Raw genomic sequence first — 144179 nt, forward strand, 5'->3', positions numbered from 1 at the left:
AATGTAGCTTTTGCATGGAAAAAGTTAACTTTCTTGGGTTTGTAGTTTCATCTAATGGTGTTCAGGTTGATGAGGAGAAAGTGAAGGCTATAAAAGAGTGGCCTACACCTAAAAATGTAAGTGAGGTAAGAAGTTTTCATGGTCTTGCAAGTTTCTACCGTAGGTTCATTAAGAATTTTAGTACAATTGCTTCACCCTTGAACGAACTTGTTAAGAAAAATGTATCCTTTATATGGGAAAAAGATCAAGAACTTGCTTTTAATACTTTGAAAGAAAAATTGAGTTCTGCTCCTTTGCTTGCATTACCTAATTTTGAGTCTACTTTTGAAATTGAATGTGATGCTAGTGGAGTAGGGATAGGTGCTGTATTAATGCAAAATCAAAGACCTTTAATGTTCTTTAGTGAGAAGTTGACTGGTGCATCTTTGAGGTATCCAACTTATGACAAAGAGCTTTATGCTTTGGTTCGTGCATTGCAAACCTGGCAACATTATCTTTGGCCTAAGGAGTTCATTATTCATACGGATCATGAAAGTTTAAAGCATTTGAGAGTACAAAATAAACTCAACAGACGACATGCTAAGTGGTTAGAATTTATTGAAACATTCCCTTATGTCATAAGATATAAACAAGGTAAGGAGAACATTGTTGCAGATGCTTTATCACGAAGGTATGTCCTCCTCAATACTTTGAATGCTAGGTTGTTGGGTTTTGAACACATAAAGGATTTGTATCAACATGACATGTTCTTTGCTCCTTTTGTTGAATCTTGTGAAAAAGGACTCATTGTGGATAATTACTTGTTGTTAGATGGATTTTTGTTCCGAAAAGGCAAACTTTGCATACCATCCTGTTCCATACGTGAGCTACTTGTGAGGGAAGCTCATGGAGGTGGTTTAATGGCACACCATGGAGTTTCTAAAACTTATGATATGCTCTCTGAACATTTTTTTTGGCCTAAAATGAGACATGATGTTCATAAAGTTTGTGCTCGTTGCATAGCATGTAAACAAGCTAAGTCTAGGCTTCAACCACATGGTTTATACTCCCCATTACCAGTTCCTAATGGTCCTTGGATTGATATATCAATGGATTTTGTTTTAGGTTTACCTAGGACTAGGAAAGGTTATGATAGCATCTTTGTTGTGGTTGATCGATTTAGTAAAATGGCTCATTTTATTCCTTGTCACAAAACTGATGATGCAAAACATATTGCAGACCTGTTCTTTAGGGAAGTTGTACGATTGCATGGCATTCCTAAAAGCATCGTTAGTGATCGTGATGTCAAATTTTTAAGCCACTTTTGGCGTGTTTTATGGGGTAAGTTAGGAACTAAGCTCGTATATTCAACTACTTGTCATCCTCAAACGGATGGACAAACTGAAGTTGTTAACAGAACCATGACTACTATGCTCAGGGCTATTATTGATAAGAATCTTAAGACTTGGGAGGATTGTTTGCCATTTATAGAATTTGCATATAATAGGGTTGTTCATAGCACTACTAAATGCACACCTTTTGAAATTGTTTATGGCTTTAATCCTTCAACCCCCATTGACTTGTTACCTATACCGTCCAAAGAATTTGTGAATTTTGATGCAAATACCAAGGTTGAGTTTGTTCATAAACTGCACAAGCAAGTAAAAGAACAAATTGAGAAACAAAATTCCAAGGTTGCCACCCGAATTAATAAAGGACGTAAGATTGTCATCTTCAAGCCAGGAGATTGGGTTTGGGTGCATTTCCGAAAAGAAAGATTTCCTACTCAAAGAAAATCTAAGCTTTTACCACGAGGAGATGGACCTTTTCAAGTTCTTGAGCGCATCAATGACAATGCTTATAAAATTGATTTACCAGGTAAGTACGGTGTTAGTGCAACTTTTAATGTTGTTGATTTGAGTCCTTTTGATGTAGGTGATGGCTTGGATTCGAGGACGAATCCTTCTCAAGAGGGGGAGAATGATATGAACAACGACCAAGGAATTTCCATACCTCAAGGTCCAATTACAAGGACGAGAGCCAAGAAGCTACAACAAACCTTATACAGTTATATTCAAGCTATGGTGAGCTCATCACAGGAAATTCTAGAAGACGTTGGTGACCTCCCTTATATGTTATGCAAAGTTGAGCTTCAAGACAGAGATGAATTAAATGCACTTTAAGTTGCATTTAATGAACTCTGCTGAATATCAAATAGTCCAAGGATGACTAATAAGCACATTTTATTATTTGCATTATTTAATTATAGTTTAACTATTTGTTTTCATATTTAAGCTAGTTTTAAATATAGGAGTTAAGGTTATATTGTAACCCACATAGGTTACTATATTCCACCATTAACTAGCCATTTTAATATGGAGGTTATGGGTATTTTTCATTTACTAGCCCATTTAATTTTGGAGTTATGTATCACATAGGTTAAGGTTTGTAAAGGCTATATAAAGCCTTCTTTTCTTTGATTAGACATCAGATTTTGGAATTAAGGATAGAATTTCTAATTTAGCTTTGTTGAGAGCTAAATTTTCTTTGCAAATTCTTGTGTTTAGAACTTGCATGTAGAGTCATTCAAGTGGTATTGATCAAACCTCTTGTGGAGTGATTTGAATCACGAGTTTAGAAACGAGTTTTCTTTACTCTTGATCTTGATCATCAAGGTAATCCGTTCCATACTTTCCCTTGGGTTGATTTCCATATCACTCTCTCTCTCTCTTGCATTCTCCATAATAAAAAAGGTAAAGAAAAGAGCTACTTCAACTGAATATTCTTTACAGAGTTCAATCAGTCGAATTAATCTTTTGGCTTTCCCCTTTTATCGAGAACAAAGAATAGTGAAAGAAGCAAACTCATTTACCTTGTCTTTGAATAAAGAAAGAGGAGCCCGAGGAGAAGGAGCTAGGTGCAGGAGAAAGAATACGCTTTGCTTTACCTTGCTTGCCTTGGTCAATAAGGAATAAATAGGAGAAAAGTAGTTCACTTGAATCTTGAGTTGACGTTGAGTCTTTCCTTACAAATTACCTTGGAAATGACCTCTTTAATAAATAGGGAGAGGTGAAGTAGTTATTGAGTTTAGGATAATGGAAAGTGAATCCGGAGTAGAGTCTTTCCTTTCTCTTTGGCTTTTACCTTACCGACTGACTGTAAATGAACAAGAACTGAAGGCAATGGAGTTTACAAGCAAGAGAGTCAAGTCAATGCCTCAACTTCTTTACCTTGTGAATAAATAGATAGGTGCAGGCGAAGTAGTTCAGTTCGTTCACTCTCATTCTTGGTGAGTCTTGACTTACAGTTCCGGATCAAGAATAAGAAGAATAAATAGAGAATAGAAAAGGGGAAGGAAATAGAATTGCTTTACCGAGTTGTAGAGGTGACCATTTGAGGTTGAATCTTGAGTAGAGTCTTTCTGAGAACTAATTACCTAAAAAATAGCCCTAAAAATAGACATAAGATAGGAAAATAGCCAGCCATATAAGGGAAGGATAGAATTTGCAAAGAAATGGTCCGTCAGAGGGAAAGAAGGGAAAGAACAAGAACTTCAGGCAATAGAGGGTCAGGAAATGGAGCAAACAGAAGGAGTTTACCTCGCCTCGTCTATAAAGAATACTTCAAGAATAACGAAGACGAACGGAACAAGTAGTTCAGGATAATGCAGCTTCAGTTCAGTCTTTACTTACTTAATGAAAGAACGGCGGCTTTACCGAGTGAGAATGACAATAGGGAATATCGTCTTTGCTTTGGTGAAGGTCAGGTTAGTTAAATAAAGGTTCCGGAGCTCAGCCACTCTCATTCATCTCTTTTACCGACTGACTGGAAGGGATAGGGAATATCGGGTCCGATTCAGGTTCCTCAAATAGCTTGACCGCAGGGTAAAAGAGTGAAAGGATCAAGCAAGCAAGAGAAGTTAAAGAAGAAATAGGTGAAGGAGCTTTACCGAGGGCAATCTAGCTCAGTCATAAGGAGTCTTGATCCTTGACAGTGAAGGGCAAGTCCATGAATTAGCTACTCAACCAACCTAGTGAAAGAATAGTTAGTGAAAGAGAGTCAATTCATTAGCTGCTTTACCTTATCAGTTCAATCAATGCAGGGCAGGCAGAGGCAGGGTTACTAGAATCTTCTCTAGGCAAAGAACTGAATCCGAGAGAACTGACTTAACCTTTTGACTTACCCATAAAATAAGAGGAAGAGAATCAAAGAAAGCCTATTTACCCCGGAAAAGAGAAAAGAGCTACTGTACTGAATTCACTCATTTACCCAGGCAAAGAAGAAATAGGAAAAGAAAAGGAGAGAGAGGAGGTTACAATTCCAGAAGGAGAGAAGCTGCTTTACCCAGTAAAAGAAAAGAAATACTGAATGAATATGCCTTACCTTCTGAAAGAAGAAATAGGAATAAGGAGACCGAATCCATAGGGGCAGGAGTTTACCTCTTTCCTTCCTGGTCAGTCGAATTAAAGGTTCAGGATAGATAATTAATAAGGAGTCTTTGGTTACAGCCGAGTAAATTCATTGAATACGCTTTACAGACTGAAATGGCTTAAAACATAGGTAGAGGAGGAGTCAAGGAGAGAAGGAGAGAAGCTAAGCTTACCGAGCCGAGATCAGGAAAAGGGGGTCGGTTGAGTCTAATTAATCTTTCTTCTTCTTTTACTGCTCAGGGGATATTAAATTCATTAGCTGCCTCCATCCCTCGGTTACTGTGAAAGAGTGAAATGGCCTAAAAAATAGGGAATATCGTCTTCTTTGGTTCAGGATCAAGATCAGTTAAAGAATGAATAACTCACACACAATAACTGTTCAGGAGAAAGAGAAGTTCAATCCGGTTACAGAGAAAGAATGAATGAATGAATCTTGCGAGAGTCTTGCCTTCCTGTTCACAATCACTTCCTGAGAATAAGGAACACTAACTATTGCTGGTAATGTAATATCGGTTACGGAGCTCAATCTGGTTCATGAGTGAAAGCAAGAAAAGAAGGTTACGGTTCAGTAGCGGATCAGCCAGCCAACCTGCCAGCCAACCCGCCTATTTACGAGTTCAATCAGTCTAATTAATCGATAGTCTTTCCTCTACCTTCTTTCATTCATTTCTTACTCGACTCTAAACTAAAGTGAAGGTGATTGAGTTCAGTTCTACAACTATAATGCATCTAGAGGAGTTACATACAGTTCCTGAAAGCAAGAAGGAGCAAAGTGACCGAGTTAAGGGAATGAGATCAATAGAATAATAGGTGAAGGAGATCCGCAATGAAACAGATGGAACAGTAAGAAAGGAAGGAGCTTGACCTGATGATTGATCATCCTGCCTATTTACCTAGTAAAACTAGAGTGAAAGAAGAATTGAATGAATATACTTTACCTTATCAGTCCAATCAATGCAGGGTTACCAGAAGAGGGAGTAAGGAGCCAGACGAGAAGATCAGAGGCCAGGACAGAAGATGGATGCTTTAACCAATCTATTTACCTCGAGTTTGAAGGAAAATGGTCTCAGACGCGAGAAAAGGGTGGAGCGGGTTTCGCTTGAGTATTAGTTTGTTTACAAAGAAGAAATAGGCGAAAGAGTTTAAGGTTCCGGTAATATCAGAAAGGGGAAGGGGGTTACCTCGAACAAGAACTGAAGTTAAGGTCATATCGGGAGAGGTGACGGAGAAGAGAATAAATCTTTTGGCTTTCTCTTTGTCTTTCATTCTCTTTCTATAAAGGTTCAGGGACAGGGGCGAAGCCCTGAGACCCGTAGGGCGAAGAGGCGAAGACACGAGAAGAGAGAGAGAGGAGTGAAATCCGGTTCAATAGGTCACTCTCATTCTTGGTGAGTCTTTCCTTCCGAATTACCTAAGAGTGAAATCTGGCTCATGAATCTGGAGTTTAGTCTTTCTTTACCGGTCAGGCAGAGGAAATGAAGACGCTTAGCAGCTTTACCGAGTTCAAGAATAGTGAAATTGAAGGTCATATCGGTTTAGGTTCGTCAAATAGCTTTACCTTCTGAAAGAGTGAAATCAGGAGAATGAGTTTAAGGTTCCGCTAATACCAGAAAAGGGGAAGGTGCGAAGCCACGAGAAGGAGTTCAAGCAAGAAGAGATTCCATTCAATCCTCAGCCTAGTGAAATGACCCAAAACATAGGGAGAGGGGAACAATCACTTCCTTATAATAACTCACATTCACCTATTTCCCTTGGGAACTCTTCAATCCGGGAGAGGCTAAGTAGTTATTGATCATTAATCTCTCTTCTTCTTTTACAGTTACAGTTCAGGGAGGGGAGGGAGCGAAGACAGAGTGGTTGAAGGCTCAGTCGAAACAGGAGAGGATTTTATTTGAAGAACCTTTATAGGCAGAGGAAATGAATTAGTTGCTTGACCGGAGACTCCATTCCCCAAGAAAGAAGCGAACAAACACCTATTTAGGTACGAACGGTGAAGGAAAGAAGAAGAAGAGACCGACCGGCCATACATCCTGGGAAGGAGAAGGAATCCATCGAGTTACATACAGTTCGTCAAAGAAAAGAGCTACTGAACAAACAACCAACCCATTTACCTTACCGAGTGAAAGAGAAAGAATAACCTATTTACTACCTTAGTGAAACCCAAGTGTTTGAAGGTTCAGGTTCGTTCAGGAGAAAGAAGGAAAAGCGTGTCGGTTCAGTCTCCTTCAATCTTTCTGGAACAAGGTAAAGCATATTCAATAAATCCTTCTTGCTTGAGTGTTTACAGTTAAAGAATCATCCAGAGTAGAAGAAGACGACGAGAAGAGGTTACGGAGTTCAGGAGAAAGACAAGAAAAGGAATCATATAGCCATAGGTTCATGAGAAGAGAAAAAAAAACTCAATTCAGAGAATAAGGAGAAACAAAGAAGAAATAGGAAATAGGTATCTATAGGTGGTCAGGTAATCAAGTAAGCTAGGGGAAGGTTTGAGGTTGAGTAGTTCAGTCGAATTCATCTTTCTCTTTGATAAAGGTTCAGGAGTCAGGTAAGTAGCTGCGAGAAAGATCAGTGAAAGAAAACACCTATTTACCTTGTTAAATAAGCGAAGGGAAAGAAAAGAGCTACTAAACCCATTTACCTTGGGCAATCAGGGATATTAAATTCATTATCGGGTTTGAAAGACGAAACTCAAGAGGAATTAGACTGTAAACAAAGCCGAAACCCACACCCTTTGACTATTTATTCTTTTACTTGGTAATTCAGAAGGAAAGAGATGAATGAGACTGAGCTAAGATTCCCATTCCCTACCGTGAAAGAAAGAAAGAAAGAAAGAAAGAAAGAAGGAATAAGGAGTTGAGACTGACGGCTCAGGAGAAAGAAAGAAAGAAGAAGAAACACCTATTTACAGAGGGAAAAGGGGTGAGCTTTGCTTAATCTCATTTGAAGTGTCTCATTAAGCAGAATCCAAGGAAAGCAAAGAGACCGAGTTTACAGTTAAAGAAGAGAAGGCAGAGGGGAAGGAAGGAGCGCAGCGCAGCAATGAGACCGCTAGGTGAGCTTGACCTTTCATACAGCCAGCCCATTTACCTCAACCCCAGTGAAAGAAGAATCCGCCAGTTTATCTTGTTTAATCAGGAGAAGGAATAAGGAAAGGAGTGTTTACAGTCGAGTAAATGAATTAGCTGCAGCGGTCGAGTGATGGTCAAACTACAGTGAAAGAAGTCAGAACGTAGATTGATTGATTAAAGCTATCTGGTGATCACATAATTGCATTGCTTTAGAGTAGTGAAAGAAAGGAGAAGATCTAGAATGAATCTTTCAGCTTTCCCCCTTCCTTGGTCAAGAGTGAAATGAAAGAAAGAAGAAATAGGCAGAGGAGCACAAACCAATGAGACTAGAAGAGGAGCGCGAAGCCATCCGGTACCGAGAGGAGTGAGGTTCGTAAACTCTTGCTTGAGTCTTGACTTACAGTGAGAATGAATCTTGCTTGAGGCTTTCCCTTGGTTACTGTGAAAGAATAGAGGTTCAGGAAATGAAATTGGGAAACCGAGGTTACGAGGTTCAGGCAATGAAATTGTTCAACCGATTGGAGAGGGGTGAAAGAGCGAGACTCAAGAGGAATTAGACTGTAAACAAAGCCGAAACCCACACCCTTTGACTATTTATTCTTTTACTCAGTAATTCAGAAGGAAAGAGATGAATGAGACTGAGCTAAGATTCCCATTCCCTACCGTGAAAGAAAGAAAGAAAGAAAGAAAGAAAGAAGGAATAAGGAGTCGAGACTGACTGCTTAGGAGAAAGAAAGAAAGAAGAAGAAACACCTATTTACAGAGGGAAAAGGGGTGAGCTTCTCTTAATCTCATTTGAAGAGTCTCATTAAGCAGAATCCAAGGAAAGCAAAGAGACCGAGTTTACAGTTAAAGAAGAGAAGGCAGAGGGGAAGGAAGGAGCGGGGCCCATCTTCAAGAAGGCTTGAATGAAAGACCCAAGCCTACATGAACCATCATCAAAGCAAGCCCAAGCCCATGCAAGAAGGGCCTCATTGTCCTGGAAGCCCTTTACTTACTCCTCCAGTCTAGGATAACAGTTTTCTGACCAATTCACATGGCTTTAGGAATGGACCCCTAAGCGTCAGGCCTAATCGAATTTCTTTTTTCAATGAGGGTTCGTTTTCAATAAGCAATCAATCCCGAACTAGCTTCTTTACGAACTGGCTTGACCCAGCCCAAATATCCAAGCGGGCCCAATGAGAAGAGACCCCCCCTACACTCTCTCTCAGGTATTCAGCGAAAAAAGAGTACCCGTGCCAGAGTCCCTCTTTAGTGTATATATATTTTCTATACTACTAAATAGAATGTCCCAAGAATTGAGTTCGTGTATAACCATATTGACACATAGAAAGAAAGAGAGTATATATAAAGGCTCCCCATCAATCCTGATTTCATTTCTTTAGTCTATATACAAATTCCCACATATCCTATCTGTCTCCATCTTGTGCTCTGTGTCCCCGTTCTCTGATTTCCCATGTCTTCTGTCGGGTAAACCCCGACCACCCAACCTTAGGTAGAAAGAAAGCGAAATTCATTTTGTGACAGCTGATAAGTTATACTATACTGGGTGGGGTAGTGGCACATTAAGTAACGATTTTCCACAACTCAAATGAAATGACTTAATGGAAATCCCAGGATGACCTCTCATCTATGCCCGTTCTCTTGCAGTATGTCTTTGGATGGAGTATCTTTGTTGATACAATTTTAGAACAAAGATCGCTCATGGTAGTTGATTTTCTCACAAAATGAATATGAATAAGTAAGGCAAATATAATTATGAGCAGTCAATTTCCTAAAATCCCATATTTGGGTTCCATGATCGAAGGAGTGCAAACTTTTTTTCATAAAAACTTCAACGAAGAAAGGCCATTGGTTTTCAAACCAGAGGATAGCTCAACCACGAGGAATGGGTCGTGCTCTACTAGTTATCGAAGTTCTATTACAAGCCTGCAGTACAGCTAATTAATTATTTCTTTCAAAATCAAATTTGTTCAATTCCCAGAATTCCTCACATATTTCATGAACCCTCATTCCTGAAGTATAACAAACGACTTGAATTTCATTATCGATTACCAGATCTAGAGAATTATCTTGACCATTGTTTTGACTTATCTCCTTTTAACCTTTGATAGGGTTGCTTCTTTAAGTAAAGAACTTTTTGGTATCACTGATTTTCAAACTACTACGGTGTTGGGTCCTCCGTCATTGGGTTTCAATTCAATTCTTCCCAGTCAAGTGATTGATGTAATCTTTCATTAGAACAAGAATTTCGTATCTTTGTTGTGACCATCTTTGGTCTTGCTTGTTCTGTATGGTATAGCGTTATACCAGGCAACCAGTATAAACTGCCAATTGGGAACCCCATCTTTAACAAAGACCCATGTGATCTGGTACAGAGCCCCCTTTTTCAAGGTTTTGGATTAGTTACACCTAACGACATTTCAGCATTGGTACTCTCAACCTTTGAGCATCAGTTTCCTTTTACTGAGATAACAAACAATTAATGCTAGTGGCCCTGAGCTACAGGCTGTTAGTTTAGGTCTGATGGCATCCTTATTAGTAATAACAGGTAATCCACCACCACGACTTTTATAAGAAAGAGTATTCTCTGAGTCGTTTTGGTTATACAATTTTGGGTGGGTCTTGTTTGAATGGTTTCTTTACCTATTCGGGATCAGTCCTTTGAGCAAACTCAGGGAGGGAGATGAGTCACTTTGTAACTTAGTGATTTTCGAGAAAGAAGAAAATGCAAAATCTAATTCGATTCTATTTGCATTTTGGATTCTATTATTCATACATTGTTTTGGAAATTGACATCTCAGAAGAGATACGACCATCATGCTACGAGCTAGTCGAGTCATCCACTCTGGTATAAATTGAGTGGAAATGGGACAAGTCTCATGAAAATGAGAGATTTCTTGCATTGTCCAGACTATAAGAAAAAGCTACGAATGTTTGTGATTCAGGCAAATCCCTCGGGGAACAATTCTTTTGTATACAATTTCAATGATGAAACAAGGGTTGAATATACTATTTATTGCACCTTGGCAACCTTTGACAGCTAAGAATCGCTTTTCGGGCTAAATCGATGGTAATTGCTTTCCTATCAAAATCGATGGTGATCGGTTACCACTATCAGGTAGATTGAATAAGAAGATTGGGCTAGCTGATGTATTCCAGAAAAAGGAGAGAATACAAAGCTTGAAACTAACGCATTAAACTATGCGTATATCAGAGACAGAGACCTACGCTTCATTCTCGTTCTTTTTATCATCTTTTGGTTTACCCTATGGGTCTATCTTACCCCCGTGCCACTGAATAAGCATCCATTTGCTTGGACAAGCCCAGACTGCAAATTCTTAAATCAAGTGATCTCTGATACATATCAGTCTAAAGTGTGCGCCACCCATCTGTTAGTAGCCCTTGCCCATGTGGGGAGACACTCAATCAAACAGTTAGGGAGATCTGACTTACCCATTAACACCTTTGATCCTCTCCAAATAAATCCAAAGCCAGTGTTTAATAAAAAAAACATATGAATGATAGGCACAATAATCCTAGTTCTTGCGCTTACCGAGTCTGTTTTGCCAAATGGTGTTTATATTGATTGAATTATAGAAGAAAGAAATGAGGAATCAATCAACTAAGGATGAATCCACTAATGATACATAGATTAGTCTTACATCAAACAAATAGATGTTACTCTATTAATAGAACAATGGATGATGATAAAAAATGTTCTCTTTCTTTATAGTTTGGTATTGAAACTCAATGATGTTGACTCTGTCTTTAAGCACAATTATGGCGATGACTATGATCTCTCGAAAGTTGAGCTTCTTGGATTACAAAATGAATATCAGCAGGTAGATACAACTTTTTACCACTACGCTTAGTTATAGAATATGGAGATTCCCCCGGGTCGAATTCGACACCTACCTTTTCTATCGAACCCTCTAACACAGAGGACCATGTGGTTATTTGTGCTGACGGTGCTATCTTAATTGATGAATTGGGTAGATCTTCCTATTTTTGCAAATCTTCTTTATATAAAGAGAAAGGATTGGATTCGCAGTCTCATTACCACTCAACAATCCAACGCTTCATTCTCGTTTATACGCATAGTTTTTGTGACATCGCTCTTAAAGATCGAGTAACTCCTCTTCCTTCACAAAATTGAGAGGCTCTGATACCAGACTAATGCTTAATGACTTGAGCCCTTACGATTTACATGAGCTCTATCATCCTAGCTTAATTAATATACATGTTTATACATGAATATACAAACATGTATTTACATTCTTTCCTACAATATACAAACATGTATTTACATTCTTTCCTACATTAACAATATTTCATCAATTCCTCTGTGAAATGATGAAATAAGGAAAAGTACAATAATAATGAGAAAACCAAAAGGTAAAGGTGCCAAAAGAAGGAAAAATGAATGGAATATGTCACGGAACATATTCCATTCACCGATTTATTTTTATTTATTTATTTATTTTTTTTTACAATTAGTTTAACGACTATTCAGTCATTGATGATGATATCTACAAAGGTGGTTGTGAATCCAAAAATGGATCATTGAGATCATAGATCGTGTCTTCATCTTCTTCTTCTTTAATAGAAGGAGAAGACGTCGAACCGACTGATGCGGCTTCTTGAAGAAGCTTTTGAAAATCAGCTTCCGAAGTTGTCTGGGTTAAAGCGGCGAGTAGCCTCGACTTTGAATTAAGGAATTCGGAGGTCTTCTTCTTGGATAAATCCTGAAGGTGGCCATTCTCAGATAGCCAGACCTTTACCGCTTTGATGTCTGCGTGGGTATAAGTATATTTATCCCACCATTTGATTTTTATAGTTTTGAAGACCTGTTTTATTTGGTCTTCGGTCTCTTTAATTTGAAAATTCCAAGTTAAAATCCAAAGAATTTGAAAATATACGCAAAAGCGCATGGTCAATGGAAATGGGATTTTGAATATATTTTGAACGAAATAGTGGAACGATTCTTGTATTGGAACTAGAAATATATCTTTGGCTGATCCAAAGATTTTCCACCATTTGATGAACCAAAATGGGTAATGAATTTTATGAGCGTTCTGGCAGAATTGAATGAACCATGAATGCTCGTAATTTTGATACCAAATGACATTGAACCATGCCATCTGATAGTCTCTGTAGGAGTAAGAATGAGGAACAAAAGGTTTTGAGAATGTCTTTTCCGTGTATGGATCTTGATTCCAATACGTCGGATTCATGACTTTAAAAATTTTTAATTTTGAATACGCGATTTTCGAAGGATCATCGCGACTCGGAATATGAGTAATTTCGACGGATTTTGTGTCGACTAGAATGAATTCATAAAACCTTATGGTTTTATGAAGATCTTCTGGGATATAAAAGAATCCCGATGGATAGGCTTTTTTAATGACTTCGCCGATTTTCGGGTCGTCGTATTCTGGTTCTACCAGAGCTTCTGGTATGGACACAGATTTTTGAAAATAGGTTTTGATTTCAGGAACTGGAGAAAAACGAACGGGAACAACCGCGTCCGAGTAGGTCGAGGGGACAGAAGGTCCCTTTGAAGTGGAAGAGACAGTGGGTCTCGATGGAGTAACGGCAGATGGCCGTGTTGAAGAGGCTGAAGGCCTCGTTGGAGTGATAACCTCCGCCTGTTTTTGAGAAAGCTTTGCTTTAGATCTAGTCACCAATGTGAAACCAGCATCCATTGCATAGCTGTCGGATGTCATTGGAGTAGGTGTGCTTGAAGAAGCATTGGGCTTCTTTCCTTTGTCTATCGCTTTCTTTCCGGTCATTGCTGGGAGATAGATTGGTTAGGGAGAATGGAGAATTTTTCTTTTGAGAGTAGTAACTCTCTTGAGAGGTAATCTGCCAAGGGGTTTTCGATCCCTTTTATAGGCAAAATTTGAAAGTCGAAGCAAGATAAAATGGCTTGCCATCTAGCAAAAATTTGTTTAGACACAAGATTTTTGACATCTTTTTCTAAAACAAATTTAGATGCTCTTGAGTCGGTTTTGATAACAAAACTTTTGTTAATTAAATCACTTTGAAATTTTTGTACACAAAGTACTATTGAAAGTATTTCTTTCTTTACTGTTGAATAATTTTTTTGAGTAGAATTCCATATTCCTGAATGGAAACGGACAATGGATTCTTTCTTGTCAAGGGACTGTTTTAGGATTCCTCCATATCCAATATCGGATGCGTCGGTCTCCACTATTAAACTAGCCCTTGGGTTTATCAGCGATAAACACGGAATTGACTTGACAAGGGATTTGATTTTTTGGACTGTTCTGGTGTGTTCTTCAGTCCAGGGCTTTGGGTTCTTTTTGAGCCTTTCAAAAAGTGGCTTGCAGATAGGTCTCATATTTTGAAGGAAATCAGACACATAATTGAGACATCCCAAAAATCTTTGTAGTTGGGTTTTATCTGTAATTTGGTCCGGAAAGTTTGAGGCAAACTCAATGGACCATTGAATGGGTTTAATTAGACCCAAATGGATTTCAAATCCAAGAAAACGGATTTTTGTTTGAAAAAAGTTTAATTTTGGGTTTAGACACAACTAAACCGTTTCTTTTGACTGTCGTAAAAAATGTTTGGAGATGCTTGAAGTGTTGATCGATGTTTTGAGAAAAAATCAGAATATCATCAATATAAACAATTGAAAATTCTTGAAAATGATTGAAAATATCATTCATAATCTTTTGAAACTCGGATGGAGCGTTTTTTAGCCCAAATGGCATAACGTTCCATTCGTATTGTCCGAAAGGGACATTGAAAGCCGTTTTGTACTTGTCTTTTTCTGAAATCTAGATTTGCCAAAATCCTGATTTCATGTCAAATTTTGAAAATATTTTTGCATTTGAAATTCTTTGCATTAAATCTGATTTATTTGGAATTGGATATCTGATCCATTTCAAAACCTTATTTAAGGGTTTGTAGTTAATTACCAGTCGCGGGACTCCGCGTTCCTTTTCTGCCTGGTTGTTGACGTAAAAAGCCGCACATGACCAGGGGCTCTTTGACGGTCTAATAAGACCTTTCTGTAAAAGATCATTAATTTCTGCTTTGCAGAATGTTAGTAATTTTTTATTCATCTGAATAGGTCGGGCTTTCGTAGGAATATTTTTCTCCTCGAAAGCTTTGATATATGGAAGATCAACTATGTGTTGTTTCCTATTCCAAAAGGCATTTGGGATATTTGAACAAACTTCTCTTTCTAATTGAGTTTGTAAAGTTTTGATTTTAGACTGGACAGTCTTATTTTGAATTTGTTCTTCTATTCTTTTGAATGAAATTTCTTCTTTCAAAAAGGAAATTTGTTTTTCTTTATAATTTAATACATTTATTGACTGAATAATTGTATTCTTTTGAAGGTTATTTATTTCGCTAATCCTTATGGGGGAAAGAAAGTTAAATTTTATCTTCTTTCCTAAGGCTTTTGATTCTAACCCCTTCTCAGTTATTCTAAAAGAATATAATTGAGTAATGAAAGGAGTACCTAGGATTAGTTCTTGTCCTAAGTCTTTTACTAAAAGGAAGGAATTTACGAAGCAAATTCCATCATTGCAAACATGAACTTTTGATAGTTTGTAATTAATTTTGAGTTTGTTGTTGTTAGCACCTCTAAGGCCTTCAGTAGTTTTTTCAAAATACTTTGTAGGTATTAGGCCTTCTTGAATGCAATTTTGATTGGCTCCAGTATCTATGAGAGCCTTTAGTGTGATTTTGAAATCATAAATTTTTAAGGTAACGAGAGCGTACCATTTTTGAAATTGAGAAGTGGTGATGGCTCCAACGAAGGAACTTTGAAAATCTTCTTCATCCAGGTTTGGTTGCGTCGTTTCCTTTTGTGCGGGCATCCTTTCCTGAAGATTGAGAATTTCTTGACGAAGCCTATAAGATTCTGACCTTGTTTCAGATCTTAGCGCCTGTACCTCTTGTTTGAGATTATTAATCTCTCTTTGTAAATCTTGAGTAGTGAGTTCCCTCGGTTTTTCAAATCTTTGGAGAACAGATTGGAGTCTGTAGGGATTTCTTTCTTCCCTTTCAGGTGGCTTAGAGATTGTCATGGCATCTCTAAGTCGTTGAGCAATCTTCTGTTGAATTTCTGGGTCTTGAACCTTTTCTACTACTTCGAGTAGAATTTCTTGATCCTTGGTAAGGACATTTATGAATCCTTCGCACGTCCTTTTTCCTTCTTGTTCTGATTCGTATTCTGTGCTAGAATATGAATCAGATTCTTCTTGGAGTTCGAGGATTTCTCCCTCGCTCGATTGCTGATATGAATCCAACAACTGATCACTTCCATGTACCCGAACGAGCAATTATAAGAAGCAATACAAAGAAGATTCAAGTATCAAATCAAGAAAATAATGGAGTGGCTGACATTGGAAAGTGATTAGAAGACTTGCCTTTGGTAGTTGAACTACCAATTAAGACAATTTATGAATTGCCTTATATTCTTCAATTTATATTTAATAGCATTTATTAAAAGTTTGTATGAATTGCCTTATATTCTTCAATTTGTATTTAATAGCATTTATTAGCATTTATTAGTGGTTGGTGGCTGAACTTTATTTTGTTAGGGTTATCTTTTGGGCCTATTTAAAGGCATGTAATACTCATGTTTGGGGGATTTTTGTTGAATACAGAAAAAACCTTTGTGTTTTCTTGATACCCTTTTGGTGTTATTCTTTTTCAAATCTTGCTTTAGGTTTGATGTTTAAACCGATTCATTGAATTAGTTTTGATCAAGCTAATTCTGGAGTGAATTGTCTTGGTATCTAAGAGTGACCATCATAGATTCCAAGTTCGATCTAAGAGTCATTCATCTTCTAACCAGCTCTTGGTTGGAATCAATTCGTTAAGTTAGCTTTCTCTGTGAGCGTTTTGTAAGGATTCTAGAAGGACATCTAGCTTTGCAAATTCCAGCAGTGTACGCGCTTATCATTTGGTATCAGATCATTTGGTCGACGTTCTTTGGCCGCTCTAGAGGTGAAATATTTTTATTGTTATTTTTTTTTTTGTATCAATTTTTTTTCTCTCAGATTATCAAAAAAAAAAAAAGAAAAAAAAATCAGTTCTGAGAGAAAAAAATATATATATTCAGTCCTTATCATTTATTTTCAAGCTCTTGATCCATGAGATAATAGTCTTAGCTTGTTAGAATTGATCGTTGAATTGGTTATAATCAAGCTTAAAGCAAGATTGCACCAAAAAAAAAAAAAAAAAAAGCCAGCCTTTACATTCTTGACCTAGTACCAAAAGCCTACCTTTGAGTGTTAAACACGAGTGTCCCTGAGTGAAATTTTTGTGAGAAGTGTGGTGAGGTCCCTTGATAACAAAATGTCACATAATGAAGAAGCAGTACCACAAGTACCAGATCTTAATACAACCATTCTTCAAGCAATTCAAGGTATGATGGAAATGATGATGAAAGATAGACAAGAAAGAAGGGCGCAACAACAAAGACAAGAACGAACATTACAAGAAGATGAAGGTATAGTAGTACAAGAAAGACAAGTTGATGGTAGATGGAGAGAAAGAAATAACCATGCGACTATTATGCAACCTAGAAGGATAGAAAGAGTACATGAAGATAGAGATGGAGGAGTTAAACTCAAAATCCCACCATTTTGTGGAACGGCAGATTCTGAGGCATACTTGCAGTGGGAAAGAAAGATAGAGCATGTGTTTGATTGCAACACCTATAGTGAAAATAAGAAGATGAGACTTGCTATTGCCGAATTTACCAATCATGCTGGTGATTGGTACCAACATCTCAAATCTGAGAGAAAAAGAAAAGAGGAGGATCCAATAGAGACATGGGAAGAACTTAAAGATGCCATGAGAAAAAGGTATGTTCCAAAACATTATGAAAGAAATTTGAAAACTAAATTGCAAGGTTTGAGGCAAGGAACAAAAAGTGTGGCGGAATATTATCAAGAGATGGAAACTATGATGGAAAGAGCAAATGTTAGAGAAGAAGAAGAAGATACCATGTCTAGATTCCTTGGAGGTTTGAATCGAGAAATTGCTCATCTTGTTGACAGAAATCCACCACCATATCTGGAAGACATGTATCATTATGCTCTCAAAATTGAAGACCAATTGAAGGAAGAAAAAGAGCATTCAAAAAGGTACACATCACGAACTAACACCTTTTCAAATTCTAAAACTTGGAACAAGGATAGTTTTGTGAATAGAAATGAATCAATGTCACCAAAAAAAAGTTTGTGGCTGCTAAAAGAGTGGAGGCTGAGAGTTCCATTGGTAAAAAGAATGAAGCTTCAAAGACGGTAAAGGAGAAGTCTAGTCCTATTCAATGTTGGAAGTGCAAAGGGTTTGGACACATGAGCAAAGAGTGTGTTAATAAAAAAGTTATGGTGATAAGGAATGGTATACTTGATTCAGATGCATCATGACTCACAGCTTGTGGAAGAAATCGCAGCATATGATGATGAGTATGTTGAAGAAGGTAATTCCATATCTTTGATCACAAGAAGGGTACTCAATGTTCAAATCAAGGAAGAGAAATTTGAAGATCAAAGGGAAAACTTGTTCCACACAGGACTACCAAAACACTTTTGAAGGAGAATCAAAGATGGTCTTAAGACAAAGTACTTTTCAAGGAGAATCAAAGAGAATTTCGTCAATGGACTACCAAAACACTTTTCAAGGAGAATCTAAGATGGTCTTAAGACAAAGTACAATGGAACAATTCCATGGCAAACTTTGTCATACGGATCCATAACATCCTTCATCATAGAAGAAGGACTCAGACTTTGTAATGAGTCAAAGATTCAAAACAAGCTCAATTCTTCGATATCAGACAGAAAAGAGCTTGGTAGATTTTGCGATCAATATGGATGCAAGGGAATAGAAGCTCCCTCAACCTCCAGACGAAAGAAGGTTAAGACGCATCCAAAACCTTATCATTCATACAGGCCTAGAGAAACATATCGGAGTAAACCCATGCAGTCTCAAAAGCCAACATATTCAAGAAGGAAGTATATTCCTACAAAAACCCATAGAGGAAAGAAAAAGCAAACTTGCTTCAAATGTCGTGAAGAAGGACACTATGCTAACAAGTGTCCAATCAGAGGAAAGATCAATGAGTTGGATATAGATCAAGAGCTGAAAAATCAGCTATTACGACTAACCCTAACCGACTCAGAGCAATCGAGCGAGGGAGAAATCCTCGAACTCCAAGAAGAATCTGATTCATATTCTGGCACAGAATACGAATCAGAACAAGAAGGAAAAAGGACGTGCGAAGGATGCATAAATGTCCTTACCAAGGATCAAGAAATTCTACTCGAAGTAGTAGAAAAGGTTCAAGACCCAGAAATTCAACAGAAGATTGCTCAACGACTTAGAGATGCCATGACAATCTCTAAGCCACCTGAAAGGGAAGAAAGAAATCCCTACAGACTCCAATCTGTTCTCCAAAGATTTGAAAAACCGAGGGAACTCACTACTCAAGATTTACAAAGAGAGATTAATAATCTCAAACAAGAGGTACAGGCGCTAAGATCTGAAACCAGGTCAGAATCTTATACGCTTCATCAAGAAATTCTCAATCTTCAGGAAAGGATGCCCGCACAAAAGGAAACGGCTCAACCAAACCTGGATGAAGAAGATTTTCAAAGTTCCTTCGTTGGAGCCATCACCACTTCTCAATTTCAAAAATGGTACGCTCTCGTTACCTTAAAAATTTATGATTTCAAAATCACACTAAAGGCTCTCATAGATACTGGAGCCGATCAAAATTGCATTCAAGAAGGCCTAATACTACAAAGTATTTTGAAAAAACTACTGAAGGCCTTAGAGGTGCTAACAACAACAAACTCAAAATTAATTACAAACTATCAAAAGTTCATGTTTGCAATGATGGAATTTGCTTCGTAAATTCCTTCCTTTTAGTAAAAGACTTAGGACAAGAACGAATCCTAGGTACTCCTTTCATTACTCAATTATATCCTTTTAGAATAACTGAAAAGGGGTTAGAATCAAAAGCCTTAGGAAAGAAGATAAAATTTAACTTTCTTTCCCCCATAAGGATTAGCGAAATAAATAACCTTCAAAAGAATACAATTATTCAGTCAATAAATGTATTAAATTATAAAGAAAAACAAATTTCCTTTTTGAAAGAAGAAATTTCATTCAAAAGAATAGAAGAACAAATTCAAAATAAGACTGTCCAGTCTAAAATCAAAACTTTACAAACTCAATTAGAAAGAGAAGTTTGTTCAAATATCCCAAATGCCTTTTGGAATAGGAAACAACACATAGTTGATCTTCCATATATCAAAGCTTTCGAGGAGAAAAATATTTCTACGAAAGCCCGACCTATTCAGATGAATAAAGAATTACTAACATTCTACAAAGCAGAAATTAATGATCTTTTACAGAAAGGTCTTATTAGACCGTCAAAGAGCCCCTGGTCATGTGCGGCTTTTTACGTCAACAACCAGGCAGAAAACGAACGCGGAGTCCCGCGACTGGTAATTAACTACAAACCCTTAAATAAGGTTTTGGAATGGATCGATATCCAATTCCAAATAAATCAGATTTAATGCAAAGAATTTCAAATGCAAAAATATTTTCAAAATTTGACATGAAATCAGGATTTTGGCAAATCCAGATTTCAGAAAAAGACAAGTACAAAACGGCTTTCAATGTCCCTTTCGGACAATACGAATGGAACGTTATGCCATTTGGGCTAAAAAACGCTCCATCCGAGTTTCAAAAGATTATGAATGATATTTTCAATCCTTTTCAAGACTTTTCAATTGTTTATATTGATGATGTTCTGATTTTTTCTCAAAACATCGATCAACACTTCAAGCATCTCCAAACATTTTTTACAACAGTCAAAAGAAACGGTTTAGTTGTGTCTAAACCCAAAATTAAACTTTTTCAAACAAAAATCCATTTTCTTGGATTTGAAATCCATTTGGGTCTAATAAAACCCATTCAAAGGTCCATTGAGTTTGCCTCAAACTTTCCGGACCAAATTACAGATAAAACCCAACTACAAAGATTTTTGGGATGTCTCAATTATGTGTCTGATTTCCTTCAAAATATCAAACCTATCTGCAAGCCACTTTTTGAAAGGCTCAAAAAGAACCCAAAGCCCTGGACTGAAGAACACACCAGAACAGTCCAAAAAATCAAATCCCTTGTCAAGTCAATTCCGTGTTTATCGTTGATAAACCCAAGGGCTAGTTTAATAGTGGAGACCGACGCATCCGATATTGGATATGGAGGAATCCTAAAACAGTCCCTTGACAAGAAAGAATCCATTGTCCGTTTCCATTCAGGAATATGGAATTCTACTCAAAAAAATTATTCAACAGTAAAGAAAGAAATACTTTCAATAGTACTTTGTGTACAAAAATTTCAAAGTGATTTAATTAACAAAAGTTTTGTTATCAAAACCGACTCAAGAGCATCTAAATTTGTTTTAGAAAAAGATGTAAAAAATCTTGTGTCTAAACAAATTTTTGCTAGATGGCAAGCCATTTTATCTTGCTTCGACTTTCAAATTTTGCCTATAAAAGGGATCGAAAACCCCTTGGCAGATTACCTCTCAAGAGAGTTACTACTCTTAAAAGAAAAAATCTCCATTCTCCCTAACCAATCTATCTCCCAGCAATGACCGGAAAGAAAGCGATAGACAAAGGAAAGAAGCCCAATGCTTCTTCAAGCACACCTACTCCAATGACATCCGACAGCTATGCAATGGATGCTGGTTTCACATTGGTGACCAGATCTAAAGCAAAGCTTTCTCAAAAACAGGCGGAGGTTATCACTCCAACGAGGCCTTCAGCCTCTCCAACACGGCCATCTACCGTTACTCCATCGAGACCCACTGTCTCTTCCACTTCAAAGGGACCTTCTGTCCCCTCGACCTACTCGGACGCGGTTGTTCCCGTTCGTTTTTCTCCAGTTCCTGAAATCAAAACCTATTTTCAAAAATCTGTGTCCATACCAGAAGCTCTGGTAGAACCAGAATACGACGACCCGAAAATCGGCGAAGTCATTAAAAAAGCCTATCCATCGGGATTCTTTTATATCCCAGAAGATCTTCATAAAACCATAAGGTTTTATGAATTCATTCTAGTCGACACAAAATCCGTCGAAATTACTCATATTCCGAGTCGCGATGATCCTTCGAAAATCGCGTATTCAAAATTAAAATTTTTTAAAGTCATGAATCCGACGTATTGGAATCAAGATCCATACACGGAAAAGACATTCTCAAAACCTTTTGTTCCTCATTCTTACTCCTACAGAGACTATCAGATGGCATGGTTCAATGTCATTTGGTATCAAAATTACGAGCATTCATGGTTCATTCAATTCTGCCAGAACGCTCATAAAATTCATTACCCATTTTGGTTCATCAAATGGTGGAAAATCTTTGGATCAGCCAAAGATATATTTCTAGTTCCAATACAAGAATCGTTCCACTATTTCGTTCAAAATATATTCAAAATCCCATTTCCATTGACCATGCGCTTTTGCGTATATTTTCAAATTCTTTGGATTTTAACTTGGAATTTTCAAATTAAAGAGACCGAAGACCAAATAAAACAGGTCTTCAAAACTATAAAAATCAAATGGTGGGATAAATATACTTATACCCACGCAGACATCAAAGCGGTAAAGGTCTGGCTATCTGAGAATGGCCACCTTCAGGATTTATCCAAGAAGAAGACCTCCGAATTCCTTAATTCAAAGTCGAGGCTACTCGCCGCTTTAACCCAGACAACTTCGGAAGCTGATTTTCAAAAGCTTCTTCAAGAAGCCGCATCAGTCGGTTCGACGTCTTCTCCTTCTATTAAAGAAGAAGAAGATGAAGACACGATCTATGATCTCAATGATCCATTTTTGGATTCACAACCACCTTTGTAGATATCATCATCAATGACTGAATAGTCGTTAAACTAATTGTAAAAATAAATAAATAAATAAATAAAAATAAATCGGTGAATGGAATATGTTCCGTGACATATTCCATTCATTTTTCCTTCTTTTGGCACCTTTACCTTTTGGTTTTCTCATTATTATTGTACTTTTCCTTATTTCATCATTTCACAGAGGAATTGATGAAATATTGTTAATGTAGGAAAGAATGTAAATACATGTTTGTATATTGTAGGAAAGAATGTAAATACATGTTTGTATATTCATGTATAAACATGTATATTAATTAAGCTAGGATGATAGAGCTCATGTAAATCGTAAGGGCTCAAGTCATTAAGCATTAGTCTGGTATCAGAGCCTCTCAATTTTGTGAAGGAAGAGGAGTTACTCGATCTTTAAGAGCGATGTCACAAAAACTATGCGTATAAACGAGAATGAAGCGTTGGATTGTTGAGTGGTAATGAGACTGCGAATCCAATCCTTTCTCTTTATATAAAGAAGATTTGCAAAAATAGGAAGATCTACCCAATTCATCAATTAAGATAGCACCGTCAGCACAAATAACCACATGGTCCTCTGTGTTAGAGGGTTCGATAGAAAAGGTAGGTGTCGAATTCGACCCGGGGGAATCTCCATATTCTATAACTAAGCGTAGTGGTAAAAAGTTGTATCTACCTGCTGATATTCATTTTGTAATCCAAGAAGCTCAACTTTCGAGAGATCATAGTCATCGCCATAATTGTGCTTAAAGACAGAGTCAACATCATTGAGTTTCAATACCAAACTATAAAGAAAGAGAACATTTTTTATCATCATCCATTGTTCTATTAATAGAGTAACATTTATTTGTTTGATGTAAGACTAATCTATGTATCATTAGTGGATTCATCCTTAGTTGATTGATTCCTCATTTCTTTCTTCTATAATTCAATCAATATAAACACCATTTGGCAAAACAGACTCGGTAAGCGCAAGAACTAGGATTATTGTGCCTATCATTCATATGTTTTTTTTATTAAACACTGGCTTTGGATTTATTTGGAGAGGATCAAAGGTGTTAATGGGTAAGTCAGATCTCCCTAACTGTTTGATTGAGTGTCTCCCCACATGGGCAAGGGCTACTAACAGATGGGTGGCGCACACTTTAGACTGATATGTATCAGAGATCACTTGATTTAAGAATTTGCAGTCTGGGCTTGTCCAAGCAAATGGATGCTTATTCAGTGGCACGGGGGTAAGATAGACCCATAGGGTAAACCAAAAGATGATAAAAAGAACGAGAATGAAGCGTAGGTCTCTGTCTCTGATATACGCATAGTTTAATGCGTTAGTTTCAAGCTTTGTATTCTCTCCTTTTTCTGGAATACATCAGCTAGCCCAATCTTCTTATTCAATCTACCTGATAGTGGTAACCGATCACCATCGATTTTGATAGGAAAGCAATTACCATCGATTTAGCCCGAAAAGCGATTCTTAGCTGTCAAAGGTTGCCAAGGTGCAATAAATAGTATATTCAACCCTTGTTTCATCATTGAAATTGTATACAAAAGAATTGTTCCCCGAGGGATTTGCCTGAATCACAAACATTCGTAGCTTTTTCTTATAGTCTGGACAATGCAAGAAATCTCTCATTTTCATGAGACTTGTCCCATTTCCACTCAATTTATACCAGAGTGGATAACTCGACTAGCTCGTAGCATGATGGTCGTATCTCTTCTGAGATGTCAATTTCCAAAACAATGTATGAATAATAGAATCCAAAATGCAAATAGAATCGAATTAGATTTTGCATTTTCTTCTTTCTCGAAAATCACTAAGTTACAAAGTGACTCATCTCCCTCCCTGAGTTTGCTCAAAGGACTGATCCCGAATAGGTAAAGAAACCATTCAAACAAGACCCACCCAAAATTGTATAACCAAAACGACTCAGAGAATACTCTTTCTTATAAAAGTCGTGGTGGCGGATTACCTGTTATTACTAATAAGGATGCCATCAGACCTAAACTAACAGCCTGTAGCTCAGGGCCACTAGCATTAATTGTTTGTTATCTCAGTAAAAGGAAACTGATGCTCAAAGGTTGAGAGTACCAATGCTGAAATGTCGTTAGGTGTAACTAATCCAAAACCTTGAAAAAGGGGGCTCTGTACCAGATCACATGGGTCTTTGTTAAAGATGGGGTTCCCAATTGGCAGTTTATACTGGTTGCCTGGTATAACGCTATACCATACAGAACAAGCAAGACCAAAGATGGTCACAACAAAGATACGAAATTCTTGTTCTAATGAAAGATTACATCAATCACTTGACTGGGAAGAATTTAATTGAAACCCAATGACGGAGGACCCAACACCGTAGTAGTTTGAAAATCAGTGATACCAAAAAGTTCTTTACTTAAAGAAGCAACCCTATCAAAGGTTAAAAGGAGATAAGTCAAAACAATGGTCAAGATAATTCTCTAGATCTGGTAATCGATAATGAAATTCAAGTCGTTTGTTATACTTCAGGAATGAGGGTTCATGAAATATGTGAGGAATTCTGGGAATTGAACAAATTTGATTTTGAAAGAAATAATTAATTAGCTGTACTGCAGGCTTGTAATAGAACTTCGATAACTAGTAGAGCACGACCCATTCCTCGTGGTTGAGCTATCCTCTGGTTTGAAAACCAATGGCCTTTCTTCGTTGAAGTTTTTATGAAAAAAAGTTTGCACTCCTTCGATCATGGAACCCAAATATGGGATTTTAGGAAATTGACTGCTCATAATTATATTTGCCTTACTTATTCATATTCATTTTGTGAGAAAATCAACTACCATGAGCGATCTTTGTTCTAAAATTGTATCAACAAAGATACTCCATCCAAAGACATACTGCAAGAGAACGGGCATAGATGAGAGGTCATCCTGGGATTTCCATTAAGTCATTTCATTTGAGTTGTGGAAAATCGTTACTTAATGTGCCACTACCCCACCCAGTATAGTATAACTTATCAGCTGTCACAAAATGAATTTCGCTTTCTTTCTACCTAAGGTTGGGTGGTCGGGGTTTACCCGACAGAAGACATGGGAAATCAGAGAACGGGGACACAGAGCACAAGATGGAGACAGATAGGATATGTGGGAATTTGTATATAGACTAAAGAAATGAAATCAGGATTGATGGGGAGCCTTTATATATACTCTCTTTCTTTCTATGTGTCAATATGGTTATACACGAACTCAATTCTTGGGACATTCTATTTAGTAGTATAGAAAATATATATACACTAAAGAGGGACTCTGGCACGGGTACTCTTTTTTCGCTGAATACCTGAGAGAGAGTGTAGGGGGGGTCTCTTCTCATTGGGCCCGCTTGGATATTTGGGCTGGGTCAAGCCAGTTCGTAAAGAAGCTAGTTCGGGATTGATTGCTTATTGAAAACGAACCCTCATTGAAAAAAGAAATTCGATTAGGCCTGACGCTTAGGGGTCCATTCCTAAAGCCATGTGAATTGGTCAGAAAACTGTTATCCTAGACTGGAGGAGTAAGTAAAGGGCTTCCAGGACAATGAGGCCCTTCTTGCATGGGCTTGGGCTTGCTTTGATGATGGTTCATGTAGGCTTGGGTCTTTCATTCAAGCCTTCTTGAAGATGGGCCCCGCTCCTTCCTTCCCCTCTGCCTTCTCTTCTTTAACTGTAAACTCGGTTTCTTTGCTTTCCTTGGATTCTGCTTAATGAGACTCTTCAAATGAGATTAAGCGAAGCTCACCCCTTTTCCCTCTGTAAATAGGTGTTTCTTCTTCTTTCTTTCTTTCTCCTAAGCAGTCAGTCTCGACTCCTTATTCCTTCTTTCTTTCTTTCTTTCTTTCTTTCTTTCACGGTAGGGAATGGGAATCTTAGCTCAGTCTCATTCATCTCTTTCCTTCTGAATTACCGAGTAAAAGAATAAATAGTCAAAGGGTGTGGGTTTCGACTTTGTTTACAGTCTAATTCCTCTTGAGTCTCGCTCTTTCACCCCTCTCCAATCGGTTGAACAATTTCATTGCCTGAACCTCGTAACCTCGGTTTCCCAATTTCATTTCCTGAACCTCTATTCTTTCACAGTAACCAAGGGAAAGCCTCAAGCAAGATTCATTCTCACTGTAAGTCAAGACTCAAGCAAGAGTTTACGAACCTCACTCCTCTCGCTACCGGATGGCTTCGCGCTCCTCTTCTAGTCTCATTGGTTTGTGCTCCTCTGCCTATTTCTTCTTTCTTTCATTTCACTCTTGACCAAGGAAGGGGGAAAGCTGAAAGATTCATTCTAGATCTTCTCCTTTCTTTCACTACTCTAAAGCAATGCAATTATGTGATCATCAGATAGCTTTAATCAATCAATCTACGTTCTGACTTCTTTCACTGTAGTTTGACCATCACTCGACCGCTGCAGCTAATTCATTTACTCGACTGTAAACACTCCTTTCCTTATTCCTTCTCCTGATTGAACAAGATAAACTGGCGGATTCTTCTTTCACTGGGGTTGAGGTAAATGGGCTGGCTGTATGAAAGGTCAAGCTCACCTAGCGGTCTCATTGCTGTGCTGCGCTCCTTCCTTCCCCTCTTCCTTCTCTTCTTTAACTGTAAACTCGGTCTCTTTGCTTTCCTTGGATTCTGCTTAATGAGACTCTTCAAATGAGATTAAGCAAAGCTCACCCCTTTTCCCTCTGTAAATAGGTGTTTCTTCTTCTTTCTTTCTTTCTCCTGAGCCGTCAGTCTCAACTCCTTATTCCTTCTTTCTTTCTTTCTTTCTTTCTTTCTTTCACGGTAGGGAATGGGAATCTTAGCTCAGTCTCATTCATCTCTTTCCTTCTGAATTACCAAGTAAAAGAATAAATAGTCAAAGGGTGTGGGTTTCGGCTTTGTTTACAGTCTAATTCCTCTTGAGTTTCGTCTTTCAAAGCCGATAATGAATTTAATATCCCTGATTGCCCAAGGTAAATGGGTTTAGTAGCTCTTTTCTTTCCCTTCGCTTATTTAACAAGGTAAATAGGTGTTTTCTTTCACTGATCTTTCTCGCAGCTACTTACCTGACTCCTGAACCTTTATCAAAGAGAAAGATGAATTCGACTGAACTACTCAACCTCAAACCTTCCCCTAGCTTACTTGATTACCTGACCACCTATAGATACCTATTTCCTATTTCTTCTTTGTTTCTCCTTATTCTCTGAATTGAGTTTTTTTTTCTCTTCTCATGAACCTATGGCTATATGATTCCTTTTCTTGTCTTTCTCCTGAACTCCGTAACCTCTTCTCGTCGTCTTCTTCTACTCTGGATGATTCTTTAACTGTAAACACTCAAGCAAGAAGGATTTATTGAATATGTTTTACCTTGTTCCAAAAAGATTGAAGGAGACTGAACCGACACACTTTTCCTTCTTTCTCCTGAACGAACCTGAACCTTCAAACACTTGGGTTTCACTAAGGTAGTAAATAGGTTATTCTTTCTCTTTCACTCGGTAAGGTAAATGGGTTGGTTGTTTGTTCAGTAGCTCTTTCTTTGACGAACTGTATGTAACTCGATGGATTCCTTCTCCTTCCCAGGATGTATGGCCGGTCGGTCTCTTCTTCTTCTTTCCTTCACCTTTCGTACCTAAATAGGTGTTTGTTCGCTTCTTTCTCGGGGAATGGAGTCTCCGGTCAAGCAACTAATTCATTTCCTCTGCCTATAAAGGTTCTTCAAATAGAATCCTCTCCTGTTTCGACTGAGTCTTCAACCACCCTGTCTTCGCTCCCTCCCCTCCCTGAACTGTAACTGTAAAAGAAGAAGAGAGATTAATGATCAATAACTACTTAGCCTCTCCCGGATTGAAGAGTTCCCAAGGGAAATAGGTGAATGTGAGTTATTATAAGGAAGTGATTGTTCCCCTCTCCCTATGTTTTGGGTCATTTCACTAGGCTGAGGATTGAATGGAATCTCTTCTTGCTTGAACTCCTTCTCGTGGCTTCGCACCTTCCCCTTTTCTGGTATTAGCGGAACCTTAAACTCATTCTCCTGATTTCACTCTTTCAGAAGGTAAAGCTATTTGACGAACCTAAACCGATATGACCTTCAGTTTCACTATTCTTGAACTCGGTAAAGCTGCTAAGCGTCTTCATTTCCTCTGCCTGACCGGTAAAGAAAGACTAAACTCCAGATTCATGAGCCAGATTTCACTCTTAGGTAATTCGGAAGGAAAGACTCACCAAGAATGAGAGTGACCTATTGAACCGGATTTCACTCCTCTCTCTCTCTTCTCGTGTCTTCGCCTCTTCGCCCTACGGGTCTCAGGGCTTCGCCCCTGTCCCTGAACCTTTATAGAAAGAGAATGAAAGACAAAGAGAAAGCCAAAAGATTTATTCTCTTCTCCGTCACCTCTCCCGATATGACCTTAACTTCAGTTCTTGTTCGAGGTAACCCCCTTCCCCTTTCTGATATTACCGGAACCTTAAACTCTTTCGCCTATTTCTTCTTTGTAAACAAACTAATACTCAAGCGAAACCCGCTCCACCCTTTTCTCGCGCCTGAGACCATTTTCCTTCAAACTCGAGGTAAATAGATTGGTTAAAGCATCCATCTTCTGTCCTGGCCTCTGATCTTCTCGTCTGGCTCCTTACTCCCTCTTCTGGTAACCCTGCATTGATTGGACTGATAAGGTAAAGTATATTCATTCAATTCTTCTTTCACTCTGGTTTTACTAGGTAAATAGGCAGGATGATCAATCATCAGGTCAAGCTCCTTCCTTTCTTACTGTTCCATCTGTTTCATTGCGGATCTCCTTCACCTATTATTCTATTGATCTCATTCCCTTAACTCGGTCACTTTGCTCCTTCTTGCTTTCAGGAACTGTATGTAACTCCTCTAGATGCATTATAGTTGTAGAACTGAACTCAATCACCTTCACTTTAGTTTAGAGTCGAGTAAGAAATGAATGAAAGAAGGTAGAGGAAAGACTATCGATTAATTAGACTGATTGAACTCGTAAATAGGCGGGTTGGCTGGCAGGTTGGCTGGCTGATCCGCTACTGAACCGTAACCTTCTTTTCTTGCTTTCACTCATGAACCAGATTGAGCTCCGTAACAGATATTACATTACCAGCAATAGTTAGTGTTCCTTATTCTCAGGAAGTGATTGTGAACAGGAAGTCAAGACTCTCGCAAGATTCATTCATTCATTCTTTCTCTGTAATCGGATTGAACTTCTCTTTCTCCTGAACAGTTATTGTGTGTGAGTTATTCATTCTTTAACTGATCTTGATCCTGAACCAAAGAAGACGATATTCCCTATTTTTTAGGCCATTTCACTCTTTCACAGTAACCGAGGGATGGAGGCAGCTAATGAATTTAATATCCCTGAGCAGTAAAAGAAGAAGAAAGATTAATTAGACTCAACCGACCCCCTTTTCCTGATCTCGGCTCGGTAAGCTTAGCTTCTCTCCTTCTCTCCTTGACTCCTCCTCTACCTATGTTTTAAGCCATTTCAGTCTGTAAAGCGTATTCAATGAATTTACTCGGCTGTAACCAAAGACTCCTTATTAATTATCTATCCTGAACCTTTAATTCGACTGACCAGGAAGGAAAGAGGTAAACTCCTGCCCCTATGGATTCGGTCTCCTTATTCCTATTTCTTCTTTTAGAAGGTAAGGCATATTCATTCAGTATTTCTTTTCTTTTACTGGGTAAAGCAGCTTCTCTCCTTCTGGAATTGTAACCTCCTCTCTCTCCTTTTCTTTTCCTATTTCTTCTTTGCCTGGGTAAATGAGTGAATTCAGTACAGTAGCTCTTTTCTCTTTTCCGGGGTAAATAGGCTTTCTTTGATTCTCTTCCTCTTATTTTATGGGTAAGTCAAAAGGTTAAGTCAGTTCTCTCGGATTCAGTTCTTTGCCCAGAGAAGATTCTAGTAACCCTGCCTCTGCCTGCCCTGCATTGATTGAACTGATAAGGTAAAGCAGCTAATGAATTGACTCTCTTTCACTAACTATTCTTTCACTAGGTTGGTTGAGTAGCTAATTCATGGACTTGCCCTTCACTGTCAAGGATCAAGACTCCTTATGACTGAGCTAGATTGCCCTCGGTAAAGCTCCTTCACCTATTTCTTCTTTAACTTCTCTTGCTTGCTTGATCCTTTCACTCTTTTACCCTGCGGTCAAGCTATTTGAGGAACCTGAATCGGACCCGATATTCCCTATCCCTTCTAGTCAGTCGGTAAAAGAGATGAATGAGAGTGGCTGAGCTCCGGAACCTTTATTTAACTAACCTGACCTTCACCAAAGCAAAGACGATATTCCCTATTGTCATTCTCACTCGGTAAAGCCGCCGTTCTTTCATTAAGTAAGTAAAGACTGAACTCAAGATGCATTATCCTGAACTACTTGTTCCGTTCGTCTCCGTTATTCTTGAAGTATTCTTTATAGACGAGGCGAGGTAAACTCCTTCTGTTTGCTCCATTGCCTGACCCTCTATTGCCTGAAGTTCTTGTTCTTTCCCTTCTTTCCCTCTAACGGACCATTTCTTTGCAAATTCTATCCTTCCCTTATATGGCTGGCTATTTTCCTATCTTATGTCTATTTTTAGGGCTATTTTTTAGGTAATTAGTTCTCAGAAAGACTCTACTCAAGATTCAACCTCAAACGGTCACCTCTACAACTCGGTAAAGCAATTCTATTTCCTTCCCCTTTTCTATTCTCTATTTATTCTTCTTATTCTTGATCCGGAACTGTAAGTCAAGACTCACCAAGAATGAGAGTGAACGAACTGAACTACTTCGCCTGCACCTATCTATTTATTCACAAGGTAAAGAAGCTGAGGCATTGACTTGACTCTCTTGCTTGTAAACTCCATTGCCTTCAGTTCTTGTTCATTTACAGTCAGTCGGTAAGGTAAAAGCCAAAGAGAAAGGAAAGACTCTACTCCGGATTCACTTTCCATTATCCTAAACTCAATAACTACTTCACCTCTCCCTATTTATTAAAGAGGTCATTTCCAAGGTAATTTGTAAGGAAAGACTCAACGTCAACTCAAGATTCAAGTGAACTACTTTTCTCCTATTTATTCCTTATTGACCAAGGCAAGCAAGGTAAAGCAAAGCGTATTCTTTCTCCTGCACCTAGCTCCTTCTCCTCGGGCTCCTCTTTCTTTATTCAAAGACAAGGTAAATGAGTTTGCTTCTTTCACTATTCTTTGTTCTCGGTAAAAGGGGAAAGCCAAAAGATTAATTCGACTGATTGAACTCTGTAAAGCATATTCAGTTGAAGTAGCTCTTTTCTTTACCTTTTTTATTATGGAGAATGCAAGAGAGAGAGAGAGTGATATGGAAATCAACCCAAGGGAAAGTATGGAACGGATTACCTTGATGATCAAGATCAAGAGTAAAGAAAACTCGTTTCTAAACTCGTGATTCGAATCACTCCACAAGAGGTTTGATCAATACCACTTGAATGACTCTACATGCAAGTTCTAAACACAAGAATTTGCAAAGAAAATTTAGCTCTCAACAAAGCTAAAATAGAAATTCTATCCTTAATTCCAAAATCTGATGTCTAATCAAAGAAAAGAAGGCTTTATATAGCCTTTACAAACCTTAACCTATGTGATACATAACTCCAAAATTAAATGGGCTAGTAAATGAGAAATACCCATAACCTCCATATTAAAATGGCTAGTTAATGGTGGAATACAGTAACCTATGTGGGTTACAATATAACCTTAACTCCTATATTTAAAACTAGCTTAAATATGAAAACAAATAGTTAAACTATAATTAAATAATGCAAATAATAAAATGTGTTTATTAGTCATCCTTGGACTATTTGATATTCAGCAGAGTTCATTAAATGCAACTTAAAGTGCATTTAATTCATCTCTGTCTTGAAGCTCAACTTTGCATAACATATAAGGGAGGTCACCAACGTCTTCTAGAATTTCCTGTGATGAGCTCACCATAGCTTGAATATAACTGTATAAGGTTTGTTGTAGCTTCTTGGCTCTCGTCCTTGTAATTGGACCTTGAGGTATGGAAATTCCTTGGTCGTTGTTCATATCATTCTCCCCCTCTTGAGAAGGATTCGTCCTCGAATCCAAGCCATCACCTACATCAAAAGGACTCAAATCAACAACATTAAAAGTTGCACTAACACCGTACTTACCTGGTAAATCAATTTTATAAGCATTGTCATTGATGCGCTCAAGAACTTGAAAAGGTCCATCTCCTCGTGGTAAAAGCTTAGATTTTCTTTGAGTAGGAAATCTTTCTTTTCGGAAATGCACCCAAACCCAATCTCCTGGCTTGAAGATGACAATCTTACGTCCTTTATTAATTCGGGTGGCAACCTTGGAATTTTGTTTCTCAATTTGTTCTTTTACTTGCTTGTGCAGTTTATGAACAAACTCAACCTTGGTATTTGCATCAAAATTCACAAATTCTTTGGACGGTATAGGTAACAAGTCAATGGGGGTTGAAGGATTAAAGCCATAAACAATTTCAAAAGGTGTGCATTTAGTAGTGCTATGAACAACCCTATTATATGCAAATTCTATAAATGGCAAACAATCCTCCCAAGCCTTAAGATTCTTATCAATAATAGCCCTGAGCATAGTAGTCATGGTTCTGTTAACAACTTCAGTTTGTCCATCCGTTTGAGGATGACAAGTAGTTGAATATACGAGCTTAGTTCCTAACTTACCCCATAAAACACGCCAAAAGTGGCTTAAAAATTTGACATCACGATCACTAACGATGCTTTTAGGAATGCCATGCAATCGTACAACTTCCCTAAAGAACAGGTCTGCAATATGTTTTGCATCATCAGTTTTGTGACAAGGAATAAAATGAGCCATTTTACTAAATCGATCAACCACAACAAAGATGCTATCATAACCTTTCCTAGTCCTAGGTAAACCTAAAACAAAATCCATTGATATATCAATCCAAGGACCATTAGGAACTGGTAATGGGGAGTATAAACCATGTGGTTGAAGCCTAGACTTAGCTTGTTTACATGCTTTGCAACGAGCACAAACTTTATGAACATCATGTCTCATTTTAGGCCAAAAAAAATGTTCAGAGAGCATATCATAAGTTTTAGAAACTCCATGGTGTGCCATTAAACCACCTCCATGAGCTTCCCTCACAAGTAGCTCACGTATGGAACAGGATGGTATGCAAAGTTTGCCTTTTCGGAACAAAAATCCATCTAACAAAAAGTAATTATCCACAATGAGTCCTTTTTCACAAGATTCAACAAAAGGAGCAAAGAACATGTCATGTTGATACAAATCCTTTATGTGTTCAAAACCCAACAACCTAGCATTCAAAGTATTGAGGAGGACATACCTTCGTGATAAAGCATCTGCAACAATGTTCTCCTTACCTTGTTTATATCTTATGACATAAGGGAATGTTTCAATAAATTCTAACCACTTAGCATGTCGTCTGTTGAGTTTATTTTGTACTCTCAAATGCTTTAAACTTTCATGATCCGTATGAATAATGAACTCCTTAGGCCAAAGATAATGTTGCCAGGTTTGCAATGCACGAACCAAAGCATAAAGCTCTTTGTCATAAGTTGGATACCTCAAAGATGCACCAGTCAACTTCTCACTAAAGAACATTAAAGGTCTTTGATTTTGCATTAATACAGCACCTATCCCTACTCCACTAGCATCACATTCAATTTCAAAAGTAGACTCAAAATTAGGTAATGCAAGCAAAGGAGCAGAACTCAATTTTTCTTTCAAAGTATTAAAAGCAAGTTCTTGATCTTTTTCCCATATAAAGGATACATTTTTCTTAACAAGTTCGTTCAAGGGTGAAGAATTTGTACTAAAATTCTTAATGAACCTACGGTAGAAACTTGCAAGACCATGAAAACTTCTTACCTCACTTACATTTTTAGGTGTAGGCCACTCTTTTATAGCCTTCACTTTCTCCTCATCAACCTGAACACCATTAGATGAAACTACAAACCCAAGAAAGTTAACTTTTTCCATGCAAAAGCTACATTTCTTTAAATTTACATACAAACATTCATTTCTTAAAGTAGTCAAAACATTGCGTACATGGGTAATATGATCATCTAAAGATTTAGAGTAAAAAAGGATGTCATCAAAATAAACAACCACAAACTTACCTAAGTATTCTCGTAAGACATGGTTCATTAGTCTCATGAATGTACTAGGTGCATTAGTTAATCCAAAAGGCATAACCAACCATTCATAAAGACCATACTTGGTTTTAAAAGTTGTTTTCCACTCATCCCCAATATGCATGCGAATTTGATGATAACCCGATTTTAAATCAATCTTAGTAAAAAGACTACATCCATGCAATTCATCAAGCATATCATCTAATCTAGGAATTGGATGCCTATACTTTATAGTTATCTTGTTTATAGCCCTACAATCAATACACATACGCCAAGAACCATCTTTCTTAGATACAAGAATAACTGGAACAGAACAAGGACTCAAACTTTCACGTACATACCCTTTAGCAAGGAGTTCACTTACTTGCCTTTGTATCTCTTCAGCCTCCTTTGGATTAGTCCTATATGCTGGTCGGTTTGGAATGGGCGCGCCAGGAATGAAGTCAATCTTGTGTTCAATCCCTCTAAGTGGTGGCAAACTACTAGGCATCTCCTTAGAAAATAAATCTTCAAACTCTTGCAAAAGCACAACAAAATCACTAGGCAAAGAAGGGTTAAGCATGTTAGTAAAGTAACAAGACCCCTTGCACATAAGTACAAGAATAGTCTGGTTAGAGAGCAAAACATTCCTAGCCTCACTTGATCTAACATACAAGCTTACTGATTTGGCTTTTCTCTCTTTTTTTTCTCTAGACTGAGTGTTACTCTCTTGCTTTTCACTCAAGCTCATTTTTTCACTTGATTCTTTTTCAATCTCTGCTTTTGCATCAGCCTCTTGCCTTTTCTTTTCAAGTTTGCAATGATCAATAAATACATCTTTTGGAGACAATGGAACAAGAGTAGTTTTTCTACCATTGTGAGTAAAAGAGTATCGATTTGCATACCCATCATACATTACCCAACGATCAAATTACCATGGCCTCTCCAGTAGTAAATCTCCAACATGCATGGATACAACATCACATAAAACATCATCAACATATTTTCCAATAGTAAATGAAACAAGAGTTTGTTGAGTTACCCGTACTTCCCCACAATCATTCAACCATTGAAGCTTATAGGGTCTTGGATGTGGTTGTGTCTTTAAATTAAGTCTTTTGACCAGAATGGACCTCACAACATTGGTGCAACTACCGCTATCAATGACAACACTACAAGGTACAGATTGAACAAGACAACGAGTTTGAAACAAGTTCTCTCTTTGGTCTAGGCCGTCCTCCTTAATGTGGGTGTTTAGAGCTCGTCGAGTAACCAAAGATATATGTGTAGGGTCCTCTTCGCTAAACTCCTCACTCTCATCAGTTTCCTCATTTATGTCGTCATGTGCCTCGTCATCCGTAACAATTTCTCCCTCCTTGATGGTCATAATTCTTGCATTTGGGCAATCTCTACTATAGTGTCCTACCCCTTGACATCTCCAACACTTTAAATCCCTATTTCGAACATTAGACTTTTCTACTTTTTCTTTCCCTGCTCTAGAACTCTCCCCTTTCTCAAATTTAGCTTGAGGCTTCTCATTAATCTCTGGATTTCTATGCTTATAATCAATGTTCTTACTATCCTTTTTCCATGTAGAAGTAGAATTGGGAAAAGTTTTAGAAAAATACCGTTGAGATCTTCTTTGGATTTGCCTCTCGATCTTAATTGCAATGTGCAACAACTCCTCAATATTAGAATAAGGCTGTAAATCAGTCTTGTCTGCAATCTCTGTGTTTAACCCATTAAGAAACCGCACCATGAGAGCCTCCATGTCCTCATCGAGATCAAGTCGATCCATCAATGTATCCATCTCCTTGTAATAATCTTCCACAGACTTGCGTCCTTGTTTCAATGCTTGAAGCTTTTGCGCCATGTCCCGTTGAAAATATTGTGGAACAAAACGCTTCCTCATGGACTCTTTGAACTCGTACCATGAATCAATTGGTGCTTCAAGGTTTCTTCTCCTACTTGACATCAATTTATCCCACCAAATTTGAGCATATTGTTTGAATTGAGCAATGCATAACAGTACCTTCTTTTTATCACTAAAATTATGACAGTTGAACACCGACTCCACCGTTTTCTCCCATTGAAGGTACTCCTCTGGATCGGTTTTGCCATAAAACTTGGGAAGTTTTAATTTGATGCTCCCCACGTTACGAGCAATTCATCATAAGGAACTCGTTGTTGTCAATTATGATACCTTCTTCCATGGTCTCGCCCTCGCATCAAGCCATGACCAACCGCATGTGGATTATCCTCGTGGTGATCAGAATTGTCGCCCTCATATGTATCGGTTGAGGGCGTAGGTTGTGGAATCCTCTGTCGTGCTTGATTTTGAATCTCCAATCTTTCTATTCGATCAGTCAACTCTTCCATTCCTCGAATTAGTCTTTCCATGGTTCGTTGTTGTGCTTTTCTCAATCGTGCATCAGTAATGTTAGTATTGTCGTCTGGATTTTCCATGCTACAAAAGAAAGGTAAAAGAAAAAAAAAAGGACCTCACAAGCGCTCCCTCACGTGTATTCACTCATAAATGTAGTTCACTCGTGTTTAGCACTCAACACTCGTGTTTAGCTCTTATATCTTTTACTCTTGGAAGATATAAAGATAAAGTTCTTTGTGATGTCGTACCAATGCATGCGGGGGACATCTTATTCGGCCGACCTTGGCAATATGATAGAAAGGTAACATTTGATGGTTTCATGAACAAGTATACTTTTACTTTGTGTGGGAAGAAATTTACTTTACTTCCATTGTCTCCATATGAAGTACATTGTGACCAATTGAAATTAGAGAAAAAAAGAAAAGAATCTGAAGAACAACAGTGGAGAGAAGAAACTAAACTAAGGTAAAGGTGAGAAAAAAAAAAAAAGTGGGAAAAAATGAATATTCAATTCTTGTCCGGAAAGAACAAAGAATTTGATTTCAGGACAAGTCCTTTTAAAGAAAGGGGGGATGATATGAATCCAACAACTGATCACGTGCATGTACCCGAAGGACCGATTACAAGAAGCAAGGTTAAGAAGATTCAAGAGGCCTATACATTGCATCTTCAAAAGCTAGCTAGTATACCGGTTGAAACAAGAACTTTTGTGCCCAAAAATCTTTATAGCATTTGCATATCAAACCAAGAAGATAATGGAGTGGCTGATATTGGAAACTAATTAGAAGACTTGCCTTTGGTAGTTGAATTACCAATTAAGGAAATTATTAATGCTTTATTTGCTTCAATTTATATTTAATAGCATTTATTAATTGTTTGTATGAATTGCCTTATATTCTTCAATTTGTATTTAATAGCATTTATTAGCATTTATTAGTGGTTGGTGGCTGAACTTTATTTTGTTAGGGTTATCTTCTGGGCCAATTTAATGGCATGTAATATTCATGTTTGGGGGATTTTGGTTGAATACAGAAAAAACCTTTGTGTTTTCTTGATACCCTTTTGGTGTTATTCTTTTTCAAATCTTGCTTTAGGTTTGATGTTTAAACCGATTCATTGAATTAGTTTTGATCAAGCTAATTCTTGAGTGAATTGTCTTGGTATCTAAGAGTGACCATCATAGATTCCAAGTTCGATCTAAGAGTCATTCATCTTCTAACCAGCTCTTGGTTGGAATCAATCCGTTAAGTTAGCTTTCTCTGTGAACGTTTTGCAAGGATTCTAGAAGAACCTCTAGCTTTGCAAATTCCAGCATTGTTGGCGCTTATCATGTAGCTTCTTGGCTCTCGTCCTTGTAATTGGACCTTGAGGTATGGAAATTCCTTGGTCGTTGTTCATATCAGAGAGTTTACAGTTCTCGAAGGGAAGGGAGAGGAAAGACTCCTGATTCCTTCTCATTCACGTGTCCACAATTCCATTGCCTATACCTATTTATTCTTGAACCTATTTCTTGCTTGACTGCGAGGGTTGAGCTATTCTTTCACAAGCTAATTAGGAAGGAAAGACTCCTTATTCGTTAGACTGAACCGACACCCTTTTAAGGAAGGAAGAGTAAAGAACCAAAGAGAAAGGAAAGACTCAACCAACCAACCAACAAGAATTCTCCTTCACCTTCTTGCTTGCTTTCCCCTATTTATTCTTGAACCTACAAGAAAATCAGATATCCAATTTTTTTTTTCTCGTATTTTCACCTACTCCTTAGACGATATGATATTACCGGATTGATTGAAGAGGTAAACTGGCCAATTCATTCTACTTCTCTTTCTCAGTTCTTTACCTGGACTATTTATTACTTACTTGATATGAATCCAACAACTGATCACGTGTATGTACCCGAAGCACCGATTACAAGAAGCAAGGTTAAGAAAATTCAAGAGGCCTATACATTGCATCTTCAAAAGCTAGCTAGTGTACCGGTTGAAACAAAGACTTTTGAGCCCAAAAATCTTTATAGCATTAGTATATCAAATCAAAAAGATAATTGAGTGGCTGATATTGGAAAGTAATTAGAAGACTTGCCTTTGGTAGTTGAATTACCAATTAAGGAAATTTATGGAAAGTAATTAGAAGACTTCACTTTGGTAGTTGAATTACCAATTAAGGAAATTTATTAATGCCTTATTTGCTTCAATTTGTATTTAATAGCATTTATTACCATTTATTAGTGGTTGGTAGCTGAACTTTATTTTGTTAGGGTTATCTTTTGGGTCTATTTAAAGGCATGTAATATTCATGTTTGGGGGTTGTTGAATACAGAAAAAAAAAAAAAAACAAAAACCTTTGTGTTTTCTTGATACTCTTTTGGTGTTATTCTTTTTCAAACCTTGCTTTAGGTTTGATGATTAAACCGATTGATTGAATTAGTTTTGATCAAGCTAATTCTGGAGTGAATTGTCTTGGTATCTAAGAGTGACCGGCATAGATTCCAAGTTCGATCTAAGAGTCATTCATCTTCTAACCAGCTCTTGGTTGGAATCAATCCGTTAAGTTAGCTTTCTCTATGAACGTTTTGCAAGGATTCTAGAAGGACCTCTAGCTTTGCAAATTCCAGCATTGTTGGCGCTTATCATTACTTCTTTCAATAGATAGGCTGGATGAGAAGAGGGGCTTTCTCCTGAACCTTCTTGCTTGAACTCCGGCTCAATCACTCAATCACTTGTCCCTGAACACCTATTTATTGTTGAACGATAAAAGATCAATACTCAAGCTAGATGAATGATTACAGTTCGAGAAGAAATGAATGAGAGTGAAGACGAAACGAATCATGATTTACAGTAGAGTCAATTCATTAATTAGCTATTTCACCCCTTCCCTTCGCTACTTCCGGCCCCAATATGACCTTATTCCGATTCATGAGCTAATGAACGAACAGTGAACAAGGCCAAGCTCCGAAACCTATTTCTTTCTTCATGAGACTGTAAAGACCAAGAATTAAGAAATTCTATCTTCTGTCTATTTTTAGGGATAGGGCTATAGGTAATTGATTATTAAGGATGAGAATCAGGCAAGACAAGAAGAAATGAATTAGCAGCAAAGACTCAACCTCAAACCTGGACTATTCTTCAAACACTCTTTCTTTCACAAGGTAAAGCGGTTGGTTGATAAGAACCTTCCATTGCCTTTTCCTATTGATTCCGGATCTGATCCTTGATTGAACTGTAAACACTCTACTCAAGATTCATTAGCTGCTTGACAGGAGAGGACATTCATTCAATCCGGAACCAGAACCTCTACTCAATTACCTGACCTTACGCTATTTCCCTTAGTCATTCAATCCGGGAGAGTCAACAAAGAGCTACTTCACTTTACAGGAGAGGAAAGAGGAATGAGACTGAAGAGGACGGAAAGAAGAAATTCAGGAGTTCTAGTTAGCAGCAAAATAGCTTTATATTATAGTCGCGAGTAAAGAAAAGAAAAAGAAAGACTCATGAGACTTAACTATTGAACTTGTCCCTTCTTGAACTCCGGCCGTATCCTATTCTTTCAATGACTGAGACTTTACAGGAAGGAAAGATTAAGACGACTGAACCGGAGCCTCTTCTCTTTCTATTCCCCTCAGTTCGAGTGAGTTATTCTTGAACAAGGTTAGTGGTTGACACGAGAGCTCATTCACCTCTATTCCGTTATTCATTCAATCCTTCAAACAAAGACAGTAAACAAGGTGATAAAGAGACATCAATCATACAATATACTTCAATGAAGATGTGAAGAAAATGTAGTCAAAATTATCAAAAGAGGTTGCAATTCATGTATCATTGAAGAGGAATGAAGTTTGATGGTTACAAATTTTGGGTGGGTTACAATTTAGAGTAATTTAGAGTTATTGTATTTTAAGACATTTTATTTACTTTAGGTTACATTTACATAATGGCTAATTATGGTCATTAAGTATGAATGTTACAACTCTTGGAATGTAGTTTCATTTTGAGGCTATATAAAGCCATGTATGTTGTATTTGTAAGGAGACTTGGAAAAATATAGAAAGAAGCATTTGTGCTCTTCTTTAGCCAATGGCTAAGTTTCTTTGCAATTCTATGTAGTTTAGGTTGCATGTAGAATCATTCAAGCTCGACATGATCAATCTTGCTTGTGGAGTGATTCGAATCTCAAACAAGTGTTTGAGATATTTGATCAACAAGAATCATTCAAGCTAGACATGATCGATCTTGCTTGTGGAGTGATTCGAATCTCAGACAAGTGTTCTTGCCTTGAGATATTCGATCAACAAGGTAATCCGAATCTTACCCCCCTTGTAGTTGATTCCTTATCTTATCACAAGGTCGCTTTGCTCCTTTCCTTTACATGAGAGGAAATGCAGTCAATCCGGAACAGGACAGGAGAGCTCCAGAACCTATTCAAACAATGAATGAAATCCGGGAGAGTCAACTCCTTATTCATTATTAGAGTGAAAGAAGGTGGAAGGACAGAAGATGCTTTAACCTATTTACCTGATGAATGAAGGAACTGTAAACTCCTAACCCACCGATATGTATGCCCTGAGCTACTTCACGAACTTCACTCCGGAACAAAGAAAGAAGGGAGACTAAAGATCAAGCTCCTACTTCTTGAACGAGGTAAAGCATCATATTCTTTCCGATTCCTTCTTAACAGTAACAGCTCCGGAACCAAAGACGATATTCCCTTCCCGGATTGAACAGCTTGAACAGTAAACTCCGATCCTCGGAGAGCAGCTTCGCACCTTTCCTCTTCGTCATCCGATTCCTTAAACCTTTTCCTTGACCGGCTTCTTTCTCCAGACCCTTTCCCTCATCCGGCTTCTTGATCTGATCCTTGATTGAGCTCACCTTTACAACTGTAGGTAAAGCATATTCAGGGAGGGAGGATGATTCTTGAACGAACCGTAAACACTCCACTCCTTATGAATTGAATGAGAGTGAACTACTGAACCGTTACAGGAGAGGAAAGAGGTAAGAAAGCTTAATGAGAGAGTTAGATACCTTTCTAAAAAAAAAGAATAATCAGCAGGCAGGTAAAGAAAGAAGAAACCGAAAACGACTATCTGAGTTTACTGTTAAAGAAGAAATTCAGGAGTTAGCAGCTTGCCGAAATCTCTATGCCTTGAGCTACTGAACTTGAACCTATCTATCGGTCTTACTGCTTGGTTCTTTCTCCTGTCTTCTCTCCTGAACCGGACAGAACCCCATTTACCTTATTCTCCTACTGATTGAACTCTTGAACCTTTACAGTCGGTAAAGCATATTCCTTCTTGAACAGTAAAGACATACTCAACTCAATGAGACTGAACTACTGAACCTCTAAACTATCAGCTTCTATACGGAACTACTGAACCTGACCCGTAACAAGAAGGGAGAGTCAATATGAATTAGCTTAACTCCTTTACAGTTCTAGAATCAAAGGAAAGAGATTCATTCGAGTGATTGAACTAGGCCAAGCTCATTCGCCTCATAACCAACCCCGGTCTCACGGCTTCGCTCTTTCTCCTGAACCAGATTAAACTCCTTAACTTAACCTCTCCAACAAGGGAAAGCTATTCTGAACAATTCTTGTCTCGTTGCTGCGCTCAATCACCTATTCTTGACAAGCTCTTGATCCTCTCCTTTCTTGTCCCTATTTCTTCTTTCACTCGGGTTTCCCTATGTCTTTGATTGAACGACTAAACAGATAGGTAGGTCTTTCTTTGTTTCTTTAAGTCAGGGGTTTAAGGAAAGAGGAATTCTGATAAGCGCCTACAATGCTGATTTTTGCAAAGCTAGAGGTCCTTCTAGAATCCTTGCAAAACGCTCACATAGAAAGCTAACTTAACGGATTGATTCCAACCAAGAGCTGGTTAGAAGATGAATGACTCTTAGATCGAACTTGGAATCTATGATGGTCACTCTTAGATACCAAGACAATTCACTCCAGAATTAGCTTGATCAAAACTAATTCAATGAATCGGTTTAAACATCAAACCTAAAGCAAGGTTTGAAAAAGAATAACACCAAAAGGGTATCAAGAAAACACAAAGGTTTTTTTCTGTATTCAACAAAAAATCATCCAAACATGAATATTACATGCCTTTATAAATAGGCCTAAAAGGTAACCCTAACATAATAAGGTTCCGCCACCAACTACAAATCACTAATAAATGCTATTAAATACAAATCGAAGAAAATAAGGCATTCATACAAACTATTAATAAATGCTATTAAATATAAATTGAAGCAAATAAGGCATTAATAAATTTCCTTAATTGGTAATTCAACTACCAAAGGCAAGTCTTCTAATTACTTTCCATAAATTTCCTTAATTGGTAATTCAACTACCAAAGGCAGTCTTCTAATTACTTTCCAATATCAGCCACTCCATTATTTTCTTGATTTTATTCTTGAATCTTCTTTGTATTACTTCTTGTAATTGCTCGTTCAGGTACATGGAAGTGATCAGTTGTTGGATTCATATCAAATTCGATAGAAGAGGATAGAACTATTACTGATTAACCTGATTTCAGCTATTTCTTCTTTCACGAACCGTAAACACTCCACTCCTTATTCTCATGAGAGTGAGCTGTAAGGCGAAACTCAAGATTCATTTGCCTGTGATCCTCTAATTCCCGTCAGTGATTGAGAATTGGAAGGAAAGACTCAAGCTCCTATTTCACTCTTTATCCGGAACCGATATGACCCTCAGTTCTTGTTCCTTTACTCGACTGTAAACAAGAGTTGAACTATCTATTCTTTCACTAGGTAAAGCAGCTGGATGAGAAAGAAGAAGGGAGTAGGTAGGTTGGCAAAAGGAGACTCAACAAGAATGAGAGTTTACTCCTACACCTTTTCCTTCAAACACAAGGTAAATAGAATGAATAGGTCTTTCTTTGGTTCTTGATCCGATTCCTCTGCTTCTCTCTGGAACAGGGCATATGGTCGGTCTCTCTTTGCTTTTCTCTTTCCTCTCGCTGATTCAACAAGGGTTTAACTACTTCCCCTAAACCTTCAAATACTGTAAACAAATCAATCAAAGCTTCACACAATTCCATTCCCTGAGCTCAATCAAATCACCTTTACAGAAACAGAATCAATGAATTAGCTGCTGTAGAGTCAAGATAAAGATAAGAGATAGAAAGAAGGGAGTCAAGACAAAGACTCTTTCTGAATTAGACTGATCCTACTGATTGATTGAACTAGGTTGAACTCCGACTCTTGAACCTCGTAAACTCGGTTTCACTGCATCGCTCCTCTCCCTCTTGGTCGAGCTGTTGAACTCCTTTCCCTTAAGGTAAAGCTGCTTCGCTCCTTCACCTCGTAAACTCGATTTCACAGCAGAGCTCCTTCACCTCGTAAACTCGGTTTCACAGCAGAGCTCCTGAACCTCGTAAACTATTGGTCGAGCGTCTTCGGTCCTACACCTATTTATTTTGGAATAGTAAACACTCAATCAACTCCTTATGAATTAGCCGCTTTACTGTCAAGTTACTTACTCCTTCCCCTTTGACTAAACTCCTTATGAATGAGAGTAGAGTGAACCAGAAGTCAAGACTCAAGCAAGAGAAACCCTCTCCTCCCTTTTCTCATCGAGCGTCTTCGACCCTTCCCAGAACGAAAGAAAGAGAAGCGACTGAACCCGAACCACCCATTTATTCTTTATCCTTATCCTACGGATTTCACTCCTCTCCCTTTGGTCGAGCTGTTGAACTCCTCTCCCGTAAGGTCGAGCGGTTTCACTCCTTAGCAGCTTTTCCAGACTCAACCTCAACCCTTCGCCCCTTCCCCTGAACCTGATTGAACTGTAAACAAAGATGAAGACAGAGTTGTAAGTGAAAGAAGGAAATGGAATTGCTTTGCCAACCGGTTCAGGAAATGGAATTGTGAAACCAATATAATGGGTGAATGGAGAGTCAAAGTCACCTCTACAGTGAATGGAGAGTGCAAGAAAAAGATTTGATTAGCTGATGAACCGTAACCTGAAGTCAAGAAAGAGCAGCGAATGATTCACTTCGCTCCTTATACGATATATATGCCTTGAGCTACTTCCTTCACTCCGGAACCTGTCCCACTTGGTAAATTCCTTTACTCCTGAACCTGAGCTACTGAATGAAACCCTTCCCCTCGGTCGGCTTCTTTCTCCTGCGTCTGAACGAGAACTCCCAGATGGAACAAGGTAAGTAAAGAGCTCCTTCACCCATTTATTCAAAAAAGACAAGGTAAAGCTGCTTCGCTCCCTCACCTCTACAACTCGATTTCACAATTGAATTGCCTGCCCCTGTCGGTCTCACTCGCTCCTTATACTCTATTGCTTTACAGTCAGGAGAGTAAGTAAATCAAAGACAAAGACTCCTGATCCTCCTTCTCCTACTGATTTCACTCATTCGACTTCTTTCCCTCGGTTCTATTCTAAATGGGTAAGCTGGATGAGAAGCTCCGGACCCTTTACAGGAGAGGAGTAAAAGAGAAAGCCGAAAGCAAGACAGACAAGAAAGAAGAATGAAACTTTACTACCGTTATAGGGAGAATGAAATGAAAGATGAATGATCATGTAAAGACCATTTCTTATTTAGTTGATACTAGACGACTGGTTTCATTTTTTAGGTAATGAGTTCGGAAGGACGAAACGAAACATTCTAGATCCGAAACAGTCAGTAAAGACTCAACAAGAATGATCCTTGCACTCCGGAACAGGAACAAAGAAAGAAGGGAGGAAGTGTTTCAAGTCAAGACTCAACAGGGAGACTAAAGATCAAGCTCCTATTGATTGAACTCCTGTAAAGACCATTTCGGATTTTTTCTATCCTCTCCCTATTTTTTTAAGGATATTTTCCCTGATTTCACTCTTTTTTTTACTCTACCGAAACTGTAAAAGAAGAAGAAACCGAAAAAGAGCTACTGAACCTATCGGTCTCGTTGTTGCGCTCCTCTTTCTTTATTCAAACCCAAGGTAAACTCATGAACTACTTCACGAACCAGATTGAACTGTAAGAAAAGGGATGAATCCGACTTAACTACTTCCCCTTCACCTCTACAACTCGTTCTCATGGCTGTACCCCGGAACCTTTATGCCCTGATTCATTCAATCCGGAACAGGAAGTCAAGAAGAAGGTCAAGCTGCGGAACCGTAGACTCAAGGAAAGAGAGTTGTAAGTGTTTTCAGGGAGAGGAAAGATCAAGCTCGTACTGATTGAACTAGGCTTCACTCCTGAACCTACTTACTCCTATTAATGAGAGTGAACTACTGAAAGGATGTTCGCTTCGCTCCCGAACTATTCTTGTGAGTTATTCTTTCACTCGGTAAATAGAATAGGTCTTTGATTGAACGAGGAGGTCTGTTTGCTCCTCTCTGTCTTAGCCTTTCTAGAGCTGTAAACAAAGACTGAAGCGAGACAAGATTCATTCTCCTCCTTAACTACTCAAATTCAACATTAATTAGACTTAACCGGACTTTATTATTCCCTGACCGGAAGGAGGTAAAGCAATTCTATTTCCTTAACCTCTCCAACTCGGTAAAGAAATTCCATTTCAGCTACTTCTCATTTACCAGTGTTTGAAAGAGTAAATGTTTGAAAGAGTAAATTCATTATAGCAGCTTCTTTGAAAGAAGAAACAAGAATGAGAGTTTACTACTACCCCGATATTCCCTTTTCCTTCTTTCATTCGGTAAACAGGAGGGAGGATTCCTCTCCCTCTCGGTCGAGCTCTTTCACCCCTCTTGAACTCGGGAAAGCGTCTTCTTCCTTCTTTCTTTCACAGTAAACTGGGGAAATATAGGTTAAAGCATCTTCTTTCTGTCCTATCCAACTCGGTTCTAAATGGGTAAGCTGGATGAGAAGCTCATTGGCCTCGTAAACGAGGTCTCTCTCATTGCTCCGCTCCTTCCCCTCTCCCTTCCGGTCGAGTTGCTCTGCTCCTTCCTGATATGAACCAAGAGACATCATTCATACAATATACTTCAATGAAGATGTGAAGAAAATGTTGTCAAAATTATCAAAAGAGGTTGCAATTCATGTCACATTGAAGAGGAATGAAGTTTGATGGTTATAAATTTTGGGTGGGTTACAATTTAGAGTAATTTAGAGTTATTGTATTTTAAGACATTTTATTTACTTTAGGTTACATTTACATAATGGCTAATTATGGTCATTAAGTATGAATGTTACAACTCTTGAAATGCCTTTAATAGTTTCATTTTGAGGCTATATAAAGCCATGGATGTTGTATTTGTAAGGTAGACTTGGAAAATATATTAAAATAAGCAGTTGTGCTTTTCTTTAGCCAATGGCTAAGTTTCTTTGCAATTCTATGTAGTTTAGATTGCATGTAGAATCATTCAAGCTAGACATGATCGATCTTGCTTGTGGAGTGATTCGAATCTCAATCAAGTGTTCTTGCCTTGAGATATTCAATCAACAAGGTAATCCGAATCTTATTCCCCTTGTATTGATTCCTTATCTTATCATTTGGTATCAGAGCTTCAGGCTCAAGATCGGATATATGTTTCCTTTGCATTTCTTCTCAATTTGATTTTTATTTATTTTTATCTTTTTAATTTTTAATCGACCCAAAGTTCAAAATTCAATATTTGCTCTATTTAAAATTTTGATAGGTGAGAATGAGAGCTTCATTTGTGTAAACGAGTGTAAAAAGAGTGGCCTAAAATTCCTTGAGCGTATACTCGTGAGAGAGTGTTGTGAGGTCCTTCGTATTTCCATAACTTATTTTTTGCAGCAAAGTTACACAAATAGATTTGAGGACGAATCCTCTTGAAGAAGTGGAGAATGATATGAACCAAGAGACATCAATCAGACAATATACTTCAATGAAGATGTGAAGAAAAGGTTGTCAAAATTATCAAAAGATGTTTCAACACATGCTACATTGAAGAAGAATGAAGTTTGATTGTTGTAAATTTTGGGTGGGTTACAATTTAGGGTAATTTAGAGTTATTGTATTTTAAGATTTTTTAGGTTACATTTACATAATGGCTCATTATGGCCATTAAGTATGAATGTTACAACTCATGGAATGCCTTTAATAGTTTCATTTTGAGGCTATATAAAACCATGTATGTTGTATTTGTAAAAAGACTTGGAAAATATAGTAAAAGAAGCATTTGTGCTTTTCTTTAGCCAATGACTAAGTTTCTTTGCAATTCTATGTAGTTTAGATTGCATGTAGAATCATTCAAGCTCGACATGATCAATCTTGCTTGTGGAGTGATTCGAATCTCAAACAAGTGTTTGAGATATTTGATCAACAAGAGTCATTCAAGCTAGACATGATCGATCTTGCTTGTGGAGTGATTCGAATCTCAATCAAGTGTTCTTGCCTTGAGATATTCGATCAACGAGGTAATTCGAATCTTACCCCCCTTGTAGTTGATTCCTTATCTTATCATTTGGTATCAGAGCTTCAGGCTCAAGATCGGATATATGTTTCCTTTGCATTTTTTTTTCAATTTGATTTTTATTTACTTTCAAGTTTTTAGATTTTAATCGACCTAGAGTTCAAAATTCAATCTTTGCTCTATTCAAAATTTTGAGAGGTGAGATTGAGAGCTTCATTTGTGTAAATGAGTGCAAACAGAGTGGCCTAAAAAAAATCCTTGAGTGTATACACATGGGAGATTGTTGTGAGGGCCTTTGTATTTTCATATCTTATGTTTTGCAGCAAAGTTTCACAAATAGATTCGAGGACAAATCCTCTTGAAGAAGTGGAGAATGATATGAACCAAGAGACATCATTCATACAATATACTTCAATGAAGATGTGAAGAAAATGTTGTCAAAATTATCAAAAGAGGTTGCAATTCATGTCACATTGAAGAGGAATGAAGTTTGATGGTTATAAATTTTGGGTGGGTTACAATTTAGAGTAATTTAGAGTTATTGTATTTTAAGACATTTTATTTACTTTAGGTTACATTTACATAATAGCTCATTATGGCCATTAAGTATGAATGTTACAACTCTTAGAATGCCTTTAGTAGTTTCATTTTGAGGCTATATAAAGCCATGTATGTTGTATTTGTAAGAAGACTTGGAAAATATTATTAAAGAAGCATTTGTGCTCTTTTTTAGCCAATGGCTAAGTTTCTTTGCAATTCTATGTAGTTTAGATTGCATGTAGAATCATTCAAGCTCAACATGATCAATCTTGCTTGTGGAGTGATTCGAATCTCAAACAAGTGTTTGAGATATTTGATCAACAAGAGTCATTCAAGCTAGACATGATCGATCTTGCTTGTGGAGTGATTCGAATCTCAATCAAGTGTTCTTGCCTTGAGATATTCAATCAACAAGGTAATCCAAATCTTATTCCCCTTGTAGTTGATTCCTTATCTTATCACTTCCCCTCTCCCTTCACTGTAAAAGAGCAATACGTCTTCCTTATTCATGAGACTGAACTACTGAAAGAATGTTCGCTTCGCGCCCTTTAGAGACTTTGATGATATTCCCTATTTTTTAGGCCATTTATTGAAAACTCGGGTTGGTTGAACTATTCTTGATCTTGACCCTTCAAACACGAACAGTAAACAAAGCCGAAAGAAGAATGAGCGTGAACAGGAACCTTCTTTCACGGATCTTTCTCCTTAATGAGACCTCACTCCTCTCCTTTACAATCGAGCCACTTTCGCTCCATAACCTATACTGAAGCTGAACCTTCTTGATCGAGGTAGGAAGGAAAGACTCAACCTGTCCCTTCTTTCACTCTTTTACGGGGTAACATAGAATGGAAAGATTAATTCGAGTGAAGACGAAACAAGAAGAAATGAATTAGCAGCTTTGAAAGACTAAACTCCTTAACCTTTATTTCCTTAGCTACTTCCTGAATCTATCCAACTCGTCTTCTTCCTTCACCGGAACCGGAAGTCAAGACTCAACATTCATTATCTATCCTGAACTCCGGAACAGTAAGAAAAGAAGCAAGCTTCTTTCCCTGAACCGAAACTACTTGATTGATGGAACGGTAAACTAAGAAAATGAATGAGACAGATTGAACTCGGTAAAGCTATTTGATTTATGGTCTCGTTGCTTTGCTCCTCTCCTGCCTGTAAGAAAGATGAATGAGACTGAACTACTTAATTAGCTTACCTTCACCTATGTTACCGAGAAAAAGAGATAGTCAAGGGAGAGGAAATTCCTTGCAGCTCATGAACCTATCCTGACGAGAAGAGTAAGGAAAAGAAAAGAGAATTGATTGCTTGAAGAAGAAAATGAAACATTAATGATGGGAGAAGAATGAGAATGAAACATTCATTGGACCTCACTCCTCTCGTTATGGTTCGAGCCGCTTTCACTCGTTCGCCTCGTAAACTCGGTCTCACAGCTTTCGCTCCTTTACCTTTCTAAAGAATAAGGAGACTGACTCAACCTCCTTTTCCTGAACCGGAACCAGACTGAGCTCGGTCGCTGCAGCTAATTAATTTACCCTCCCTGAACGGTAAACAAAGCCGAAACAAAAGATGAATGAGAGTGAACTGTCAGACTCATTATCCTAATCCTACTGATTGAACTCATGAGACTTCCTGATAAGATAAGGAATCACTACAAGGGGAGTAAGAATCGGATTACCTTGTTGATCGAATATCTTAAGGCAAGAACATTGTTTGAGATTCGAATCACTCCAGAAGCAAGATCGATCATGTCTAGCTTCAATGATTCTTGTTGATCAAATATCTCAAGACAAGAACACTTGATTGAGATTCGAATCACTCCACAAGCAAGATTGATCATGTCGAGCTTGAATGATTCTACATGCAACCTAAACTACATAGAATTGCAAAGAAACTTAGCCATTGGCTAAAGAAGAGCACAAATGCTTCTTTTACTATATTTTCCAAGCCTCCTTACAAATACAACATACATGACTTTATATAGCCTCAAAATGAAACTGAAACTATTAAAGGGCATTCCAAGAGTTAGTAACATTCATACTTAATTGTCATAATTAACCATTATGTAATTGTCATCTCAAATAAAAATAAAAATTCTTAAAATACATTAATGAAATTGATATGAACCAAGAGACATAAATCATACAATATACTTCAATGAAGATGTTAAGAAAAGGTTGTCAAAATTATCAAAAGATGTTTCAACTCATGCTACATTGAAGAAGAATGAAGTTTGATTGTTGTAAATTTTGGGTGGGTTACAATTTAGAGTAATTTAGAGTTAAGATTTTTTAGGTTACATTTACATAATAGCTCATTATGGCCATTAAGTATGAATGTTACAACTCTTAGAATGCCTTTAGTAGTTTCATTTTGAGGCTATATAAAGCCATGTATGTTGTATTTGTAAGAAGACTTGGAAAATATTATTAAAGAAGCATTTGTGCTCTTTTTTAGCCAATGGCTAAGTTTCTTTGCAATTCTATGTAGTTTAGATTGCATGTAGAATCATTCAAGCTCGACATGATCAATCTTGCTTGTGGAGTGATTCGAATCTCAAACAAGTGTTTGAGATATTTGATCAACAAGAGTCATTCAAGCTAGACATGATCGATCTTGCTTGTGGAGTGATTCGAATCTCAATCAAGTGTTCTTGCCTTGAGATATTCGATCAACAAGGTAATCCGAATCTTATTCCCCTTGTAGTTGATTCCTTAACTTATCATTTGGTATCAGAGCTTTAGGCTCAAGATCGGATATATGTTTCCTTTGCGTTTCTTCTCAGTTTGATTTTTATTTATTTTTATCTTTTTTAGTTTTTAATCGACCCGGAGTTCAAAATTCAATCTTTGCTCTATTTACAATTTTGAGAGGTGAGAATGAGAGCTTCATTTGTGTAAACGTTTGTAAAAAGAGTGGCCTAAAATTCGATGAGTCTATACTCGTGAGAGAGTGTTGTGAGGTCCTTCGTATTTCCATAACTTATTTTTTGCAGCAAAGTTTCACAAATAGATTTGAGGACGAATCCTCTTGAAGAAGTGGAGAATGATATGAACCAAGAGACATCAATCATAACATATGTTTCAATGAAGATGTGAAGAAAATATTGTTGAAATTATCAAAAGATATTTCAATTCATGCCACATTGAAGAAGAATGAAGTTTCATGTCATAAATTTTAGGTGGATTACAATTTAGAGTTATTGTATTTCATTAATGTATTTTAAGACTATTTATTTACTTTAGGTTACATTTACATAATGGCTAATTCTGGTCATTAAGTATGAATGTTACAACTTTTGGTATGCCTTTAATAGTTTCATTTTGAGGCTATATAAAGCCATGTACGTTGTATTTGTAAGTAGACTTGGAAAATATAGTAAAAGAAGCATTTGTGCTTTTCTTTAGCCAATGACTAAGTTTCTTTGCAATTCTATGTAGTTTAGATTGCATGTAGAATCATTCAAGCTCGACATGATCAATCTTGCTTGTGGAGTGATTCGAATCTCAAACAAGTGTTTGAGATATTTGATCAACAAGAATCATTCAAGCTAGACATGATCGATCTTGCTTGTGGAGTGATTCGAATCTCAGACAATATTCTTGCCTTGAGATTTTCGATCAACAAAGTAATCCGAATCTTATTCTCCTTGTATTGATTCCTTATCTTATCAGAAATACAATGACTCTAAATTGTAATCCACCCAAAATTTATAACAATCAAACTTCATTCTTCTTCAATGTGGCATGAATTGAAACATCTTTTGATAATTTTGACGACCTTTTCTTCACATCTTCATTTAAGTATATTGTATGATTGATGTCTCTTGGTTCATATCACTTCCCTGAGCTACTTCCTTCACGTCTATTCCCTGAACCTATTTGAACTGTAATAAAAGAAGACTCAACTCAAGCAAGATGAATTCATTCGACTTAACCCCTTGTTCCATGTGAGTTATTCAACCACTGTAAACTAAGAAAATATAAGAGAAGGGGCTGAACCTTATACTCTATTATTACCTGATGAGGGTAAACAGGCCGAGAATTAGCTGCTTGACAGTCGAGCTACTTACTCATGAACATCTCCAACAAAGGAAACACTAGTCAAACACTCGGTAAAGCATATTCAGTAGCTCTCTTTTCTTGACCCTATTATGCCTATGGATTCTTTCTTTTCTCCTGTCTTCACCTTTTCCTGATTGAACTAGGTAAGTAAAGCATATGAAATTCATTCGTTTTCTTTTCTTTCACTGTAACCTCATGAACCGGATTGGATTGAACTCTTTCACTAGGTAAAGCAGCTGGCTGAGATTCCCTTATTTTATTGTATTGGTCTCGTTGCTCTGCTCCTTCGCCTATCAGTCTCATTGCAGAGCTCCTTTTCCTATTTATGATTGAACTGTAACCTCGTTCTCTTTTCTTTCTTCTCCTTCACTTTGGGAACTCTCCCTGCCTGACCAGTAACCAAGGGCAAGCGAAACTCCTTATTCGTTCGACTTAACCGATATGACCTTCAAACACTCTGAGACTCTCCTGTCAAGAAGAAAGCAAGAGTTGTAGAACTGAACTCCGGTCCTACACCTATCGGTCTCATGGCCCTTGCTTAACTTAACTCCTTGTGCTGTGCGGTTATTTATTGTGAGTTATTCTTTCACAGTAAAGAAGGGAAATAGGCAGGTTGGATGATCCACTCCCGAACCGATATGACCTTCTTCCTTCCTTCCCGGATTGAACTGTAAACTAAGCCGAAAGAGAGTGACGGAATGGAACTCATTCACTTGTTCACCTCTCCCTATTAAATCATTTCCCGAGGTAAAGCCGCTGCAGCTAATTCATTTACTCGACTGTAAACAAGGGAAAGCCTCTACTAAAGATGAATGAAAGTTTACGGAACTTGCTTTCTTTCACTCTTTTAGGCTGGATGAGAGAGAAAGTGTTTTGTTTCATTGAAAGACTCAACGGCAAGATGCATGAGAGTTTACGGGACAGGCAGGGTTGGAAGGAACGGAACAGGCTTGGTTGGAAGGAATTGAACAGGCTTGGTTTGAAGGAATGGAACAGGCTTGGTTGGAAGGAACAGGCAGGCAGTAAAACTCAACTCTCAATTCATTAGAGTGAACTGGCAACTCAACTCTTTATTCATTAGAGTTTACGAAACAGGCTGGGTTAGAAGGATAGAGTAAGTAAAGAAGCTAGCTCCTTAAAGAAAGATAACTCCTTCCCTCCCCCCTAAGAGAGATAACTAACTCCTGCCCCCCTTGTACGATATTTATTCGCTTCTTGACCAGTAAACTAAGGCTCAACTCAAGACTGAACTCAAGCAAGATTGATGGATTCTTTCCCTTCTCTTTCTCCTCTCTCTACTGCCCACTTACTCCTGAACCTTTTCCTTCTTGACTAGTAAGCTTAGACTGAAGCAGGATGAATTCTTTAATTGATCTTGATCCTCTGCCTACTCCTACTCTACTTACTCCTTTGCCTCTACTCACTTCCCTTCCCTATACCTATTCCTTCTTTCACTCTTTGATTCTCCTCCTATAAACAAACAAGGGTTGACCTATTCAAAGACTCGGTCTCGGTAAAGCAGCTAGTTAATTTCCTATCCTGCCTGCCTGTAAGTAAGAAAGAAAGATGCATGATCAATAACTACTGAACCAGAACCGGAACCTACCTTTAGAGTTCTCCTTAACTATTAAACCTATTGATTGATTCTTTCTCTGGAACCTGATTTAACAGATCTTTCTCCTGAACCAATATTACAATCAATTATTGTGTGTAAGTTATTCTTGAACTGTAAAGAAAGGGGAGTCCATTCATTAGCATTACCTATTTCCCTGATTTATTAACCGTCACCTCGGCTTCTTGATCTCCTTCACTCGCATATTCAATGCTTCTTGCTTGAACTCTTTTCTTCTCCCTATTTATGAATGAACAGTAAAAGAAGAAGAAAGACTCATTCGACTGAACCTTCTTTAACTGTAAACTCCGATTCCTATTCCTAATTTCACTTAGTCTTTCACAAGGGCCGAAAGAGGAATTCTCCTTAACTCCTTGCCTTGTTCCGTTATTCTCTCTTCTATTGAAGTGATTGTTCGAGGCAAACTCCTGCCTGCCCTTGATCGAGGCAAACTCCTGCCTGCCCTTGATTGAACTCGGGAAAGACTATTCTTTCTCTGATCCTTGATTGAACTCGGGCTGGGCTGGCTGGCTGGTTGAACTATCTCTATTCTTGTCGGCTCGGTAAAGGGTATTCTTGATTCGTCACCTATTTATGAACTGTAAACTAAGTAAACTAAGACTCAACTCCTTTCCTTATTAAGGAGATTGATTTCACTCTTTCACAAGGTAATAAGGTAAAGCAGCTGGATGAGAAAGAAGTGAGAAGAAGGTCTTTATCCTGAACCTCTCCCCGATTTCACTCCTCTGCCTATGGGTTCGAGTGGCTTCATCTCTCCTTCACCTTTTCCTGATGTAACTGTAAAGGAAGACTCAAGATTCATTCTCCTACCTACTACTACTTCCCTTCAAACACTCTGTCTTGAATAAGGTAAAGAAAGCGGCTGGGCTGGCTGAAAGGTCAAGCTCATCATTCACCTCTCCCTGATTTCACTCCTCTCCCGTAAGGTTTCGTAGCTTCGCTTATTCGCCTCTACACCTCGGGCTCACAATTCCATTGCCTTCAAAAGCGGGTTGGTTACAGTTACTTCCTCTATGTCTTAGCCTTTCAAACACTGACTCTCCCTCCTGTAAGAAAGATGAATGATCATGAACCTCTCCAACTATCAGTCTGCTTCTCTCCTACACCTGAACAGACTTACCTTCCCTGATTTCACGAGGTAAATAGGTTCAGTAGCTAATTCATTTACTCGACTGTAAACAAGGGTTGAACTAAAGATCTTTCTCTTTGCTTTCTGCTTTCAAGACTCAACCAAAAACCTTTTTTTGAACCTGAATCGTCCCTATGTTTTTAGGCCATTGAACTAGGGTAGGGAAAGCCGCTTCTCTCCTTCAATCCTTCTTGAACTGTATAGAAGTGACCTCACTCCTCTCCCTACCGGTCGAGCTGTTTCACTCCTCTCGCTATGGTTCTCGTGGCTTCGTTCCTCTCCTTTCCAATCGAGTGGCTTCGCTCCTTTTCTTTTCCGATATTCCCTGAGCTATTGGAACTGATAAGATAAGGAATCAATACAAGGGGAATAAGATTCAAATTACCTTGTTGATCGAATATCTCAAGGCAAGAGCATTGTCTGAGATTCGAATCACTCCACAAGAAAGATCGATCATGTCTAGCTTGAATGATTCTTGTTGATCAAATATCTCAAAGCAAGAACACTTGTTTGAGATTCGAATCACTCCACAAGCAAGATTTATCATGTCGAGCTTGAATGATTCTACATGCAACCTAAACTACATAGAATTGCAAAGAAACTTAGCCATTGGCTAAAGAAAAGCACAAATGCTTCTTTTACTATATTTTCCAAGTCTGCTTACAAATACAACATATAAGGCTTTATATAGCCTCAAAATGAAACTATTAAAGGCATTCCAAGAGTTGTAACATTCATACTTAATGACCATAATTAGCCATTATGTAATTGTAACCTAAAGTAAATAAAAACTCTTAAACTACATTAATGAAATACAATAACTCTAAATTGTAATCCACCCAAAATTTATCACATAAAACTTCATTCTTCTTCAATGTGGAATGAATTGAAATATCTTTTGATGATTTCAACAATATTTTCTTCACATCTTCATTGAAGCATATTGTATGATTGATGTCTCTTGGTTCATATCAAGTACGGTTCAAGAATAAATAGGTGATTGAGTGACGGAGTTAAGCTAATGAATTGACTCCCCCTTCTTTGTTCCGGGTCAGGTTCCTTCCTTCTGTCATGAATTGACTCTCCTGTAAAGCTGCTAATTCATTTCTTCTTTCATTCTATAAATAAAGGTGAAGAAGCTCAGGGAAGGGAATTCTTTCGTTTTCACTCTCATCTTGTCTTGCTTTACCGACAGACAGGTGTTCAGGAGTGAATGAGCTTGGCCTTGTTCAATCAGGGAGAGGAGGGAAATCCGGGTTCAGGGGAAGGAGCTAGGTTCAGGGAATATCGGTGCAGGGGATGTCACTTCTCTTTCTTGACTTCCTTAATGCAATAACTTCTAGTCATGGTTTCATTCAGTAGCTCCGGCAATGGAATTGTTTTACCCGACTAAAATGGCCAATAGGGAATATCGGGGCCAGAAGTAGCTTAGGGAATTGTTCATTTGCTTCTCTGTCTTTCCTTCCTGTTTCGGAGAAAGAAGAGAAAGAGGTTACGGTCGGAGTTTAGTTCGTTCATTCGCTTCTCTTTCCTTTCATTTCCTGTAAGGGATAGTCAAAGGTTTAAGGTTTCGGCTTTCCTGACTCACTCGAATAAGCAGAAAGATCAGATCAAGAGTTTACAGTTCTCGAATAAGCAGAAAGATCAGATCAAGAGTTTACAGTTCTCGAATAAGCAGAAAGATCAGATCAAGAGTTTACAGTTCGAGAATAAATAGGTGATTGAGCAGGGAAGGAAGAAGAAGAAGAAGAAAAGGTTCCGCAGCACTTAAGTAAACACTATGAAGCAGCTCGACTCGAAAAGGGAGGATTTTAGTCTACTCCCCGGAAATAAGGAAAGGGAATCTCGGAAAAGAAGAAGGAGTTAAGGAGAAAGAAGAAAGAAATCAATAGGTTCAGTAGTGATTGAGTTTACGGAATAGGTTCTGGATCAAGAATCTATAGGTTCAGGAAGGCAATGGAATAGCTTTACTGAGTTTACCTCAATAAATAAGGGAAGGATAGATAGGTTCCGGAGTGTTTGAAGGTGTAGGGGAATGAGTGAACGAAGGTAGAGGGGAAGGAAGAAGACGAACGAGTTGGATAGGTGAAGGAAGTAGCTAAGGGAAAGGAGTTTAGTCTTGAAAAGCAGCGTCTTCATTTCTTCTTCTTTCATCTTCACGATCATTAATCTTTCTATTCTCTGTTACCTCGTCGTAAAAGAGTTCAAGAAGTAGGATCAGTCTAATGAGTTCAGTAGGAGCTTGAGGTTGAGTCTGACAGTGAACTTGAATGAATCAATAATTAGTCTTTTTTCAATCAAGAAATAGAGTATAAGGTCCGGGAATATAAAGAAATAGTGTTTTATTGTATTTCTATTTGTTGTTAGATTGTTAGACGTCATGAGATGGGAGTCGCTTGCTTTACCTTCCTTTAATGTAAATGTTGTAGTTTGTCTTTCTCGTCACGTTGGGCTTTACCCACCCCTTCCTGCTTGTAATGATTATCTTGTTGTTGTTGTCTTCGTCAGGGGAGTGGAGTAGCTTTACTGCTGCCTGCCTTTAATGTAAATGTTGTTGTTTGTTTTGCTCATGACTAGGTGTTGGGCTTTACCTACCCACCGCTGCCTGCCTGTAATTCATATGTTGTTGTTTGTCTTGCTTTCTAGGTTCATGAGTTTGTTTACCTTTCTTTCCCGTAATTCATGTTGTTCTTGTCTTGGTTGCTTGCTCGTCAGGTGAATGAGCTTACCTTTGCTTTCCGCTTACCTTTGCTTTCCTGTAATTAAACTAATGTTGTTGTTTGTCTTGCTTTCTCGTCACGTTGGGTTAGCTGGGCCTTCCTGTATGTAATGAATGTAAATGTTGTTGTCTTGCTAGAGGTTAATGAGCAGCTTGAGCTTGACCTTCTTTCCTGTAATTAATTCATCTTGTTGTCTTGCTTTCTCTTCGGTTACTTGTCTTGCTTTAGAAGATTGAATGAATAAGTAGTTTCGTCTTTCCTCTCCCTATATTATTCTAACACAGTAAAGGACGGACAGGTGATTGAATCTTGTCTGGCTTTCCTCTTTCCTTGTTCAATCAGGGAAGGTCGTAGAGTAAGCCAGGTTAAGGAGACTGAGTTCAATAAGGATAATTCATAAGGAGTCTCCTTTCTTTCTTTCCTTTTATTCAAAACTGTAAAATCGACTCATTCATCTTTCTTTGTGCAATCAGGTAATAGTAATAATATCGAGTCTGCCGGGTATAAGGTTCCGGGAAAGAAGTAGGAGCTTGAGGATTGAATGAAGTAGCTCAGAGCATAGAGGTGAGGGAGTGAAACCCTTGGAGGGGCGGGCAGGAGCAGAGAAAGAATAAGTAGTCTTTACTTACCTTGTTCAATCAGGTTCGGGAGTAACTCTCCTGTCAAGTCTGTCTTTACTTACCTTTTAGTCTTTCCTGTAAGTAAAGGAATAAGAAGAAGAAAGGATAGGTTACGGAGTTCAGTAGCTAAGAAGAATGAATGAATCGGAGCGAAGACACACACTGATAGTGGTTCCAGGTCAGGTTCAGTAGTTCAGGATAATTTCGTAATCTTGCTTTCGTCTTTCGTTTCAGCTTTACTTGTTCAAGGATAGATAGGATCATGAGCTTACCTTTACTTCCTGGTAAGTCTCAAGAACCAATGAGACCTTGTTGTAGAGGTGAAGAATTGAATAGGAACTAAAATAAGGGGTTTGAGACCTTCTTCTAGCTTTCCCTCGTTCTCGAATAGTTAAATCCTTGTTGGAGAGGTTCATGAGTTCCATCGGTCTCATTCAGCTTTAAGTCTTTCCCTTGACGAACTGTAAACAAGGTTCAGTAGCTTCTCTTAACTTCAAGTTACGGATTGAACTGTAAAAGATAGGGTCAGGGAATAGGGGTTTCGTCTTTCCTTCCTTAAATCCTAATATCCTCTTTCGTTTCGTCTTCACAGGAGAGCAAATTCATTAGCTGCTTTACCAATAGAATAGGTTCAAGAAGGAATAGGTGAAGGAGATAAGCTGATAGGTTCACAGTCTAATTCATCTTTAGTTGAGGATTGACTTCCTGTTGAGGATTGACTTGTTCAAGAAAGAGGGAAATTAGGGACAGGGGAAGGAGTTGTTGAGGCTGACGAATCTTTAGTTCAGTCTTTACAGTGAGTTGAGTGAAGGAAGGTTCGTTCAGTTCGTAAGTAAATAAACTCGTCAGTCTTGAAAGCAGAAGAAAGAAGCCCCGCATTCTCTTCTATCCTTTCTTTGTCTTTTACCGCTGAGTGATTGAAAAGAGAAAAGAGACCCATAAGGAGAGTGAGTAGTGAAGTCTAGAGAGAGTACTTAAGTCTAGATAGAGTAGTTAGTTAAGTCGAATGAAGCAATAGGTTACGGAGTGAACGAGAATGAATAAGGAGGTTTTTTCTTACAGTTAGTGAAAGAATAGTGTTTCCCTTGAATGAAATCAGGGAGGACAGTAAATTCATTAGCAGCTTGACCTCCCGAAATAAGGGAAGAAGAAGGATAGGAAAAGGAGACAAAACCAAAGCTAAGGCACGGCCAGACCGAGAAGAAAGAAGACTGAGGAAAATAGCTGCTTTTTATTTGAGGAACCCTTTTACAGTTAAAGAATAGAAATGAAATCTGGTTCAGGGGCGAAGAAATGAAACTGTACCCGGTTCAGGGGCAAGGGAAAGAGTTCGTTCACGCTCATTCATCTTTCGTCTTTCTCTTTATTACCAAGTTCAATAAAAGAGATAGTTCAACCCGAGTTCTATAGTTCAAGAAGTAGGATCAGTCTAATTGTCTTGCTTCAGTCTTTCCTAACTGTTCAGGGGCGAAGGGAAGAGAGGTTTCTCCGGTGAAGTAGCCCAGGAAATAGAGGTTCAGTCGAATTCATTAATGTTGAGTCTCCCTTCTTTCAAAGATTGTAAAAAAGGTCATATCGGTGTTCAGTAGCTCTTTGTCTGTTTCTTCTTCTTTGATTTACTATTCAGCCAGTATAGGATAAGAAGGGATAGGTTACGGAGTTCAAGAAGGATTGAATGAATTTACTCGACTGTAAAGCAACTGAGCTAAAGCTAAGTCATTTCTTCTTTCATTCTCAATAGGTTCAGGCAATGAAATTGTGAAACCGAGTTGGAGAGGGGTGAAAGAGCTCGACCAAACCGAGTTTACGAGGTGAAGGGGAAGGTTCTTCTCATCCATCCTATGTTACAGAGTTCAATGACCTCAAAAATAGATAGGGAAGTCAAAGGTTTTTGCTTGAGTCTTTCAATTCTCTTTTCTTTACTCGACTGTCTGCTAATTCATCTTGTCTTCGTCTTGACTTCCTTACTTCAGGATCATGCCTCTTTCTTGTCTTGCTTTCGGACTGACTTTCTTACTTCAGGGAGAGGTGACGGTGAAGTAGCTCTCGGTTCTGGTTCCGGATTGAATCGAAATTGACTCGACTGTCAAGGTGATTGAGCTGATCTTTCTTTCTCTATCTAAAGAGGTTCCGGTTTGAGTTTCAATCTTTCAACACTATAGGTTCCCTCTTATGCAGCTTCTTTTCCTATTTATTCAAACACAGTAAAGGGGAGAGGAGAGAATCTTTCATTGAGTCTGAACTTTCATGAATCTTTAGTCTTTTTTCAATCAAGAAATAGAGTATAAGGTGTAGGCAAGCAATGGAATAGAGCTTTCGGATTTCATGAGTGAAAGAAGTAGGAGCTTTCGGATTTCATGAAGTAGCGAAGGGAATAGGGGTTCAGGAGTTCAACCCGAGTTCAATAAGGGAAGGTAATATCTATCGGTGAGGGAGCGAAAGCTATGAGACCCGTAGGGCGAAGGCTCAGGAATTGTGAGACCAAGAGGGAGAAGAGTGAAAGAAGGTTCCTGATATGAACCAAGAGACATCAATCATACAATATACTTCAATGAAGATGTGAAGAAAATGTTGTCAAAATTATCAAGCAATTCATGCCACATTGAAGAGGAATGAAGTTTGATGGTAATAAATCTTGGGCGGGTTACAATTTAGAGTAATTGTATTTCATTATTGTATTTTAAGACTTTTAATTTACTTTAGGTTACAATTACATAATGGTTAATTATGACCATAAAGTATGAATGTTACAACTCTTGGAATACCTTTAATAGTTTCATCGTTGAGGTTATATTTAGCCTTAATAGTTTCATCTTAAATAATTCTTGTTGATCAAATATCTCAAACACTTGTTTGAGATTCGAATCACTCCACAAGCAAGATTGATCATGTCGAGCTTGAATGATTCTACATGCAACCTAAACTATATAGAATTGCAAAGAAACTTAGCCATTGGCTAAAGAAAACACAAATGCTTCTTTTACTATATTTTCCAAGTCTACCTACAAATACAACATACATGGCTTTATATAGCCTCAAAATGAAACTAAATGAAACTATTAAAGGCATCCAAAAGTTGTAACATTCATACTTAATGACCATAATTAGCCATTATGTAAATGTAACCTAAAGTAAATAAAATGTCTTAAAATACAATAACTCTAAATTACTCTAAACTGTAACCCACCCAAAATTTGTAACAATCAAACTTCATTCTTCTTCAATATGGCATGAATTGAAACATCTTTTGATAATTTCAACAATATTTTCTTCAGATCTTCATTGAAGTACATTGTATGATTGATGTCTCTTGGTTCATATCAAAGAGGCTTGGCAAAGCAATCAGCAGAGGAAGAGGAAGTTGTGATCTCAATATAGGGATCCTTTGTTGGGATTCGGTAAGGGAATGGTTGCAATTCTATTGTTGAATAGAGTTATTTCCTCGTAACGGGAATAGAGACACCTTGTAGCTTAGATAGATCGGTAAAGGGGAATTCAATATGTCGGAATAGAATTAGAATGAACGTTTATCTTCATTCGCTGGATGTTCGAATGGGGTTGTCTCATGGGGAAGAGTTTGCAGCTTTTGAATTGGAAGAAAATCTAATGAGTCTAAATTCATCTAGTAGAAGCAAAAGAGTAAGAGTATCGAATCATTTCTTCAATTGGATCTTGGTCTATTCTATTTGGGTTCCTTTTTCTCAGAATAAATTGAATTGATTGCCTCTGAGCAGCGCATTCCCTGATCGGAGAAAAGAAAGGGATGTCCGTCTTAGGTAAGAAGACTAGCTTTCCCTATCGAGCGAGAAAAAGAGATTATTTGACTCAATAGAGACTCTAACTAAAAAAGGGGAAGGAAGATTAGACATAGCATCTCGATCCCTCTTCTGAAAAGCACAAAACGAAAGATCAGGCATCTATCAATTTCTTTCCATCCTCTTTGTCGAGACGTAGCATGTCTGCAAGGGTCGTTCCCGATCGATTCAGCCTCAGAAGATTCGTCAAAGCAAGCCATTATGCGTAAACATATTATCATTGATAGCATCAAGTAGTAAACTAAACATTTGACACTAGGGGTTTGACCATACATGCAAACACAACAAAGAAAAGAAAGACAGAACGCATAGGAGTAGATCTCCACCAAACAAAGCAAAATCAGACCGTAGATGAAAACACACTACTTTGCGTTTCTAGACAGACAAATGAAATGACTTAATGGAAATCCTAGGATGACCTCTCATCTATGCCCGTTCTCTTGCAGTATGTCTTTGGATGGAGTATCTTTGTTGATACAATTTTAGAACAAAGACCGCTCATGGTAGTTAATTGTCTTTGGATGGAGTATCTTTGTTGATACAATTTTAGAACAAAGACCGCTCATGGTAGTTGATTTTTTCACAAAATGAATATGAATAAGTAAGGCAAAGATAATTATGAGCCGTCAATTTCCTAAAATCCCATATTTGGGTTCCATGATCGAAGGAGTGCAAACTTTTTTTCATAAAAACTTCGACGAAGAAAGGCCATTGGTTTTCAAATCAGTGGATAGCTCAACCACGAGGAATGGGTTGTGCTCTACTAGTTATCGAAGTTCTATTACAAGCCTGCAGTATAGCTAATTAATTATTTTTTTCAAAATCCAATTTGTTCAATTCCCAGAATTCCTCACATCTTGCATGAACCCTCATTCCTGGAGTATAAAAAACGACTTGAATTTCATTATCGATTACCAGATCAAGAGAATTATCTTGACCATTGTTTTGACTTATCTCCTTTAACCTTAGATACGGTTGCTTCTTTAAGTCAAGAACTTTTTGGTATCACTGATTTTCAAACTACTACGGTGTTGGGTCCTCCGTCATTGGGTTTCAATTCAATTCTTCCTAGTCAAGTGATTGATGTAATCTTTCATTATAACAAGAATTTCGTATCTTTGTTGTGACCATCTTTGGTCTTGCTTGTTCTGTATGGTATAACGTTGTACCAGGCAACCAGTATAAACTGCCAATTCGGAACCCCATCTTTAACAAAGACCCATGTGATCTGGTATAGAGCCCCCTTTTTCAAGGTTTTGGATTAGTTACACCTAACGACGTTTCAGCATTGGTACTCTCAACCTTTAAGCATCAGTTTCCTTTTTCTGAGATAACAAACAATTAATGCTAGTGGCCCCGAGCTGCAGGCTGTTAGTTTAGGTCTGATGGCATCCTTATTAGTAATAACAGGTAATCTGCCACCACGATTTTTATAAGAAAGAGTATTCTCGGAGTCGTTTTGGTTATACAATTTTGGGTGGGTCTTGTTTGAATGGTTTCTTTACATATTCGGGATCAGTCCTTTGAGCAAACTCAGGGAGGGAGATGAGTCACTTTGTAACTTAGTGATTTTTGAGAAAGAAGAAAATGCAAAATCTAATTCGATTCTATTTGCATTTTGGATTCTATTATTCATACATTGTTTTGGAAATTGACATCTCAGAAGAGATACGACATCATGCTACGAGTTATTCGAGTCATCCACTCTGGTATAAATTGAGTGGAAATGGGACAAGTCTCATGAAAATGAGAGATTTCTTGCATTGTCCAGACTATAAGAAAAAGCTATGAATGTCTGTGATTCAGGCAAATCCCTCGGGGAACAATTCTTTTGTATACAATTTCAATGATGAAACAAGGTTGAATATACTATTTATTGCACCTTGGCAACCTTTGACAGCTAAGAATCACTTTTCGGGCTAAATCGATGGTAATTGCTTTCCTATCAAAATCGATGGTGATCGGTTACCACTATCAGGTAGATTGAATAAGAAGATTGGGCTAGCTGATGTATTCCGGAAAAAGGAGAGAATACAGAGCTTGAACTAACGCATTAAACTATGCGTATATCAGAGACAGAGACCTATGCTTCATTCTCGTTCTTTCTATCATCTTTTGGTTTACCCTATGGGTCTATCTTACCCCCGTGCCACTAAATAAGCATCCATTTGCTTGGACAAGCCCAGACTGCAAATTCTTAAATCAAGTGATCTCTGATACATATCAGTCTAAAGTGTGCGCCACCCATCTGTTAGTAGCCTTTGCCCATGCGGGGAGACACTCAATCAAACAGTTAGGGAGATCTGACTTACCCTTTAACACCTTTGATCCTCTCCAAATAAATCCAAAGCCAGTGTTTAATCAAAAAACATATGAATGATAGGCACAATAATCCTAGTTCTTGCGCTTACCGAGTCTGTTTCGCCACATGGTGTTTATATTGATTGAATTATAGAAGAAAGAAATGAGGAATCAATCAACTAAGAATGAATCCACTAATGATAGATAGTGATATGATAAGGAATCAATACAAGGGGAATAAGATTCGGATTACCTTGTTGATCGAATATCTCAAGGCAAGAACACTTGATTGAGATTTGAATCACTCCACAAGCAAGATCGATCATGTCTAGCTTGAATGACTCTTGATGTCTCTTGGTTCATATCAGATAGATTAGTCTTACATCAAACAAATAGATGTTACTCTATTAATAGAACAATGGATGATGATAAAAAATGTTCTCTTTCTTTATAGTTTGGTATTGAAACTCAATGATGTTGACTCCGTCTTTAAGCACAATTATGGCGATGACTATGATCTCTCGGAAGTTGAGCTTCTTGGATTACAAAATGAATATCAGCAGGTAGATACAACTTTTTACCACTACGCTTAGTTATAGAATATGGAGATTCCCCCGGGTTGAATTCGACACCTACCTTTTCTGTCGAACCCTCTAACACAGAGGACCATGTGGTTATTTGTGCTGACGGTGCTATCTTAATTAATGAATTGGGTAGATCTTCCTATTTTTGCAAATCTTCTTTATATAAAGAGAAAGGATTGGATTCCCAGTCTCATTACCACTCAAACATCCAAGAGTGGTAGGGTGTGGAAGCACTTCTTCGACGGAATTGCTCGAATTCTGCTATCACCTTCCCCAGATCTAGACTTTTTGAGAAAGTCAAAACTCTTGCCTAAACAGAACTATGCTCGCTTACAAGATTCAATCCTTATCCCCATTTTTGGTAACATGATGGATTGTATAATAAAGCTTTATGGCCCCAGCCAGCCATAGAACGTGCTCTTAGGGGAGGTGAACCCATCCCATTCTCTGTGGGCCTCATTCACATCAATGAGGATGGGTAGATTCTAATTCAAAGCGATTGCTAAAAAAGATACTGATTTAAAATGATGTGATTTTGGGTTGTGGGGTCTTATTTATCAACAAAAGTTGGTGTGAAAGCTATACGGCATTGAGAAATGCTTTTCTTTCAGTTGGAGTTTGAGGTTCTATTTGAGTTTCAGCGTGAGTGAATAGACTGATTTGATCTCGTTGCTGTGATGAACAGAGTGTTCTGCCACGGTCTTCAGTACTCCTATTTGGAAGGAAAGAAAAGACCGTCTCTTTGGAGGTCGTCAGTATAATGCTCCCCCGGACGTACTGTACTCCTTACTACGGAACCGGGTTAACAAGTCGCGATATGAATATCAAAAAGGAAGTTTGCTGGGCCATCCTTTAGGTTACAGAGGTGCAGGTTCGATTCCTGCTCGTGACAGTGTCGAGCATTATACTCTTAACCAAGAAATCCTTTCTCTAGGGTAGAACACCTATCTGAAGGGGCATTGAGATAAGCTTTTCGTCTTTTAGTGGTTATCTGTCATTTTCATTTGGGTGGATCATGATCATCTATCTTGGTCTTTACATTCTTCATCAGTTCTGTCTTTCTAGTAGCATTCTTCTCGTCAGTATTCAGTATCTTCTCGTCACATTCTCATCTTGGCTTAGTTACCTCTCTGAGTTCTTCTTCCAAAATGGGGTTGTGAGTGAGACCTGTTTTCTTCCTCATTTTAAGATAAGCGCCTACAATGCTGGAATTTGCAAAGCTAGAGGTCCTTCTAGAATCCTTGCAAAACACTCACAGAGAAAGCTAACTTAAGGGATTGATTCCAACCAAGAGCTGGTTAGAAGATGAATGACTCTTAGATCGAACTTGGAATCTATGATGGTCACTCTTAGATACCAAGAAAATTCACTCCAGAATTAGCTTGATCAAAACTAATTCAATGAATCGGTTTAAACATCAAACCTAAAGCAAGATTTGAAAAAGAATAACACCAAAAGGGTATCAAGAAAACACAAAGGTTTTTTTTTCTGTTTTAAACAAAATCCCCCAAACATGAGTATTACATGCCTTTAAATAGGTCTAAAAGATAACCCTAACATAATAAAATTCAGCCACCAACTACAAATGCTATTAAATACAAATTGAAGCAAATAAGGCATTAATAAATTTCCTTAATTGGTAATTCAACTAATAAAGGCAAGTCTTCTAATTACTTTCCATAAATTTCCTTAATTGATAATTCAACTACCAAAGGCAAGTCTTTTAATTACTTTCCATAAATTTCCTTAATTGGTAATTCAACTACCAAAGGCAAGTCTTCTAATTACTTTCCAATATCAGATCCATTATCTTCTTGATTTGATATGCTAATGCTATAAAGATTTTTGGGCTCAAAAGTCTTTGTTTCAACTTGTACACTAGCTAGCTTTTGAAGATGCAATGTATAGGCCTCTTGAATCTTCTTAACCTTGCTTCTCGTAATCGGTCCTTCGGGTACATGCAAAGGGTCAGCAGTTGAATTCATATCATCCTCCCTTTCTTTAAAAGGATTTGTCCTCAAATCAAGGTCTTCATTCCCTACATCAAATGGAGTCAAATCAGCCACATTAAAAGTTGAACTTACATTGTACTCACCTCTGAGATCTAGCTTGTATGCATTGTCATTGATCCGCTCTAGTACTTGAAAAGGACCATCTCCTCTTGGTTGAAGTTTTGACTTTCTCTGACTTGGAAACCTTTCCTTTCGTAGATGGACCCAAACCCAGTCACCTTGTTTAAAAATCAATTTCTTTCTTCCTTGGTTCTTGCATGTGACTAGTTTTTTATTTTTGTTTTCAATTCTTTCTTTTATATCTTTGTGAATTTTTTTAATGTATTCGGCTCTTGAAGAAGCTGCATCATTAGCAAACATATTATGTGGCAAAGGCGATAAATCTAGAGGAGTTAAAGGATTAAATCCATACACAACCTCAAACGGTGAACACTGAGTGGTACTATGTATTGCTCTATTGTATGCAAATTCCACAAAAGGTAGAGTCTCTTCACAAGACGTAAGATTTTTAGAAATTAGTGACCAAAGTAAGGCTCCTAATGTTCTATTAACAACCTCAGTTTGTCCATCGGTTTGGGGGTGACCTGTTGTAGAAAATAGAAGCTTAGTTCCCAACTTTCCCCACAAAACCTTCCAAAAATGGCTTAAAAATTTTACATCCCTGTCACTAACAATGGTTTTGGGAATACCATGCAATCTAACCACTTCCTTAAAGAATAGATTAGCTATATTGGTAGCATCATCTGTTTTGTTACATAGAATGAAATGTGCCATCTTACTAAACCTATCAACCACCACAAAAATGCTATCATGGTGTCTTCTAGTCTTTGGTAATCCTAGAACAAAATCCATGCTAATGTCAACCCATGGTTCACTAGGAACATCTAAAGGTGTGTAAAGACCATGTGGTTGTGTCTTAGACTTAGCCTCCTTACATTTAAAACATTGCTTGCATACTTTGTTCACATCTTTCCTCATTTTCAACCAATAAAAATGTTCACACAACATGCTATATGTTTTAAATTCTCCAAAATGTCCCATAAGTCCTCCCCCATGAGCCTCCTTCACAAGTAACTCTCGAATAGAACATCTAGGGATACAAAGTTTACCCTTCCTAAAAAGCATATCATCGAACACCATATGATCTTGCACATGTTTCTCTTCTAAACATTGCATATACACATCATAAAATTCAGATTTTTCAACTTTGTACAATTCAATCATGTGTTTAAAACCAAGAATTTTTGCAGTAAGGGAAGAAAATAAAGCATACCTTCTTGATAATGCATCTGCGACCACATTATCCTTCCCCTTTTTGTAATGGATTACATAAGGAAACGTCTAAATGAATTCCACCCATTTAGCATGTCTCCTATTTAGCTTTGTTTGGCTTTTGAGGTGCTTCAAACTTTCATGGTCCATATGAATAACAAACTCTTTTGGCCACAAATAATGTTGCCAAACTTGCAAAGCCCTCACAAGTGCATATAACTCTTTGTCATAAGTCGGATAGTTGAGTTGTGCTCCATTAAGCTTTTCACTAAAGAACATGATTGGCCTTTTTTCCTGCATTAAAACAGCCCCTATGCCTATCCCACTTGCATCACATTCAATTTCAAAAGATTTATCAAAGTTAGGTAAAGCAAGACAAGGTGTATTGGTTAATTTATCTTTCCGTTCATTGAATGCATTCTCTTGTTTTTCCTTCCATTCAAATTTCACATGCTTTTTAACAAGTTCATTCAATGGTGATGCTATACTACTGAAATCCTTAATAAATCTCCTATAGAAACTAACCAAACCATGAAAAGATCTTACCTTGGTTGCATTTGTGGGTGTTGGCCATTCTCTAATAGCTTTTACCTTTTCTTCATCAACTTGCACTCCCTTCTTTCCAACTAAGAACCCTAGGAAGTTGACTGGGTCTAGACAAAAACTGCACTTTTTGAAGTTGGCATAAAGCTTCTCTTCTCTAAGTATAAACAAAATTTCCTTAACGTGCAAATATGATCATTCAAGCTTTTTGTGTAAACAAGGATATCATCAAAGTATACAACAACAAATTTTCCAATATAGTCTCTCAAAACATGATTCATTAGCCTCATAAAACTACTTGGTGCATTTGTAAGGCCAAATGGCATAACGAGCCACTCATAAAGTCCAAACTTTGTTTTGAAAGCCGTTTTCCACTCATCTCCCACATTCATTCGAATTTGATGATAACCACTTTTAAGATCTATTTTTGAAAACAGATTAGCACCATATAATTCATCCAACATGTCATCCAATCTAGGAATAGGGTGTCAATACTTTACCGTGATCTTGTTGATGGCTCGACAATCAACACACATCCTCCACGTGCCATCTTTCTTGGGTACCAAAATCACAAGAACCGAACAAGAACTCATGCTTTCTCTAACATATCCTTTATCCATGAGTTCTTCCACTTGTCTCTGAATCTCCTTAGTCTCGGTGGGATTGGTCCTATAGGCAGCCATATTTGGAAGAGTTGCCCCAGGTACAAAGTCAATTTGGTGTTCAATCCCTCTTAGAGGGGGTAACCCCGTACATGCATCTTCATGTGGAAATATGTCATTGAATTCCATCAAAAGAGACTTAAAAGCACTTGGCAAAGCATCATCAGTTTTTGGTTCCATTGCTAAACACATTCCTTTGCACATAAGTACAAATTTTGGTTCTTGGGCTAACATATTCCTCATTTATCCCATTCTTATAACCAAACTCACATTTTCTCTCTTTTCTTCAAAATCATTTTTTTTTTCTCTCTTGGTTTTTCACTCATCCTTTGCCCCTCACTTTTCTCTTTTTTTTTTTCACTTTTATCTCTCTCTTTTACCTTAGTTTCTTCTCTCCACTGATGTTCTTCATATTCTTTTCTTTTCTTCTCTAATTTCAATTGGTCACAATGTACCTCATATGGAGACAATGGAAGTAAAGTAAATTTCTTCCCACACAAAGTAAAAGTATACTTGTTCATAAAACCATCAAATGTTACCTTTCTATCATATTGCCAAGGTCGGCCGAATAAGATGTCCCCCGCATGCATTGGTACGACATCACAAAGAACTTCATCTTTATATCTTCCAAGAGTAAAAGAAATAAGAGCTTGGGAGTTCACCTTAATTTCTTCTTTGTTTGTTAACCAATGAAGTTTGTATGGTTTTGGATGGGGATGGACAGAAAGTTGAAGTCTTTTTACAAGGAAGCTGTTTACCACATTTGTGCAACTTCCACTATCAATCACCAAGCTCCATGGGTTTCCTTTGACCAAACATCTTGTGTGGAACAAGTTTTCCCTTTGCTCTTCAAATTTCTCTTCCTTGATTTGAACATTGAGTACCCTTCTTGTGATCAAAGATATGGAATTACCTTCTTCAACATACTCATCATCATATGCTGCGATTTCTTCCACAAGCTGTGAATCATGATCCTCACATTCATCATCTGAATCAAGTATACCATTCCTTATCACCATAACTTTTTTTATTAACACACTCTTTGCTCATGTGTCCAAACCCTTTGCACTTCCAACATTCAATAGAACTAGACTTCTCCTTTACCGTCTTTGAAGCTTCATTCTTTTTACCAATGGAACTCTCAGCCTCCACTCTTTTAGCAGCCACAAACTTTTCTTTGGGTGACATTGATTCATTTCTATTCACAAAACTATCTTTGTTCCAAGTTTTAGAATTTGAAAAGGTGTTAGTTCGTGATGTGTATCTTTTTGAATGCTCTTTTTCTTTCTTCAATTGGTCTTCAATTTTGAGAGCATAATGATACATGTCTTCCAGATATGGTGGTGAATTTCTGTCAACAAGATGAGCAATTTCTCGATTCAAACCTCCAAGGAATCTAGACATGGTATCTTCTTCTTCTTCTCTAACATTTGCTCTTTCCATCATAGTTTCCATCTCTTGATAATATTCCGCCACACTTTTTGTTCCTTGAATCAAACCTTGCAATTTAGTTTTCAAATTTCTATCATAATGTGTTGGAACATACCTTTTTCTCATGGCTTCTTTATGTTCTTCCCATGTCTCTATTGGATCCTCCTCTTTTCTTCTTCTCTCGGATTTGAGATGTTGGTACCAATCACCAGCATGATTGGTAAATTCGGCAATAGCAAGTCTCATCTTCTTATTTTCACTATAGGTGTTGCAATCAAACACATGCTCTATCTTTCTTTCCCACTGCAAGTATGTCTCAGAATCTGCCGTTCCACAAAAGGGCGGGATTTTGAGTTTAACTCCCCCATCTCTATCTTCATGTACTCTTTCCATCCTTCTAGGTTGCATAATAGTTGCATGGTTATTTCTTCCTCTCCATCTACCATCAACATGTCTTTCTTGTACTACTATACCTTCATCTTCTTGTAATGTTCGTTCTTGTTTTTATTGTTGCGCCCTTCTTTCTTGTCTATCTTCCATCATCATTTCCATCATACCTTGAATTGCTTGAAGAATGGTTGTATTAAGATCTGGTACTGGTGGTACTGCTTCTCCATTATGTGACATTTTGTTATCAAGGGACCTCTCCACACTTCTCACAAAAATTTCACTCAGGGACACTCGTGTTTAACACTAAAAGGTAGGCTTTTGGTACTAGGTCAAGAATGTAAAGGCAGGCTTTTTTTTTTTTTTTTTTTAATTTTATTATTATTATTATTATTTTGGTGCAATCTTGCTTGAAGCTTGATTATAACCAATTCAACTATCAATTCTAACAAGCTAAGACTAGTATCTCAAGAATCAAGAGCTTGAAAATAAATGATAAGAACTGAATATATATTTTTTTTCTCTCAGAACTGATTTTTTTTTCTTTCTTTTTTTTTCGATAATCTGAGAGAGAAAAAAAAATTGATAAAAAAAAAATAACAATAAAAATATTTCACCTCTAGAGCGGCCAAAGAACGTCGACCAAATGCTCTGATACCAAATGATAAGCGCCAACAATGCTGGAATTTGCAAAGCTAGAGGTCCTTCTAGAATCCTTGCAAAACGTTCATAGAGAAAGCTAACTTAACGGATTGATTCCAACCAAGAGCTGGTTAGAAGATGAATGACTCTTAGATCGAACTTGAAATCTATGATGGTCACTCTTAGATACCAAGACAATTCACTCCAGAATTAGCTTGATCAAAACTAATTCAATGAATCGGTTTAATCATCAAACCTAAAGCAAGGTTTGAAAAAGAATAACACCAAAAGGGTATCAAGAAAACACAAAGGTTTTTTTTTCTGTATTCAACAACCCCCAAACATGAATATTACATGCCTTTAAATAGGCCCAAAAGATAACCCTAACAAAATAAAGTTCAGCCACCAACCACTAATAAATGGTAATAAATGCTATTAAATACAAATTGAAGCAAATAAGGCATTAATAAATTTCCTTAATTGGGAATTCAACTACCAAAGGCAAGTCTTTTAATTACTTTTCATAAATTTCCTTAATTGGTAATTCAACTACCAAAGGCAAGTCTTCTAATTACTTTCCATAAATTTCCTTAATTGGTAATTCAATGCTCTAGTGTCTCTGGGCAACGAGTAGGATGGAGCCACTTTCTCAACTCTTAGTCAAGCGTCCCATATATATTGAGGGAAGGGAAAAAGGGGTCTCTTTCCTCGCCAGTAGAGGTCAATCCCCTATCACCTTCGGTGCCTCCTTGTGGTCCTTCTCTTTAGCTTTTCCTCGGCCTTGAGAGTTAGAGCTAGTTGATAGGCCACCACATTTGATGCATTGAGATTGAATCTTGGATTTCGAACCTCAAGCCCTATCCAGCAAGGGATGGGATTCTTTGTCGGATTCGTTCAAGCCATTGTGAATAAACAATTGGTAGAACTCTGCAACTAGAAGAAGTAGGGGCTTTCTTGTACGCTTCCCCCTATCCTAACAAACAAGCGAAGTTTACCCTTTAGAACAAGCTTTGGGTCTATCTAATCGGAGGGTAGACATTTCTCCCGTAACCTCGATCGCATCTTGTCTCATGTACTTCCCTTTGCCTTTCTGCTGACTCCTTACTTGGACTTGATCCCACCAAATTGAGGCATGACCCCCGGGCTCAGGAATTGAATCTTCGCATACCTACTCTCGTTCTTTCCAATCAAAGAACTTTTCCACGCTACTTTTTTAATGAATCAAGTCCTCGGGATGCAATCGGCCATGCTATTTTGAACGTCCACTTTGCACGATCTCCTTTTTATTGAAGCCCTTCTCCATTAGAAAGAAGGCCCAATCTCAATTGGCTGGAACTTCTTCTTCATTCATAGTTCCTTGATCATGTGATCGGATCTAGTTGATCAAATTTGAATCGGAGGTCTTGAACTCGAGTTTGTGAAAGACTCTTCCCTCTCCTTTCATTTAAGCCCTTTTTTTTATTGCCCTAAAAGATGTTGGATCGGTATGGCAACCCTAGAGGGGGGTGAATAGGGTTTTAACGATAAAAGTGTTTAAACGTGATTAATTTTTCTAATGATGAAACTTTTTACAAATAAGTAGAAGATGATAATTACTATAACAAAGTAATTCAAGTCAAAACAATAATCAAGTAGAACATGCAATAAATCACAATAATAATTTTGAAATTAAATAGAAAAGAGTTAGAGAAAATGACACCGTAGTTTTATAGTGGTTCGGTCAAACTCGACCTACTCCACTCCCCAAGCGCCTCTTGGGAATTTGAATAAAGAACTTTCTCGACTCTTTCCACGGATCTTAGCCAAACCGCTACACCGCTCTTTTTACGAGTTCAAGAGCAAACTCAATCCTTTCCACGGTGCAGGATCAAACCGATACAAGTATTTGAGTTTGATAATAACACACCACAACTCTCTCAAAGAGTAGATTTACAATTTGGGATACTCACAACTATTTCCTCACAATACAAAAATAATCCCTCTCAAGAATAAGATGAAAAGAAATAAACTTGTAAGCTTGGAGAGAGCAACAAACAATGGAGACTTTGAACAAATGAGGATTGGAGAATGTATGTAAGTTGTGTATTTTAAAATGTGGGGAAGATGAGTTTATATAGAGGAGAAAAGTGGCAAAATGTAGGATTGAATATTGACCATTGGATTGTGTTAGGAATAATGGAAGGTGGAGATTAAAAGTAAATAAATAAGAAAATTTTCTAAATTCATTTATTTCAACATTTTAATATAATAGTAATATAATATAATAATAATAAAAAGTTATGTGAGTAACGGTCAAATGAAATTCAAAATTTATTATAAATATAATAATATAATAATAATAAAAACTATGTGAGTAACCACCAAAATTTTAAAATATAATAATATAATAATATAATATAGTAATAATAAAAATCGATGTGAGTAACGGTTAGATTCAAATTTATATTTTGTAAAAATAACTTTATTTAAAAAATATAGTAATAAGAAAAACTCCACCATTTGTTACTCTCCCAAAATCATAAATGTCATACTTTGATATATTTTGATTTGTCCATCATTTTGATTTTGCTGCCACATCATCACGTCGGGTATGTTGTCTCGACTGTAATTTCTTCGTTTTAGCTCTGATTTGAGTAATTAAAAAGTCGTTGAAATTGTTATTCCCGACCTTATACTGTGGACAGTTCAAAATACTGAAAATAATTAATAATTAAAAAGTAGGTTTGTTATCATCAAAACATTAATTAATTGATTGAAATTAATTAAAGTGAGATGAAGGCCAAAAAGCCAACAATCTCCCCCTTTTTTATGATGACAAACCATTTCAAGAAAAATTCATAAAAACCAAGGTAATACACCATCCATGTAATAATACCAATACATGCTAATATATTATCATAAATTTTACTCAAGCACATTCTCCCCCTATATTAATGCCTCAAGAAATTATGAAAACATCAAACAAGTAAATGATTCATAAATAATAAAACAACAAACTTAGAGCATATTTTTCTTAATTTTCTCCCCCTTTGTAATCATCAAAAAGAACAATTGAAAGAGAATAAGAATGACATAATGGCTCCCCCTAAAAACATGCATTAAAAAATTATAAAATTCAAGATATATCACAACGAATAATACCAAGCTCAAGCCTATTTTTGCAAAAATTTTCTTCATTCAATGGCTTGGTGAAAATATCGGCTAGTTGATTATTAGAGTTTACAAAATCAAGAATAATATGTCCATTTTGCACATGCTCTCTAATAAAATGATGTCTAATGTCAATATGTTTAGTTCTAGAATGATGAATAGGATTTTTAGTTAAATTAATAGCACTTGTATTATCACAAAATATAGGCACACTATGAAACTTTAATCCAAAATCACAAAGAGTTTGTTTCATCCAAAGAATTTGAGCACAACAACTAGCAACCGCATTATATTCCGCTTCGGTAGTAGATAAGGCAACCGAATTTTGCTTTTTACTAAACCAAGAAACTAAGGAACTACCAAGAAATTGACAAGTTCCACTAGTACTTTTACGATCAAGTAAGCTTCCGGCAAAATCCGCATCAGAATATCCTACCAATTTAAATTCAACATTTCTAGGATACCACAATTCTAAGTCAATAGTTCCAAACAAATATTTAAATATTCTCTTAACCGCATGTAAATGAGATTCCTTAGGACAAGATTGAAATCTAGCACAAAGACACACACTAAACATAATATCGGGTCTACTAGCGGTCAAGTAAAGTAAAGATCCAATCATACCTCGATAAGCTTTAATATCCACACTTTTACCTTTTTCATCCTTGTCAAGCTTAGTGGATGTGCTCATGGGAGTTCTTGCAATCTTACCTCCATTGAACTTGAATCTTTTGAGCAAATCTTTAGTGTATTTCTCTTGATTGATGAAGATTCCATTCTTGAGTTGTTTGATTTGAAGTCCAAGAAAGAAACTAAGTTCTCCCATCATACTCATCTCAAACTCACTATGCATACATTTAGAAAATTCTTCACATAAAGAAGGATGAGTAGAACCAAATATGATATCATCTACATATATTTGCACTAATAGCATATCGTTTTCTTTAATCTTAATAAAGAGTGTAGTGTCGAGTTTGCCCATTTTAAAATCATTCCCGATAAGAAAATTACTAAGTCTATCATACCAAGCTCTTGGAGCTTGTTTTAAGCCATAAAGAGCCTTTTTCAACTTATAGACATGATGAGGAAATTCTACATTTTCAAATCCAGGAGGTTGTTCTACATAAACTTCCTCCATAATATAACCATTCAAAAATGCACTTTTCACATCCATTTGATATAATACAAAATTTTTGTAAGAAGCAAAAGCAAGTAACATTCTAATAGCTTCTAATCTAGCAACGGGTGCATAAGTTTCTTCATAATCTATGCCTTCCTCTTGACAATAACCTTGAGCTACAAGCCTAGCTTTATTTCTAATGATATTCCCATTTTCATCCATTTTATTTCTAAAAACCCATTTGGTTCCAATAATAGAAGTATTAGATGGCCTAGGGACTAATTCCCAAACTTTGTTCCTTTCAAATTTATTTAGCTCTTCTTGCATGGCTAAAATCCAAAACTCATCATTTTCGGCATCCTTAAGACTTTTTGGTTCAATTTGAGAAACAAAAGCAAGATTATTAAATAAATTAATAGAAGAGCGAGTTTTCACACCTTGTTCGAGATCACCAAGAATCAAGTCCTTGGGATGAGACAAGGCATACCTCCATTCTTTTGGCATTGATGAAGGACCTTCTTCCTTTAAGCTCACCTCTTCTTTACTCGTAACCATTTCTTTGCCGTTGTCACTAACGAGTAAATCTCCAAAAATTCTTTCTAAATCATCACTACAAATAAACTCATTTGAAATATTATTGCAAGATTCATCAAATACCACATGCATAGATTCTTCAATAACTAGAGTTCTCTTATTGAAAATTCTATAAGCTTTACTAGTAGATGAATAGCCAAGAAAAATACCAATATCCGTTTTTGAATCAAACTTTCCAAGCTTTTCTTTGTTGTTCAAAATAAAACATTTACAACCAAAAACTTTGAAATACCCAACATTTGGAATTTTGTTATACCAAAGTTCACAAGCAGTTTTATTTAATGAAGGTCTAATTAAAACTCTATTTAAAATATAACAAGCGGTATTAACTGCTTCCGCCCAAAAATATTTAGGTAAATCATACTCATTTAACATTGATCTAGCAAATTCTTGTAAAGTACGATTTTTCCTTTCAACCACACCATTTTGTTGAGGAGTCCTCGAAGAGGAGAAGTCATGAGAAAGACCGTTATCTTCACAAAATTTTTCAAAGGCAACACTATCAAATTCTCCTCCATGGTCACTCCTAATTTTAGTAATTAAAAACCCTTTTTCATTTTGAACTCTTTTTACAAAACTAGCAAATCTTTTCAAAGCATCATTCTTATGTTTTATCATCAAAACCCAAGTAAATCTTGAAAAATCATCCACTATCACAAAAGCATAATAATTTCCTCCATAACTAGCTATTTTAGAATGGCCAAATAAGTTCATATGGAGTAGTTGAAGAGGTCTAATAGTAGAAATCATATTTTTAGATTTGAAAGAAGACTTAGTTTGCTTACCCATTTGACAAGCGTCACAAATTTTATCTTTTTCAAATTTAAGTTGAGGAAGACCTCTAACTAATGAATTTTTTTTTGAAATATTTTAAATCAAGTACATACTAGCATGTCCTAGTCTTCTATGCCATAGCCAAGAGTTATCAAGCAAAACCGAAAGACATTTATCATTTGTAGGACAATCATTCAAATCAATAGTATACACATTATCATCTCTATTTCCTACAAACAAAACTTTTCTATCACTAGCATTTTCAATTATGCAATTATTCTTATCAAATACAACTCTAAAACCTTTATCACATAATTGACTAATGCTAAGTAAGTCATGCTTTAAACCATCAACTAACCATACATTTTCAATGAGAGTACAAGAGTCATTACCTATAGTACCCTTACCAATTATTTTACCCTTCTTGTTATCACCAAAGGTTACTAAGCCACCATCCTTCTTGGAAAGATTCACAAACTTGGATGAATTACCCGTCATGTGTCTTGAGCAACCACTATCCAAGTACCACATATTTTTCTTGGAGGCTTTCAAACAAACTTAAAAACAAAGATATTCAAAATTGACTTTTTGGTACCCATACTTGTTTGGGTCCTAGAAAGTTAGTCTTCACAAATTTAGGAATCCATTTCATATTTGCATTCATATTAAAGACATTGTATTTGGATAAGTAACAAGAATAATCTTTATGTCCAAACTTACCACACGAGAAACAAACAACATTATGCAAGAATTTATTTCTTGGACTAAATTTGTGTATTCTATTTTTATTCGAAAAATTATTTTCTAAAGCATTGTTAAACTTTGTATTTTGAGAAACTTTTCTTCCTACATGAATATTTTGAGAATTTTTCAATTTATAGCACTTAGGTCTAATGTGACCTTCAACACCACAATAATGACATATAGGCACAAATCTAGATTTATCATACTTAGATACAAATTTACATGTGTTAGATTTAGACAAAATAGGGGATGCTTTAACAAATATTGTTTTAGAACTTGAAGGTGTAGAACATTCATCAATATAGCCTAATCCTCTTTTATCACCATATGACTTACCTCCTTCTATTTTATCTAATTTTTGAGCACCTAAAGTTAACATTTTAATAGACTCCTTAGCCCTACCAAGTTCTTGCAAATTATTTGATTCATTTTCTTTGAGAAATTTAATTAATTTATCTTTTTCACAACAATCATGCTCAAGAGACTTGACTTTATCAATAAATGCATTTTTCTCATCACAATCAAATACATGCTTTTCACAAGGTACATCAATTTTAACAATATTATGATCCTTCTCTTTTAAGCAAGAAATTTCATTTAGTAAAGACTTATTTTCAATAATTGAAGTCTTATATTTCTTTTTAAGCACAACATACTTTGAACTAAGTTTTTCTAAATCAATTGTCATCTCATCGACAAGTTTAAATAATTCATGATAAGAAAGAGATTCAAGAGTTACCTCATCTTCTTGTTCATCTTCTTGTTCATCCTCTTTGTCACTATGAGCCATGAAGCAAAAATTTGCTACTTCTTCATCACTTCCACTTGCACTTTCATCACTATCATCCCAAGTAGCCTTCATTGCTTTCTTCTTGGATTTCTTAGATGATTTGAGGAGAGGACAATCCGTTCTTATATGACCCAGCTTTTTACATTCATAACATATTACCTCATCGTTTTTGCTCTTTTCACCTTTTGACTCTTTTTGATTTGTGAAATGTTTCTTGAATTGTTTCTTCCTTTTAATAAAATTTTTATACTTACGTGTGGAGTAGGCGACATCATCTTCATCAAGGACGTCCTCATCTTCAGAGTCAACTTTGATGGACTTTAGGGCTATACTTTTCTTCTTTTTGGATTCTTCTTCCATGTGGCCGTTCATGGTAATCTCATGTGTCATGAGAGAACCAACGAGTTCATCCAAAGGAAGCTTTGTGAGATCCTTTGCTTCTTGAATCGCCGTCACTTTTGCCTCCCAACTTTTAGGCAGAGACCTAAGAATTTTTCTTACATTTTCGGAAGTAGAATATACTTTTCCAAGATTTTTCAAAGCATTTAAAATATTAGTAAATCTAGTAAACATATCACCAATAGGTTCATTTTCCTCCATTTTAAATAGTTCATAATTATGAACTAACATGCTAATTTTTGTTTCTTTAACTTGATTGGTTCCCTCACGAGTTACTTCAAGAGTTTTCCAAATTTCATATGCCGAAGAACACATACATACTCTATTAAATTCATCATTACTTAAGGCACAATACAGACAATTGATAGCACTAGCATTTAAAGAACATTTTTTCATATCATGCTCATCAAATTCATTTTCTAATTTAGGCACCTCAATATTATTAACAATTTTTATTGGAATGTAAGGACCATTACTAACATTTAACCACAATTGATAATCAACGGATTGCAAATAAATTTTCATTCTAGCTTTCCAACATGTATAATTTGTTCCATCAAAATAAGGTGGCCTAGAAGTTGATTGCGCTTCACTAAAACCATTTTTAACACGTAGGTTTGCCATAAGCTCAAACAATAAAGTTTAGATAAAAAATCTATGGGAGCAACCTGCTCTGATACCAATTGTTGGATCGGTATGGCAACCCTAGAGGGGGGGTGAATAGGGTTTTAACGATAAAAGTGTTTAAACGTGATTAATTTTTCTAATGATGAAACTTTTTACAAATAAGTAGAAGATGATAATTACTATAACAAAGTAATTCAAGTCAAAACAATAATCAAGTAGAAAATGCAATAAATCACAATAATAATTTTGAAATTAAATAGAAAAGAGTTAGAGAAAATGACACCGTAGTTTTATAGTGGTTCGGTCAAACTCGACCTACTCCATTCCCCAAGCGCCTCTTGGGAATTTGAATAAAAAACTTTCTCGACTCTTTCCACGGATCTTAGCCAAACCGCTACACCGCTCTTTTTACGAGTTCAAGAGCAAACTCAATCCTTTCCACGGTGCAGGATCAAACCGATACAAGTATTTGAGTTTGATAATAACACACCACAACTCTCTCAAAGAGTAGATTTACAATTTGGGATACTCACAACTATTTCCTCACAATACAAAAATAATCCCTCTCAAGAATAAGATGAAAAGAAATAAACTTGTAAGCTTGGAGAGAGCAACAAACAATGGAGACTTTGAACAAATGAGGATTGGAGAATGTATGTAAGTTGTGTATTTTAAAATGTGGGGAAGATGAGTTTATATAGAGGAGAAAAGTGGCAAAATGTAGGATTGAATATTGACCATTGGATTGTGTTAGGAATAATGGAAGGTGGAGATTAAAAGTAAATAAATAAGAAAATTTTCTAAATTCATTTATTTCAACATTTTAATATAATAGTAATATAATATAATAAAAAAAAAGTTATGTGAGTAACGGTAAAATGAAATTCAAAATTTATTATAAATATAATAATATAATAATAATAAAAACTATGTGAGTAACCACCAAAATTTTAAAATATAATAATATAATAATATAATATAGTAATAATAAAAATCGATGTGAGTAACGGTTAGATTCAAATTTATATTTTGTAAAAATAACTTTATTTAAAAAATATAGTAATAAGAAAAACTCCACCATTTGTTACTCTCCCAAAATCATAAATGTCATACTTTGATATATTTTGATTTGTCCATCATTTTGATTTTGCTGCCACATCATCACGTCGGGTATGTTGTCTCGACTGTAATTTCTTCGTTTTAGCTCTGATTTGAGTAATTGAAAAGTCGTTGAAATTGTTATTCCCGACCTTATACTGTGGACAGTTCAAAATACTGAAAATAATTAATAATTAATAATTAAAAAGTAGGTTTGTTATCATCAAAACATTAATTATTTGATTGAAATTAATTAAATTGAGATCAAGGCCAAAAAGCCAACAATACGACCCGGTTTCTTCATTCTTTTACCAATCCGGAAAGCTCAAATCCTTTCTTCTATTGAGTGATTGCTTGAGTTAAGCCAGATTTACTTGTTTTGAGTCCCGATTTGCAGTCCTTGGATGATCTTGCCGGTCTTAGTACAATGGATTTCATAGGCCTTTCCCGTTTTCTTCCGAAAGAAGCATCTGGAAATGACTTGTAATGGGCTTATGCGATGAAGAATGATTTTTTCGAAAAAAGATTTGGTGCTTATGTGGATGGGGGTTGCTTCCATTTCCCAAGACTCGAGAAGGAGATTTGCCTACAAAAGATAAAAGGGCTTAGCTTCAAATGTGAGATTACTTGTGTACTTCCTTTAAGCCCCATATACACCATCACCTCTTTTGCTACCGCTAAAGTCAAGAGATTTTGGAAAGCATAAGTTATCTTGATTCTCAGGATGATTCTCTTTCTATCAGTTGCAACATGAAGAAAATGCCCTAGCTTATCGGTCAAAGAAATCAGTGTGCTATATTATTTATTACCGAAGGCTTAGGCTTCTATGGGACCAGCTGAGCATGAGGGACTCCTTTCAAACAAAGATAGGGGCACACACACCGATCGATTCGAAAGGCTCTTGTCGGGAAGAATTTCATCTAACATAGAATAGCCTGATAGAGTATAGAGTCTAAAGGAAAGGGGCTCTCTAAGTGATGGGCTTGAGGCCGGAGTTCGAGAATCTTAGATCCTCAATTCAACATCGAGTTACTCCACCAGACATTGAGAGAGCTCTTTCTGATGTGAGAGGGAGGAGACTCGACTTGAGCCCCAAAACTAGGTTGGTTGGGTGCAGGGGGTAGATCTATCTTGCGGGTCTTACTCAGGGTGCTTCATCTCAGGTTCTTCCAGCTGAACATGCTGAGGGGAGAAGGAAGCAAAAAATTTATGCCTTTGATCGAGACAAAGAAACTACTCTGATTTGATTACAAGAATCCCTAACTAACTAAATCATGATAATTCCTTGTTTACGAGGTGAAAGAAAGAAAGACTGAAGAGGAGAAGCTCTAAGACCCATAAGTGAAGGAGGTAAGATCCGCCAAGCCGAGTTGTAGAGGTTCATGAGTAAGTCGGGAGAGGATCCAGAGAAGAGAAAGAAGCCGAGGGGAAGGGTTGAGGTGGAGTCTTTCTTCGGTTACTGGGAATCAATAGGAAAAGGAGTGATTGAGAAGATCAAGAATGAATAAGGAGTAGTTACAGGAGAGGAAAAGAGTGAAAGAATCATCCTACAGCCTATTTGTGTTTGAGTTCAATCTGGAGAATGAAGAGAGAGTCTTGACTTATTAATTACCTTTACTGGATTTGATCCCAAAAAATAAGGGAGAGATACACTTTTGAATTAAAAAAATAGGGTAAAGATAGAATGAATCTTGAGAATTTACTGACAGTGAACGAGAATGAATCTTGAGGATCAGAGAAAGAAGGAATCTTTCGGATTTACTTACAGTTAAGTCGAATTGATTCTTCGATAGGATTGACTGACAGTTCACTCTCATTCATCTTTCGGATTTACTGACAGTGAACGATCATTAATCTTGAGGATTAGAGAAAGATCAAGAAGAAATCTTTCGGATTTACTTACAGTTAAGTCGAATTGATTCTTCGATAGTCTTGACTTATTAATTATCTTTACTCTCTTTTATCCCCAAAAATACGGAGGAGGATAGAATTTCTTTGACTTCCTATGCAGCTGTTAGTGAAAAAGCTCTTACGAACTTTTACAGTTATATGGGGATAGAATTTCTTTTCTTTTTGCTGCTGCTATTAGGGAAAAAGGTCTTTTAATGTTTTACCCGTGGATACAAAATCTTTTCTTTCCTATGCAGCTATTAGGGAAAAACCTCTGACGAACTTTTACAGTTATATGGAGCATCAAGAAAATCATTAATGGTTCTTCAGAGTTCAATCTGGTTCAGGAAAGAACAGAGAAGAGGCAAAGGTTACGGTTAGGTCATATCAATTCAGTCGAATAAATCTTTAGTCTCCCTGATTTCACTCGGTAATGAGGAAGGAAAGACTCTCGATGCATGCATGATCCTTTTCCTATCTTTTGATTCTTTCACTGTAAACTCGAATAGGGGCAGGAAATGGAATTGTGAAACAGACAGGTTCATGAGTTTACTGTGTTTGAAGGAATAAATAGGGAGAGGAGTGAACATCAAGTTCCGGTGAAGGAGCGAAGCAGAGTCAAAGGGTTGAGGTTGAATCGAGAGTAGAGGCTTTCCCGAGTTTACTGGTCAAGAAGAAATTTAGGGAGGGGAGAATGAAGGATCAAGATCTAAGACCAGCCAATAGTGAAACCCGAGTTCAAGAGTTCAATCTATCTGGTTCAAGAGTGAAAGAAGGTGAAGGAGAGAGAGAAGACGAAGACCGAGTTCAATCAACCACCTATTCTATTTACCTTGTGAAATCTGGGTCAGGCAATGGTGAAACCGACAGGGGAGGTTCAGGATCATTCTTCTTTCGTCTTGACTTGATGAATAAGGAGACAAAATCAATAGGAGCCGGGAAGGTCATAGCTTTACCTCCTGATGAAATAAGGTCAGAGGTCATTGAGAGTAGAGGAAAAGAAGAAGCATCATTAATAGGAGAGTAATCAGTAGTGAGAGGATCAAGATCAGATCAAGAAGTCGAGGTTACGGTTTGAGGTTCAGTCTTTCTTCGCGGTTACTGGGAATAAGAATAGAGGTTCCAGGCTAAGGAGGGAAATTCGGCCGGGGAAGAAGTAATAGAAAAAAGAGGAACGGAGTGAAGCAGTGAATAAAAAAGTAATGGCTGTTAGACCAATAGAATAGATTCATTAGTGAAAGAGGATTTAGTCTCCTTCAAAGGAGTATTGATCCTTTTACCCTCTTCAATCACAATCAGGGAATACAATACAGTATAAGTGATATGAATCCAACAACTGATCACGTGCATGTACCCGAAGGACTGATTACAAGAAGCAAGGTTAAGAAGATTCAAGAGGCCTATACATTGCATCTTCAAAAGCTAGCTAGTGTATCGATTGAAACAAAGACTTTTGAGCCCAAAAATCTTTATAGCATTAGCATATCAAATCAAGAAGATAATGGAGTGGCTGATATTGGAAAGTAATTAGAAGACTTGCCTTTGGTAGTTGAATTACCAATTAAGGAAATTATTAATGCCTTTTTTTCTTCATTTTATATTTAATAGCATTTATTAATAGTTTGTATGAATTACCTTATATGCTTCAATTTGTATTTAATAGCATTTATTAGCATTTATTAGTGGTTGGTGGCTGAACTTTATTTTGTTAGGGTTATCTTTTGGGCCTATTTAAAGGCATGTAATACTCGTGTTTGGGGAATTTTCGTTGAATACAGAAAAAACCTGTGTTTTCTTGATACCCTTTTGGTGTTATTCTTTTTCAAACCTTGCTTTAGGTTTGATGTTTAAACCGATTCATTGAATTAGTTTTTCATCAAGCTAATTCTGGAGTGAATTGTCTTGGTAGCTAAGAGTGACCATCATAGATTCCAAGTTCGATCTAAGAGTCATTCATCTTCTAACCAGCTCTTGGTTGGAATCAATTTGTTAAGTTAGCTTTCTCTGTGAGCGTTTTGCAAGGATTCTAGAAGGACCTCTAGCTTTGCAAATTCCAGCATTGTAAGCGCTTATCAATAAGGGGAAGGGTCGAAGACCTGAGACCCGTAGGGCGAAGAGGCAAAGACACGAGAAGAGTTTACAAGGAGTGAGGTCTCCAAAGGTTCCGGGTGAAAGGGCAGGTTCAAGAGGGAAAGAATAAAACACAAGAACAGAAGAGGTTCAGTCGAATTAATCTTTCTTCTTTACAGAAGCCGAGGTAAATGAAAGAAAGAAGGGACAGGTTCAGTCGAATTAATCTTTCTTCTTACAGCAGTCAAGGGAGAGTCTCAAAGAGTGAAAGAAGGTTAAGTAGTTCTGTCTTAAGGAGTGTTTACAGTTCAGAAGGTCCGGTGAAGGTGAATGAGAGTTCAGTCTCTTTTCTTTCAAACAAACCTGGAATAGGAATATCTTCTTCTTCTTCTTTCATTCTATACTCTTTACTCCCCAATAAAGAAAGGTTCTTCAAGTGATTGAGTTTACCTCCTGAAATCACTGAAGGTAATAAATGGGAGGGAGCTCAATCAGGTTCAGTAGTTAAGGCAATGAAAGGATCAGACCCATAGCGAGAGAGAGAAGTGAAGCCAAGTGAAAGAATAACTAATAATAACGAACCAGAACTTCAGAGAATAGCAGGTCAGTCTTTTCTTCTTTTTCTTCTTTTATCAACTACTATAACTATAAAGGCAATGGAATGGAAGCAGCTTTACCTTGTTTACTCTTCTTCAAGTGATTGAGTGATTGATCATTAATCTTGTGTTGAGTCTTAGGTTACAATTCAAGCAAGAAAGGGAAAGAGAATGAAGAAATAAGTTCAGGTTCAGTAATTAAGGAGTTTACCGAGGTTACAGTCTTAGTCTTTGAATAAATAGGTTCAGGTCACAGAGAAGCTAGCTCCTTTTCGCTTTCTTCATCGGTGAGTAAAAGAGTTCCATCTGGTTCCTTCAGTAGTTCTCTCTTTCATTTGAAGGTTCTTGACTTCCAACTCTCATTCATCCTTCTTACAGTCGGTTGAGTAAAAGAAAAGGAGAAAGAATACATAGGTTCCCTGCCCGTCGCTTGACCTTCTCTTACAGTTCCATCTGTCTCAGTCTTCTTTCGTCTTAGTTTACAGTGAGAGAAGAAATAGGTGAAAGAGGGTGAATGAGTTTACCGAGTCTTCTAAAGAATACATAGGGACAAGTGATATTGAGTTCTGTCTCTCTCTTTCCGAATGCAATACCTCTTCAATGACCTCAAAAATAGGGAATAGCGGTTCAGTAGTTCAGTCGAATAACTCATAAGAGATGGTAATGTAATAGAGGGGAGTGAAATCAGGTTTCGGAGTGAGCTCTCATTCAGCCAGAGTTGAGTATTTCTCTTTGTTTACAGTTCGAAAAGAATAACTAGGCAATCAATATAGGGTTCAGGGGCGAGACCAATAGAATTAGAATAGGTGGTTCAGGATCGTTAATCTTTCTTCTTCAATCAATTCATTTTGTAAAGGTGATTGAGCTCAGCTGTGAGACGGAGTTTACGAGGGGTGAAAGAGCGAGACCAAAGGGAGAGGGGTGAAACCGCTCGACCAAAGGGCGAGACCGAAGGGAGAGGGGTGAAACCGCTCGACCAAAGGGCAAGATCGAAGGGAGAGGGGTTCAACTTTGAGACCAAAGGGCGAGACCGAAGGGAGAGGGGCAGGAGCGAAGACGCTTTACCGACAGTTCAAGTCTGACTTATAAAGAAAGAGTATTGATCCATTACAGTTCAGGGGGAGTAAGTAAGTAAATGAACAAGCAAAGGGAATATCGTCAAAGGGGAATTCTTGTTGTTGAGTCTTTCTTTCCAGTAGAGCCAGCCAGTTTACCTCGTTCAAGAAAGAAATAGGAAAAGGGGAAGGTTCTTTCTTATCTTAGCATCCAGCCTATGGGAAAGCCTGCGTTGAGTCTTAGTTTAGAATGAATAAGGAGTCTGTATTGATCTTTTATAGTTCAGGGAGAGTTAGAAGCCAAAGACTGAGTGAAAGAATCAGAATACAGTTTACCTACAGTCAAAAAATAGTGAAGAGGAGTAGAGGTTGTTCAGGAGCGAAGCTGTGAAACCGATAGGTGATTGAGCTTGACCTTCTCGAAGTCTTATTCATCTTTCTTACTTACTTACACTTACAGGAGAGTGAGTACTAAATGAATTTCTTGAATATGCTTTCACTCAATAAGTAACCTAAAAAAAAAAAAAGGAATGAGTTCCATTAGTAAAAGGGGAATGAGTTTACATTACCGAGCTTAGAGTTAAAGGAGAAAAGAAAGAGCTGGTCCAAAAATTAATTCAGTGTAGGAGCGAAGCTGTGAGACAAAATAAAGCGAATGAGTTCAGGAGTAAGTAAGTCTGATTAATCTTCTTTTGCTGCAGTCTAGAGAGTCGTGGTTAAAAAGAGAGATACTTGGCGAACAACCTTGAATTTTCCTCGTTTACTTACAGGAGAGAGAGATAATAAGGTCTTGGGGCAAAGGAGAAAGAGTTCAAGAAGTAGGATCAGAAGAAGTAGTTTCTTTCTTTCCTCTTCTCTTACAGTTAGTGAATAAATAAGAAAAGGAGCTCCGGCAACTCGACCAAGAGGGAGAGGCAATGGAATTGTGAGACAAAATAAAGCGAAGGAGTTCAGCTGTGAGACCCGTAGGGCGAAGGAGTTCAGCTGTGAGACCCGTAGGGCGAAGGAGTTCAGCTGTGAGACCCATAGGGCGAAGGAGTTCAGCTGTGTGACCCGTAGGGCGAAGGAGTTCACTCTCATTCATCTTTAGTCTTGACAGTTAATAAATAAATAGGCTCAGGGTCAGTCGTTGATCATCCCGCCCATTTACCTCCTGTTTAAGGTCAGGGAATATCACAGAAAAGGTGCAGGTTCTCCTTCAATAAATAGTAGCCGCTTTACCGAGGGAAATCAGTCAACAAAGGAGAATGAGAATCCAGCCAGAGTATTGATTACTGCTCTTCTGGGGAGTAAGTAAATGAATTAATTAGCTCCTTTAGCTGCTTTACCAGAGAGTCCCTCAAAGAGTGAAAGCAAGAAAGGTGAAAAGAAAGAGTTGTGCAAGTATAGGTCAGCTAATAGAATAGATTCAGTATTACAAAGAAAGAAGGTAAGTAGGTCAGGAGTGAAAGAAAGCAAGGAAAGAAGCTGACTAATAGTTTACGACGAGTTCCATCAGTCAACAAAGAAAGGAAAGGGGAATGAATCTGAGCTCCGAGACATATAATGGGCGAAGGCGTGAGACCGATAGGGAGAGGGAATGGAATTGTGAGACCACCCCAGGTGAATGAGACTTCTTGTTTCGTCTCCTTAAACCTGACTCAAAAGAAGAAGAATCAGAATAAATAGGGGAAGTATTTCATCAATAAGCTAAATAGGTTCAGGGAAGGGATTGAATTAATAAGGAGATTGATCTTTCATTTTCTTCGTTTACCCTCCTGGCAAGTGAAGGCAAGGGAATATCGTATAAGGAGCATCCAACCTATTGACCTTGTTTACTGTTCAAGAATAGGGGAAGGATCAAGATCAGAGAAAGAATCAAACACCTACCTAGTTACCGGGTTCAATCAAGCAAGAATAAATAAAGAGGAGTGAAGCAATGAGAAACCCTAAAATAGTTAGTTCAACCCTTGTTTACAGTCGAGTAAATTAATTAGCTGCTTTAGCTGTCGGAGAGTCAGTCAAAGAGTGAAAGCAAGAAAGGATCAGAGAATAGTCTTTCCCGAGTTCAAGAGTTCAATGACCCAAAACATAGGGTAAAGCATCCATTTTAATAAAAAAAAATAGGGGAACGATACACTTTTGAATCAAAAAAATAGGGTAAAGATACACTTTTGAATCAAAAAAATAGACAGAAGATAGAATTAGAAAAGAAATGGTACTTACAGTCTCATTCAGAAAGAAATAGGTTCCGGAATAAGGAGTTGAGTCTTTCCTTTCAACACTTGAAGGGGAAGAGAGAATTAATCTTGAGGATTGACTTGAAACACTTTCAGGGGCGAAGACATGAAACCGTACCCGGTTTAGGGGCGAAGACACTTTACCGTACCCGATGGAGGGGCGAAGACATGAAACTGTACCCGGTTCAGGGGCGAAGCCCTGAGACCCGTAGGGCGAAGAGGCAAAGACACAAAACCGTACCCGGTTCAGGGGTGAAGAGGCGAAGACATGAAACCGTACCCGGTTCAGGGGCAGGCAATGCAATTGTGAGACCGATAGGTTCATGAGAAGTAGTTAAGTGGAATGAATCTCTTTTCTTTTAACGACTCTGACTCTAAAGGATAGATAGTAAAAGGAGTTAACAAGAATGAATAAAGAGGAAAAGCAAAGGAAGAAGACGCAGACAGAGTAAAAGAGAGTTCCGGATCATTCTTGCTTGTTTCTTACATTACAATCGAGTGAGTGAAAGAAAAGGGTGTCGGTTCAGTCTAATGAATAAGGAAAGTGGGATTAACTTCTGAATTACCTTGCTTGTGATGAAAGAGTGAAATCTGGTTCCGGTTCCTTTATAGAATAGAAGCTGATAGTTTAGGAGGGTCAGTCTCATTAATGATTCTTCTTTCTGTTCAGTAGCGCAGCGAACATCCTTTCATTTGTTGGAGAGGTATAGGAGTAAACTCTAATTCATCTTGAGTTGCGGAGTTCAGTCTCTTTAGCAAGTAGTGGTTGGATTCAAAGCAGGTGTTAAAGATTCTAACTAAATTGACTTATTAGACTCCTCCTTCATATGAAACCAAAGATACTGGGATCTTGCATTACGAGTAACTCCTCAACCGGGAGTAGTTAGTTCCACCCGAGGAAGCAGGGGACACTGTAGCTGCTGATGCTGAATCTTATACTGGTAGATGGACAACTAACTGTGTGGACCGATGGGCTTACCAGTCTTGATCCTTATGTTACAAAGGACGATGCTATGGATGTTCCCGCTGAAAATCAATATATTGTGATAAGATAAGGAATCACTACAAGGGGAGTAAGATTCGGATTACCTTGTTGATCGAATATCTCAAGACAAGAGTTCATATCATATTGCTTACTTATCTAGCTGCTTATACCCTACTAGACCCTTTTGCAAAAGGTTCTTTTTCCAAGGCTTCGCGTGCTCTACGTCTGGAGTATTTGCCGAATCCCTACCCCTACGACTTATATACACTTTCCAAGGCCCCACGCCTCCCTCACGGCATCCACAGGTTGAAAGAGATAAGTTGAACAAGTATGTATGGTCGCCCTCTCTCTATTGGGATGTACTATATAAACCTAAATTGGGATTTTATCCGCTAAGAATGAATTATGGTAGTAAGAGCTGCAGTTTATGAATGTCTACAATGCTACTGCAGATGCGAAGACATGATGAAAAGGGCTATACTTGCTCGAGACGAGAACTGGGAGTTCCTATCGTAATGCATGAATACTTAACTGGTGGATTCACTGCAAATCTTAGAAAGAAAAGAGCTACTTCACCGATTTACCGAGTTCAAGAATCCATAGGTTACGGAGTTCACTCTCATTAATCGATAGTCCTTGTTTACATTACAGTTCAAGAAGAAATAGGTTCACTGCTTTACCGAGTTCAATAATCATCCTCTAGTTTACTGAGTTCAATCAGTCGAATTAATCGATAGTCTTGACTTTCAACACTTGATTCATAAGGAGAAAGACTACTTACTATTTATCGAGACCTATAGCAAGAGGAAAGAAAAGAGCTACTTTGACCTCGTTCAAGATTCGAGACACACACACCTTGTTTACAGTTCAATCTGGTCAGGGAATATCGGGGCAGGGGCAGGTTCCAGAGTTCAGTCTCTTTTTTCGTTTCGTCTTGACTTTCTTTTGAAGGAGGTAATCTCCGCCTATTTACCTTTTCTTTGAATAAAGAGGCGCGAAGCAACGAGACCGTAAAATAGCTTTACCGAGTTCAAGAGTCTTTGAAGGTTCGTTCAGTAGTTCAGTCTGATTAATGTTGTGTCACGACCCGATTTTCGAGGCTTCGAAGAATCGAAATCGTGACTAAAAGGACGAAATCGAAAACAAACAAAAAGAAAATAAAAGCAAAGTAAAAGGATAAAAATACCATTCAATTAAAACAAAAGAGAAAGAAGATTTGTTTCGAAAATATTACAAAGGAAATTGCAAATGTAAAAATGAAATACAAAATTAAAATCAAATATTTCAAATGGAAAATACAATTATGAAGAAAAATACAAGACTCTAAATATAAAAACGGACAAAGGACTCTAAAAGACCGACCAGGGACTGACGCTCCGGAACGACACCCCTCTATGACCGCACAGTTCTCGAACACCTCCCCATATCGACTGGTACCTGAAAAAAAAAAGGGGAGAAAGGGGTGAGTATAAAAATATACTCAGTAAGCAGCCTACTTGTAGGCTCTTTTCACATCCTTTTCTTGGTAGGTAACCACAGTCTTTCTCGGGTTTTTAAGGAGAGTGATCTAAGCTGCAACTCTCTTTTCTGTATCATAAAAGGCTTGACCATCTTATGTAGTGAAATGATCAGTGTCCTGAAGTGAGGCGCGACCTCATAAGCAAATCTGAGGGGATCGTATGGCTGGATCTGAATACGTGACTCTCTCTCTGAACATCATCCGTGGAGGTTAACTGACGACCCTCACACGGGACCATACATCCATAAAACGGGGTGCGACCCCCTATGTGCCGGTCAGCTACTGAGTCATCCTAAGTGGCTCCACGTCCCCCTCTCAGGGACAGGTTTCTACGACCCAGGAGTCCTGTTCAGAAGACCCCTTAGCTATCACCACTAGGTCTGGGCACCTGTCACACTTCCCAATCCAGATCTGCAAAGCTCAACGATCACCGTACCGGAGCTCTGTCTCGACGGTATGGTATCGGAGGAGAGAGGGAAGTGGAGGTTGTGATGACACTATCTTCACTGCTCAACTCTAGCGGGCTACCTACAGTTACCGTGGTGACCTATTATTCTTTCTAGGGTGGAACTTGGTGCCTTAGACTTAGATTCGTGTTTCTCTAGGATTCTCGTGCCTGGTGTCACAAACCTATCAGGTTTGGAATTCTTGGTTCTGGTTCCGCCGGTAATCATTTCGCGGGTCTAATTGCATGGTATTCTAGAGGTCCCCCAATCTAGGGTCTCGTCTAGCCTACTTAGCCATAAGCATCCTAATCTAAGCTCATAATTTCTTCTTATTCATCAAGAAAGATAATATAAGCAATCATCATACAATAAAGTTTACACGCAGCAGTTCATGCAAAATTATCAAACATGCTCAATAGGAAGATAACGTCTATCTTTACCCGGAGCACAGATTTCACAAGTTTCCCAACCTCCTCATGCATACATACATTATCAGAGTTCCAATCAAAACAGATTTTTAATACACATCTTGTATCTAGCATTCCATAATCATCTCATATTCGCAGTTTCTATAATAATATGCTAAGACCGGCTAGCTAATTTCATAGGTGGTAGCATGCATGCTTGTTCCTAGCGGTTCCTACAAGTACTACTCGTGGGAATCCAAATGGCTACTTACTTGGTTGACGCGTGCCTTCCCAAGCTCGAATTATTTGCCGAAAAAGGTTCCAAAAATTTTGGAATTTTCTTGATAGGTCCTAATTCACATAAAAATAGGATCAGAGTTGAAATCAGTGCGAAAAACAAGCGAACGGAGGGAAAAAGATCAACCACGCGCCTACACGCGCCTGCACGCGCCCTGGAGGGTGCTTTACGCGCGGCTTTCTACGCGCGCGTGTCCACGCGCGGCTTCCTGCGCAGTCGCGGGCCAGCGGCCGGTTCGGTTCGGTGTTCCCGGGTCGCGCGCGGAGCGCCGGATCGGACTCTGGTTGACCTGAATCCGCGCCCTGACGCATGTCGACTAGCCAGTGGGGCACGCCTCCCCAACCCGCAATCGCCACATGTCACTCGTCGGTCCTGCCGCGCTCCTCCATACGCCGGTCGACGCGTGGCGGCAAGGCCTCCTCTCTCTCCTCCTGCGTTTTTCCAAATTTTCCAGAAACGTGAGTTTTTGGCATTTTCGATCTATTTTCTTCCGATTTTCTTATCTTTCAATCCGTAATTCATATCAACAAAGTTCCTACACGCAAATTGTAGATCTTATATTCTACTTCTACAATATATTTTTCCTTTATTTTTTTTTCTTGAACACAGGATGAGTTAAGGTCGTCCAAATATACGGAACAACTCACATTTTCTGTTTTTGATCGGTTTACCCAAGTCCGACTAACTCCGGTTTTCGTCCGATTCTCGTCCAGGAACTTCAGGAAACCTGTGTGAATCTTAATTTAGTCACATACCTCAAAAACTCCATATCTAACGCTCAAGAAACTACTCAGATCTAGATAAAATCGAAACAAGTTCGGAACCTTGCTTTGTCCGTTCTTGGATTTTCTTGCCGGAATGAGTGGATTCCACCACCCAAACTCCTTTTCCAGCACTGAGAGAAGTATTGCTTCGAAGTTTCTTGCCTTGGATTCGATCTCCAATGGCGATTTGTCATCTCTGTTCTTCCTCTCTCCCAAACCCTAACTTATTCTCCTTTCTCCATTCTCTCTCTCTTTTTCTTTTCTTTTCTCTCTCTTTCTTCTTGGAGCCCAAACAACTAGACCCCTTGGATAAGAGGAGGGGCAAAATGACCATTTTGCCCCTATGTTGTTATTTTTATTTTATTTATTTATTCATCACAAAATCCTCTGTCTGATTTTCTGTACTGCTGCGTTAGTAGTCTGTACCAACTCTGGCCCCAACAACTATTTCTTGCCTACCTCCTCCTAGAATATAGGAGTTCTACACCTTCGCCCATATAGAGCTTCATATGGTGTCATCTGAACAGTTGCCTGATAACTATTGTAGTGGGCAAATTCTACAAGGCCAGGTGCTCATTCCAGCAACCTGCGAAGTCTATAACACATGCCCTCAACATATCTTTTCGGGTTTGATTAAGTCTTTTGGTTTGTCTATCTGTCTGAGGATGGAATGCACTACTGAACTTGAGTTGTGTTCCCAACGCCTTATGTAACCCTTTCCATTAGTCAGAAGTAAACTTAGCACCCTATCAGACAATATGGACACTTGTAAGCCGTGCAAACGGACCACTTTCTTGACGTGCAACTGGGCCCATGGTCCACTCAATAAGTGGCTTATCTGGAATAGAGTGGGCTGCTCTGGTTAATTTGTCTTCAATGGCCCAGATGACGTTGAAGTCTCGTCGAGCCTTCGGTAGGCCTGAGATGAAATCCATACTTATTTTCCTCTCATTTCCACGCTGGAATATTCAGCGGTTGCAACAACCCTGCTGGTCATTGTCTCGGAACCCTTACATGCTGACAGGTCAAACGCCGACTCACATACTCAACCACGTCCTTCTTCATTCCTAGCCACCAATACCTACACTTTAAATCCTGATACGTTTAGTACTACCAGGGTGAAATGTGTAGGACGTGTTGTGTGCCTCAGTCATCATTTCCTGTAGAATCTTCTCATCTCGAGGTACGCATAATCGGTCCTACCACATCAATCCCTCTTCAAAGGAACTGAGTATCCCTCTGGTCTCTCAGTTTCCTGTTGACCTCATATATTACTGCGGTGCGTATCAGCTCTCTGAGCTTCGATGATACGTCTCTTGAGGGTGGATTGAATTGAAAGTTGCGCTAGTTGAGCTGTGACGCCTCTAACCAAGACCTCTATTCTAGCCCTTTATATCACGTCCTGTAGATACCTCAGTCTTGTGCTCAGGGCGGATGTGCGGGCTGTCTTCCTACTCAAGGCATCTACCACTACATTGGCTTTTCTTAGGTGGTAAAGTATTTCAATATCATAGTCCTTAACTAGTCCTAACCACCTCCGCTATCTGATGTTCAGCCTTTTTTGTGTAAACATATGCTAAGGCTCTTGTGGTCAGCATACACCTGAACTCTACTGCCTTACAGGTGGTGACGCCAGGTTCTCAATGCATACACTACGGCTGCTTTCTCCAGACCGTGGGTGGGGTAGTCGCGCTCATACTCTTTCATTTGTCTAGAGGCGTAGGCTATCACTTTGCCCTTTTTGCATGAGTACACACCCTACCCCTATTCCTGAGGCGTCGCTATAAACCACAAGTCCACCTGACCCATCAAGCACTGAAAGCACAGGTGCAGTGGCCAACTCGTTCTCAGTTTCAGAAAAATCTGTTCACACTCTAGTGTCCAAACATAGAGTTTCCCTTCTTGGTCAACTGTGTCACGCTGCTGAGGTCTTAGTTAATCTTGTACAAACCTTTTATAAAAGCCTGCTAAACCTAGACCACTCCTTACTTCAGTGACAGTGGTTGGTCTAGACCATTTCAAAATTACTTCAATCTTAGCGGGGTCCACCGTTATCCCCTGCTTGGATACTAAGTGGCCAAGAAAGGCCACCTCCTACAGCCAGGATTCGCACTTCGTGAATTTAGCATACAACTGGTGGGCTCTCAATAGAGTTAAAACATTCCTCAAGTGTTCCTCATGCTATACCTCAGACTTAAAACACACCAGAATGTCATCAACGAACAAATCACGAAGATGTCTAGAAATTCCTTAAACGCTCTGTTCGTCAGTTCCATAAAACTGCAGAAACGTTAAATTAAACCAAAAGACATGACTATGAACTCATAATGTCCATAGCGGCTTCTAAAAGCTATTTTAAGTATGTCTTCCCCTTTGGTTCTCATCTGGCGATATCCCGACCTTGTCGAGGCGGTCTTTACTACTTCTCCAAAATGGCCTAGTAATTTCATCTCATTTAGCCAACTTTTTGCTCAGCAAGATGCCCTGTAACGTGACTCGCTTAAGTACTAATACCCATCTGGGCTAAGTACGGGTTCTTTTGGAAGTAAAGATCCTTACATAAGTTCTCTACGTTCACCTAGGTTAACCCCTGTCGTATCTTTTATGACTGAGCTAGACACATTTTCTCATAGTGATATCTCATCACTGGGTCTTTTTCGAGCACGTGAACCTTTCAAGTTCTTGTACAGGATCCTAGGGAACTCTCTGAAAACTCTGGTTTGGTAGCTAGCCTCCCTCGAACTTCGAGGGTGCTACGTCTAGTGTCTTCTCTAATACATATCATGTCTCTGCTAGCCTTACCTGTTTACAAGTCACCATCTCACTATCCTTCAGGTAATTTCCAAAATCACGTTATTTGGAAGTTCTACCTCTACCTGAGAATGCTTCACAAGTTTGGCACTACACTCGTGTATGAAACTGGAGTTCTACTCTTTGTAATCCGGATCACCTACACAAGGGTTGGTTCTTATTAAAGCCCATCTGGACTTTCTTCCTTCAGACGGTAAAGGCATGACCATAGCTTGATCTCTTTTCTTTCTGTTCTCAACCCTGAGGTTCATTGGACTACCTTGACAGTTCCACGTCCTTCACCTTGTGAGTATACATGCCCTGACCAAAGGATAGGTTAGAACACAATGTTATAGTTTTGATAACCACGTGCTGCCTTTGGACTTGGTTCTCTCCACCAAGGTCCAAAGCGACTTGTCATCCATTGGGTGATCCTTTAGTAGGAATATCCTACACCCCATGACTCATTAGTGTCATAAAAGCGCACATCTCACTCATGGAAGTCCATAAACCTGAACTTATATCACGAAGACTCCAACCAACCTTGAATCCATGGCCCCCATAGTTTCGCTCTCTCTGTTGGTGAATATTATCTCTCGACTTCCAACTTAACCGAACTCACTGCGAAAATGGTTTGCTTGAGGGGTGCTTAATTCCTACAGTGGCTGCCCTTACTTGTAAGAACGATGTTGTCTGGATCCACTATATGGTTAAGACAACTCTATGTTGTCTAGGCCTACTACGTGATCTCCACGGAGGCATGCTTGACATCTAGAATTATGGTCATGGGAGGCTGGGTCATAGGTATATCATCTCGTACTGGGCCTTAAAAAGAAAATCTCATGTACTTTTCTAAGGGTTGGACGTCACGCGCTCTGCGGAGTCACATTTTTGTCTTCCTAAGGCCAATAAACTAAAACATGACCCCTCTCGGCCTCCTCACAATAACTCGAATCTAGCATCAACATACAGAGGGAATGTTCACTTTTAACACCCTAAAGCGTTAACCCAAAACATATATCAAGTTCTTACTGGCATTACATCATATCATAACCTGCTAAACAAGGTTAGACAGCGTACCTAGTCGCGACGAGGTATGTCGTCAAGCTGAGTCATAGAGGTGTACGACTCTCTATCCTAGAAAAAAGTCTACAGAATCAAAACCCGACTACTCTGATACCAATCTGTCACGACCCGATTTTCGAGGCTTCGAAGAATCGAACTCGTGACTAAAAGGACGAAATCGAAAACAAGCAAAAAGAAAATAAAAGAAAAGAAAAGCAAAGTAAAAGGATAAAAATACCATTCAATTAAAACAAAAGAGAAAGAAGATTTGTGTCGAAAATATTACAAAGGAAATTGCAAATGTAAAAATGAAATACAAAATTAAAATCAAATATTTCAAATGGAAAATACAATTATGAAGAAAAATACAAAAGACTTTAAATATGAAAACGGACAAAGGACTCTAAAAGACCGACCAGGGACTGACGCTCCGGAACGACACCCCTCTGTGACCGCACAGCTCTCGAACACCTCCCCGTATCGACTGGTACCTGAAAAAAAAAGGGAAAAAGGGGTGAGTATAAAAATATACTCAGTAAGCAGCCTATTTGTAGGCTCTTTTCGCATCCTTATCTTGGTAGGTAACCACGGTCTTTCTCAGGTTTCTAAGGAGAGTGATCTAAGCTGCGACTCTCTTTTCTTTATCATAAAAGGCTTGACCATCTTATGTAGTGAAATGATCAGTATCCTAAGGTGAGGCGCGACCTCATAAGCAAATCTGAGGGGATCGTATGGCTGGATCTGAATACGTGACTCTCTCTCTGAACATCATCCGTGGAGGTTAACTGACGACCCTCACACGGGACCATACATCCACAAAACGGGGTGCGACCCCCTATGTGCCGGTCAGCTACTGAGTCATCCTAAGTGGCTCCACGTCCCCCGCTCAGGGACAGGTTTCTACGACCCAGGAGGTCTGGGCACCTGTCACACTTCTCTATCCGGATCTGTAAAGCTCAACGATCACCGTACCGGAGCTCTGTCTCGACGGTATGGTATCAGAGGAGAGAGGGAAGTGGAGGTTCTGATGACACTATCTTCACTGCTCAACTCTAGCGGGCTACCTACAGTTACCGTGGTGACCTATTATTCTTTCTAGGGTGGAACTTGGTGCCTTAGACTTAGATTCGTGTTTCTCTAGGATTCTTGTGCCTGGTGTCACAAACCTATCGGGTTTGGAATTCTTGGTTCTGGTTCCGCCGGTAATCATTTTGTGTGTCTAATTGCATGGTATTCTAGAGGTTCCCCAATCTAGGGTCTCGTCTAGCCTACTTAGCCATAAGCATCCTAATCTAAGCTCATAATTTCTTCCTATTCATCAAGAAAGATAATATAAGCAATCATCATACAATAGAGTTTACACGCAGCAGTTCATGCAAAATTATCAAACATGCTCAACGGAAAGATAACGTCCATCTTTACCCGGAGCGCAGAATTCACAAGTTTCCCAACCTCCTCATGCATACATACATTATCAGAGTTCCAATCAAAACAGATTTTTAATACACATCTTGTATCTAGCTTTCCATAATCATCCCATATTCGCAGTTTCTATAATAATATGCTAAGACCGGCTAGCTAATTTCATAGGTGGTAGCATGCATGCTTGTTCCTAGCGGTTCCTACAAGTACTGCTCGTGGGAATCCAAATGGCTACTTAGTTGGTTGACGCGTGCCTTCCCAAGCTCGAATTATTTGCCGGAAAAGGTTCCAAAAATTCTGGAATTTCCTTGATAGGTCCTAATTCACATAAAAATAGGATCAGAGTTGAAATCGGTGCGAAAAACAAGCAAACGAAGGTCGAACGGAGGGAAAAAGATCAACCACGCGCCTACACGCGCCTGCACGCACCCTGGAGGGTGCTTTACGCGTGGCTTTCTACGCGCGCGTGTCCACGCGCGGCTTCCCGCACAGTCGCGGGCCAGCGGCCGGTTCAGTTTGGTGTTCCCGGGTCGCGTGTGGAGCGCCGGATCAGACTCGGGTTGACGCGAATCCGCGCCCTGACGCGTGTCGACTAGCCAGTGGGGCACGCCTCCCCAACCCGCAGTCGCCATGTGTCACTCGTCGGTCCTGTCGTGCTCCTCCATACGCCGGCCGACGCGTGGCGGCAAGGCCTCTTCTCTCTCCTCTTGCGTTTTTCCAAATTTTCCAGAAACGTGAGTTTTTGGCGTTTTCGATCTATTTTCTTCCGATTTTCTTATCTTTCAATCCGTAATTCATATCAACAAAGTTCCTACACGCAAATTGTAGATCTCATATTCTACTTCTACAATATATTTTTCGTTTATTTTTTTTTCTTGAACACAGGATGAGTTAAGGCCGTCCAAATATATGGAACAACTCACATTTTCTGTTTTCGATCGGTTTACCCAAGTCCGACTAAACTCCGATTTTCATCCAATTCTCGTCCAGGAACTTTAGGAAACCTGTGTGAATCTTAATTTAGTCACATACCTCAAAAACTCCATATCTAACGCTCAAGAAACTCCTCAAATCTAGATAAAATTAAAACAAGAAGTTCGGAACCTTGCTTTGTCCGTTCTCGGATTTTCTTTCCGGAATGAGTGGATTCCACCACCCGAACTCCTTTTCCAGCACTGAGAGAAGTATTGCTTCGATGTTTCTTGCCTTGGATTCGATCTCCAATGGTGATTTGTCATCTCTGTTCTTCCTCTCTCCCAAACCCTAACTTATTCTCCTTTCTCCATTCTCTCTCTCTTTTTCTTTTCTTTTCTCTCTCTTTCTTCTTGGAGCCCAAACAACTAGACCCCTTGGATAAGAGGAGGGGCAAAAATGACCATTTTGCCCCTATGTTGTTATTTTTATTTTATTTATTTATTCATCTAAAAATTCGAGTATTACATGTTGAGTCTTTCAAACAGAATCAAGAAGCCGAGGTTAAGGTTTCTTCCTTCTTCTTCTTCTTTTCTTACTATAAAATCTGGTTCAGGAATCTTTCGTTGAGTCTTTGTTTACAGGAGAGTGAAAGACTGAAATGACCTCTTTAATAGGGAATAGCGGAAAAGAAAAGGCAATGGAATTGCTTTACCTTGTGTTTGAATAGTTCAACCCTACGAGTTCACGAATAAATAGGTTTAGGATAATGCAGAGGAAAGGTGCGAAGCAGCTCGACGAGAAGAGTTTACGAGGTGAACGGGCGAAGCCGTGAGACCGGTAGGGAGAAGATAATGAGTCTTGCTTGAGTCTTTCAATTGGGATTGAATTCATTTACTCGACTGTATATATAAGGTAATTGAGCTTGATAAGATAAGGAAACAACTACAAGGGGAATAAGATTCGGATTACCTTGTTGATCGAATATCTCAAGGCAAGAACACTTGATTGAGATTCGAATCACTCCACAAGCAAGATCGATCATGTCTAGCTTGAATGACTCTTGTTGATCAAATATCTCAAACACTTGTTTGAGATTCGAATCACTCCACAAGCAAGATTGATCACGTCGAGCTTGAATGATTCTACATGCAATCTAAACTACATAGAATTGCAAAGAAACTTAGCCATCGGCTAAAGAAAAGCACAAATGCTTCTTTTAATATATTTTCCAAGTCTTCTTACAAATACAACATACATGGCTTTATATAGCCTCAAAATGAAACTACTAAAGGCATTCCAAGAGTTGTAACATTTATACTTAATGGCCATAATGAGCCATTATGTAAATGTAACCTAAAAATACAATAACTCTAAATTACTCTAGATTGTAACCCACCCAAAATTTACAACTATCAAACTTCATTCTTCTTCAATGTAGCGTGAGTTGAAACATCTTTTGATAATTTTGACAACTTTTTCTTCACATCTTCATTGAAGTATATTGTATGATTGATATCTCTTGGTTCATATCATTCTCCACTTCTTCAAGAGGATTCGTCCTCGAATCTATTTGTGTAACTTTGCTGCAAAAAAGAAGTTATGGAAATACGAAGGACCTCACAACACTCTCTCACGAATGTACGCTCAAGGAATTTTAGGCCACTCTTTTTACACTCGTTTACACAAATGAAGCTCTCATTCTCACCTATCAAAATTTTAAATAGAGCAAAGATTGAATTTTGAACTTTGGGTCGATTAAAAATTAAAAAGATAAAAATAAATAAAAATCAAATTGAGAAGAAATGCAAAGGAAACATATATCGATCTTGAGCCTGAAGCTCTGATACCAAATGATAAGATAAGGAAATCAACTACAAGGGGAATAAGATTCGGATTACCTTGTTGATCGAATATCTCAAGGCAAGAACACTTGATTGAGATTCGAATCACTCCACAAGCAAGATCGATCATGTCTAGCTTGAATGACTCTTGTTGATCAAATATCTCAAACACTTGTTTGAGATTCAAATTACTCCACAAGCAAGATTGATCATGTCGAGCTTGAATGATTCTACATGCAATCTAAACTACATAGAATTGCAAAGAAACTTAGCCATTGGCTAAAGAAAAGCACAAATGCTTCTTTCTATATTTTCCAAGTCGGTACAACATACATGGCTTTATATAGCCTCAAAATGAAACTATTAAAGGCATTCCAAAAGTTGTAACATTCATACTTAATGGCCATAATTAGCCATTATGTAATTGTAACCTAAAGTAAATAAAAATGTCTTAAAATACAATAACTCTAAATTACTCTAAATTGTAACCCACCCAAAATTTACAACAATCAAACTTCATTCTTCTTCAATGTAGCATGAGTTGAAACATCTTTTGATAATTTTGACAACCTTTTCTTCACATCTTCATTGAAGTATATTGTATGATTGATGTCTCTTGGTTCATATCAGAGCTTCTCTTTCTTTTACTATTTATTCTTTCGGATAGGTTACGGCCGGAGTTGTACTAGTTTTCGCTTGAATTGACTCTCCTGTAAAGGCCAGGTGATTAAGCGAAGCAGCTTTACTGGCAAGTTCAGGATAATGTTTGTTGAGTTGAGTCTTTCCTTCCGAATGCATTACCTCGTGCTTGAAGGAAAAGGTTTCGGGTTGAGTCTCATTCATCGGGAGTTTTGGCTTTGGTCACAGTTCAAGAATCCATAGGTTCAAGCAAGAAGGGAAGGGACAGGCAGTTCAACCGACAGGGGAAGGAAAGTGACAGGCAGTTCAATCTACAGGGGAAGGAAAGGAGTTTACAAGCAAGAGAGTCAGTCAATTCAATTAGATAGAATAGGTTCAGTAGTTCAGTCGAATTAATCAATCTTTCTTACAGGGGGGGGAGAGTAAGGGAAAGAAGGTTCCTGCTCCGGTTCAGTAGCTCAGGTAATATCTATCGGTTCAGTCTCAGTCATAACATAAGGAGTCTTGACTCTCCTCTCAAGCTGCTAACTCCTTCATTTCTTCTTTAACAGTAAAGAAAGATCATTAATCTTTCATCTCCGTTGACTAGACTATCTCTTTTCTTTATTCTCGGTAATAAATAGGTAAAGTAGTTCTGTTCTGTCTCATTCATCTGGAGTTTCGTCTTGACTTCCTTTAACATTACCGAGTTCAATCAGTCTCATTCAAATAGCTTTACCGAGGGAAAGAAGAATCGGCCAGGAGAAGAGAAAGAAAAACGAGTTCAAGAATAAATAGTGAAAGAATAACTCACACGAACTTCAGGTCATATCGGGGAAGGGCAGGCAATTCAATTGTTCAACCGAGTTGTAGAGGTTCAGCAGAAGGTTCAGTAGTTCAGTCTCATTCTGGCTTCTTACAGGCAAGAGAGTACGTCAGTTCAATCCAATCCGGTCAGTCAGGTAATATCGGGGAAGGAGTTCGGTTTCTTCTTCGTTTACAGTTCAAATAAATAGGTTCAGGTTCAGGTGATTATCATATCATAGCTTTACCTTGTTCAAGAAGGTCAGTAGTTATTAAGTTCAGTCTCTCTCTTGCCTTTCACATTACCTCTAAAATAGACTAAAATCCCGAGAAAGCATAAACTCTCATTCATTTCAGCGGCTTTCCTTAGTTCAAAAGAGAAATGGCCCAAACGGGAAAACAAACGTCAATTGAATTTATTGAAGCTACTTTCCTTAGTTCAAAAGCTATTACGAAACTTTATAGTCGTCTCTAGCATAAACTTTCATTAATTGAAGCAGCTGCTGTTAGTGAAAAAGCTCGTACGACACTTTACAGTCGTAAAGCATCAACTCTAATTAATTTCCTATGTAGCTGTTAGTGAAAAAGTTCAATGGCCAAAAAAATAGACAGAGGATAGAATAGAATTTGATAATTCATGGTCTTTACAGGAGAAGGAGTGAAGTCAGTCAAAGGTTTTCTCTTTCTTCTTGACTGACAGTTCCGGAGAATGAAGAGAGAGTTGAGTCTTGACTTTCAACACTTGAAGGTGAAGGAGTGAATGAAAGAAGGGGGAATCCATGAATTAGCTACTGAATGAACCTATTTACCGAGTTCGTGAAGTAGTTCATTTGATTAATCCTTCGTTTCGTCGTGACTTGATGAATAAAGAGAGGCAATGGAATTCTGAGACCGACAATGAATAGGTTCAGGAGATCAGCAATGAGACAAGGAAGAAGAGGAGAGGGAGTAAGTATAAGTATAAGTAGCTCGACTGACTAGAAGAGGAGCAGGAGAAAGAATCAATCAATAGGGAAAGGGGTTTACCGTGAAAGAAGGTTCAGGTTTAGGAAAAGGAGAATGAAGAAAGAATGAATCTAGAGGATTGACTTACAGTGAAGGAGAATGAATGTTTCATCTTTCCTTGTTCAATCAGGTTCAGGATTAGAGTAAAGAATGAATAGGGTCAGGATCCAAAAGCCAGCCAGTCGAGGGGAAGGAGCAGGAGCAAGAGCAGGAGCAGAGCTGGGAGACCGAGTTCAACACCCACCCATTTCTATTCCATTTACCGAGGAAGTAATAGTCCAGGAAGGAGTTTACTGTTCAAGAATCAATAGGCGAAGGAGTTCAACAGCTCAACCGGAAGGGAAAGGAGTGAAAGCAAGCAAGCAAGCCAGTTCCTTCCATTCCAACCCAGCAAGAAAGAAAGGATCTTGAGCAGTTCAATCAAGAATAAATAGGTGAAAGAAGGATCGTTAATCTTGAGTTTCGTCTTCCTGTTCAGGATCATTAAAGGTTGAGGCTAATTAATAAGAAGTAGTTCTCTTTTACCGTTCAATCCGGGAGAGTCAAAAAGTGAAATCAGGGACAAGTTCAGTAGTTGAGTCTCTTTCCTCATGAATCAATTACCTCCCAAATGAACGAATAAATAGGGAGAGGAGTCAACCAACTCGAATGAATAAATAAAATAGGGTCAGGATAATGAAGAGGAAAGGGGCCCGGCCAAGCAGCAAGACGAGAAGAGGAGAGGGACGAAGCAGCTCGACCGAGGTTACCTACGGAAATAAGTTAAGGTCATATTGGAAAAGAAAAGGAGCTTGGCTTGACCTTCTTCTCATCCAACCTATTTCCCTTGTGTTTAAAGAAATAAATAGGGTACGGAGTCCAGGAGAATTCATTCATCCTTCTTACAGGCAGTCGAGTAAAAGAGTGTTTGAATAACGAACAATCACGAAACAAGGGGTTAAGGAGAATGATGCTTGAGTTCAGTCTTAGTTTACTACCGGGAAAGAAGAAATAGGAAAAGGAGCGAAGCTTAGAGACTGTAAAGGAGAGGAGTGAAAGGAGGGGAAGGAGTTCAAGCAAGAAGGATTTCATATCCGAGTTCACTCTCATTCATCTTTCTTACAGGAGAGTTTCTGTAAATGAAATTTAGGGCATAGCGAGGCAGGGGAGAAGCCAGCTGCTTTACCGTAGAGTCACTCAAAGAGTGAAAGCAAGAAAGGAGAAGAGAGTATAAGCGGAAGGGGTTCTCTTGAGTCTTGAGTTGAGTCTTTGTTCACAAGAACTTCCTTTTCATAACGAACTTCAGGGAATAAAACACAAAGCTAAAGCTAGCTCGGCCGGCTAAGACAGAAGGTAACCAACCTTTGAAGGAGTGAAAGAAGAAATAGGAAAAAGAGAATGAATTTTGCTTTCGTTTCGTCTTAGTTAGTTTACAATAAAAGAAGAAATAGGAAAAGGAGTTCAAGAAGGATTTCGGAGAGAAGCGGCTTTACCTAGTTCAATGACCTCAAAAATAAGGAGAGGTTCATGAGCTGATCTTTCTTTCCTTTCTCTGATTCTGATTCTTCTTTCACTGTAAACTCCTTCAATCGGGTTCCGGTTTTGTCTCATTCATCGAGAGTTTCGTCTTTCCTTCCAGTGAACGATCATTGATTCTTCGAGAGTGTTTACTGTTGAATGAATCGAGAGTTGAGGAGAAGATCAAGATCAAGAAGGAATCTTTCGGATTTACTTATAGTTAAGTCGAATTGATTCTTCAATAGGATTGACTTCTTAATTACCTTTACTCGATTTGATCCCAAAAAATAGGGTAAAGATACACTTTTGAATCAAAAAAATAAGGGAGAGATAGAATGAATCTTTCGGAGAAGAGAAAGAGAAAGAAGGAATCTTTCAGATTTACTTACAGTTAAGTCGAATTGATTCTTCGAAAGTCTTGTTAGGCTATGGAGCCTTATACTTATTTATAGCTTGGTCAACGGTTATATCCGGTAAATCTATATTTGGTAAAGCTATATATAGTAAAGCTATATATGGTAAAGCTATATCCGGTAAAGCTATATATGGTAAATAGCTATATATAGTAGATGGCTAAATCTGGTAAAGCTATATATAGTAAACTATACCATATATATATCTGGTCTGGTAGAGCTTTGAATATGTACTTTTCTATTCTCCGTACTCTCTCTTGTTGTACATACCTGAAGTCATCAATAAAAAGAAAAATCCTTTTAGCCAGAGTTCTCCTTGCAATTTTTTCTATCCCATTCTTTGTGTTCATCTAGATCGAGCGTGTGCGTTGTTGTGTGATCTTAACAACTGGTATCAGAGCTAACAACTGGTATCAGGACTAACGACTGATATCGATCCTAACAAGTCTTTCATGACAGTGAACGAGAATGTTGAGTTTCGTTGAGTCTTTCCTTGAAACACTTGAAGGTTCAGTAGTTCACGATCTAGAATAAGGAGTCTCTCTTCTCTTTCCCTTCTTTCTTGAACTGTAAAGGTAAAGAAAGGATAGGTTGGTTGAGTCTCATTCATAAGGAGTGGTTACAGGAGAGTCTCAGAGTGTTTGAATCATCCTCCATCCAGTTTCCCTTGTTTACTTACTGTTCTCGTAAACTCTCTTTCGCTGAGTTTTGAGTCTAGTCTTGACTTGAAGGTGAAGGAGAAAGAACCAAACACCTATAAACTCTATTCTATTCTATTTAACGAGGGAAAGAAGGCAGAGTCCATTCATTAGCTGCTTTACTGTACCGTAGAGGAAAAGAGTTCAGGGACAAGTGAAGGAGAGAAGCCACTTTACCGTGAAAGAAGGTTCAGGATTAGAGAAAGAATGAATAGGGGAAGGAGACTGAAGCCAGCCAGTTGGCCGAGGGGAAGGGGTATTGATCTTTGTTTACAGTTCAAGAAGAAATAGGGGAAGGAGAAAGTAGCGAGAGGTTCATGAGTTTACAGTTCCATCTGCTGAAGTAGGGAAGGAGCTGATCCTCCAGTTTCCCTTGGTTATAGGAGAGTGTAAATGAACAAGAACTGAAAGGTCAGGTAATATCGTCAAAGGAAGAAGACGAAGACAAAGTTTACAGTTCAAGAATAAAGAAGTAGCTCAGTCGGCCGAGGTTCAGGTTTGAGGTTGAATCGAGAGTTGAGGATTGACTTAATATAGAATGAATTACCTATACCCCAAAAAATAGACAGAAGATAGAAAAATTCATTATTGGTCAGGAGAATGAATAAGAAGTCTCCTTGAAAGAAAACACAGTAAAGGAGAAGGAATAAGGAGTTTCGGATTGACTGACAGTGAAGGAGAAGAGAAAGAATCGAGAGGAGAAGATCAAGATCAAGAAGGAATCTTGAGTCTTTCTTGACAGTTCACTCTCATTGATTCTTCGATAGTCTTGACTGACAGTGAACTCTCATTCACAAGTCGTGTTTACAGTTCGTGAAAGAAGGATTGAAGGAGAGAAGCCTATGTTACCTCGTTCAATCAGTCAAAGGTTTAGGAGTGAAGGATAACGAATCGGAAGGTGAAGGTTCAGTAGTGAGGTCTCTCTCTTGACTGAGAAATTACCTATAGCCAAAAGTGATATGAACAACGACCAAGGAATTTCCATACCTCAAGGTCCAATTACAAGGACGAGAGCCAAGAAGCTACAACAAACCTTATACAGTTATATTCAAGCTATGGTGAGCTCATCAAAGGAAATTCTAGAAGACGTTGGTGACCTCCCTTATATGTTATGCAAAGTTGAGCTTCAAGACAGATATGAATTAAATGCACTTTAAGTTGCATTTAATAAACTCCACTGAATTTATCAATAGTCCAAGGATGACTAATAAGCCTATTTTATTATTTGCATTATTTAATTATAGTTTAACTATTTGTTTTCATATTTAAGCTAGTTTTAAATATAGGAGTTAAGGTTATATTGTAACCCACATAGGTTACTATATTCCACCATTAACCAGCCATTTTAATATGGAGGTTATGGGTATTTCTCATTTACTAGCCCATTTAATTTTGGAGTTATGTATCACATAGGTTAAGGTTTGTAAAGGCTATATAAAGCCTTCTTTTCTTTGATTAGACATCAGATTTTGGAATTGAGAATAGAATTTCTATTTTAGCTTTGTTGAGAGCTAAACTTTCTTTGCAAATTCTTGTGTTTAGAACTTGCATGTAGAGTCATTCAAGTGGTATTGATCAAACCTCTTGTGGAGTGATTCGAATCACGAGTTTAGAAACAAGTTTTCTTTACTCTTGATCTTGATCATCAAGGTAATTCGTTCCGTACTTTCTCTTGGGTTGATTTCCATATCAAAAAGTATCCCCAAAAATAGGGTAAAAGATAGACTTTTATCCCTAAAAATAGGGGGGAGGATAGGAGAATTCTTATTTTTTGTGTGTTTACAGTCGAGTTCCAGAGGGAAATCTGGGTAAAGGATCGATTTGATCCCGAAAAATAGGGTAAAGATACACTTTTCTCCCTCAAAATAGGGAAAATGGACTCTTTTATCCCTCAAAATAGGGTAAAGATACACTTTTATCCCTCAAAATACGGGGGAGGATAGGAGAACTCTTGTTTTTTGAGTGTTACAGGAGAGTTCCCGAGGGAAATCAAGGTAAAGCATCTCTTTTATCCCCAAAAATACGGGGGGGGGGGGGGGGGGGGGGGATAGAATTTCTTTTCTTTTTGCTGCTGCTATTAGTGAAAAAGGTCTTACGAACTTTTACAGTTATATGTGGATAGAATTTATTAGCTTGAAGCTTCAGCTGTTAGGGAAAAACCTATTACAAGGTTTTACAGTCATATAGGATAGAATTAATTAATTAATCGTCTTTACTGGAAAAAGAGTTCAATCTGGTTCATCAGTAATAGTCCTGTTCTGTTCTGTCGAATGAATAAGGAGTTTAATCTCCCTTCTGTTTCCCTTCTTTCTTTCTTTCACTGTTAAGTCTCATTCTCTTCTTCTTCTTCTTCTTCCGGTTCAGTCTCTCTCTTAAGGGACCGCCGGTCAGTGTCCTTTTGCCTCTGAGTCATAAGCACTCGCTGCCCAAGAAGAAGTAGAAAGTCGGTCTTCACTCCTGTCCTAAGAAGCAGGGCCCACTCCGTCCAAAGCTTCAACTAGCTCTCCAGGGCTGGGTAAGCAGGTTCAACCCCCAACTCCAAAGGCTGGTTCAACTCTTGCTTGATCAGATGCAAAAGTTGTATATTCTGGTTCCCCAGGATTTCAACAACCTTGATGCCCAAAGTTTGAGATTGACCATTCGATTCTTCCTAAACATTAGCTCTTCAAGCTGGAGCAAGAATTATCCCGGTCGACTAATGTGAGAATTAGTGAGTTAGGAGTTGTGCCTTAATCTTTCAAAGTTCAGATCAGTCCACTTATGTTATGGCATAACCGATCCCCAACGTTAGCAAGCCTTGCTATTCGGATGAAAAGAATGTCTGTCATCCTAATGAAAGCCGGATTCCTTCCCTCAAGGTTTGTTTACAGCATGTCACTCAAAGATGAATCCTAAAGAAGAAGGAAAAACGTCAGCCCTGCGCTTATGACGGAAGAGGAAGGCAAATAGTCAAGTCAAAGCTGGAAAGTGAGGCTTAACTTATTTAGGTAGGAGTGGGGCGTAGCAATTAGCCAGTCTAACCTAGCCATTTAGATAATCATTCCTAATCCATTCTTCTAGTTCTACTATTCTTCGCAAATTCCAATCGAATGGTAACAGTTAAGCTGTCGCACCTCTTGCTTGCTTGACTGATTAAGGTTCAGCTTTTAGTTGATACGATACCTCTCTAAGACAAGACCGGATTTTTCACATGCAGTTGGTGTAGTGAGAGACCCTTCCCCCAAGACTGGAATCAGGAAGAGCGGATCTTGTAACTTTTGAACTTTTCTTTTGATACCAACAAGCAATACAGCACTTTAACTGCATTCGTGGTGACAACAATCTCGCACGGACCACCACGCTCATGTGTCCCCAGCGGTTTTCCCTCTACAGCATCGCAACTTTGTACATGCATAGGTGATAGTGAGATCCTGGGCCAAAGACCATACTTTCTTTTCAGCCCAACTCTGTCTCAATGCCCTCTTGGCAAGATAAGCCATCAGTCAGCTGTCCAATGGTTGGATCACAGTCAACTTCCCAGCGTATCCCTCAAGCCCTCATGCTCTTAGCCTATGGGTCGTTATAAAGCATGCCATCAGACTTTCCTGCCGCTCACTTTGCAAAGACACTGCAACTGAGCACTCAACCCTCTCTGAATCATTCATGTTATCAGTCGTCAGGCTGTGTAAATTGTAAATCCTGACTTTTTGAAGTAAGCAAGCGCTAAAAAAAGTCAACCATGCCCTCGCCTAGCCCTCACTTTAATGGGCCAATCAATGCGCTACGCTGGCGGGGGAATGGCGAACAACCGAACCCTTGCTAAGACCATTTCCACTTTGTTCTCAATAATTCTAACCCCCTGGGGCAGACAAGCTCCCTTTAGCTCCACCTTATTCTCATTCTCGAAAAAGACTAGCAATTTGTTAGCAGCGCCACCACTCGGTCACGTATGGGGCATGCCCCTGTACATCTTACTTTCTTTAGGTCTCTGTCTCCTCAAATTCAGCCTAGCTCAATGCTAGATAGCTCTTCCTCAACTTACACTACTGACCATCAATTTGTTAAGGTCGAGTTTGTTCAACCGACAACAAATGTGGTACTTGACTTCTGTCTATTCCCATGACACCCTACCTTCTTTGCCCGCCAATTCGGGTTTAGGCAAGGTCTGCCTTGTCCTCCCTTATTCAGCCGTAACAAAGACCCCTATTCAGTCAGAGAGTAATTCCCTCCGCCATACTTCTTTTTCTGTTCTGTCTAGCATTGGTCTTCTTACGAACCAACATCAGACTTCATACGCCCCTTCCTTCTTCCACTCCTGCCTTTAGGTCTTGGTGGAGGTTTGGGAAAGTTTGATCCATGGATGACTATTTGAGCGGAATTGCTCCTCTTGGCCCGCTCGCCTGCAAGCAGTTCTTCTCGAGCTGCCGCTTCCTCGAACCCGTATGTTCTGCCCTTTCCCGAGAGCCATCTTCAGGTAACACCCTCTACCTTCTTGACCTACCCCTCATCCTTTTCTCTCAAATATTGACTGCAATCTCTCTTTCCTCAGGCACTCGTCGGCAACTCCGATTGGAAGATGATTCCGAAGAAACGTAAGATGCAGGAGAAGGAGGAGACGTCGTCGAGGTTGAAAGTTCCTCTATTCAGCCAAGGTTGTAAACGTCAGAGAATCATGGTTCCCGCTTCTTCTGTACCAGCCACACTTTCTGTCCCTTCGTTTGGTCCAGCTTCTTGCACTCGCTGCCAACTTGCTCGCAACACCTCTGCCTCTGTCTTGCCATCTACCACAACCACTAGTGGAGACGAAGAAATGTCTGATGACAGACAAGAAGAGGGTATCAAATCTATATTACCAGAGCATGAACTAGTACTGGAAGAAGCCGCGATGGTATACCTTTTTCTTTCAGAACCTCACCTTTCGTTTTTCTCTGATTCGTCGTTGTTCCTATTATTTATTGTCGCTATGTGTGCTTGCTTGTGGGAGTCTCTTTCATTTTTGATGTGCTGTCACGCTCCCTTCCCGTCTATAGCCAGAATGAATCTTGAGGATTTACTGACAGTGAACGATCATTGATTCTTCTTTCGGATTTACTGATAGTTAAGTCGAATTTCTTCTTCTTCCCTTCCAGTGAACGATCATTCATAAGTCGTGTTTACAGTCGAGTAAAAGAGTGAAAGAAGTAATACTCCTGTTCTGTCTCATGAATAAGGAGTGTTTACAGGAGAATGAATCTTTAGTCTTGACTTCAACATTACCTCGGCCCATTTGACCGGGATTTTAATGTTTTACAGTTATATGGGGATAGAATTTCTTTTCTTTCAGCTCCCGCTATTAGTGAAAAAGCTCTGACGAACTTTGACAATTATATGGGGATAGAATTTCTCTTCTTTCAGCTCCAGCTATTAGGGGAAAACCTCTTTTAATGTTTTACCCGGATACAAAATATTTTATTGAAGCTCCCGCTATTAGCGAAAAAGGTCTTTTAATGTTTTACCCCTATGGTGGATAGAATTAATTAAGTCATGGTCTTTACTGGTTCCGGAATAAGGAGTTGAGGATTTACTGATAGTTCACTCTCATTGATTCTTCGATAGTCTTTCCTGACAGTGAACGAGAAAGAATGTTGAGGATTGACTGACAGTTCACTCTTATTCATCTTTCAGATTTACTGACAGTTCACTCTCATTCATCTTGAGGATTTACTGACAGTGAACGATCATTGATTCTTCTTTCGTCTTTACTGTTGAAATAGGGTAAAACATCGATTTTCTCCCTCAAAATAGGGAGAGGGGAAGGAGCAAAGAGAACAGACCCCGGGAAATCATGTTCAGGTTCATCAGTTTACCGAGTGAACTAAGGGAAGGTCATAGTTTCAAAGGTTCCGAAGCAGTTAAGTTTGATTCTAAACACTATTCATATACTCGACTGTAAAGGTTCCTCAAATAGCTTGACCTCCTGAAAGAAAAGAGCTACTGAACGAACCCGCAAGTCCTCCCTCCGTTGATAAGAGCTGATAGGTGAAGGAGGTCAGAGAATCAGACTTGGATAGGTTCATGAGTAAGTAGTAGCGGCCGGCGAGAGGAGAAGAGGATAAGAGATAAGCAGTGAGACCAATAGAATAGAAAAAGGGAATGGAATTGTAAGACCTAGTTGGCTAGGTTCATGAGTTTTCATTTACGCTGAGTCTATTTATTTAAAGCAAGTCTATTTATTTATTTACCTCGTCAAATCTGGTGAAGGATCCCAAACCAAACAAACACCGACCTCTTCTCTTCCTGTATAAGTTCAAGGATAGCAGTCTAGAAGATGCTTTAACCTATTTACCTCGGTAGCTGTGAAAGAAGGGACAGGCGAATAAATGGAATTGTAAAATCGACAGGTTCAGCACTTTACAAGATTGAATATGAATTGATGACTCTACTGGAAAGAAAGGATAGGTGATTGATTGAGCTGCAAGGAATTGACTCTCATTCTTGTTTCGGCTTGACTTCCTTAATTCAAGACTAAATAGGTTAAGGAGCCGAACGTCCTTTCATTTTCTTTGACCTTGTCTTTGAAGGGAAGGAGTGAAAGAAGGTGAACGAGAGAATAGGAACTGGAGCTCACTTTAAAAAGAGTAAATATTCGCTGGGAGTTCGTTTTGCTTTCATTTGCATTTCCAAATCTCAAGTCAAGGCGAAACTGAAAGAAGAAGAATTGAGAATCAATCGAAAAATAGATAAGGAGAAAGAAAGAATCGGAATTGATAAGGATTGGCAAGAGAAGCGAGGACAGAGCGTTAGAAGTAGCAGTAGCAGGGTCAAGCAAGGTAGCATTCATTCCCTGTGGCAGCACTCTAGTATTTAGTCAATTCTTTAACTAAGTCCTAGAATCACTCTCGAGAAAAGGCCGGATTTACATATGTTTGTATGCAAGCAAGACTGCTCCTGTAGTTCAAGGCAGGTAAGGGCTGCTCATGAGGGGGGGCACCATCACTCTGTCTCTCTCGAAGGCAGGTTAAGTCAAGTGCCAAGTGTCAGGGTAGTGCATTAAGGAGCAGCAACTATCGCATCAGTTAGAGCTGCATTAGGCATTGGAAAGGTGCTTACTTAATTCCGAGAGTTGAGGCTTGAAGTGAAGAGCGGGAGAGGATTTCATTGACTCAACTGTAAAGGGGAGAGGGAAGCATACGTAGGACAGTAGGCCCGAAAGCTGTTGGTTAGCAAGTAGGGACTGCGCTGTATTGCTAAGAGGCTTTCCTTGTTTTTCACTTGTTCAATACTGGTACGCTATGAGCAAAGCGAATAGAGGAAGGCCCAGGCCGTTCTGCGAGTACCAACTACCATGAGATCTTGTAGCAACTATGTTGTAGTGAGGGGTAGTTGACTTCGTCATCTATTCTTTCGGAGGTAGGTAGTTCTGAGGGAGTCTCATGTGATGCGTATATATCAAGAGGACTACGGCCTCCTCCACTAAAAGCTTTTCAGCTCCTCCTTCTTTCGTTTCGGCTTTACCCCTTGTTTACTGTTCAATCCGCTAATAGAATAGAGGAAAAGAAAAGGCAATGGAATTGTAAGACCGAGTTCAAGAAGGCAAGGGAATATAGGGGCTGGAGCTTTACCTTGTTCAATCTTTCATTTGATTCTAACTTTGTAAACTCTGTCTGAGTCTTCTGACTTTGACTCTTCCTTCACTCGTCAGGATAGATAGTCAAAGGGTCGAAGACATGAAACTGAGAAAAGAAAGGGAGGAGAGGGGTGAAACCGCGAGACCAAAGGGAGAGGGGTGAAACCGAAACCGCGAGACCAAAGGGAGAGGGGTGAAACCGAAACCACGAGATCAAAGGAAGAGGGGTGAAACCGAAACCGCGAGACCAAAGGGAGAGGGGTGAGGTTGATTCCGCTTTTCTTCTCTTCCTGTTTCATCTTATTCTTGTTGAGTCTTGAAAAGCTGCTGAGGAGGAAGAAGCGGTGAGCCCGAGTTTACGAGGCGAACGAGTTCAACCGCTCGACCTATAGGGAGAGGAGTGAAAGAAGGTGAATGAGTTTACCCTGAAAGAAATAGGTGTAGGAGTGAAGCAATGAAAACGAGATGAGGCGCGAAGCGGTAAGACTGTAAAGGAGAAGAGAGGAGTGAAGGTTCAGAGTGAAAGAAGGTTCAGGGCAGGATCATTCATCTTTCATTTTCTTCTTCAATCAATGAATTAGCTTACTCGACTCCCTCCCTTCTATTTACCTCGTGTTTGAATAAATAGGTGAATGAGTTTACCGAGTTCAATCAGTCAAAGGCAAAGCTGAATAAGTAGTGAGAGCAGCTACCTTGTTTACAGTTCAATCAGGTGAAGGAGAAAGAAACAAACAAACACACATCTCTTCCTGTACAAGAAAGCAGTAAGGATACCAAAAGATGCTAAACACCTATTTACCTCGGTTACTATGAAAGAAGGGAATAAAACAAAGCTAGCAAAGGCTAAGAAAGAGAGAGAGGAGCGAAGACGAGTTGGAGAGGTTCCGGGGTTCAGTTTCATTCATCTCTATCTTTTCGTCAGGTGTAGTAGTTCACTTTCATTAATCTTTCTCTTTCGTCTTTCCTTACTATAAAGTCTCATTCAAATAGCTTTACCGAGTTGAAGAGTGAAATCTGGAGAATGAATCTTCTTTTGCTTCAGTCTTTCAATTCTCTTATCTTTTCTTTACTCAATAGTAAACAAGGGGGTTTCATTCACTACTTCTCTTTCTTTCCTGTTACGTCTCAGTCATCGGAGAGTCTTAGTTTACAGTTCCATCAGATCAGGTCATAAAGGATCAGCAATGGAATTGTTCAACCAAACGAGTTTACGAAAGGGGCAGGGTCAGGTTCCGGAGTTCCGTTTCATCTCTTTTCTTTTCTTCCCTGTAAAGAAAGGGATCAAGAAGAAATAGGAGTAAGTAGCTCGACTGTCAAGTTCAGGGAAGGGCATATCGCGGAAGGAGCTCTTAAGTTTGGTTCTCCCTATTCTTGAACTGTAAAGAATCCTTCATCTTTCTTTCTATTCTATTTACCGAGTCTTTGAATAAATGGGTTCAGGAGCGAAGCGAAGCAATGAGACCTATAAAGAATGAGCTTGACCTTTCATACAGCCCCTTTACTTACCTTACCTTGTGTTTGAGTGAAAGAAGGTGAATGAGTTTACTGTTCAAGAATGAATCAATAGGTATAGGTTCAGGGCGAGTCCATGAATTAGATTAGCTGCCTTACCTCGTTCAAGAAGGTAAATAGGTTGTTCAGTTCGTAAACTAGAATGAATCTTGAGTCTTCCTCAGCCCTTCTTGATCAGTCTCATTCATAAGCTTTCGTCTTTGTTTACTCTTCGTTCAATCAGGGACAGGATCAAGAACCAAACAAACAAACACCTCCTCCTGTATAAGTTCAAGGATAAAAGATAGCAGTCCGGAAGATGAAAGAAAAAATAGGGAGAAGTTAATGAGTAAGTAAATGAAGACGCTGCTTTACCTTTTGAATAAATAGGTAATGGCTCAGGTTCTTCTTCTAGCTTGACCTTGTTTACAGTTCCAGAATAAATAGGTGAATGAATGGGCGAAGCAATGAGACAGACCTATAGGTTCAGTCGCTTCTCTTTCTTTCCTTCCTGTAATTCATCTTGTCTTGCTTTAGTCTCCCTTCAAACAAAGACTGTAAACTCTACATTAATCGATAGTCTTGACTTTCTCTTTAGAATGAATCGTTAGTCTTTCCTTTCTTACAGTTCAGGGGAAGAGTTCAGGCTAAGACAGACAGAAGGTAACCAACCCACCCCCGCTTTTGAAGGAGTGAAATCAGGAGAGAATTGACTCGCCAGTAAAGTAAGTAAGTAATGCTTTTTGAGAGGAGTCAAGCAATGAGACCGTAAAATAGTCAAAGAAGAAAGAGGTTCAGGATAATGAGTCTTGATTGAGTGTTTACAGTTCGTGAAAGAATAACAAACAATCACTGAGAATAACTCACACGAACTTCAAGTAATATCTATAGGGAAGGAAGAAGACTTAGACTGAGTTCTCGAATACTGAAACCTGAGTGAAAGAATCAGAATACAGTTTACCTTCTTCAAGAATAAAGAAGAGAACGAACCAAACAAAGACACATTTACTTACTTACCTCGGAAGGTGAAGGAAAGAAAAGAGAAGTAGCGAACTTTAAAGTCTTTGAAAAGAAAAGAGATAGTTCAACCCTAATCATCCTCCTCTTTATTTTGTTCAAGACTGAGGTGAGAAGGAGTTCAGCAGTGAAAAGGTTCATCAGTAATAGTAGAATAGTCCAGCCACAGGAACAATTCAATTAGGTTTAGGTCCCGGAGCTCAGCTGCTTTACCAGAGAGGTTCAGGAGCGAAGCAGTGAAACCTTAAGGGGAGGTTCAGGAGCTCTGCTGTGAAACCGACAGGGGAGGTGAAGGATTTCATAATGATTTATTTCTTTCCTTGGTTACAGTAGAAGTGAAATAGGAGAAAGAGAACAGATTTGAGACACACCTTGTTTACAGTTCAATCAGGTTCAGTAAAAGGGTTGAGGTTGAGTAAGTAGTGATTGATTGAGTTTACCGTTCAAGAATCAATAGATAAGAACAAGAAGGCAGAGGATCAAACAAGAGCTGGGGAACTTTCATCTTGAGTTTCGGCTTTACAGTTCAATCAGGTAATAACAAAGGGTTGAGGTTGAGGATTGACTGACTGTTGAGTCAAATGAATCGGAAGGTGAAGGTAAAGGAATCTTCTTGAGTTTCAGCTTTGTTTACAGTCTTTGAAAAGAAAAGAGATAGTCAAACCCAGAGCTTGACCGACCGACCTTGTTCAATTCAAGAGGGAAAGAAGGTTCCTTCAGTAGTTCATGAGTTTACCTTGTTCAAGAAGGAATAAGGGTTTCTTGTTTCGACTTTCTCTTTGTCTTTTACCCTGGCTGGGAAAGAAGTAGAATGAATCTTCAGTCTTGACTTTCAGTGAACTCTCATTAATCGTCAGTTGAGGATTGACTTCTGTTCTGCATTACCTTGTTCAAGAATAGTGAAGGAATATTGGATAATGAATAAGAAAGGGGCGAAGCCGAGGGGCAGGAAATGGAATTGTGAAATCGAGTTTACGAGGTGAAGGAGAGAGAGGGGAGTTAAGTAAGGTTTAGAAGTCAAACTAATAAATAGTCTAGGAGTTTACTGTTCAAGAATAACAAACTCGAAAGAACTGAAGGTCAGAGAGGAAAAGTTGAATGAGTAAGTCAAGTAGGTCTAGAATCAAGATCAGTGAAAGAAAGGAGAAGAGAAAGAATGAATCGTCAGTTGAGGATTGACTTACACTCTTATTAATCTTTCGTTGAGTCAAGACTGACTATTCACAATCACTGACGGGAATATCGGAAAAGAAAAGGAGCAAAGAGAACAGACCTCATTCAATCAGGGACAGGAGAGAATATGCAGTCATAAGGAGTCTTTCCTTTCAACACTTGATTCATAAGGAGAAAGAATATGTAACGACCCGAAATAAAATAAATAAGCGTTTAAGTTTAAAACATCCTATTCTATCCTAAGTCTAAGAAAATGAATACCACTATCCTATGCATGTGCCATGATCTCGAGTTGCGATGCCGTCGTCAGCCGTACAGGAATGTCTTGCCTTAACCTGAAAAATGTAGTAGCACATGGCTTGAGTATTTAAAGAAATACTCAGTAAGTGACCCCCACTATTGGGGTTAAATGCAACAATCACATGCAATAAAATGATGGGACCTATCTTTCGTTTCGTTTCATTTCGTTTCATTTCTTTTTCGTTTCGTTTCGTTTCATTTTCCCTACGGTGTAATCCTAACAGGTAATCGTGGACGTGTACCATATACTCTACACGCAGCCCATACGTGCGAGTATGAGCTCACCAGCTAGTTCGCACACCGCTCGGCCACTGTCCCTAGCTGGTGGGCATGCTCTGGGGGCCCACCGGGACCCGTTAAAACTAGAACCGTCACGGCAGCGCTATGCAAAGCATAACGATCATTGTCCTGCCATTGGATGTACGCGTCCGTACCCTCGTGATGGGATAGGGGTATCCCCCCAAATGCATGAGCACACAATATGCATGAGGTCCCACTAGTCCTACAGTTATCATTAATGAACATAACCCCCTGTCACGTTTTCATGCTTACATGTCATTCTCATTCTCATTTCTTTACATATCATACATATTCCTAACAGGGTTATGTTTCATGCAATTTACCGTATTTCATGTCATACAATTCATGCAGTTACATTCAAATATTCATACAAACAAGCCATAATCGTTCAAGGATCACACATCGTTACATGCATTACACATCACCTCAGACTAAAAGCATACATTCACGTTCACATTGTTAGGATCGATACCAGTTGTTAGGATCGCACAACAACGCACACGCTCGATCTAGATGAACACAAAGAGAAGGATAGAGAGAAGTTACAAGGAGAACTCTGGCTAAATGGATTTTTTATTGATGACTTCAGGCATGTACAACAAGAGAGTACAGAGAATAGAAAAGTACATTTAAGAGCTTTACTGGACGGGATATATATATGGTTCAGTCTACTAAATATAGCTTTACCAGATTTAACCATCTACTATATATAGCTATGTACCATATATAGCTTTACCGGATATAGCCATTGACCAAGCTATAAATACAGGGAGCAGACTCCATAACTCAACAATTCTCCCACTTGGAGACTGATCCTACACCATACCAATTAGGGCTTTGCATAGCTTTAATTTTCCAACATCAACACATTTTGTCAACATGTCTGCTGGATTCTTTGCACCCTCTATCTTCTCCAAACACATATCGCCTTCTTCCACTAACCTGCGAGTGAAATGGTACCGTCTTCTAATGTGTTTTGTTCTTGAATGATAGACTGGGTTTTTCACCAACTGTATGGCACTCTGACTATCTGTATAAAGGATCTTCTTGCACTGCTTCCGGCCTAATTCTTCTAGATAGTCTGTCATCCATATCATCTCCTTTCCAGCTTCAGCTATAGCCACGTACTCAGCTTCAGTAGATGAAAGAGCAACGCATTTCTGAAGCTTAGACATCCAACTCACTGCTGTTCCATCTATAGTGTAGATATACCCAGATGTGCTCTTGCTGGAGTCTACATCTCCACTCAGATCAGCATCCACAAAACCTTGCAGAACTACTTTGCCATTGCCATAACAAAGTGTAGTATTGGATGTACCTCTCAGATATCTCAGAAGCCACTTCACAGCTTCCCAATGTTCCTTCCCTGGATTTGCCATGTACTTGCTAACAACTCCCACTGCATGTGTTATGTCAGGTCTAGTGCAGACCATAGCATACATCAAACTCCCAACTGCAGAAGCGTACGGAACTGATGCCATGTGCTCACGTTCCTCAACTGTCTTGGGAGATTGCCCCTTTGACAATTTAATATGATTTGCCAAGGGGGTAGTCCTGGGTTTAGCGTTATTCATCTTGAATTTGGACAACACCTTCTCAATGTACTGCTCTTGGGATAGATTTAATGTGCCAGCAGATCTATCTCGAGAAATCCTCATCCCAAGGATCTGCTTCGCTGCACCTAAATCTTTCATCTCAAATACTGAAGACAAGCTTGCCTTCAGGTGGTTTATCTCCCTCATACTTGATCCAGCAATTAGTATATCATCCACATACAGGAGTAGAAACACATAAGAATCAGTGTATTTCTTGAGGTAGCAACACTGATCCTTTTCACTTCTGTGGAAACCACTCTTGCTCATGAAGGAGTTAAACTTCTTGTACCATTGTCTCGGTGCTTGTTTCAGTCCATACAAGCTCTTATTGAGCTTACACACCATGTGCTCCTTGCTTGGAGCTGCAAATCCTTCGGGTTGTTGCATATAAATCTCCTCATCTAGATCTCCATGTAAAAATGCCGTTTTTACATCCATTTGCTCAAGGTGCAAATTCTCCGATGCAACAATACTCAGTAGAATTCGGATAGTAGTTAATTTCACAACTGGAGAAAAGATCTCAGCATAATCAATGCCTTTTCTTTGTGAATATCCTTTAACTACTAACCGAGCCTTAAACCTCCTTCTGCCATCTGGTTCAACCTTGATTTTGAACACCCATTTGTTCAACAGAGCTCTCTTTCCTGTAGGCAACTCAGTCAGCACCCACGTATTATTCCTTTCAAGTGAGCTCATCTCATCATCCATGGCTTGCTCCCACTTAGTTGAATCTTCCACTTGTAGGGCCTCATCAAAGGACTCTGGTTCTCCTTCGTCAGTCAGCAACAGATAATGTAATGAGGTTGAATATCTATCTAGTGCTCTGGTAGTTCTGGATGATCTTCTCAACACCTGCTCAGGTGCAACTTGCTCCACGTCTGGTTCTTCAGCAATAGGATCAGCCACGTCTGGTTCTTCAGCAATAGGATCAGGAGTTTCTTGAGCTTCTTTTGTACCATCACTGTGTGAATTTTCTTGCCACTCAAATTCAACTCCCACTTGCTTCGTAGTCTCAGAGTTTATCTTCTCTCTGTCCTTGTACATGACATTTTCATCAAAGGTCACATCACAGTGTCTTAGGATCTTCATATTTTTCTCATCCCAAAACCTATACCCGAACATGTTAGAGCCATAGCCTATGAAGTAGCATTTCACAGCCTTAGCATCAAGCTTATCTCTCTTCTCTGGATCAACATGAACATATGCAGTACAGCCAAAGGTTCTCAAGTGAGAGTACTTGAGTTCTTTTCCTGTCCATACTTCTTCGGGCAATTTGAACTTCAAGGGTACTGACGGCCCTCTATTAATCAAATATGCTGCTGTGTTCACAGCATCAGCCCAGAATGCCTTTGGCAATCCAGAATGAATCCTCATGCTTCTTGCTCGCTCATTCAAGGTTCTGTTCATCCTTTCTGCAATACCATTTTGTCTTGCCTTACCGGGAATTGTTCTTATTAATCTAATTCCCTCAGCTGCACAAAATGTTATAAACTCTGATTTGTTGTACTCTCCTCCATTGTCAGACCTCAGGCATTTGATCTTCAAGCCGGTCTGATTTTCAACTTCAGCTTTCCACTTCTTGAAGGTGGTAAACACATCTGACTTGTGTTTCAGAAAGTAAACCCATACCTTCCTGCTGAAGTCATCGATGAAGGTGACGTAGTACCTTGATCCACCAAGTGATGAAACTGGAGATGGTCCCCAGACGTCTGTATGGACCATTTTCAACCGCACTTTCTTCGGTTCTCTGGCAACCTTTGTGAAACTAACTCGTTTCTGTTTGCCCATAACGCAGCTCTCACAAAGACCCATATCAACAAATTTTAAGCCTTCTAAAGCTCCTTTCGCAGTGAGCATCTTCATTCCTTTGACGCTCATATGTCCAAGACTATTGTGCCATAGACTTGAATTGGAAGCACTCTCAGCAGCAGCAGTCATGTTTATACACTCTGCAGTAGTGTATAAGGTTCCAGATTTTGTGCCACGCGCAACAACCATGGCGCCCTTCACAATCTTCCAGGAACTCTTTCCAAACTCTGCTGCATAGCCTGTGCTATCCAACTGACCAATAGAGATCAGGTTCTTCTTGAGACCAGGAATGTATCTGACATCTTGTAATGTCCATTGATTTCCTGCTGGAGTTTGTATGGAGACATCTCCCTTTCCTTCAATCTCCAAGGTTTTATTGTCGGCAAGATACACCTTCCCGAAATTTCCTGATTTGAAATTTCGAAACAATTCCTTACTTGGAGACGAATGGAACGATGCACCTGAATCCAAAATCCAGGATTCAGCTGGGCTATCCACACTAAGGATTAAAACGTCCTCAGCATCTTCTGTTGTGTATATAAAATCATCATCATCTTCAGATTTATGATTCTGCTTCTTCTTTAGCTTTGTACAATCTGTCCAAAAGTGTCCTTTTCCCCCACAGCTCCAACACGTTACGTTGGGTTTGTTTGGAGATTTTCCCCGGTTCTTTGATTTTGAACGCCCATGTTTGTTTGAGCTCTTTGATTTGCTTCTTCCCCTTCGATCAACACTGAGAGCATTGCCTGATGAATCTCCAGTTTCCCGTTTGCGAATACTTTCGCTGAGAACTACATCTCGAATTTCATCAAACTTCAGTTTATCAGATCCTCGGGAACTGCTGATTGCGGCAACAACAGTATCCCATGACTCGGGTAAGGATGACATCAAAATCAACGCTTTAATTTCATCTTCGAAATTAATTTCCACCGAACCCAGTTGACTTATGATCATATTGAATTCATTTATATGATCCGCAACACGTCCACCTTCAGACATCTGTAGATTGAACAATCTACGCATCAAATACACCTTGTTCATAGCCGACGGTTTTTCATACATATTTGACAGCGCCTTCATCAGATCTGACGTTGTCTTCTCCTTGATGATGTTAAACGCCACGTTTCTGGATAGCGTCAACCGGATCATCCCTAAGGCTTGTCGATCCTTGAGCTTCCACTGTTCCATGGTCATGGTATCCGGCTTCACCCCCAACAGAGGTTCGTGAAGATCTTTCTGGTACAGATAATCTTCAATCTGCATCTTCCAGAAACCGAAATCGGATCCATCGAACTTCTCAATTCCAATCTTTGAACTTTCCATCTTCACAGATCGTGGTGAATTTTGCCTTGCTCTGATACCAGTTGTTAGGATCGATACCAGTTCTTAGGATCGTACAACAACGCACACGCTCGATCTAGATGAACACAAAGAGAAGGATAGAGAGAAGTTACAAGGAGAACTCTGGCTAAAAGGATTTTTTATTGATGACTTCAGGCATGTACAACAAGAGAGTACAGAGAATAGAAAAGTACATTTAAGAGCTTTACTGGACGGGATATATATATGGTTCAGTCTACTAAATATAGCTTTACCAGATTTAACCATCTACTATATATAGCTATGTACCATATATAGCTTTACCGGATATAGCCATCGACCAAGCTATAAATACAGGGAGCAGACTCCATAACTCAACACACATAACTACGTACTTAAGCACCATAATCTAGCATACAATGCATCATATCATAAACAAGTCATAACGTAAACACTTCATAGTCATATCGTTCTCTAATATTCTTATACCTATCACAGACATATCATTACGTGACGTACCTTAGTCATATCGTCACAAGAACGTACCCTAATGCTATCGTTTTATCAATCTATCACAAACCTAACCCTTTCTACCAATAACCTAACCGTATTCTTTCACCATTCTCTCCTATCCATAGCACTTCGGTGTGTAACCTAACTCTAACGTTTCATGAACGTATCTTACTCCTATCGTTACTTCTATCGTTACATTTCGTTTTGTGCATCCTTCTCGTATCCTATCTCAAAAATCTCCTAGAGCACATCGTACGATAATTATTATCATACAATCCACATATTATATAACATAACATAACATATAGGAAGCATATCGATCCACAGACAATTCACACATATCAATATATATGACACGTGCAGAACCACAGGGCACGTGTCAACATAAAAAAAATAACCATGCCAATAGTAAGGTCACTTACCTGGATAGCTTAAGTCGTTGTCACAAATATATCTTTAATGAAAGTTCAATTCCGTCCTTTGAAATCCGAGTCAACCTATATGAGCTCATGACATCAGTTTCAATTTGAACTCTATAAAATTATTTCCCTAATTTACATTGCCCAATAGTAAAATTCTGATCTTTTCTGTTAGACAAAATTTAAAGAATCTCACTACCCTCTAATAAAAATTGTGATGTTTTCTGTTACACAAAATTGGAAGGAGCTCACTGCTGTTTGATATTTCGTTTTATTGTTAAATACTGTTTAACAAATCTTTCCTTAATCTCCCTCTCTCTCTCTCATCTTTTTCATTCTGTAAATAGGTTTTAAAATTGGGAAGAGCTCCCTGCCGTCTGATATTTACTTTTATTGTTAAATACTGTTTAACAAATCTTTCCTCAATCTCCCTCTCTCTCTCTCTCATCCTTTTCATTCTGTAAATAGGTTTTTCAATTGTGTAAACAGATATTACTGGTCAATTTTAAGTACAGACTACGATCTTTTAGTTTATAGATTTGCCACCTAAAATTTTATTGCATCTAAGTTATAACCTTATCGTATAATTAAAATGCTAACAAAAATCTAATAATTGTATATGAGATCTGATTATTACAGACTGTTAAGATAGGAAACAAGATTTGATCCTAAATTAATTTCTTATCACCATAACTATAAAGGAAAAGGAAATATGAGATAGGATTTTACCGTAATAACTGACAAAAATCTCTAAATCTGCAATCTACGGAAAGCCATTGTACTTCTTCTCAGATCTGACCATTGTTGTTTTTCTGTTTCTTTCTTTTTCTTTTGGCAGGTGGGATGGATCGAGGAGAGATAATTGTGGGAAGGGACAAAGGAATAGTGGAGAGAGGAGGGGAATGATTTTTTTTTTTTTTTTTAATTCTAATTTTAATTAATTAATTAATTTATTATTATTATTATTTTAACTATTTTTTATAAAGTTTTTTTTTTTTATTTGTTTATTTCTTTATTTACTTTTTGGCTATTACAGAATATGCTTTACCTAGTGATCAATAGGTGAAAGAAGAATCGGCCAGGAGAATCCAAAGAAAAACTCACTATCAAAGAATAAGGAGAGAGAACAGCTAAGATTCCGAGGTTAAGGGAAAGTCATATCGAAAAGAAAAGGGGCAAGGAGTGAAAGAAGGATTATAAACACTATGAAGCAGCTCCACTGTAAAGGTTTGTTCTTCTTCTAGCTTTACCGAGTCAAGAAAATAGAACAGACCATAAAATAGTTCAACCAACCCGAGTGAAAGAAGGAAAAGGATTGCATATGCTCGAATTAATAAGGAGTCTTTGGTTACTGTGTTTGAATAAATAGAAATAGGGCAGGGCAAGGAGCAGAGCAACTCGACCGAGAGGGAGAGGAGCGGAGCACTGAGACCGTAAGCTAAGTCAAGTCCAGGCCAGGAGGGAAGATGCTAACACCTATTTACCGAGTTCAATCAGGCAGAGTCCATGAATTAGCTGCTTTACCGGCCTCCGAGTCCAAGAGTGAAATGAAAGAAGAAATAGGGAGAGGTTAATGAGTTTACTGTGTTTGAGTTCAATCCGTCTCATCCAGCTTACCTAGTGAAACCCGATTTCAATAAATGGTCTAAAAATTAGAGGGAGGCAAACAATGTTCAAGAAGAAATAGGTTCCGGTTCTGGTGCAAGGATGACGAATGTTTCATTTGAAAATAAAGAAGAAATAGGAAAGTTCAAGTCAGGTTCTTCACTTTACCTTGTTCAAGAGTTCCATCCGTCTCATTCATCGAGAATCTGTCTCCCTTCAAACAAAGACTGTAAACTCGGATAGTCCATCTTTCAGTAGTGATTGAGCAGGAGAAGGAGCAGGAGTGAAAGCAAGCAGTGAAAGAAGGATTTCTTATGCTTTACAATAAATGAGGGAAGTAGTGATTGAGTTCAGTCTCTTTCTTGTTTCGGCTTGACTTGAAACACTTGAAGAATAAGGATAAGGATCAAGATCAGTTCCTTCATAAATAGGTTCAGGCAATGGAATTGTGAAACCGAAAGGTTCAGGAAATGGAATTATGAAACCGAGTTGGAGAGGGGTGAAAGAGCTCGACCGAGAGGGAGAGGGGTGAAACAGCTCGACCGAGAGGGAGAGGGGAAGGGGCGGAGCCACTTTAACGAGTTGTAGAGGTGAAGGAAATGGAATTGTGAAACCGATAGGTTCAGGCAATAGAATTGTGAAACCGATAGGGGCAGGCAATGGAATTGTGAAACCAATAGGTTCATGAGTTTACCGTGAAAGAAGGGACAAGTTCCAGCAAATCTTTCTTTCTCTTCTTCGGTTACAGTGTTTGAAGGTTCAAGAGCTAAGACGAAGACAGAGTTGGATAGGTTCAGGAGAGAATTGACTCGCTAGTAATGCTTTTTGAGAGGAGCGAGGGCAGCAATGAGACCGTAAAATAGCTTGACCTATTTCCTTCCCTTGTGTTTGACTGAAATGACAAACAAAATTGGGAGAGGACAATCAGTTTATAGTTAGGTTCTGGCTCAGGAGAAAGAATATGCTTTACCCAGTTCCATCAGGGGAAGTAGTTAAGGTCATATCGGTTCAGTCGCTTACTTCTCTTTCATTCTCTTTGTCTTTGACTTACCCCATCCGGTTCAGGTTCAGGTCTGACTATCTCCTTTCTTTTCTTTCCCCTCTTTCACTGTCAACTCTCATTCCATTCATGCTCTGTCTCCTTTCTTTCTTTCTTTCACTATCAAATAGGAAAAGGTTTAGTTTAAGGTTGAGTCTTTCCTTTCGAAAAAGAAGAAGAATCAATAGGGTCGGGATTTCATTCATTTCCTCTTCCGTCAAAGACTGTAAACTCTGTCTCATTCTTGTTTCTTTCTTTCCTTTCGTCTTTGTTTACTGTGAAAGACTAACTCACAATCACATTAGGTAATATCGGTTCTGGTTTGACTATCTCTCTCTTTTCTTTTTCTCGGTAAATAGGTAGGTATTTGTTTGGTTTGTTTCTTTCTCCTTCCCCTCGGTCTGTCAGCTTCTCCCCTCTCCTTGCCCCATTGATTGATTGAGGGCCAGGGACAAAGGTTAGTTGGCACCTTGCCGTTAGCGTTCCGATGCACTTACTAACTAGCAAAGACGGCAGTCTTGAAAAAGTGCCTCAAAATGTCTACCCTCGATAGTTGACTCTCACTTCAACTGAATAGTCAGGCCCAGTTCGAGATTGAATCATTCATTTCCTGTGATTGAAAAGAAAAGAAGGAAGCAGACCAAAGCCCTCGCATAGTGAAAGTGGCTCAAATCCTTTTGGTCTAAAAGTAGCCAGTCGATAGGATTCCATTCCGAATCAGGGTTACGGGCGGGTAGGAACAGGATCCATTTGAATAGCCGCCGGACGTGCTGTTATGGAATCCGAAGATCATCTGCTCAGGACCGCCTTCTTTGACTAGCTGGAATCTTTCTTTGAGCTAGCCAATATTTAGGCAAATAAGTTTTAGCCAAGCTTTCCGAAAAAGGACAGGCCGATAGCCAAGTCATATGTACTGATTGCACCCATAGCTTGGTGTAGTTTTGATTTTCTTCATTCAATTACATGCTCTCCCTCCTGGAAGGAACTCCTCTCGTGCCTATCGATGTCTCGTCCCTTCGCTTCACTCATCTATTGAGGTAACAACAAGAGTGAAAGACCTACCCCACCCTTCCCACATAGGTACGTGAATTAGGCCCTTGCTCGGGGTCAGGCAAGATTCCCGATTGAGCAAGAAAAACCTAACCCTCCTATCTATTACCAATTGGAACTCTTTATTGCCCTAGACCAAAAGACCTTGGCTATTCAAAATCTGAGGAATACCCCTGACTTAGGAAAAAAGTGAAATTGCTATAACTAACTCTGCGCTCCCCTCGCTAGAAAGACTTTCTGACTTATCTGAGTTCTCCTACCCCCTCTGAGGAGTCCATTCCTTTTGGAACTCGATTTCTACCTTTCTCTTTCCAGCCTTTATCTTTATCTAAAGCCTCTATACCTTTTTCTTTCTTCTTCTGCACCCTGTTCAAATCATCAATTCCATCAGTTCCTAGTTCTTTGGTACCAATTCAATCTTCGGTCACATCGGTCGTAGAAGAAATTACCTTATGATCCGGAATCCATATACCTTCAAAATGCATTCAAATAGAGGAATGCTTGTAGAATGAAGCTTAGCAAGATTTTGCATATGACCACACTAGGCTTAAGAACGGTGATGATAGTTCAGTTGTCGAAGAAAAGGAATGGCCCGATGAACTTTGATTCGCACTTTATGTCACTAACCCATGCCGGACAGAGCTAATAGGTGCCAGTAAAGGTAACTCCACATTTCGACCGATAGGGAAAGGAAAGAAAAGAGCTACTGAATGAAAGAAGGGAGCGAAGCAGCTTTACCCAGGTGAAGAAGCGAAGCCATGAGACCAGACCGATAGCGAGTGAAGGAGAAGGAATAAGGACGAGGTGAATGAGCTAATCTTTCTTCATTTTCTTTGGTTACAGTGAAAGAAGAAATAGGAAATATGTCTAGTATAGGTCAGGTAATACTGTATAAAGGGAAGGAGCTTTACCCCTTTTTGACTATCCTCTCCTGTTTTTGTTACGGTTCAGGATTGAATGAATTGAAAGAATATGCTTTACCTCTATTAATAAGAGAAGAGAATATCGGTGAAAGGGAAGGCAGGTTCAGTAGGGAAGGGAAGTCTCTAGAGTTCAATCAGTAGGATCAGTCTAATCAGTCTGACAGTGAACGAGAATTCTTGTTGAGTTGAGGATTGACTTCTTAATTACCTCGGCCCATTTGACCGGGATTTTCATGTTTTACCCCTATGATGGATAAAAAAAGATTTGATTTTAGCTCCCGCTATTAGGGAAAAAGCTCTTTTAATGTTTTACCCCTATGCTGGATACAAAATCTTTTCTTGAAGCTGCTTTCCTTAGGGAAAAAGGTCTTACGAACTTTGACAGTTATATGGGGATAGAATTTATTAGCTTGAAGCTTCAGCTGTTAGGGAAAAACCTATTACGAGGTTTTACAGTCATATAGGATAGAATTAATTAATTAATGGTCTTTACTGGAAAAAGAGTTCAATCTGGTTCATCAGTAATAGTCCTGTTCTGTTTTGTCTAATTCTTCTTTCGTTTCGTCATTCCTTCATCTTCATTTTCTTCTTCAATCAAACACAGTAAAGGTTCTTCATTCATTTACTAAAGGGTCAGGCTCAGGTTTCGGAGTTCACTCTCAGTCATCTTTCTTTCCTCTCCCTTTATTCTTTCACTGTAAAAAAGGATCGTTAATCTTTCTGTTTCTTCTTTCCTTCCTGTAAACTATTATAATTAATCTTTCATTTTCTTCTTCAATCAATTAGACTATTCAATACTGACATCTTATTCTTTTTTATTCTTTGACTGCTCCAGCTCCCAAAATGCATAGAGACTTTCGAGGGTCGGGTTGGTTGGTCTGGAAAGGCATGGGACTTTTTTGGCATCTCAATGTTTCTGATCATGAAAGATCGATCCCGAGAAAAGGCCAGGAAAAGCTCGCTCTATTGAAGGTCCATTTCTGGTAGTTCGTGCACCCATTTCAGGTATTTCTTGCACTAAGGCAGTCTCACAGTCAGCATGTGGTGCTGGTGCTGTCACCGCAAGGCGAGAAGAAGGCTGAAGAAGGAGGCGGGCTGGTTACCCTGAAAGGACAAATAAGGAAGGTCGGAACGATCGGTGCATTTACCAAGGTCTTTAGATCCGTTTTGACTCCCAACCCAAACAAGGTGGTTTGACTCCCAAGGTGGATGGAGAAGGAAAGGCTGTAGAGGCGGCTTTTGACCGATTTATCCAATGATCTATTTTCCTTTATTAAGTAAGCTTCTTTTGAAGTTGCCTTATATGCTTGCTATGTGTAATTGACTCGATGTCGATGTTTAGTCAAAGGTTAGGTCTTTCTAATCACTTCACTCCTCCTCCGGAGTAAGATAGAGATCTTGAGTTCACCTGTCAGTCGCTGTAGTTTGCTCTTCCTTATCTGAGATGCATGCTGTTTGGAGGAAGTCAACTTTCTTAATTAGGTAGGTTGTCCGTCTCGCAAGTGAGTTCTTCGACAGTAGAACTAGAAAGAAAACCACCTTGATGATGAGTTTTCACCTTATTAGAATTATAGGATAAATCTTATGAGCCTGACACCTATCTTCCATTAAGCACGAAAGCAAGTCAGTCAAACAAAGCCCCACCCAGGACAGGGGAAAGCAAGGAACTGATAGTCTGAAGGGTGAGTCTATATACGAGACGCTATTTCTTGATGAGATGAGGTCTAACATTAGATTGATATATGAGAAGGCATAGCAGCCTTTATGCCACTAGACCAGAAGGAAAGAAAAAAGGCTCACAGAGGCAGAGTTTCCAGGTTAACATAGACTACCTTCCCGCATTTCAAGGTCAGGAAGAAGAGAAGAGCACAAAGCAAAAGCAACTGAAGCAGGTTATACTGACATGGTTTCAACTACGAAATCAATTAGTTTTTTACTCGGGGCACCAAGTCGTCTTTCTTATTTCTATGGTTAGAGATTTTCCTTATCAAAATCAAAGTAAGATCTCAATGGTCGCGACTTTCGACCTCTCGTTTACTGATGGATCGGGTAGCCCAGAGATGCTAGCTGCTAGGAAGAAGATCAAAGTTGACTTACTTGATGAAGAAGTTCAGAGAATAATGAAATACTGCACACTTATTCGTTTAGTAGATTCCCCGCTTTCCTTATCTTAACCGGAAGATAGATCGAAGAGTAGAATACGAACTATTAGGGTATATGACTGAGCTTCACTCCTTTAGTAGACTCCTCTCTCGCTGCTACTGAGCTAGATGCTGAGCTACCTCATTCTCTTCCTGTTGAGGAAAATCATCTCTTGGTTGTCCATCAGTTTCGTTTGAAACCCCTAGCTTCTTGACTTCTGCTTCTTCTGGTAATTTCCCAGTTTTGGTTGATTCTCTGGTATCTGGTCTTTCTTCTCTTTTCCACTTAGCATAGGTAGGGGGAAAATCAAGAAGAAGGTAGGACGCTAACCTTGCATTCAGTAATGCTAAGAGTGGGAATTTGTCCTTCTAGCAATGTGCCCCTTCTTGTTAACCTTTGTCAACACACCTATCCAATAGGGTAGGGAAGGAATGAACCTTCGGGTGAGTTCTCCTACAAGACTGTGATGAAAGAGGTTTCCATCGAGGGAAAGGACTGCTTAGTTGAGTATCTCAGCACCTTTGCTTGAAGAAGATTCCCTTGCAACTGAATCCACTCAGACATCTTACAAAAACTTTCATCTCAAACTATGACAAGACCTCACTCCTCTCGCTATGGTTCGAGCCACTTTTGCGCATTCGTCTCGTAAACTCGGTCTCACAGCTTTCGCTCCTACTCTAGCTACTACTTTATGCCCCTCCCCTCGCCTTAGCTTCTCTTCCTTCACGCGATTTCAATAGTTAAGAAAATCACTATGGGAGTTCTTCACTCAGAAGAATCAGACTCAGACTGAGCTTCATTGCCAATCCTGTGAGCATCTTCTTCGAACCTCGACTTTGAGTTCCTAGTCGCATCTTCAAACTCGGATTCGTTCCTTTTCTCGGATTCATTCCACTCCCCTTTCTCTTTTGCTTCTTCGATTGATGAATGAGTTTCTGAACGAGCTCTTGTCCTCTAGGCATCACAAGATAGGATACTACTGTTTGTCCCCAATCAAGTGGTCTTGGATAACCTATCCAAGTGCGAAGACTGGTTTGATATAGACTCTAATGTGGTCCTCGTTAATAGGCTTTTTTTATGGTAACGGTAGCTTGAGAAGTTCCTTTGACGATCTGAAGGTTCTTAAGCCAAGTTGATAGACTATCTCAGTAAGCATAATTAGACCACGGAGTACACTCCTGAGGAGTTCAAGGCATAACTATGTTTTGGACTGGATCGCCCTCTGTTTTTAACGGCCAATAAAAGACAGCTTTTCCTCTATGGTAGGCCAGCACGCAGAAGACGCTTCTTGTGAGCTTTCAATCTGACCCTTATTCATTTATTCTTTCAAAACCCACCCTTTCTTTCTTTGCCTTGACTCCCACATCAAATGCTGCTTGCGTGCTTACCCCCAAAGCCTTATAACTGCAGGCTTTACTACAGGCAAGTCCCAAGCAATTACTAAACTCCAAGCTACTCATGCCATGCTGCTAACCAAACCAAGCTACTCAAATAGAACAAGGAGCTGTATAAGAGAGGTATTTGAAAGCTCCCATCTAGGCTATATAACTCGGAAATCGGGATCGGGAAGAAGAGCATGCAGCCATGAGACTAGTTTCCCATTGTCCCGAAGTAGAATGCCTTGAGTTCCCACCTAAAGCGAGCTTGTCTGCGCATTTCATTCTTCTATCTTTCTTTTCAGTTGCTGTAACGGATTAAGCGTTAGAACGGGAGTTAGAACGCCCGAATGTCTCCTCTCATTGAGTAGCTGATACTACTGATTCAGTTGTTAAGGCAAATAGCCCATACAATCTATCCTGTTGGTCAATCCCACCTTGCGACCTTCATCCCCCTTCGAATGACCAAAGTCAACTCCCCTAATGTCTCGTCAGCAGCATATCTATCTGACGCTGATTGATAGTGAAGGGTGGGCGGTAAGAAGCCCTATTCAAGCTCATTCTAGCGAACGATCCTTGCCTACTTCCTTTCCAACTACCTTACCTTAGCTCTCCGGAAGGGGGATTGATTGGTTGGATGTGCCTAAATAAGGCAAAACCTTCTAAAAGGCCTAGCATGAGGTATAATCTGAGCATGAATAAATGTGAACTAGTCAGAGGTCATGGATGGAAAGTGAGAAGCCATTCCTTGTATGGATTTGCATTCTAAGGGTCCGCACGGGGCCGGAAGAGAGGGTGAATCCCCAACTCGTTGTAAGGCTTAGTGGATCCGACTATGTAGGGGAAGTCTTACAAGATAGCCTAAAGCGATCAGGATGTATAGGGGACTCGTTAGGGAAAGAGCATCTTCGAAGCAGCATCGAATTCCATTGATTATGGATCACCTTCTTACTTAAACTGAAAGCTCTCAAGGGGAAAGAGTGCCCTCCCGGCTAAGGAGGAATGAACTCAAAGCCCCACTACGAATGTCCACGGGATAAAAAGGGGAACGCAAGACGGAGTCCCTCCAACGCCAGAGCAAAGGAATCAATTTCATCCCTCTCTACTAAAGCTAAGTCTGACTTCCGTCCCGTACGTGCCTTGCTCACTTTTGTCCTACTCGAGCTTCTCGCAATCGGAATAGGATAGGGTGTCAAAGGAGCAGGCAATTGCGGAGCCTTCTCTTGTTAGAAAGAAGAATCGGCATATGCAAAGCATAACCGTCAGTGCTGCTGGTACTCGTAAGTCAGCTGGCTACTAGGCAACTACCCCTTCGGTTACCCTCGCCCAATGGTTACCCGTTACTGCTCCTTCGGAGCCTCCCTCTACTAGTGGTTAGGAAGATGAAACGAAGGCACGGAGACTACTCCATTAATAAAAAAATCAATGAATAGGCATCGCAGGCTTTAGATCGTCTCACTTGGAGGATTTGAAAGACTTACCCCTGGTTACCTTTGAGTATGCCTGAGATTTAGACCATAATAACCTTTCCTATTCTTGTTGACTCGGAAGCTAACTGTGAAGCGGACTTAGAGGCTAAGAGCAGACTTGCTTCCTTTACTAAGAAGAAGGAGGGGATCTTTTAGCTGGACATCATCTCATCTAGTGGTGGAGCGAGGGGAGCTTTCAAAGTAGCCTTTGTTTAAGGGGGGGTAGGAGAGCGTAGAAACGTCCTAGAAGTAGAGGGAAAGGAGAGCGGACAAGGCCTTTTTATGATGAAGGTGGGTCTTTGTCTTTCGATTAGCGTTGAGGTTAGGCCCCTAGCTTCAAAAGTGGGAGCTAAGCACTTGGCTAAATCATCATCTCCTTTCGCTGGTATGATTCCGTCTAAAGGAAAGGTTTTTCTACAAAACCAAGAAGGAAAGGATTTCATTTGGTTAGACCACCGGGGAAGGATCAATTCATTCATATCAGCAAATCCCAACAGGGTCAGAAAATGCTTTCACTCATTAAGCTAAACTTTTCGTTACGTGGGGAGCGGTTTTCTTCTCGAAAAGAGCCTCAATCTTGTTTATTCTTCTCGTATGTTATGTTGAGAAAACACCTATCTTTGTTCCAGTCCAAGGGAAGCCTCCGGGCAAAAGGTGAATGAGATCTTCTATTTTTCCCCGATTTGTTCAAAGAAAAGGAATGAGAATGGGAGCTGAGAAAGAAGGGAAAAAAGAGAGGGTCCAAAGGAGGTGCTCCTAGAGCTAGTCGATTCTGAAGTTTATCCTATTGTTTTTGGGAATCCCAACGGGTCGCAGAGGCAAAAAAGAGTGCCTTCTAAAGACAGTAGAGAAAGCTTTTACCTTATACAAAATGCGATGCCACAAGGCAAGAAAGTTGCAAGGAGGCTTTGCTTTCAATCCGACTCGAATAGCATTGCTTCCCTCATTCATATCTTTCATCTAGAAGGGTAACTAGCGCCTACTTCTTATCCGGATTAGGTTGGTTGGTGTTCATGCCCCACCAGGTCGGTCCCTCTTTCTATGTTCTAATTGAAAGTACAGCCTCTCACATATAACCGTCTAAAAGGCGAGGTAATTTATTATTGAAATGAATGAATCAGAAAATCCACTGCATGAGAATTCTAAAAGGTTAAGTAAGGAGTGGCATTTGACCACAACATGCCGCAAAGGGGGAGCAGTAAATCAAAAGGAGTTCCATCTGACCGCCTGCCTTGTCTCTCCAAATACCAAGATCTGCCTGCCGTCAAACTCCTAATGATAGGCTAGTGGACTCAAGTCATTTGTAGTCCCGGAAGATGAAGGCCCCTATCGTCATGATCAAAGAAGTTTCTATACACGTTAATCTCCCAGAGTAGCATATCACCCCTTGTTAGCATTCCATTCCCTGCCTTGACTTGACATCGAGATATCCGCTACACCCAACAAGGAAATCAAACCTCACTGGCGTGTGCGCCACTAACTCTTCCTCTTTTGATAAATAGAGGGGTTTCCCTTTGAATGAGTAGATCTTCCCGACCTTGTGCCTACCTTTACTCAATGCTTCTGAAGTTCGAAAATGAGACTGAGTGGAAAGGGGGAAGTGAAGTTACAGAAATGGTAGTCGTGGACTCGCAGTACTTCCTACTTTTGGTAATCCTTATTGTGATCTCTCACTCTGGGCTAAGATAGTCTCTTAAGTGCTAGCTGGGAGAACAAATAGCAATGAACCTTATCTACATATTCCCCTCCTACCAAGAATGACTAAAGCTCTCGAAAAGGGTACCGATAGGCGGATTGACGCATCTGAGCAGGCAGGGCAATTTTTCCAGCAAGATAGGCCAGTGAGTTTCATTAAGGCAAAGGATGCAATAGCCTTAGGGGTGGTGCTGGATCCTCCACAGGGTGACATCCGATCCAACCTAGTTGATATGCAAAGGCGATGGTCTGAAATTGAAGACAGAAAGATGAATACCAAACAACGATCTTAATGCAAACAGTCGGTATAGATATCTGGAAGAGCATAATAGCCTAAAGTCTGATACTTTAGTAAAGAACGAAGAAAAGCCTACAGGCGGCCATACTTCGGCTAATGGGGGTGGCGCCATATTTGAGAGAGGAGAAGACGTCTTCAGCAGACTTGGAAGAGGACTGTGAGCAAGGGCTCACTAATCAACCATAAAGCCTAAACCTGACTGACTCCTAGTAGGCCAATCACTACCTTTTTAATGTGAATGGGATTCTGTAAAAGAAAGTCAGGGCGTATTCTCTAGCAGCAGCAGATTCTGTTCCTACAAAAGGAAAGAAATCCAAAACAAAAGGAGTCGGGCCTTTCCGGTCTTTGATAAAGAATTAGTGTTCAATCAGTTCCTTCCCTTGAGGAGTTGGCTGGACTACACTCTGGCTTTCGAGGCCTTGGCCTGCGTCTCTAAGACCGGATTTTGTTCATTTAAGGAGCGGGGATGCGAGGGCCTTCCAAAGGAATTAGGTTCAGTTGCCTACATGGCTACTTCTAGCAGCTCCCGGAATCGGAATAGCCTGAACTGCCAACCAACCTTGACTCTTTTTGCTTTTGCCTTATAAGGTTCAATTTTCCAACCTCGTAGAAAGAATGAGAGACCGTCTTCAGGGCTAGCCTGACTCTGACTTTCGCTGGAGGACTGAAACTTCTCAAGTCAGTAACTACGGCCATACCTAAGTTTGTAGCTTTTTAAAGATCCCTCTCATGTGATTGAAAAGATGGAATGTCTTAAGCCTCGATTTCTTTGGGAAGCGGGATAAGACGCATATGAGAAGTTGGAGTAGGAAAACTACTGAGGCAATGAGGTAGGTGCACATCGAGGAAGACTCTCAGATTACAATCAAGATACTTCTCCCTCCAGAAGGCAACTCCTCCATGGACCCTCAGGACCATTGTCCAGGGTTGCCAGTTTATGCTACAGTCGTTTCACAGCTGGTCACCCCTTAGGTAAGAACTCCGTCATTGAAAGACGTTCCCCTAGTGCTTCCCTTTCAATTCAATGAAAGAAGTACGAGTCGAGCGGGTTTCATCTTGTTAGGCTTCGGGATTATGGATCAGTCCACACCAAAGAAAGGGCCCCTTACGCCTTTAGGGCTTACTTAGTGCTTATGCGTCGGAATTTCTCACTGACTTGACAAGTCAGGAACGAAGTGTGAGACCGGAAGGGAGAGGGTTGAAGACGCTCGACCAACAGGACAGGAACGAACGCGCATCCGGATTCCATTCTTTTTGAAGCTCACACCAGGAGAAAGGTTGCTTTTGGTCAGCTGTTCCCAAGGAGTCTTGAAGAAGGAAGATGTGGCACAATTCGTTTTGTTAGAAAAGTCCTTATTTCATGCAGTTAGTGTTTTCTAAAACCCTAAATATAGGGTAGGGCATGCAAGATGCAAATTCGAATAGAATACGAGCGATCTTAGCATGGTTTTGCCCAGAAAGAAAAGCACGCATTGGCAAACAAACTTACAAAGAGGAGGGAAAGGAAGTGGAAGACTAAGAAAAGTAGGAAATCAAAGTCACTTCACTCTGATTGACCAAAGGAAACTCAGAACGGAACTGCAAATAGCGAGATAGCCCCTAGCCAACTATCTTTCCCCTGCTGGTGTCAGGTTTTCGGGAATTGAATCAGTAGTCGACAGTACACCCACGTGTATGATTTTCGGTATGAGTCGGGAGCCAGTAGAACTATCGGGGGAATTGTACTGAATACTGTTCGTATTGGAATTAGTAATACTTAGTCATACATAGTAGAGGAAATAGATTTGAGCTTAGCTAAAGAAGAATGGATCATGTCAAGGAATTGACTCGTATCACGAAGATGAGACTCACCGTGACAAAGGACTACCCTCCACTGCATCTTTACTGAGACTGAATGCATACACCTGTGCGGGGCTAGGGTCCTCTTTCTTTCTTTCTTTCTTTCTTTCTTTTTTGTATTTCACTTGCCTACATATCTGGTTCTACCTCGGAATCAAACCCCATCCATGTAGTTCTGTCTATCTTCTGATTCCACCTTGTAAAAAACATAGTTCAATCTTTTATACCGATGTATCGTACTCTCTCGAGTAGGTCATCCCGCCTAAGATAAGGACCGGGATCTCTCAACGGGTTTGGGCGCAGATAGCCTCCATCCGCAAAGAGATCGAAGACCTTTTTTTGAACGGACCCACGCCCCATATGGAAACGATGAAATTTGTCTCATCTCTTTGATTATGTCTTTCTTAGTGGGATTTCTAGGAAGAAAGTGGGCGATGACTTCCTACTTAGAGTGGGAACCGCAAATGGTTCCTGTCGGATCTATCCTATCCTTGATTTCGTAGAAGGAGTTTGTAAGTTGGAGGATCCAAAAGGAGGTTTCCATCTTTCCCATTTGGTCAGGGAGTGGTGCGGGTTCGCCGACTAATGTGTCGCTAGGTCGCGGAGTACACAACCTTAAGGTCGTGGGTGAAGCAATGGCTTAACTACGTCAAGTGGTACTACATGGTTTCAGTATCTCCAGGCGTAACCATTCAAGATCTCTTATACGCACCATTCGTGAACCAGAAATGGCAGGTTGAATCGACCGACTCTTGGTCCGGTTCGGCCTTGTTTGGAAGGTTTTCGATTTGGTTGCCGCGTTTGGTTAAGCCAATGTCCTAGTCGAGCGATTTCGGATGATACCTTTCAGTCTACTCAGTAAGTCCCGCAAAACGCTTTCTGTTTTGTGAGTTTACTCCTTATGCTAGAGCCAACCTGGCCTACCGGTCTTGTAAACAGATAGTTCCTTTTGGTTTGACACCTGAGGCTCCTTTGAGGTCTATACATAAAGGACCTCATCAGGGCGTTAAAACTAGCTAAACCGGTTTCAGTGAGGTCAATCAAATTGAGAGGTACGAAGAGGACATCGACCAAATGAGAGAGAATGTAAAGGCTGGCTTTTTTTTTTCCGATAATCTGAGAGAGAAAAAAAAAATTGATAGTAAATAAAAATAACAATAAAGATATTTCACCTCTAGAGCGGCCAAAGAACGTCGACCAAATGCTCTGATTCCAAATGATAAGCGCCTACAATGCTGGAATTTGCAAAGCTAGAGGTCCTTCTAGAATCCTTGCAAAACGCTCACAGAGAAAGCTAACTTAACGGATTGATTCCAACCAAGAGCTGGTTAGAAGATGAATGACTCTTAGATCGAACTTGGAATCTATGATGGTCACTCTTAGATACCAAGACAATTCACTCCAGAATTAGCTTGATCAAAACTAATCCAATGAATCGGTTTAAACATCAAACCTAAAGCAAGATTTGAAAAAGAATAACACCAAAAGGGTATCAAGAAAACACAAAGGTTTTTTCTGTATTCAACAAAATCCCCCAAACATGAATATTACATGCCTTTAAATAGGCTCAGAAGATAACCCTAACAAAATAAAGTTCAGCCACCAACCACTAATAAATGCTAATAAATGCTATTAAATACAAATTGAAGAATATAAGGCAATTCATACAAACTATTAATAAATGTTATTAAATATAAAATGAAGCAAATAAGGCATTAATAATTTCCTTAATTGGTAATTCAACTACCAAAGGCAAGTCTTCTAATTACTTTCCAATATCAGCCACTCCATTATTTCCTTGATTTGATTCTTGAATCTTCTTTGTATTGCTTCTAGTAATTGCTCGTTCGCGTACATGGAAGTGATTAGTTGTTGGATTCATATCAGGTACAAAGAGGACTTTTTGGGCCTTCTTTCGATTCTCTCCAACTAGTCGAGTTACTACGTTCCTTGCCTTTTTCTTTCACTTTTTCATGGTACCGAAAGGTAACGGAAGTTAAAGACCCTCATTATTAGGTGTACTATGGTACCCAAGAGTTAGGTATTGTTTCGACGAAAAAAACGAGTTGTTTAGTCGACTGGATATGGATTTGAAAAGGAGGTCATTCCCAACCTACTCCTGAGAGAGGGAACTCCTTACCTCGGACGACTGGGTCAATCAGTTGAAGGAGCAGGGATGATACGAATATTTGGCAGCGCCCGCATCAGTGGAATAAGCCAATCTTCCTTACCTACCAAGAAGATTGCCTCGGGCAGTCAGAATATCGGGTTCCGCTACAGCATCGCGAACAAAGCGCAAGGATTCCTTACATGATTCATCCGATATCATTTTTTGAGATGAATCACAAAGGATACCTGATTGATAAAGTCAGACCAAACTGGATAACCACTCCAAGGAATAGGTGAGAAACCTAAACCAAAGTTAATGGACCAGTATAGTTCCACTTGGAAAGTAGTCAAAATACTACTTACTATCTTTCTGCCATCGGCTTTCTGAGAAGGAAGAGCTTTCCATGAAGGACTCCACGTAATTCCTTGACACAAAGGAGTGGAGCCAATCAAGGGCAGGTTTCTATCAATCAGAGGCCGCCACTCTTTCTTTGGATATATCATAGAACGTATCCATAAGAGTAGGAGACTAAGACGGATAAATGATCGAGTCAACTACTCCATTCGTCAGCTGTTTTGCGAGTTGGTTGAATAACTCGACAAAGGCTAAAGAAGATATAACTTGACCAATCAATCTTCTCATCCTTTCGTCTTATCGGGTCTGGAGGCTTTCCTCACGTACGCGCTGGCGACGTTGAATACAAGACTCTCTTCACTCTCGCGCCTTATGAAAAGCAGAATAGGCTTAGCCCTTAGTCTTATTGGTCAGGAGTTCTAAAGTCAAGTGGATGAATCCAATCCGAAAGTCAGTCAGTCTAAAGACTTCCTTTTTGTAAGCATCTAAGAAAGCAGCAAAGCATAGAAGTGAGAAAGATCTTGTCACCGTGCTTTTTAGCCCTCAAATTAACACATAGTATTATGCATAGACTTGGCGATCGCTCCTAAGGTCGTTTCGTTACCCGGCTACTGACAGGAAAGGAAGACTTGTTCTTCTTGCCCATACGCCGATCCTGACCCGCTGGTACTACGAAGATCTACGCCATTCAAAGGAGAGATATTCAGAAACCTACTACAGACAAGAAAGAGACTCTAAGCCCAACCCATGTCGTGGGCAGGCAGCTAACACAGGACAGATATATCTGATTGATATTAGGCTTGGCAACAGACGCTTTGATATGTGTTACACGGACGCCCTTACTTAAATTGGCTCACTCGTTCCTTCGCTTGCGTCAATGTTGACGTGAATACGCTTGCTGTTTGTGAGATGTTCCCTACTATACTACTATTGAAGACCTTGACTTTTGATCATCCTGCAGGGAAAGGCTTATGTCACTCGGATGGGAGTAGTGTTTGGTTTGAGAAGAAAGACTGATTTATAGCAAGCACAGAAGGTTGTTGGCGGTTAACATTAATAACCCGAAAAAGCCCCCACTTCTGTCCCCGCAAGAGTCAGTCTTTCAAGATTGATTGACCAATAAGAAGAGTCTCCTATAATCATACTAGTAGACCGGTAATCCCCTTATGGTGGAATCTTCCTACATTCACAAACTGAGGGATAGCCTAAGTAGTGTTCCAAATCACTGATGTCTGGAAAATCGAAACAAGACAGAAACATCACAGAAGTGTTTGGTTTGAGAAGAAAGACTGATTTATAGCAAGCACAGAAGGTTGTTGGCGGTTAACATTAATAACCTGGAAAAGCCCCCACTTCTGTCCCCGCAAGAGTCAGTCTTTCAAGCTTGATTGACCAATAAGAAGAGTCTCCTACAATCATACTAGTAGACCGGTAATCCCCTTATGGTGGAATCTTCCTACATTCAAAAACCGAGGGATAGCCTAAGTAGTGTTCCAAATCACTGATGTTTGGAAAATCGAAACAAGACAGAAACATCACAGAAGTGTTTGGTTTGAGAAGAAAGACTGATTTATAGCAAGCATAGAAGGTTGTTGGTGGTAACATTAATAACCCAGAAAAGCCCCCACTTCTGTCCCCGCAAGAGTCAGTCTTTCAAGCTTGATTGACCAATAAGAAGAGTCTCCTACAATAATACTAGTAGACCGGTAATCCCCTTATGGTGGAATCTTCCTACATTCAAAAATCGAGGGATAGCCTAAGTAGTGTTCCAAATCACTGATGTCTGGAAAATCGAAACAAGACAGAAACATCAGTACAAGAAGGCAGACGGTTAGGTGAAAAGAAGCTCAACTACTGGACCAAGACGAGGAAATGCCTTTCTCCTCGAAGAATGCCCCACACAGGTATGCCCGCTAAAGCTCAACTAGCTCCCATTGAAAGAAAGGTGAAAGAGGTGGAGCCCGCATCCATAGGTTAGTTTGAGAGTGAACTTTGCTTTCTTAACCATTTGTGAGATTAATTAGGCGTTTAGAGATCAACACTGAGTTAGTAAAGAACTTTGAATCACTAAAGTGCTGCTTTCTTCTTTTCCAGAGGATTGGAATACCCCTTGAATTTAGTTCTCCTTTTGAAAAGAGAAGTGGAAGCCCCTATAGTAGTATATTCTGCCCTTCCCGGCCTCCCAAAGCCCTTAGTTGCTGAGAAGCTCCTTAAATGAATGAAAGTCTCACACGTGGATATCTAAAAGAATGCGATAGAACAGACACCTTTTCTGACATTAGGAGATGAAAGCTGAAAGCCAATCGGGCGAGTAGGTAAGCCAAGGGCATGGGTGAGTGAACTCAATGTTAGAAGGCGGCTGCCGTATAAGTAGAGCCTTTCAAAGAATTGTTGAAGTTGTCGGGCATCCACGTAGGACCTGTTGCGAAGTCTTACCAACCAACCATAAAAAAAAAGGCAAACAAACAGTGCAGCTCCTACTCCTAAAAGGCAAGCAAAGGGAATATCGCGATTGTTGCAACCAAAGAAGCCTACCTCGAATGTGCATCGAAAAGTTCCTCTAAGCATTACTTTTTGATGTGGCAACCTCGATCTATGATATGAATCCAACAACTGATCACGTGCATGTACCCGAATGACCGATTACAAGAAGCAAGGTTAAGAAGATTCAAGAGGCCTATACATTGCATCTTCAAAAGCTAGCTAGTGTATCGGTTGAAACAAAGACTTTTGAGCCCAAAAATCTTTATAGCATTAGCATATCAAATCAAGAAGATAATGGAGTGGCTGATATTGGAAAGTAATTAGAAGACTTGCCTTTGGTAGTTGAATTACCAATTAAGGAAATTATTAATGCCTTATTTGCTTCATTTTATATTTAATAGCATTTATTAATCGTTTGTATGAATTGCCTTATATTCTTCAATTTGTATTTAATAGCATTTATTAGCATTTATTAGTGGTTGGTGGCTGAACTTTATTTTGTTAGGGTTATCTTCTGGGCCTATTTAAAGGCATGTAATATTCATGTTTGAGGGATTTTGGTTGAATACAGAAAAAACCTTTGTGTTTTCTTGATAACCTTTTGGTGTTATTCTTTTTCAAACCTTGCTTTAGGTTGATGTTTAAACCGATTCATTGAATTAGTTTTGATCAAGCTAATTCTGGAGTGAATTGTATTGGTATCTAAGAGTGACCATAATAGATTCCAAGTTCGATCTAAGAGTCATTCATCTTCTAACCAGCTCTTGGTTGGAATCAATCCGTTAAGTTAGCTTTCTCTGTGAGCGTTTTGCAAGGATTCTAGAAGGACCTCTAGCTTTGCAAATTCCAGCATTGTAGGCGCTTATCATTTGGTATCAGAGCATTTGGTCGACGTTCTTTGGCCGCTCTAGAGGTGAAATATTTTTATTGTTATTTTTTTTGTATCAATTTTTTCTCTCTCTCAGATTATCGAAAAAAAAAAAAGAAAAAAAATCAGTTCTGAGAGAAAAAAAATATATATATTCA

General features: G+C 38.9%; 1 protein-coding gene, 1 long non-coding RNA gene and 1 pseudogene across 2 annotated transcripts; all 3 read right to left on the reverse strand.

The window, feature by feature from the left end:
• Positions 1-46576: 46576 nt before the first annotated feature.
• Positions 46577-77570, reverse strand: LOC147789981 (uncharacterized; annotated as a pseudogene).
• Positions 77571-78368: 798 nt separating this feature from the next.
• Positions 78369-81171, reverse strand: LOC147789982 (uncharacterized). Its single transcript, XM_087129423.1, has 2 exons — positions 79353-81171; positions 78369-78817 (listed from the first exon to the last, which is right to left on the reverse strand). The coding sequence occupies exons 1-2, from the start codon at positions 80827-80829 to the stop codon at positions 78369-78371; spliced, it is 1926 nt and encodes a 641-aa protein (XP_086985549.1). The 5' UTR covers positions 80830-81171.
• A 37538-nt stretch (positions 81172-118709) lies between these two features.
• LOC147789983 (uncharacterized) lies at positions 118710-125823 on the reverse strand. Its single transcript, XR_015423072.1, has 3 exons — positions 125499-125823; positions 124773-124847; positions 118710-118848 (listed from the first exon to the last, which is right to left on the reverse strand). It is a non-coding gene; the product is annotated as an uncharacterized LOC147789983 (long non-coding RNA).
• Between the last annotated feature and the right edge of the window lie 18356 nt (positions 125824-144179).

Source organism: Cucurbita pepo, chromosome 12 (genome assembly GCF_057944985.1).
Source record: "Cucurbita pepo subsp. pepo isolate OVF chromosome 12, ASM5794498v1, whole genome shotgun sequence".
In the NCBI taxonomy this organism is placed as follows: domain Eukaryota; kingdom Viridiplantae; phylum Streptophyta; class Magnoliopsida; order Cucurbitales; family Cucurbitaceae; genus Cucurbita; species Cucurbita pepo.

Bases quoted from the DNA above. Each gene is read 5' to 3' on its own strand.
- LOC147789982 (XM_087129423.1), bottom strand. From the start codon at position 80,829: ATGGCAAACCTACGTGTTAAAAATGGTTTTAGTGAAGCGCAATCAACT. The intron at 78,818-79,352 runs GTAAGTCATATG...TTTGTTTGAAAG, and splicing joins ATTAGATAAAATAGAAGGAG to CCTCCAAGAAAAATATGTGG.